Raw genomic sequence first — 142,426 nt, 5'->3', positions numbered from 1 at the left:
GCAAGGAATTTCCATCTTGATTTTTTTTATTGTCTCCATTTAACCCCTCAGGGTCCTTCCCCTTTTGTAGGTGATCAGCAAATAAAGAGCCTGGTTTCTCAACTGGAGGCAGGATTTGCTGCTGATGGTGTGAGGAAGGTGGCAGATAAGTGGAGGAACCAGTTCCCAGAGTGCCCCACTCTCCCCGCACTTACTCTGCCTTTAGGCAGCCTGGCTCTAAGAGACCAGATGTTCAGCATGTGGCTCTGGGAGCTAACCTCATGCAAAGCCCCAGTAATGCCTTTCCTGGGGAAGGCAGGGGATTTGTAACACCACCACTTAGGGAGAAGCCAAACTAGTGCTAATCAGGGGGATTAGTTCTGTGTACAAGGCCTGTGTGCTTAAGGAAGGGGGAGGGTACATTGAAGCCCACATCCCCTAGTGTAGAGGCAGGGCCTGATCCACAGCTACACCAAGGCCTCTAAGCCCCTCTTGCGGGAAACCAATCCCCTGAGAACAGCTGCTGGTGGAACTGGATGAGAGCTGGACAAAGTTTGGAATTTTCTGATAGAAAATGAATTTTGAGTAAACTGAAACTCTTAGTGAAGTTGTATGGATTTTGATGAAACTGATTAAAAAAAAAAAAAAAGTTGACTGTCAAAATGTCCTGTCTTCCAAAGAAAAATTTTAGATCTTCTGTTTCACAAATTTGCTTCTTTTTAAAAAATACAAGATTGAAAATAGTGGAAATAGAAACAAAATGTTTCCATGGACAAAAAACCCACCACAATCCCACACAGCACAAAGCTGGTTTTGCAATATCTTTGCAAGTTTTGGCTCTGTCCCAAGGCAGGAGGATTTTTCGCAGGATGGAGAAAATGGTTTCTGACCAGCACTCAACAGGCCATGCCTGAGCTATGTAGCAAGGACCAAACTTGGGATCCCCAAGCAGGCACTTCTGCTGCCTGAACTACAAGACCGAACTGAGTTAGCTGAGGCTGTAATAGGTTTGTCAACTTGCCTGTGGCCCATCCATCACTAGCAGAAGACAGACCACCACCCTAAGTGGGTGCGGGTTACACCTGTGAGGGGGTGGATCGGGGATGTGGCCAGTATGCCCTTCACTATGGCTGGTCTCTGCTTGCCTCAAGGCCCATAGAGCCACAGGGAGCCACCAGGCCCCACAGTACAGGTGGGAAAAGGACAAACATGTCTTAAAGCTACAAGCACAGGAACTGGGAATCAGAGGCCAAGAGGCTCAAGGCACCAAGGTGTTTAACTTTTCACGTGGGACAGCTCCTCACCCCACCCCCAGCACTCTGCTCTCCCCCCTCCCCCGGTGGCTCAGGAGAGTCAGGGCATTGCAGAAAAGGGACTTTATTACAATTAAAATAGCAAACAAACTAACCTTGATGGAGAGCAAATATACATGTCAAGGGAGAGCTGGTGTCCAGGGACATTGCCCTTTAGAGCAAGCCATATGGCAGTTGGAGAGAACCAGATGGTCCCACTAGAACCACTGGGTGCATGCCCAGTGCTAGAACCTGTCACTCCATGCAAGGAAGAGTCCCGTCACCATTTTGTGCCACTCAGGAGGGCACTGGAGGATGCCTCTAGGACCGCCCCATGCTTACCTGCTTCTGCCACCCTGTGCAAGGAAAGGCCCATTCCTTAGCATTCACTGTAATCTTCTAGCCAGCCCAGTCCATGGGGGTTCAGGTAAGTGGAGAATCAGTCAGAAGGAAGACTGGATTATCTCACTGGGGCAGCCACACCACCCCATGCAATAGTTCCTTCAAACACACAGGGCCCAGTCCAGTCCATGCAGTCTGAGCAGAGCCCACAAGACTCCTGGCAGTGAAGGGGTCAGGAGAGGACACTGTAGAGTGTGACGTCACCCTCTATCCACAGCTCTGTGATCCGGTCCCAGGAGAGCCCAGGCGTGTCATACTGTCCCAGGGGGATCCCGTTGAGTGCCAGTTTGAAACTCCCCTCCTCACAGACAAGCAGCAACTAGAAGAGGATTGGCAGAGAATGTGATGGCAGGTATGGGCCAGATCCCCAGCTGGTGTTAATGAGCATCACTCCCTTGGAGTCAATGGAAACAGGACTACCCAGCTGAGGATGTGAGCTTGTATTTCTGTAGCAGTTACAACCCCCCACCCTCTCCCCAGTTGGCTTGCTGAGATGCAGCCACCTCTGGAGTAGCACGCCACTCCTCCCCTCACCCCTTCATATAGCTCTGCAGAGCTGCAGCCACCTGTAGGGTGGGAGGACAAGAGCCAGGGAACTATAACATGGGTGGGGGGGAAGATGGAGGGAGGATTCTGATCACAGGCAGACAGCATAGTTCCTTGAAGGACTGAGGTAGCCCAAGGGATGTAAGGAACTGATGCTCTGGGCTCCAGGTTCAACCCACCCTGCTCGAAATTTTTCAGGGGCAGGGAGGAGGGGGCTTTCAGTCCTACTGATGAGCCGACAGGGCATGCTGACGGCAGCTACCCCAGCGCAGGTGATGGGGCTGCAGAGAACATGTGCAGAAGCCCTGTACTCTGTTCCTCCTCCCTGGGCTACATGCAGCCCCAGGTGACAAACAGGGGGTGCTGGATCTCCAGTGGCTGGACCCCCAGGAGATCCTCCAGGCAGTATTACAGCCATAGCCAGAGCACCCCCAGTGGCAGCAGGCAGTACTGCACCCTGTACTCCAAGCTACACATAGTGATGTATTAGTCAGCCTGAGCCCCATCTGCTACCCTTGCAAGAGACAGACCCTGCTCCTTCTGTGCCAATAGAGCGTTACCTCAAAGAAGCGCTGGGGATGAAAGGGGAAGCAGGCTGCCACTTTCTCTGCATGGCTCAGGGCCTCATCTGGGAAGGAGCTCCACATCAGGGCTCTGGTTCTAAAGCAGGTGCTGAGTCTTAGGGGCACATGGGACGGGTCTTCCCTCAGGCTGAGGCTGAATCTGCAGGGTAGGTTTAGCTCAGAAACATGGTAGGTGGTGGTGCTGCCACTGGAAGGGTGGTGGGAGTGGGAGTGTGTGTGTCACAGCTGCCCCCTGCTGGGGAGAGCATGTATTTATGGAACATGGTACTTTCCTCCAAGAGCTGCAGCCAAAGATCTTTTCACTGGTGCCACTCACCAGGATTCCCCTTTGCTTCAGCAAGATTGTCATGGGTTCCAGGCCTGCCCAGGACAGCAATTTACACTTCTGCCTCAGAACAGTTTCCAGAGCTCCCTGAGGAATCCCTGGGCGGATCTCTCTGCACAGCACAAGCCAGAGGTCAGACTGGCTGATCAGAATGGTCCCTAATGAGTCACACTGAGTGCAGCAGATATGGAGCTGGGGGTTAGATGCTGATCAAGGGGGAAGTGAGGTTTAGACAGATACTTACCCCTCTGGCACTGGGCAAACCAGTCCTCTCACTGTAATGGTGTCTCTTGATGCAAGTCCACGGGGGAGCGGGTGGCAGTATGGCACAGCCTGCGGAAGGAAAAATCCAGGTGCCATTATTAGCCTTTAAGCCACAGGAGAGAGGAGCACAAGCCCTAGTGGGATCCTACGTAAGAAGCCATGGCGGGGGGGGGGGGGGAAAGAGGTCTGGGATCAGGCCTGGGGTACCCCAAATTATCACTGGGACCAATCCAGCAGGCCCCCACAATACAACCCTCCATGGTTAAAGCACAGCAGTACTGGCATCCTGTGCAGAAGTCCCCCTGCAGCCCCATCCCTCCGCACAGAACTTTTGCTAGCAGCTGCAACTTGCCCTCAAATTTCAACCACCCCGTCAGATCAAACCCAGCTGCCTCACAGGTGCAGGAACCTGCCGGTTAGAGATCACAGAGGCAGGCTTCACTCACCAGCTTGGAGCTGTTTAGCTGCATTGGCTAAAGGGAGGAAGGAGAGGAGAAAAAGTTGAAACGACAGAGTTGCACTTGCGTGAGGACATGCCTGTTGCATGTGCACACAGTCCTCCGCTAGCTGTGCGCACGGCGAGGGGTGAAGAGACCAGCACACACCCCCATGCCCCCTCCCCTGGAACGGTCTGTAGCTCAGAACCACCTGCATGGGGCTGCATGGACAATTCAGTGTCAGACAGACTGTTGCACTGCTGCAGCGATGCATTATTAGAGGCTGAAGACATTGGGCCAGATTGGAGGCTCCGGCATCAGTTGCATTCAGAGAATGGCACCAGGCACGGCACAGATCCCTAAATGGGTTGCTACAGGACTCAGGACGGTATGTCATTCCCTCTACGCTAACACCCTCTCCTCCCCTGATCTGTCAGCTAGGAGATGCAAAAGGACCACAGATTGGGAGCTCTTTGAGGCAGGGACTGGGTTTTTGCCATGTGTTTGTACAGCACCTAGCACAATGGGGTCCTGGTCTGTGATGGGGGCTCCTATGTGCTACCACAATATGAATAAGGGAAGACACCAAGTCCCCCCACCCTAGAATTGGCTTTGCCGGGGTGTATGGGGCTGGCCAGCAGTATAGATTGGGGGTGCGGCCGGGGCAGGCCAATGCTCTGGCTATTCTGCCCCCCTGCAGAGCCCCATGGGGGTCATGGAAGCAGAGACAAGCCCAGATGTGCTGTGATCAGGGAGGGCTGGCTTAAGGACCCCTAAGCTGGCTTCCCTACTCAGCCGACACACCAGGGGATGGATAGTCCTCTGCTGAGCTATCCACAATGGGGCACGTGCTGGGATTTATCAGGGACAGACGCCTAAATTTAAGACCAAGAGTTCCCAGAAGGGCTGGCGATTTGGGGGTGCTTCATATTTCAGGGGTTGCTGCTCAACTCCAGGCACCTGATTTTCAAAGCGACCAGCGCTGCCTCAACAATCAGACCCTGTTGGGAGTGTCTATGGCCAGGCACCCCCTCAACGTCCCCAGGGGCTTTGGAAAACCTCAGCCATCTGCCCCTGCAAACAGACCATGGTTGTCTCATAGGAGGGAGGCTTGAGCTGGTGCCGATGATGGAGGGAGCACTACAAGGGAACACCCGCCGGCCCATTGGGTTGGTGCTGAGACATTCAGCTGGACTCACATGAGCAACAGGGTACTCAGTTCGGCTGGCGTCAAAGGGCTGCCCATGCAGGAGAAAGAGAGAGTGTGTTAAGGACTGGGGCCCTGATCCACAGCTGGTGTAAATCAGGGATCGCTCCATTGGCGGCCCTGAGGCCAGACCCCCAGCTGGTGTAAATCGGGGTCTCACACCTCATCGCTTGTTGGCTGAGCTCATTGTGCACATCAGAGCTCTTTGCATCCCTCCATCCCAGCTCCCTGGCTGCCACTCTCCCATCCCTCTCCCTCCCCCCAGCTCTTTCAGGGACTCCCTGCAACTCCCACCCCCTTTCTCATGCCAGGGGCTCAAGGTGTCCCCAACTGCCCCCATGCTTCTGTGTGCACCCTCATTCCCCCATACCAGGGGCTCATTCTCCCCCCCCCCCGACAGAAGTTGTGTGCCCCCCTCCCTGCCCACTAACTCCCCTCCCTGATGCAGGTGCCCCATCGCCCTATTGGTTTGCCCCGCGGAGGGGATTACATTGCTGCGCAGGAAGGCCATGCTCTTCACCATGATGTCGCCAAACACCCCTACGGTGTCCACTCGGGCCAGGGGCAGGCGGGAGCGGTACTGGAGGAAGTGCTGTCCATTCACACTCACCTGGAGAGAGGGAGAGGGGAGGAGTTCAGCTCCCTGAATGGGCAAGATCTCAGCAGCCAGCTGGGGTAACCATGGTCACCAGGGCGTCAGAGGGGCCAGTGACACCAGCAGGTGTAAGTCACCAGCTACATCTAGTTACACACACTGAAGGTCTTGCCCCTTTTCTTTCCCCACCCCTAAGTTACTGGGTTGATGCTGCTCTCAGTCACCCCAGTGTAATTCAGGAGAGCCCCCGTGGAGTCGTGCCAGTGAGACCTTGGGCTAAGCCAGCAGAAAGCCAGGCTTACCCCTGTGTGTCTCCCCTATTCAGGAGCTGCCAGGGCCAGCATGGGCAGGCTGAGGGGCTGCCCCACCTTTAATGCCCCCAGGGCACAGAATAGCCAGAAGGCAATCGTGTCCATGTCCTCTCCCTGTGCCAGGGCTGCTGCAGAGGAGCCAGCTCTGCACTTGGGAACCCCCTGCACGCACCAGAGCTACTCCAAGGGGACCTTCCCCCCCGCCCAGCTCCCCTGTGGCCTCCTTTGCACCAGCGCTCACTGGCACTAAGGGGCTGCAGGGCAATGTTGGACAGGGCCCCTGGGACCTGAACTCCTGGTGGGGGGAGGCACTGGGTGCACACCTGCCCCTAGGGGCTGATAACAGGGGTCAGAGACAGCCTGTGGCCGCTCCGTGCTTGGATCTCCATTAGGTGACAATCATCCCACTGCAGCTCCAAGTACCACCCTGGAGCTGCTACCACCAGCACACTGAAGGCCGGGGGGGGGGGGGGGGGGGGAGAGAAGACCTGCCACATAGCCATGGGAACTCCCCAGCCTACCAGAATGGAGGGCTTGTAGCCATGGGAACCCCTAGCCCCCATTGGGGGATGGGTGGGGACACATGTAGTAGCCACAGGAACGCCCAAGCACCCTAAGACCCATCCCACAAGGCTGGGGAAAGGGCCTGTAGATATGGGCAGGCTTGTGCCCACCCACTTCCCAGGATTTCTAATAAGGCCCCAACACCCAGCTACAAGCTAGGGCTCCACTGACCACTCCTCACCTGCACCTCATCCTGCCCAAAGAGGAAGAGCAGCTGGAAGGCCTCTCCCCTCTTGAGAGGGAGGTGGGGGAACTTGGTCTCCTCCAGCCAGCGCCCGTTCTGCAGGGTGTTGCAGATTACATGAGGCCGGGAGCGGAAGCGGGGGTTGAAGTGGATGGCAATGTCTGGCCGGGGCATCACACTACAGCCACACTGGAAATCCACCTGGAACCTGGGAGACAGAGCACAGAGTGTGTGTGTGTGTGTGGGGGTGGGGGGGGAAGGGGGCACTATATGGACTCCTGGGTTCTCTCCCCAGCTCTAGGCAATGACAAGGCTGACCCTGCTGGAGTCCACGATATTTGCAAACCTGGGGCCTGAATCTCAAATTTGGGGGAACTAAGGTAGCTGTGAGAGGCACAGATGTACAAATACACCTTGAAAATAGGATGACAAAAACTTCTCTCTGCCCTTCACCTATCTGATGGCAGTAGCTCTTATGCCTACTCCAAACCTTAGCTCCCTCTCGGAGCTAAAGACAATGAGAGTCAAGAGGTGGGACATCTTATCTGGAGAGCATTAATTAAGCTTCTGTTAAAATGCACAGTTCCCAGGGAAGGAGAACTGTGGTGCTGGAGAAGGAACCTTCCAGCTATTGCTAGTGTCTCAGATCTAAGACTCCCAAAATTTATTTACAGAAAAGACTTCATCTCATAGGCCTGCTGAACCCTTAAACGTAGATCGACCTAGCTACGTCACTCAGGGCTGAGACAAGTGTCACGCGCTGTGGGAAAGTTGACCTAGCCCCTGGAGTAGACATGGCTAGGTCAAGAGAAGAATCCTTCCATTGGCCCAGTTACCGCCTCGTGTGGGGGTGGGGGGTGGATTAGCTGCATCGATGGGAAAAAAAACCCTTCCCTTGCTGTAAGAAGCGTCTACACTATGGCAGCTGCAGCGTCATAGCTGCGCCATGATAGCATAGACATGCCGTTAGTTTACAGCAGTGGTTCTCAACTTATTGCCCTGGACCCTGCCACGTGCAGTGGGCCGGCTGCCCTGGACCTCGCAGGGCCAGCCAGGAGCCCTGGACCCTCCCCTGTCGTGTGGCTGCCCCGGACCCCACAGCTCGCAGGACTGGGCGGCTGCCCCAGACCCCTGCTCCTGTGGGACCAGCTAGGAGCCCTGGACCCCACCGGGTAGCCCGAACCCCTGCACGCCGGGCAGCTGGGAACCTGGCGAACCCGGCATGCTGGCAGCCTTTAGCACACAGCTGAGCTGGGCCGCAGCTGTGTGCTAATTGGGCCGTGGGTTGAGAAATGCTGATATATAGAATATGTGCCCCAACTCCAAAACTATAGATCTGTTTGCCTTATGAATCAGACCTGTTTGCCTATGAATCAGATCTACATCTGTGAACAATCTGTCGTGTTCCTCTAATGTAGTGTTTCATATCCTATGATACGCCTTGAAAGATTTGAAATAAGAGTTCATCAAAGAATGTACAGAACACATCTACCAGATTTAGACAAGGGGTTTTGTTGCCTTTGTAAATGACTGTGCACTAGACCAGTGGTTTTCAAACTGTGGGTCATGACCCAGTATTGGGTCGCGGAATATAAGGCAGTGGATCACGACAGCTCTGGTCAGCACCACGGATTGGGCTGTTAAAAGTCCCGTCGGTAGTGCTGCCTGGCTAAGGCAGGCTAGTCCCTACCTGTTCTGACACCGCCCTGTGCCCCGGAAGCGGCCAGCAGCAGGTCCAGCTCCTAGGTGGCTCCGCACACTGCCCCCTCCCCAAGCACCAGCTCTGCACTCCCATTGGCTGGTTCCCGGCCAATGGGAGCTGGGGGGAGGGATGTGCCTGCAGGCGAGAGCCATACAGAGCCACTTGTGAGCCTCTGCCTAGGAGCTGGGACCTGCTGCTGGCCACTTCCGGGGTGCAGCGCGGTCTGCGGTGCCAGGACAGGCAGGAAGCCTGCCTTACTACCCCTGCTGTGCCGCTGACTGGGAGCCGCCGCTGGTAAGCCCACGCCCCATCTACCAGGCATGGACAGAAGCAGCAGAGAAACTGAGAAAGCTGAAAGCCAAGAGCCACTTGGCAAGTGACCAATAGAAATCAGAGGATGGCCCCTTCCAATAAGCCCTGAAATCAGAGTATATAAAATTGAAGTCACCAGGTGGAACCCCAGAGTTTTGATGAATCCCCATGTGGGAAAGACACCCCCCCTCATCCAGGGTCACAGGACTAACAAGAGTTAACTGAACCCACAAAGAAGCTGCAGAATCCCCAGTGAAACCAATACTCAGAGGTTTAACAGAAGCAGCAGAAAAGAAATCTCGCTGCAAGGATTGTATTTCTTCTTCTGTTTTTAGCATTAATACCTGTAGGTTATCTTGCTGAGCCAACGCTCTTTAGCAAGACCTCAAGTAACCATAGTTTAGAGATTGTAACTAATGAAGGAGGCCATGCCTATAGCAAAAGTCCAAGCAAACTGACCTAAGAGATTTGAACTATAAATTTAAGCAATTGCTTTTGATATTCTAAACCAATCCATCCGAACAGCTGGGCCTGCTCCCTTAAGAGACAAATGCCTCCTTACTCCTTGGAGCGATACTGGAAGGGTGATAAGTGTGTTAAGTACTAAAGAACTGATGACATAAGTAAATATAATAAGAAATCTTGGTGATTTTCATTGGTCCTTGGTGTAACTGCTGAGCCTCAGCCATAGTCCATCATAAGTGCTTGCGAGACAACATTGTGTGGTCAGTACATGCCTAGAACACCGGTGGTCTACACTTGATTAATGAACTATTGATTATATGCTGATGTGGTTCTGAGTGAATAACTGAACTGTTGATTGGTTGAGAATAACCAAGTGTCTCGCTTTAAGAAATATTATTCAAGTTAAAAGTTGACCTGAAAAGAACCCAACACTGAATTAATTAGCTAATGCTCCCTGGACTCGATAAAAAGGGTTTATTCCATTAAATTCCTTTCTAACATTGCCTATAACACATATCCAGTTGGTAAATCTAGTTTGGTAGGTTTCAGCTTTAAAACCTACCTGGTACCTCAGCAAATTCATAAAATTAACCCCATTTCATGCTTAAACCACTTGTGTGAAGTGGAGCCACCCAGGGGCGGCTCTATGTATTTTGCTGCCCCAAGCACGGCAGTCAGGCGGCTTTCGGTGGCACACCTGCGGGAGGTCCGCTGGTAACGCGGATTCGGCGGCATGCCTGCGGGAGGTCCGCTGGTCCCGCGCCTTCGGTGTACCCACCACCGAATTGCCACCGAAGCCGCGGGACCAGCGGACCTCCCGCAGGCCTGCCGCCGAAGGCAGCCTGACTGCCGCCCTCACAGCGACCGGCAGGCTGCCCCCCGCGGCTTGCTGCCCCAGGCACGCACTTTGTGCGCTGGTGCCTGGAGCCGCCCCTGGAGCCACCCCAGAGCAGTTCTCACTCATGCTTCCCTGGGAAGAAGAGAATAGCACAGAGCCCTCTAGTCCCTGGTCAAGGAGGGACTAGAACCCATAACTCCCTGCTTGGAGGCCAACTCTCCTGGAGTCCAGGGATTGCCTCACCCCATCCCTTGGTAGCTTCAAACTGGAGCTGAGAACATTTTTGGCTGAAATTTTGTTTTTTGGGGAGGGAGGGGGAGGAAATGCAGATTTAGCAACACTAGAAGGTTTTGCCAAATTGTTCATTTTGGGGGGGGGAAATCAAAATTAATTTTTTTTTTATTTTTTCAGTGATTTTTGTTGGTTGGTTTGTTTTGAAGTTGCCTCTAATGTTATTAAATTCAAAGATGTTAAAAAAAAAATGATCAAAACCCAAACATTTTGTTTTGGCTCCAAGTAAGCATCCCCAAAGTAAGCACTGACCCAAAACGGGTCATTTTCAAAATCACCAACGAAGTGGAAAAAAGCCCAGCCCTACTTTAAGCCGACTTTGTCCCCAGGAGTAAGTTAGAGCTGCCTCCAGGCTGCTCTAATCCATACCTCTCCCCGATGGCTCCTGTGAAGCAGATACTAGCTGTAGCATAATGTGTGGGGATGTAAAGTTCCATGAGAGGGTAAGGGTCACGATGGGACACTTGCCTGGCAATAAATCATGGCCTTATGTAAGGCCCCCTGGTGGTTATATAAGATGAGGCCTTATGTAAGGCCCCCTGGTGGTTATATAAGATCATGGCCTTATGTAAGGAACAATTGAACCAATCGGTGTGGGGCTATACATGTGATAAACACATGATTCTCCTTCTTGTCCAATCGGTAGATGTGTAATTATAGCCTAATTGTGTTATGTAATGTTAAGAAAGACTATAAAAGAAAGCTTGTAATAAACAGAGTTGGAGTCAGCTTGCAACCACATTGGTCATGTGCTTGATCCTCCCCGCATTGGGACCCCACAATAATGCACTCTGACAATGGCTGAGGTAGGAGTATAACCCAGGTCTCCCAAGTCACAGTCCAGTGCTGTACCAACTATGCCATAGTTCCTTTGGCCTTACACCAGTCAGGGATTTCCATATAACAGGAGAGCATTTCCACCTACTTATGCTGCAAGAAAGGCCTCAGTGTAGCTAAGAATCAGGCCCATAGAGTGGCATCATAGACAAGAGAATTCCTGACCCAGCCTTGTAAGGGACTGGAAGGATCCTGAAACTCCCTGATTAAAGAAAACTCTAGCTACAGCTCACCTGAGCACTGTAAAATCAGAGGGTTTAACACATTAATTCTCAGCAGCCACTGAACTAGTGCATTTTTGGTCTGACTGCAGGAGCCATGAATCAAGGGGTTCGAGTAGGATGAGAAGCCCAAGCCCCAGGGAAATAGCCTTTTACCTTTCGGCCTCTGCAAGGACCACGCCCTGCACCAGAACCATCTTCCCATGGGTCAAGCCACCGAAGATCATCGTGATGTACGGGAGCACCTGAAATGGACATGGGGTGGAGGAGAGGGACTCATATTGGTGTTGGAAATGGGAGAGTCTGGGAGCTCTGACTGGTAACACTGGACTCTTGGGTTCTCTCTCCAGCTCTGGGAGGAGAATGGGATTTAGAGAGTTTGGAGGCAGGGAGGGGAGTTCTCATCTGTGCTCAGTTGGGGCTGGGAGACAGGACTCCTGGGTTCTATGCCCAGCTTTGGGAGGGGAGGAGAACAGCTAGAGCAGGGGTGCCTTGAATACAGATCTCCTGGGTTCTATGCCCAGCTTTGGGAGGGGAATAGGGTCTCATGGTGCCTTAAAATAGGAGCACATTAGCTGGGGCAACGGAGTTAAGACACCCAAGTTCTATCTCCAACTCTGCTGCTGATTCACTGTGTGACCTTGCACAAGAAACCCTCACTTCTGCCCCTTTCTGTGCCTCGGTTTCCCAGGGTATCAGACACCAGTTATTGCTTCAGCTTAATGGCTAGTGGTCAGTGTTGTGATCTGAAATTCCTGGGCTAAGTAGATGGAAAAAAACAACAACTATTCAAACCAAAAGCCATGGGGGTGTGGCGGGGGAGGTGCGATCAGACACACAAGGGTATTAAAATAATACAGACCCTAAGCCCCAGCCCTTCTCCCCATTGGTGACTGGCTAGTTGACCAGAGATGATTAAAAGCCAGAATGTTTTATATGAACCCCACTAAGCTTTGGGGAGAATTGGGGGTACAATGGATTCAGGAACTAAAAAACCAGCACCTTTTTGTACAGCAGATGCCTGGATTTAGCAGAGCCAAAACTGAAACCACAACCCCAACCTCCTGAGCTAGGACTGACTTGATTTAAGGAAACTAGCAACCACCTGCCTGGTCTCAGCTGAAGTTTCTGCACCTTACAGAGTCTCACATGATCAGTTCAGAAAGGATCAAGAGAAAGACGTTTGTACAGAGAACAGCCCCGATGGCTGAAAAGTTTAGTGATAACCTGATTAGTCCCCTCCCCCCAAACAAACACACACAGCTGCACAGAGGAGCTTAAAATGAGATTCCAGCTAAACTAGTCACACATGCAGGCCTTGGGGGTTAACCCTTTAAAAAAAATCAGGCTTTCCCTAGACTTAAGATAAAGTCAGACAGTCCCTACTGCAGCAGGGACTCGAGCCAGCTTGCCAGGAAGTGAGGTCAGCTGTCAGATATTTGATAGCACCCATCTTGAGAGCTGTTGAGAAAACAAAAAAACCCACAAAGTCCTGTTTTAAAGCAAATGGCAAGCACCCACCCTCTGGGCAATCAGAGCCTTTTTAGGGGCCTTGTGTCAAGCACCCCAAGGTTTGAGACATTCAGAGATCAAATTGCCTCTTTTGGGGAAACAAAACACAACTTGGCACATGAGGGAAAGAGAGAGGAGGGTGACATTAGCTTGGGAGCTCTCTGGGGGAGGGACTGTCTTTTTGTTCTGTTTGTACAGCACCTAGCACCGTGGGATCATGGTCCATGAGTAAGGCTCCTACCTGTTACCACAATACGAACAGTGGGAGTGCAGGAGCTATATGCTGCTCTCAGATGCACCCCTTTAAACCTGGCTGGAGCCACTCCTCTTTCAATTCAATACCTTGCCTCTGGACTCTCACCCACCTAACACAGCATGATTCAGCTATAAGAACACAGGCCAGAAGTAGGAGCGAACTGATCTTTGATTTCATTGCACGCTGGCTGCCCCTGGGCACAGGTCACAGAGATTACTCACCGGGTGGAAAACTGGGGGCTGGAGGATGAAATCTACCGGAGAAGTGGGGCCCATGGCTTGAAAATCCTAAAACCCAACAGTTACCTTCAGCTTCCAGCAGGGAACCTTAGAACTTGGAGCAGTCACATGATGCAATCACACTGGGTGGAGAGAAAAATTTTAATAGCAATCCACACCAGCTTCCCTCCTAGGCAGATTTTGGTTCTTTCACACTCCATGCAGGGTCCTAGTGCCCTCTGCAATTATCGGGGAAATGCTGACAAAGCTCTTCAGCTGGTGTTGACTGGCTTACAGCCATTGGCACCAGCTGAGGGTCTGACCCACTGAGTGTTTGGGCTGTTGACTCATGCAGTGTCGTTAAAACTGAGTGTAAAAAAATCGTGAGTCAGCAATATTGCCCCCCCCCCCCCCCCCAGGAGTTCATAAATCATGAATCAGCTCCCTCCAAGAAATCATGAGCTTGGCTTAAAAATCACAAGGTTAGAAAAAAACACAGTAATAAATGCTGGGTTTATTTAATTTACTTTCTGTTTATTGTTTTTAAGCCTTTAGGGATCAAGCTTCTTTTGGCATTTGCGATATTTTAGAGGGGGTGGGATGACAGATCTCCCATGCAGAGAATTCAGCTGAGACTAGAAAAACTCATTTTACTTGGGATCTGAGGTGGAATGTGATAGCCGTATAGGCTCCTAAGTTTGCTTGGAAGTCATGCTGCTTTTGAGTGAGGGTGGCTGGCTTTGCAACTAATGCACTAACTGAGGATGCAGGGCACCTGGTTCAATTCCCAGCTCTGCCCCCGCACTCTGTGTGACCTTGGGCAAGTCACTTAATTGCTTTGTGCCTCAGTTTCCCCATCTGTAAAATGGGGGACATAATAATCCTTCCATTGTCTATTTTGACTGGGAGACTGTCTCTCCCTGGGGCTGTGCCTTGCCTAGTATGCCAGAGCCATGATCTTGGCTAATGCTTCTGTGGGCCACTGTAACTCAGTAATATAAGTAATTAACAATAATGTGTCAAGAATAGCTTGCATGATTGGCCTCTCATTTAATTTCTTTGGAGGAGGAAACATGCTCCCAAAGTGCTGCATAAATTTATGCCCTTTTATCAGTCACAACAATAAACTTAAATAAACAAACCTTTTAAAAAATTAATTTCCCTCCACCAGATGGTAGTGTTGTCCCGAAAGCTTTTTGTGTTATTTTGTGGCTAAGTCCCACCCAACGGGGATACAACATGACAGGGTCCAATTCTGCAAAGGTTTAAGCCTGTGCATAACTTTACTCACATAAGTAAAGTTGTAATTATTTGTATTAAAGGAGCACAACCGAGAATGGGGCCCACCTCACGCTGGGCATTGCATATACCCTGAAGGAGATCAGGACCCCATTCTGCCAGGCATTGCACAGAGTGAAAGACAGTCCTTGTAACCAGAACCAGACTGGGGAAGTGAAACTAAGGCAAAATGACTCCCCCAAAGTCATACAGGGAGTCAGTGGCAAAGCCAGGAATAGAACCCAGTTCTTCTAGGATAGGGCCAGGGCCGATGGGGGGGGGGGGGGGAAGCCGGTACAAATGACCGGGGCCCGGCGGTCCAGAAGGGGGCCCAGGGCCCGGCTTCCCCCCCACTCTCGTCGGCCCCGTTTAGCTGGTCCGCCCTTGCTGGGGGGTCCGAAAAAATTCCGGGCCCAGCTTCCCCCCCCCTCGTCGGCCCTGTTTAGCCGGTCCGCCCTTGCTGGGGGGCTCGAAAAAAAATTTTCACCGGGGCCCGAACCCGCTCTTGGCGGCCCTGGATAGGGCCTTATTAGCCACACAGCCAGCCATCTTCTGAAAATTTCAGCCCAACTCAGGGAGCATTGGGAAACATTTAGTTTACCCAGCAGCACAGCTGGTGCAGGACCTTTGACGCTGGAAATGTTCAACTGTAGGTTAACATTCTATTAGCAGGAGAAAAAAACAGACTCAGCAACTTCTAGGTGGCTTTTGTCCTAGGAGCTGCTTGGAAGGATCGGGGCTGGACTTTGATGCTCATTTGTTTGTTGACTTGCCAGACTGAGTTACAACCCATTTGTGGGGTGATCACAATCTTCCCAAATGGGTCTCCAAGCAGGTTCCTTGTTTGGGTCATTCCCTCACGAGCAAATTTGCCCCCAGGCCATCTCCCTACCGACTGGCTAGCCAGATGTTGCTCCTTCAGACCCAGTTGTTGCTCCTCAGTTTTCCTTGGTCTTGACAGGGGCCATCATATGCAAATGTGCCATGAAACGCCCCACTGCGCTTACACAAAAGTGACATTCTGGGCCCCACAAAGTCAATGGGAGTTTTCCAAATTACCTCAATGGGGGTAGGATTTCACTCACACTCCAGTTCAACCACAAGTCACCGTCATGCTCATAGTAGGGAAGGGAACTCGCTCCATTGCACCAATCGGTGGGGCGGGATTCTCTGGCCTGTGTTACGCTAGATGATCTAATAGTCCTTGCTGGCCTCCAGGACAATGTGTAGATGAATTTGTATGCTGTCTCCGAGAGGCCAGAGTGAGATCTAGAACTGAGAGAACACTAAGCATTGGGGTAGGTTTGTCATCTCACATAGAAATGGATCGATCTATCCCTCCCTCCCCACACACCCATCTACATATAGTTATCCATCCCGATATACCCATCCTCTCTCAGCACACACACCCCTCAATTGGTCGATAGAAAAATTTTGGCCCCAAACTCTGGAAAGCAGAAAAATTTGCCTGAAAACTGAAAAATTTTCAGTTTGGGAGGTTGGTTTTCAATTTTCTAACAAAAAAATTAAAACTTTTCAAGGAATGCAAACATCATTCATGACAATTTCCATTTAGCCAAACTCTAACATTCCATTAAAATAAAAAAGTTCAGATGGAAATTTTTTTTAGCAGCCCCTATTCACAAAACCCCTATGAGGCCGGGATGTTCATTACGGCCATTTTTACAAAGTAGGAAACTGAGGCACAGAGCATAAGTGAGGTAGTGTGTAGGAATAGGGTAGTATCCCTTTAAATAATTGGTGCTGTAGTGGTGCTCACCGTGTTCTATGTTTTAGAACCCAACCAAGGAATGCATCTAGGCCTTGCATGTTTTGTATCCTCAGTAAACACTGTTATTTGTACCCCATTGTGCCCGTGTGGTGGCTTTGTGTTATGTAAAGAGCTAAAGATCATTTTCTTAGCCTATCGCTTTGACTCCGGTCTTTACATCCCTCCACTAGCTCTCCCTTCTCTTTCACATCAGACCTAAGCCACTTGCCTTCCCTTTCAAGGTCCTTCACGCTCTATCCCCACCTGACCTATCATTCTCATCCGCTATGGAGGTGATGACTCCTGCCTCCAGCCAGCCCATGATGCCGGCCTCCATCGCCCAGTGCCCACTTGTTACATTTTCACACAAACCCCTTCATGCTTTCTCCCCTGCGGCCCCTCACGCTTGGGAGGAACTCCCCATAAACACTTGCAAAGCCACCTCACTGTCCACCTTCAAACTCTCCTCAAATGCTCCATTGCTGGGAGGCCTACGAAAAACTTGACAACAGTCAGGCCACTGGTGGTCTGAGCCCACTGCCTGTCACGCTGCCTGGGATTGTCTCCTAGTTTCCTTCTGCTCCCCCGTCTGGCTGTATCCAACTGTCATCTCTTGTCTTATCCTTAGATTGGCAGCTCGCTGGAGTAGGGGCCATCTTTTTGTGCTGGGCCTAGCACCATCGGGTCCTGCTCCAAGGTGCTATGATAGTGCAAATGTCACAAACACAACAAGCAACTTGCTCAAATATCTGGACTAGAACAGGGAATGGCGGCACGATCTCCAGAGTCCTAGGGGAGGGCCCTAGTCATGAGGCTGCCTGTCCTCTCTGGAAACTAGCGTAACACTCTGCCAAGTTCCATCTGACCCACTAACTTTCCTGAGCCAGCTAGAAAAACACCCCGCCGTGACTCCAGTGCATCATGGGTCCTCGACCTTGGTCAGTGAAGCTTCACCAGGGCTCTGACCAAGCTCAAAAAAGACGACCCAACAAATTCCAGCCTGGTCCAAAGGGTGGCTGCAGTCAGGAGAGTGGTGTAGGAATGAGGTGGAAGGGAAAAGGTCACGTGAGTCGGCAGGCAGTCATGCATGTGGTGAACTAGAGATGGGCTGTGGAGCTAAGTGCTCTGAGGTCTACGCTTAACCCTGCCACAAGTTGCCTTGGGCAGGACATTTCCCCTCCCCACCCTGTGAGCTTCACCAGGGCAAGATCTTTCACCAAAGCCTTGCCTAGACTGGGCAAATCCATTGTGCTGGGGTGATACATGTCATCGTGACCAGCACAGCAGGGCTTGAGCTGGGAAACTCCAGAGCTGAATTCACAAGTCGTTACAGGCAGACTTTCCAGCTGATACCTGTAACAGCACCACCACCCCTGTGAACCACACCTGAGTTATGCTACACTAGATGGGTGAAACTGAGGCACGGAGCGAGTGGAAGCTACTTGCCCAAGGTCACACAGGGAATTGGGCCCAGGTTTCTGCCTTAGCTCAGTGCCTCAACCACAAGACCGGCCTCCTTTGCCCTACAGGAAGCCTCCAGCCTAATATTCACCTATGCAGCAGCCACCAGGGCTCAGGAGCAATGGTTTTGCCACATCAGACAGTAGGGGTCGCCCACTGTGTAGATTCTGCTGGTGGAGCACACTGCAAACACTAGGGGCTCCTTGCATCCCTCCATAGCTTCCTGGGTGCCACCATCCCATCCCCCTCTAGTTCAGGGACTCACTGCAACTCCCCAGCCCCTTCCTCATGCCCTCCCAGCCCCTCATTCCCCCTCCCTGCATGGCAGGCTCTCTGTGTGCACCCCTCTCCCCCATGGCAGGGGCTCTGTGATCCATTTGACTCTGCCACAGGGCACTGGTGAGCTGGCTCTGTGCTGAAAACCTAACCATGTGGCATCAGCCTCTGCATCACCTTAGTGCCTATCCCAGTGAATTCAGCAGCGGAACCTTCCACAGCTAGTCAGTTGGCTGCATGGGCTGGGTGGGTCTTTCCTGAACTAGCTTGGTGGTCTAGTTGTTACACCAAGGGAAAGTTAACTAGGGTCCTTCTCACTATGGGATCTAAGCACTAGGACTCCTGGGTTCTAATCCCAGCTGTGGGAGGGCAGTGAGGTCTAGTGGTGACAAAGTGGATTAGGAGTCAGGTCTCCTGATTTTTGTTCTCTGGAAGCCTGGCGGGTTAGAGCAGGGGTAGGGTCAGGACTCCTGGGTTTTATGCCCTGTGATAGGAGGAGAGAGTGTTCTTTCTGCTCTGCACAGCAGTAAAGAGTTGGCAGATCAGCTCGTCAATGGCCACATTCTTGCTGTCTAATGCTTGTGCCAAGCTTCTAATAAGCCAGCAATTTACAGCGTGACTAAATGGTTCAGCCATCAGCAAATCTGCTTTGCTGGCCCCGCCATGAGAAAGGCTGCTGCTTTCTCCCATCATGCAGCAGGACGGGGTGTGCTGGAGCTGACACCATCATGGACGGCGTCTTTGGGGGTGGGGCAGTGGGTTCATGCCATAGCCTCTGCCCCCCCTGACTCAACTCCCAAATCAAATTCCCCCAGTGCATCCCCCTTGCAACGAGCTGCAGCTGAGAAACTGGCCTTCGGCCCCCTCCATAAAGCAGTGCAGAACTGAGCGGGGTATCCAAGTTCAGTTAGTTTGGCTTTCTTTGAGTTGGGTTATGACACTGCATTGAGACTTAGGATATTCGGGGTCAATTCCTAGCTCTGACACAGACTTCCTGTGTGACCTTGGGCAAGCCACTGCATCACTCTGGGCCTCAGTTTCAGCTCATCTGTGAAATGGGGAGAATGATCCTTCCCTTGTCAATTTAGTGTGTAAGATCTTTGGCGCAAGGGCTGTTTCGCACCATACATTGGTGCAGCACCTGGCAGGATGGGGCCTTGATCTCGGTCAGGGGGTCTGTGCAGCACTTGGCAGGATGGGGCCCTGATTTTGGTCAGGGTCTGTACAGCACCTGGCATGACGGGGCCCTGATCTCGATCAGGGGGCCTGTGCAGCGCCTGGCCCAACAAGGGTCCTGATCTCTGTTGAGCCCTGGGAGTGCTTCCGTAACATAAATATCAATGATCGAAGAGGTAGAAGAGGACAGACTGCAGCTGCAATAGGCCGGTGTGCCTGTTTCCTTCTTACAAAGCACCAGTCACCGGTTGGGACAAATCCTGCAGCTCTTACTAAGGCTAAACTCCTAGGCCCGATGTGGTCTTTGTACCAGGACAGGGTCCCTTTAACTAGTGACTGGCACTTGCCAGTTTAGCAACCCGCAACACTGTCCAAACTCTGTTCAGTGGGACCATCTAATCTAGCCTTCGTAGTTGGACCGGCTTTGAATAATGAGGAGTAGCCACGAAACATTATGTGGTGAATTAACGAGGCTCTGAATAAAGTCAGTTGCCTGGGGCATGTGGCTCTATAGAGATGCATTGATTGGCAGGTCAACTGGTGATGCAGCTGGGAGGTAAATGCCAACATCTTCATGGCCTTTGAATTCGGGAGGCCAAACCATGGCCTGGTTTTCAGTCGCAGCTGAAGCCAGTGGGAACTGTGGTGGTGCACAGATAGGGACTGAGGTACTATGGTGATAAAGGCAGATAGGAACCTCCATAGAACAGAATCTGCATGGACCTCGCCCGAGATTGGAGCCCCATTGTGTCTGGCGCTGCACAGACCTTGGTCCCATTGTGTGACACACAGCGATAGACTGACCCTGCCTCAAAGAGCTCACAGTCTAAACAGACAGCTGGGGAAACTGAGGCACGGGGAGTTTTACATCTGGGATTTTTTCCTGAGTCATGGCCCAGTGCCTTACCCACAACACCATCCTTCCAACACAGAACTAAGGCCATGCAAATATCCGTCCCACCCCCAGGGACTGGCCTATTGTGGGTGTTTTGCCAGGCTAAGGAGCTCAGGCTTTGAATGGAGCAGCTCCACCCCCAGGTCTTGACATGCAGTCCCCAGCATCTGCTACCTCCTCTGCTTCTTGTGTAACTACATTTGGCTTCGACCTGCTACCACTGGCTCTGCTGAACCGATGCACTGGTTGTCATTCCTATCCAGCAGATGAACAATGGCCTTGTGGGAAAGAATTGGTACCCAGGAGATCCCTTGAGCAAATCACATCATCGCTCTGTGCCTCAGTTTCCCTGTTTGTAAAATGGGGGAGAATTATCTTTCTTTGGCTGCTTAGACTGAGCTCATCAGGGTAGGGCAGGCCTGCACAACTCGTAAAGCGGCGAGGGCCATATTACTCCAAAGAAAACAGCTGAGGGCCGAAACCTCCCGGCCCCGCGGAAACACCCCCCTCCCCCCAGCACCGCCCAGCCCCGCGGAAACAAACCCTCCTTCCCCGGCACCGCACCACCGAAACAGCTAAGGTTTGCGGGGGAGGGTGTGTGATACTTTATTAAGAATTTTTCAATTAAATCAAACAATTTTTTTAATTCTTTTAAATTTTTTTATTAATCATGGAAAAATTAAAAACATCTGTTCCGTTGAAAGAAAACATTTGTACTTTTCATAATTACCTTGCAAATTTAATGAGAAATATTACATCTCTTTTCGGCAACAAGCTTGTCGCATTTGGGGGTCATATTTGAAGTGGATATTTTCATAATGTCTTCCAAATGGTCGTCAGTCAGAGAAGAACATTGCTTGTTTTTATTCATGTTCATGATGGAAAATGTTTGTTCACATATGTAAGTGCGTCCAAAAATGCTGAACGTTTTCAGTGCAACTTCATTGTCCAGACTTTTGTAGAAGTCCCGCAAGCTGCTTTCTCTGTGCTTATTTCGGTAAACTGCTGAACACTGAAGTTCAATAACCTCCAACTGCAAATCTAGTGGCACTTCCTCTGGATCCACAGAAAAGGGATCTTCAATCAGCTTCAACTGGACGTCTTCTTCTTTAGACAAAGTCAGTCTTCTGTCAAATTCTTTAATCAAAAGAATGATGTGCTTTGCGTATTTTTCTCCTAACTCGGCGTGTTTGTGCTGAGGGATACGCTGTGCACAAGTGGGAAAGTGACACATTTCACCTTTTGACAGCTGACTTCTGAAAAGTTTCAATTTCATTTTGAAAGCTTTTACTGCTGCACACATTTGAAATATAAGTTGATTTTTTCCCTGAAGTTGAATGTTGAGATCATTCAGGTGTGCTCTAATATCACAAAAGAAAAAGAGATCTTGATTCCAGGACTCATTTTCAAGCTCTGGGAATTTTATTGGCCCATTTTCTAGGAATTTTGCTACCTCCTCTTTCAAAGCAACAAAACGCTGGAGCACTCTTCCTCGACTCAACCATCTCACTTCTGTATGGTAGATTAAGTCATTGCACTCGGTGTCTACCCCTTCAAGAAAGGCTCGAAATGTCCTATGTTTTAGTCCTCTAGAACGGATGTAGTTTACAATGGAAACTACCACTGACATTACATGCTCAAATTTTAAGACTTTGCTACACAAAACCTGCCGATGTATAATGAAGTGATGTTTGGTTATTTCTCTCCCGATAAATTCTTCAAGAAGAGTAACTGCTCCAACATTTTTTTGGCACATAGCTGGAGCACCATCAGTACAAATGGCCACCAAGTTTGTGAAATCTAATCCCGACTTATCATTCGTGCACTTTATCACTTCACTGGAAATTTCTTTTCCGGTTGTGCGACCCGTCATGGAGCACATGCCAGCAAGTTCTTCAGTAATTTCAAAGTTTTTATCAATACCTCTAATAAAAATAAGAAGTTGGGCGGTGTCTTTTAAATCAGTGCTTTCATCCATAGCTAGGGAGTAAAAGCAGAATTCACTGACTCTCTGCTTTAACTGATCACTTAAATTGGTAGAAATGTCAGCTATTCTTCTCCGTACAGTCATGCATGATAGACTGACATTCTCAAATATTCCCCTCTTTTCTGGACATAACTCAGATACAGCAATCAACATACACTTTTTTAATAACTCGCCTTCTGTCAAGCATTTCCCAGCAGCAGCAATTTCCTTAGAAATTTTAAAGCTTACTTTAGTAACTGTATCGTTCTCAGTGCTCACTTTCTTGAAAATTTGCTGTTCTCTACTAAGGTTTTTCGCTAAACTGGCTGCTTTAATTATTTTTTCATTTGGGCTCAATTTGGCGAGATTGGGATGCTTAGTTTCAAAGTGCCACCGAAGGTTGTATTCTTTCGGAACGGCTAACGTTTCGCGACACACGAGGCACAGTATTTTGTCTTTGGAAATAGTATATAAGTATTTATTCGTCCATTCAGTGTTGAAAACTCTGTGCTCTGATTCTCTTTTTCTCTTTTTCTTTTCACTCATGGTATCCATTATGAAGCTCAAGATTTTGTTGAATAAATTCACACACAAGGGAAACACTCACAGTCACACACAAAGAGAAGAGATATCTCACGGCGCATGGCACACTAGCAAGGCACTGACGGTGTGTGGAAGCCTGTAGGTCCAGGGGTCACTATATTACTGCACACAGCAGTCAATCAATGCAGTTGTAGATAAATCTCTGCATTATGCATTTTTGTATAACTTTTATATGACTTTGTATTGAACCTTGGTACTATGTTATAGCGGGCTCCTAAGATAGTATAATTAAGGTAAAAGAAAAATTTCTTCTGTGCAAATTTTTGAAGCAGAGTTCAAATTTGTGTGCCATGAGGCAAATGCGCCCAAGTGAGTAAAATGCTTATACATTTAAAAAGTTTTAATTTGCAATTTGTGTCAATTTATATGGGTTTTCAGATAGACATCATAAGTAAAAAAAGAAAAACAAAAGTTTGTGTTTTAAATTGAAAATTTTCCTAAAAAATATCAATAAATGATTATCAGCCAAGAATAAGATATGTAATTACAAATGCATTTTAATGTCCTTATTGGTCGAAATGTCAAAGACGGCTAAACTAACCTTACTGTTTTTCCCTGCGATCTTTTTCATTTGCCCATTCAATATAAACTCTGTCCAGATCTATCAGTCCTCAATCCAGCTGGTAACTCTTAATACACATCAGCACCCCACATAGAACCCCCCACTCACTAGTTTCCCAATACACACAGATTTCTCCTCCCTCCCTCCCAGTGCCCTTCCCCACAGCCCCACCACCACAACTAAACAATGCCCCACACAGACCCCCAGTGCCCTGACACACACAGATCTCCCTCACTGCCCAGCACCCCCCAACAGGCCCCCACTGCCTAGCACCCCAAAACACACAAACCTCCCCCACTGCCCAGTGCCCTCCACACCCTCACAGCCCAGCACCCCCCGCACATCTCCCAGACACTCACTCCACCACACCCTTCCCCCTTCCCTGGCCGTACTCACCAGCCCTGCTGGGAGGTCTCTGGCTCCTAGGGTGAGAGCGGCAAGGGGAGTCTCCAGTGGTGAGCGGGAGCCGGTTCGCGGGAACCAGTTGTTAAATTTAGAAGCCCTTTTAGAACCAGTTGTCCTGCGCGGGACAACCGGTTCTAAAAGGGCTTCTAAATTTAACAACTGGTAAGTTGAAGTGACCAGGACCGTAGCTGGGGGGGAGCAGAGGGAGCGGCTGCTCCCCCTGAGCACATTATCCAAAAGTGGCGCCTTAGGAGCCGACCCCATGGGTGCTCCAGCTCTCCGCCCCACTCCCCAGCCCCAGCTCACCTCCGCTCCGCCTCTGCCTCTGCCTCTGAACACTCTGCCCCACTTCTCCCCATCCCCCCCACCCCCCGCTTCCCGCGAATCAGCTGTTCGTGCGGGAAGCCTGGGAGGGCAGAGAAGCAAGCGGTGGCTTCGCGCTCAAGCCCAGGGAGCCGGAGCGGAGGTGAGCTGGGGTGGGGGGAGCCGCCCGCGCCACAGCAGGTAACCCGGGGGGAGGGGCGCGGAGGGGAACCGCTCCCCGCCCCAACTCACCTCTGCTCCGCCTCCCTGGGCCTGAGCGCGAAGCCGCCGCTTGCTTCTCAGCCCTCCCAGGCTTCTTGCGTGAACAGCTGATTCGCGGGAAGCAGGGGGGCTGCAAGCTCAGCCTGACCCGGTGCTCCAGGCACTGCACGGTGGCGTCGTGGCCCGGCTCCAGCCGAGCGGCGTGGCTGTAGCGCCGCCAGCCACCTCCAGGCAGCGCGGTAAGGGAGCAGGGAGGGGGTGTTGGATAGAGGGCAGGGGAGTTCAGGGGGTGGGGTGGGGGGGTGGATAGGGGTCGGGGCAGTCAGATGGCAGGGAACAGGAGGATTGAATGGGGGCAAGGGTCCCAGGGGGCAGTCAGGAAGGAGCAGGGGTTGGATGGGGCGGTGGGAGGCAGTCAGGGGCAGGGGTTCCAAGGGTGGTCAGGGGACAGGGAGAAGGGGTGGTTGGATAGGGAATCAGGAGAGGAGTTGGATGGGGCGGCGGAGGGCAGTCAGGGGACAGGGAAGGGGGTGGATGGGGCAGGGGTCCCGGGGGGGGGCATCAAGGAACGCGGGGGGGTGGATGGGACAGGAGTCCCGGGGGGGGGGCCAAAAAGCGCTCAGGACGGGGGCGGTGGCTGAGCCCCGTGTCCCTGCTGGGGGGGGGGGGGCGAGGGCTCCGTGCCCGTGTCCCGCTTGGGGCAGTGGGGAGGGGCAGCGGTGCACGAGGGCTCCCTGTCCTGCTTGAGGCCTGCGGGGTGCGGCGCTGCGCGTGGGCTCCGTGTCCCGCTTGGGGCAGGGGGGTGGAGGCGCGGCAGCGCGCGAGGGCTCCCTGCCCGTGTCCCGCTTGGGGCGGGGGCGGCAGCGCGCGAGGGCTCCCTGCCCGTGTCCCGCTTGGGGCAGGGGGGCCGGTTTCGCGCGCCGCGGCCGCTCGGGATCTCCCCCCCTCCCTCCCAGGTTTGAGAGCCTGGGAGGGAGGGGGAGACCCCGAGCGGCCGCGGCGCGCGAAACAGCTGATTCGCGCGCCGCTGCTCCCCCTCCCTCCCAGGCTTGAGAGTGAGCCCCCGCGGGCCGCACAGTGAGCCCCCGCGGGCTGCATGCGGCCCGCGGGCCGTATGTTGTGCAGGCCTGGGGTAGGGACTGTCTCTCGCTGTGTGTCCGTGCGGTGCCTACCACACCGGGGTCTGTGCAGCACCTGGCACAAGAAGGGGACCCTGATCTCAGTCAGGATCTGTAGAGCGCCCAGCACAAGAGGAGGGCCCCGATCTCGGTAGGATCTGTGGAGCGCCCGGCACAAGAGGGGGGACCTGATCTCGGTCAGGATCCGTGGATCATCCTTCATGACTGGAGGGTGGGGGGGCACTAATCGCAGTGCCTTAACTGCAGGGCCATCTTAGATTTAATTTTTCCTCCACTTTCCCAGATCAATGTGCTCATGCAGCCGTCTCTGATGGCTGAAGCCAGGCAAATGTGTCACAAGACACCCGCAACGCTCCCCAGTGGGAGAGACCAGACCTGGGCACTTTGACCTCTAGAACCCACAGGCCTTTTACCCAGCCACCCAGAGCCCTGTACATTTCTGAACACAGTCCCTCCAGCAGAGAGCACTGGTGCATTTCCCTTCTCAGCCCCTCTCAGATTCCAGAAGGCTGGCTTTCCCTGACTTTGCTCTGTGGGAATGTCACAATTCTCAGCCCCAAGCCTTAGACTGAACCTGTCCTCCAGCAAGAGCCAGTGCACTTTCCTCTGCTGCATTTTTCTCCATTTGCCCCTTAATTTTTTTCAGCTTTTTCCCTTTTAATTTTAATGAATCCCTTAAAACAGGAGTAAAACTTTAACCAAATGAGCTGATTAAATTTTATATAATCCTCTCAAGGACCCTTAAATCAGGATCTCTTTGTCGCAAGGGGGAAAACAGGAATCTAGGAAGGCACCACCCTTAGCAAAGGTGCCTAGTGACATTTGCAAAGCAGGTGACTGATGGTGCATTTTAACAAGCCCTGTTTTGTTTGCCAGAGAAGAGACACCAGTTCTGCTGGGCTACCTGGAAGATTCACAGACACAGGGACTCTAATCTCAAGCCACAGGTGAAAACCCGTGGCAGACGCACCTCGATCAAACTAAAAAGCTCTTTTGCCAGCTCTCCTGTGGATATTTCAGCACTGGGAGCAACTCTGCAGCAGCGTCTTAGGTAAATGCCAAATCTCTCCAGGGCTCCAAGTACTCTTCCATCAGCCTTCTAAAGCCCCAATCTGTTGCACACCAGATTCCCCTTGAGGGGAGTGTCCTCCGGACCACTGGATCTAGGAGCGTGACATTCAATTACAGAAGGAGACGCATTAGCTCAGAGGCAGCAGCAGCCCCTTAATCCCCGTTCTGGTTTGAGATCCATGCAGCTCTAGAAGTATTTTGAATCCTGGAGTATTTTTTGTAGCCTGGGGTTATTTCTGAGGGCAAGGTGCTTCCAGCGGGACCATGTCTTTCGCCGAATTCTTACATCAGGTGGGCGGTATGGGACGTTTCCAAATTATCCACACAATGTTGCTTACCATCCCCATCGTGCTGATGGCCAGCCACAACCTCCTGCAGAACTTCACTGCCGCCATCCCAGGGCACCACTGCCAAGTCCATATTGATGCCAACAACACCCGCTACCCTAATGCCATCCTGCGCCTGGACTCCCAGGACCTGCTCCGGGTCGCCATCCCCATGGACAGGAACCGGCAGCCAGAGAAGTGCCACCGCTTTGTCACCGCTCAGTGGCAGCTCCTAGACCCCAATGTCACCGAGCCCAATGGAACTCAGCTGGACACAGAGCCCTGCACGGAGGGATGGACCTATGATAGGAGCATGTTCACCTCCACCATCATTACTGAGGTGAGACATACTCCGCTGCTAGGGACTAGGTGGAATGGGCAGGTTGGGGGCACCGGGCGCCATTAATATTGAGGTGCTCTGGGATCAGAGAGAGGAGAACCGCATAAATAACTAGGTAGACAACGGGATGTGAATGGGACAGGGAGACACAGGGGTTTGTATGGGGATACAAATACAGCAAAACACAAAATCTTCAATAAGTTGTTGGAATGTGTTGGAGACAACTTGTTTCAAAACGTGTGTGTGTGGGGGAGGTGTCAGCTGTTTTAGACTTGATTCTGACTAGACGAGGAATTGGTTGAGAATCTGAAGATGGAAGGCAATTTGAGCGAAAGTGATCATGAAATGAGAGATTTCGTGATTCTAAGGAAAGGAAGGAGTGAGAGCAGCAGAATGAGGACAATGGCCTTCAAAAAAGCCAATTTTAACAAACTCAGAGAACTGGCAGGTGGGTACCCAGGGGAAGAAAATCTAAGGGAAAAAGGAGTTCAGGAGGGCTGGCAGTTTCTTAAAGAGACAATATTAAAGGCACAACAGCAAACCATCCTGTTACGCAGGAAAGACAGTAAGAAATCAGAGAGCTGATAGGTAAGGTCCCATGGGAATCAAGACTGAGGGGAAAAACAACTGAGGAGAGTTGGCAGTTTTTCAAAGGGACACTATTAAGGGCCCAAAAGCAAGCTATTCCGCTGGTTAGGAAAGATAGAAAATGTGGCAAAAGACCTCCTTGGCTTAACCAAGAGATCTTGCATGATCTAAAAAATAAAAAGGAGTCATATAAAAAATGGAAACTAGGACAGATTACAAAGGATGAATATAGGCAAACAACACAGGAATGCAGGGGCAAGATTAGAAAGGCAAAGGCACAAAATGAGCTCAAACTAACTACAGGAATAAAGGGAAACAAGAAGACTTTTTATAGGGTTACCATATCTATTAAATAAAAAAAGAGGACCCTCCACAGGCCCTGGCCCCGCCCATTTCCCCACCCCCAGCCCCACCCCAACTCCGCCCCTTCCCCACCCTAACTCCGCCCCCTCCTCCCTCCCACTCCCAGCCACGGGGAAAGGGCTGCCCGAGCGCTACCGGCTTGACGGTTTGCCGGGCAGCCCCCAGACCCTGCGCCCCCGGCCGGCGCTTGCCCAGCGCAGCTGGAGCCCGGGAGGGGAAGCGCCCAGCCGGGGGCGCAGGGTCTGGAGGCTGCCCGGCAAACCGTGAAGCCGGTAGCGCTTGGGCTTCGGGCAGCCCCCATGCCTCCGGACCCTGCGCCCCCAGCCGGGCACTTCCCCTCCCGGGCTCCGGCGGCGCAGGGTCCGGAGCTATCGGGGCTGCCCAAAGCCCGTAGCGCTCGGCTCTTAAACAGAGCCGAAGAGTCGGGGAGGAGCAGAGCCGCCGTGGCTGGAGGCTCTGCTCCTCCCCTGACTCTTCGGCTCTGTTTAAGAGCCGAGCTGCCCCAGCGCTACCGGCTTCGGGCAGCCCCCGTGCCTCCGGACCCTGCGCCGCCGGAGCCCGGGAGGGGAAGTGCCCGGCCGGCGGCTGGGGTCCGGAGGCAAGGGGGCTGCCTGAAGCCCATAGCGCTCAGGCAGCTCGGCTCTTAAACAGAGCCGAAGAGTCAGGGGAGGAGCAGAGCCGCCATTTTCCCGGACATGTTCGGCTTTTTGGCAATTCCCCCCGGATGGGGGTTTGAGTGCCAAAAAGCCGGACATGTCCGGGAAAAAGAGGACGTATGGTAACCCTACTTTTTATCAATACATTAGAAGCAAGAGGAAGACCAAAGACAGGGTAGGCCCACTGCTTAGTGAAGAGGGAGAAACAGTAACAGGAAACTTGGAAATGGCAGAGATGCTTAATGACTTCTTTGTTTCGGTCTTCACTGAGAAGTCTGAAGGAATGCCTAACATAGTGAATGCTAATGGGAAGGGGGTAGATTTAGCAGATAAAATAAAAAAAGAACAAGTTAAAAATCACTTAGAAAAGTTAGATGCCTGCAAGTCACCAGGGCCTGATGAAATGCATCCTAGAATACTCAAGGAGCTAATAGAGAAGGTATCTGAGCCTCTAGCTATTATCTTTGGAAAATCATGGGAGACGGGAGAGATTCCAGAAGACTGGAAAAGGGCAAATATAGTGCCCATCTATAAAAAGGGAAATAAAAACAACCCAGGAAACTACAGACCAGTTAGTTTAACTTCTGTGCCAGGGAAGATAATGGAGCAAGTAATTAAGGAAATCATCTGCAAACACTTGGAAGGTGGTAAGGTGATAGGGAACAGCCAGCATGGATTTGTAAAGAACAAATCATGTCAAACCAATCTGATAGCTTTCTTTGATAGGATAACGAGTCTTGTGGATAAGGGAGAAGCTGTGGATGTGGTATACCTAGACTTTAGTAAGGCATTTGATATGGTCTCGCATGATATTCTTATCGATAAACTAGGCAAATACAATTTAGATGGGGCTACTATAAGGTGGGTGCATAACTGGCTGGATAACCGTACTCAGAGAGTTGTTATTAATGGTTCCCAATCCTGCTGGAAAGGCATAACGAGTGGGGTTCCGCAGGGATCTGTTTTGGGACCGGCTCTGTTCAATATCTTCATCAACGACTTAGATATTGGCATAGAAAGTACGCTTATTAAGTTTGTGGATGATACCAAACTGGGAGGGATTGCAACTGCTTTGGAGGACAGGGTCATAATTCAAAATGATCTGGACAAATTGGAGAAATGGTCTGAGGTAAACAGGATGAAGTTTAACAAAGACAAATGCAAAGTGCTCCACTTAGGAAGAAAAAATCAGTTTCACACATACAGAATGGGAAGAGACTGTCTAGGAAGGAGTACGGCAGAAAGGGATCTAGGGGTTATAGTGGACCACAAGCTAAATATGAGTCAACAGTGTGATGCTGTTGCAAAAAAAGCAAACACGATTCTGGGATGTATTAACAGGTGTGTTGTGAGCAAGACACGAGAAGTCATTCTTCCGCTCTACTCTGCTCTGGTTAGGCCTCAGCTGGAGTATTGTGTGCAGTTCTGGGCACCGCATTTCAAGAAAGATGTGGAGAAATTGGAAAGGGTCCAGAGAAGAGCAACAAGAATGATTAAAGGTCTTGAGAACATGACCTATGAAGGAAGGCTGAAAGAATTGGGTTTGTTTAGTTTGGAAAAGAGAAGACTGAGAGGGGACATGATAGCAGTTTTCAGGTATCTAAAAGGGTGTCATAAGGAGGAGGGAGAAAACTTGTTCACCTTAGCCTCTAAGGATAGAACAAGAAGCAATGGGCTTAAACTGCAGCAAGGGAGGTCTAGGTTGGACATTAGGAAAAAGTTCCTCACTGTCAGGGTGGTTAAACACTGGAATAAATTGCCTAGGGAGGTTGTGGAATCTCCATCTCTGGAGATATTTTAGAGTAGGTTAGATAAATGTCTATCAGGGATGGTCTAGACAGTATTTGGTCCTGCCATGCGGGCAGGGGACTGGACTCGATGACCTCTCGAGGTCCCTTCCAGTCCTAGATTCTATGAATCTATGAAAAAGGTAAGAGGCCAATATGGCCCATCAGGAGAGCTTTAATGACCTGAAAATCAAAAAGGAAACCTACAAAAAGTGGAAACATGGACTAATGGCTAAGGATGAGTACAAAAGAATAGTGCAAGTATGAAGGGACAAGATCAGAAAGGCTAAGGCACAAAATGAGTTACACCTAGCAAGGGATATAAAAGGTGAATATATAAGTGAAGATTCTATAAATACATCAGGAGCAAGAGAAAAGCAAAGGAAAATGTAGGTCCTTTACTTAGCAGGGAAGGAGAGCTACTAATGGATGACATTAAGAAGACTGAAGAGTTTAATGCCCATTTTGCTTCAATCTTCACTGAAAAGGATAATTGTGACAAGATGTTTAACAGATTTAACATTAAGAACCAGAGGGAAGGAACACAAGCCAGAATAGGGAAAGAACAGATTAAAGAATATTTAGACAAGTTAGATGTATTCAAGTTGGCAAGGCCAGATGAAATTCACCCTGGGGTACTTAAGGAACTACCTGCAACAATCTTGAAACCATTAGTGTTTATCCTTGAGAACTCAAGGAGGATGGGTGAGGTCTCAGAGGACTGGAGAAGGGTAAATGTACCTATCTCTAAAAAGGGAAACAAAGAAGGCCTGGGGAATCATAGATCAGTCGGCCCACTACAATACTTGGAAAGATACTGGACCATATTATTTAACAATCAGTTTGTAAGCACCTAGAGCAGGGGTTCTCAAACTGGGGGTCGGGACCCCTCAGGGGGTCATGAGGTTATTACCTGGGGGGGTCACAAGCTGTCAGCCTCCACCCCAAACCCCACTTTGCCTCCAGCATTTATAATGGTGTTAAATATATTAAAAAGTATTTTTAATTTATAAAGGGGGTCACACTCAGAAGTTTGCTATGTGAAAGGGGTCACCAGTAAAAAAGTTTGAGAGCCACTGACCTAGAGAATAATAGGGTTGTAAATAATAGCCAACATGGATTTGTCAAGAACAAATCATGCCAAACCAACCTAATTTCCTTTTTTGACAGAGTAACTGGCTAGTGGATGTGGGGAAGCAGTAGATGTGATAGGTCTTGATTTTAGTAAGGCTTTTGACACAGTCCCCCATGACATGCAAATTAGGGAAATGTGGTCTAGATGAAACTACTATAAGGGGGGGGTGCATATCTGGCTGAAAGACCATTCTCAGAATGGTAATCAATGATTCGCTGTCACATTGGGAGGATATATCTAGTGGGGTCCCCCAGGGTCTGGTACTATTTGACATTTTCATTTAGTGACTCGGATCATGCAGTGGAAAGTATGTTTATCAAATCTGCAGGTGACACTATGATGGGAGGGGTTGCAAGCACTTTGAAGGGCAGGATTAGAATTCAAAAGGACCGTGACAAGTTGGAGAAATATCTATATCACAGGGTGACATCGGTTCTCTGAGAGGGAGCAGGGCCAGTGCACCTGTGCTTGGTCAGCATATCACGATTGGGCTTTAGAGGGGGGATGCCTGAGTGCATCAGGCCTCGTCAGTTAGGAAAGGGGGTAGAGAGAGTAGACATGGGGAGCTGCTGCTGGCTCCCTGGGAATAGGAACACAGGCCAGAAGCAGGAAGTTCTGTGGGATGGGAGAGACCTGGTGAGACAGAGCCAGGGAGCTGCAAGAATCAGGGAGTTCCTAAGAGATCTCTGGGAGGGGAGGCAGTGGAAACCTGCTGGGGAAAAAGGGCCTTCCAAGGAGAAAGCTCTGGGAGGTGGTGCTCAGGGAACAGAGCATGGAAGACTCCTGCAGGAACCACTAAAAGGTAAAGGGGAAAAAACCCTGGAATTAGGGTGACCATATTTCTTAAAGTAAAAACAGGATGGCCCAGAGCTCCCCCGAGCCGCTCCCCCCGTCCCCCTGCGCATAAGGCTCGCCAAAGCTGCCCTCCCTATGCCGCCCAGGGCTGAGACTGACTCGCTGAGCTCCGTGCCACCCGCGGGGAGATTGGGGCTGACCCCCCAAGCTCTGCGGCTCCTGGGGCTGGGGCTGACCCACCGAGCTCCACACCGCCCAGGGGGTCAGCTCTGAAGAAGGCAGCACTGCCCACTAGCAGCAAATTTCTCTGCCTTCCTGCTGGCGGGCAGCATTGGCTTCAGTTGAGCCCCTGGACAGCAGCCCTCACTCTCCGCTCTGCCTTGCAGCCAGGACAAATGCCCAGTTTTGGCAAAAAAGTAGGGACAGCCAGGACAGAGCTGAAAAATGGGACTGTCACAGCCAAACTGGGACATATGGTCACCCTACCTGGAAGCTGTAGCCCAGGGTGGGCTGAGGAACTGTTTGTGTTGTGTTTGCCCAACACCTGGAGAAGTAAAAGTGCCTGAGAAGAGACTCTGGGTGTGGCAGTGGGGTCTCTGGGAGCTGGGAAGCAGGGCACCTTGTTACAGTCTGAAATCTACACAATGAAATTCAGTAAAGGCAAGTGCAAAGTACTGCACTTGGGAAGGAAAAATCCAATGCACAGCTACAGAAAGAGGACTAACTGGCTAAGCAGTCGTACTGCTGGGAATGAGCTGGGGGTTATGGCAGACAGGGCCAGCTCCAGGCACCAGCCGAGCAAGCTCGTGCTTGGGGCGGCAGATTCCCTTTTCTTTTCTTTTCTTTTTCTTTTTGGTTTGCCGCTCCGGCCGCGCTGTAGGGGTCGGCGGCGCAGAGGAGGGGAGCGCCCTGCAGCAAACTCGGCAGAGCAGCCTGCGTCCTTCCCTCCCAGCCGACCGGAGCAGCGCAGAGCCCTCCTGGCAGGCAGCGCAGCGGGAGGGGCCAGGTGGCGAGCGTCCCGCTGAAGCCCTGGCCGCCCCCCTTCTCTCTCTCCCCCCGCTCCCTCCCGCTCCCCCCTGCTAGACCGGGCGTGCACTCCGCTGCACGTCTGCAGCACAGGGAGTCCCCCTGCACCCTGGCTCCAGCCGCCCTGCAGGTTTTTTTTTTTTTTGCTTTGCTTTGCCGCTCTGGCCGCCCTGCAGGTTTTTTTTTTTTTTCTGCTTTGCTGCTCCGGCCGCCCCGCTGGTGTTTTGTGTGTGTGTGTGTGTGTGCTTTGCCGCTCTGGCCGCCCCGCAGGTGTTTTGTGTGTGTGTGTGTGTGTGCTTTGCCGCTCTGGCCGCCCCGCAGGTGTTTTGTGTGTGTGTGTGTGTGTGCTTTGCCGCTCTGGCCGCCCCGCAGGTGTTTTGTGTGTGTGTGTGCTTTGCCGCTCTGGCCGCCCCGCAGGTGTTTTGTGTGTGTGTGTGCTTTGCCGCTCTGGCCGCCCCGCAGGTGTTTTGTGTGTGTGTGCTTTGCCGCTCCGGCCACCCCGCAGGTGTTTTGTGTGTGTGTGTGTGTGTGTGTGTGTGTGTGTGTGTGCTTTGCTGCTCCGGCCGCCCCGCAGGTGTTTTGTGTGTGTGTGTGCTTTGCCGCTCTGGCCGCCCCGCAGGTGTTGTGTGTGTGTGTGTGTGTGTGTGTGTGCTTTGCCGCTCTGGCCGCCCCGCAGGTGTTTTGTGTGTGTGTGTGCTTTGCTGCTCTGGCCGCCCCGCAGGTGTTTTGTGTGTGTGTGCTTTGCCGCTCCGGCCACCCCGCAGGTGTTTTGTGTGTGTGTGCTTTGCTGCTCCGGCCACCCCGCAGGTGTTTTGTGTGTGTGTGTGTGTGTGTGTGTGTGTGTGCTTTGCCGCTCCGGCCACCCCGCAGGTGTTTTGTGTGTGTGTGTGTGTGTGCTTTGCCGCTCTGGCCGCCCCGCAGGTGTTTTGTGTGTGTGTGTGTGCTTTGCCGCTCTGGCCGCCCCGCAGGTGTTTTGTGTGTGTGTGTGCTTTGCCGCTCTGGCCGCCCCGCAGGTGTTTTGTGTGTGTGTGCTTTGCTGCTCCGGCCACCCCGCAGGTGTTTTGTGTGTGTGTGCTTTGCCGCTCCGGCCACCCCGCAGGTGTTTTGTGTGTGTGTGCTTTGCTGCTCCGGCCGCCCCGCAGGTGTTTTGTGTGTGTGTGTGCTTTGCCGCTCTGGCCGCCCCGCAGGTGTTGTGTGTGTGTGTGTGTGTGTGTGTGTGTGCTTTGCCGCTCTGGCCGCCCCGCAGGTGTTTTGTGTGTGCTTTGCTGCTCTGGCCGCCCCGCAGGTGTTTTGTGTGTGTGTGCTTTGCCGCTCCGGCCACCCCGCAGGTGTTTTGTGTGTGTGTGCTTTGCTGCTCCGGCCACCCCGCAGGTGTTTTGTGTGTGTGTGTGTGTGTGTGTGTGTGTGTGTGTGCTTTGCTGCTCCGGCCGCCCCGCAGGTGTTTTGTGTGTGTGTGCTTTGCCGCTCCGGCCACCCCGCAGGTGTTTTGTGTGTGTGTGTGTGTGTGTGTGTGTGTGTGCTTTGCCGCTCCGGCCGCCCCGCAGGTGTTTTTTTTTACTTGAGTTCAGCACCTGCAGCTCTGCTTACCCAGGGCCCTGCCAGCCATCAGAAAGCAAAGTACGATTTATTCAGAATGAAAGCATTACAGAAAACCATCCCTTGAAAACAATCAACAGTTTATACATGTGCCTGTCTTATCTGGCAGTCACCCATCTTCCAAATGGGGTAGGAACACAGTACTTCAAACCCTTCCCGTGCCTTTTGGGCACAGCATTAGGTCAGTTCTTGGATCAGGTGAGAATGATCACTTCATACCTTTCTCAGTCCTCTGTGTGGTCACCTTTGTCCACCAGTTCAAACCAGGTTATGCAATTTCCCCCAAGGGCTGAGGCTTCTCCAGACTTGTTTAACCCAGTTACTCACCCAGGAACCCGGAATACCAACCCTAGCCCATACAGCTAACAGACAGCATTTATACAGGTGAGATAGTAGTGAAAGACATTCCATGTGTCTGTAATATCTATCCCCAGACACACCCATCATCTATCACCATACAAACCCCTCTCTGTTTCTCGCAGGCCTATTACCACGGTGTTCGTTACTGTAACTGCTTTTGCAAAATCAGCATCACCAATGCATCTTTTGGGAGGGGAGAATGGTCAGGGCAGGGATGGCAGCCAGGGACAAGAACCCCGGGGCTGCTCTAACACATGTGCTGCTTCCCATGGCCCCTGGGAGGAAGAGAATAGCCAGAGTGCCGTGCATTCTGGCCAGGTGCCCATTCTCCCCCTGCATCAGCCCTTATTCCAGCTCCACACCAGCCAGGGAGGCACTCAGCTCAGTGGGGATTCCTAGGGGGCCACACCCACCCACTTTAAGGCTCCTTTACGTTGCCAGAGAGGCACAGAGGGGCCTGAGCATGAGTGAGAATCAGCCCCAGTGATTCCAGTGAGAGTTGCACCAGGGCAATGAGAACAGAACACCAGCGACTGTGTTGCACAGCCACAGCATGTGTAATGACAGCAACCACTGTTATACATGGACACCAGTTACGGAGGACACTTTGCGAGCTCACAGCCCACAGGCTGTGACTTGTTGCAATGCTCCAGTGCTTCAGGATCTGACCACCAGCCACTGGGCCTCTGCAGAAATTACTGACTTGCTCTCTGTCTCCCTTTCCCCACCTGCAGTGGGACCTGGTGTGTAACTTGCGGAAGTTCCGGCAGATGGCTCAGTCAATCTACATGGCCGGGGTGCTGCTGGGAGCGCTCGTGCTAGGCGGTCTCTCTGACAGGTAAGCACAGGACAGCACAGGACATGGACTCAGGAGACCTGCGTTCTATTCCCTGCTCTGTTGTGTGATCTGGGGCAAGTCCCTCCCTCTCTCTCTCTCTGCCCCACCTTTCCTTCTGGTACTCTGTCTGTTTGGGGCAAGCTCTCTGGGACGGTCTCTCACTATAGCTCTGGGCAGTGTCCAGCACAATGGGGCCCTGATCTCAGTCAGGGGCGGAGCAGTGCTGTCACAATGGAACTCTGTTCTCACTGGGTCTGTGCAGCACCTGGCGCAATGGAGCCCCAGTTTCAGTTGGGACCTCCCTGTCCTAGTGAATTAGCCCAATGATCTGTGTTATACAGGAAGTGAGACTGGACAATCTAATGCTCCCATCTAGCCTTAAAATCTGTCAACCATCACTCCACATTGTCCCCATCTGGTTCATGGTCAATTGTCCATGGCAACCCAGCTGGACATGCCAGCTGGAAGCCAATGGTCCTATCAGCCCCGAGAATCACCTCCTCTCCAATCACATCACAGCCCATTTGACCCACAGCCGAGCCCTGACCACTACCTCAATGCCCGTTACTTATTCCCTTCTCTGTCCCCCTTTGCCATAGGTTTGGACGCAAGGCAATGCTGATCTGGTCCTTTCTGCAGCTGGCTGTGATGGGAACCTGCACGGCCTTCTCCCCCAGTTACATCTCCTACTGTATCTTCCGCTTCCTGGGTGGGATGGCACTGTCTGGCTTTGGGCTCAGCATCGCCTGCCTGAGTAAGCCCTGCCTGTTTAGCAGCTAGGTCTTAAGCTTCTCACCTCAACCCTTAACAGATACTGTGACTGATGTACTAAAAGGTGCAGTACTACCTGCTGGCACTGGGGATCTCCTGGTGGCTCAGGACACCTGCATGACCCAGGGGCCTGCAGGTAGCAGAGAGAGGAAGTGCAGAGCATGCAAGCAGGCTCCCATGGGGTATTGGGCTGTTTGCACATTCTCCTTGCTACCTCTGCAGCTGCCCGGGGCTATGGGCTGAAGCAGCGCCAGCCTCACAAGATGTAATACCACCTGCTACCACTGGGGGAGCTGCAGCTCTGGAGGCTGCAATATCCCTGGCTACCACTGGGGGTCTTAAGGTAGCAGGGGCAAGAGTTGCTGTCTCCAGTATGGCTATTTCAGCTCAAAGTACAGAGCTGTACATTCCCTCTGCTGCAGCCCTGCAGGGTGCAGTAACATGTGGTGCCAGTGGGTCCGAGGAGAGTCAGGGCTAGCAGTATCCTGCCCATGGATAGGTTAAACAAGGTTCCTTTCCTTGCAGTTGTGGAGTGGATCCCCACTGAGTTCCGCACCATCACCATTGCCATCACAGGATTCGTCTACACCCTGGGCCAGATCCTACTGGCGGGCTTGGCATATGGCATCCCAGACTGGCGCTGGCTCCAGCTGACTGTGTCTTTGCCTTTCTTCTTCTTCCTCATCTATTCCTGGTATGTGTCTCTGGAAACCTCTCCTTCTAGGCGCAAGTGCTGTCCTCTTTCCTTGTGGTTGTTAGCAGACAGGGTGGGGGTGGTGTCTAGTGGTTAGAGCTGGGAGTCAGGACTCCTGGATTCTATTCTCAACTCTGAGAGAAGTGGAGTTACAGCAGGGAACTAGGAGCCAGGCATTTGGGTTTCAAGAGGGTGGCGCACAGGACTCCTGGGTTCTGTTCCTGGCTCTGCTGCAGACTCCTTGGGCAAGTTCCTGCTCCTGTCTGTGCCTCAATTTCCCCCTCTGTAGCACAGGGATAATTATCTTGTGCTGCATTACACTTCAGCTGATCCTGCTTTGAGGACCCCATTGAAGTTGTGGGTCACATCACTGACCTTGGCTCTGCAGGAGAAACATTTGACTATCCTTTTTCAACAGGTGGTTCGCAGAATCTGCCCGCTGGCTGGTTCTGGCAGGTAAAGCTGACAGAGCAGTGAAGGTGCTCCAAAGGGTCGCCAGAGTGAATGGGAAACGGGAAGAAGGGGAGAAGATTACCACAGAGGTAAAGAGACCCAATGGAGTCTTTAATGAAGGGCTTGATCCTCAGGTGGTCTAAACGGACACAACTCCACGGGAGTCATTCATTTACACCAGCTGAGGATCAGGCCATTTAACTTTTTAATCTATCAGAGGACATAGACCTAGGGCCTGTCCCACCAGATTTCTAGCACGGGGCAAAGGAGATTGAATAAAGCCTGATTTCAACAGAGAGCTGGCACAGCCCTGGCTTCCTCCCTTGCTCCAAAGTGACATTAACTTAGTCCCCTGTGGATATTTGTCCATGGTATAAAACCAGCACATCATTTCACACAACTGCCAGTCATAGCAGATGGGGCTGTGGCTCAGGATTGAGGGGCACTGGCAGAGTGTGGGGGAGAGGGGAAGGGTTCGAATAGCAGGGGGAGGGGGAGGGAGAGAGCTGTGTGACTGAGCTCTGATCTTAGTTGTGGCCTCTTGGTGCTACCGTAATACTACTAATTAATAGTACCAATAATACCAGACCTGTATGGTCAATACATGTGGACTATATTCCATCACAAGTAGGTCTTGTTGAACTGAAATCTGAGGTCCATGGAAGTTTGCCTCAGTAAGGAATGACTAGCTACCGTTTGCCAGAGCAAGGAGCCATTGGCAGGTCCTGTGTTGTCATAGCTGAATCTATGGGGCTGTCATGTGCTTCCCGACTGACCCTTTTGTTTCCTACTAGATCCTAAAATCCAAAATGCAGAAGGAACTGTCAACGGTGAAGTCCTCCTACACTATCTCGGATCTGGTACGCACGCCCGCCATACGCCGGATATTCTGCTGCCTCTCAATTGTGTGGTAAGAGCACTTCTTCCCTTCGGCCCTGATCCTAAATCTGGGTCCAAATTAGGTTAGCAGATCCAGTATTGATAACCTTAGTCCATTTTTGAGCATAGATAATCCACAGATATTGGACATCTGTCTGCCTAAGGGTTATTCATCCATGCTTCAATCCATCCCTAGACATACGCTGATCTGTCTGTCTGTCTACCTTATGTGTCTATCTAAGTCTTATCTTCCAGTCTGTCAGGTTCTTATCAGGTCTGTGGGTTTTCTCTCTAAAGTTGGTGCATTTTAGGGCCCTTTGTGTGTCCATTCAGTCCTGGGCATCCCTGCTTTGAATAATGCCCCGCCTCCCGCTCTGTTACATCACTACCCACACCAACCAGAGCACCCACAAGCGTTACACTAAAAGTTCCCCTGGCCAACTCTACCCTGGAGGGGACATTGTGGCTATTCACAGGGCTGGCACAAGGGCCTAGATAGCGCTCAAGTCCCATCTAGATTGGGCTTAAGTTGTGACTAGGCCTGGAGCTAAATCTCACCAGGCTGCACACTCAACAGGACGCTCACTCATCCCTTTGCCTCTCTCCCTGGCAAATGGCAGGTTCTCTACCAGTTTCTCCTATTACGGGCTGGCCATGGACCTGCAGAACTTTGGCGTCAGTATCTACCTGATCCAGTTGATTTTTGGAGCTGTCGACTTCCCAGCCAAAGTGGCGGTCACCATCTCCATGTCCTACATTGGGCGCAGGGTCACGCTCTCAGCCTTCCTCCTCCTGGCTGGGCTTGTCATCATCGCAAACATCTTTGTGCCCAGAGGTGGGTTTGGTCCAGTCCACATACGGCAATGCTTAGCGCATAACCACCAAGACATGTCAATGAGTCTAAAGTAACTCAAAGAGTAATTGACTCCCTCAGTATGCATCTCTCTCTTTCTCTATCTATCCATCCACATACATAACCACCTATCTATCCATCCTTCTATCCACATACACAACTACCTATCTATCCATCTACATACGTAACCACCTATTTATCCATCCATCCATATACAGAACCACCTATCCATGCATCCACATACATAACCATCCACCCATCCATTCATCAGCTCATCTACATACATAACTACCTATCTATCTCCATACACAGCAATCTATCTGAATAGACCTGAGGTAGGCGTGAGTGAGGTCAGAGGGGAAGAGGATAAAACAATCAAGATGAGAGATGGAGGAGATTCTTACCCATGGGAGAGAGGGGAAAGGCCAGGTCTTGGAGAAGTGATGAAGGAAGAAAGAGCAGGGTTGGGGATATGCCAGGCAAAACAGGGCAGAGGAGAGAGGCTGCCAAGGTTACAGTGCTGGGATGCAGAATGGAAGATAGGCAGGGAGAGCTCAGAGTTTGGAACAGGGTTCTAGCCCTGGATTCTCCTTGTCCCCTCTTTGCAGAGCTGCAGATAGTCCGCACATCACTGGCTGTGATTGGGAAGGGATGTCTTTCAGCTGCCTTCAACTGCGTGTTTCTATTCACAACTGAGCTCTACCCCACACCGATCAGGTAAGATGCTGTATTTCCAGCTGACCCCTACTGAACCCTGCACCCAATTCCTTGCAGCACAGCGCCCCCTAGCATGACACTGCAACATTGGAGTCAGCACTGACTGAGAGGGGAGAGTATACCCCTACTGAGCCCCCACCCTGCTCCCTGCAGCATAGCACCCCCTAGTGCCATGCTGGGGCATTGGGGTCAGCACTGGCTGTGAAGAGTGAGCAGCACATCCTGCTGAGTCACTATTTAGGATTCCCAGCAGCTCTGCCCTCCCAGTACTGAGCTAATCCTTCCCTGTTCTGGATGGTTATTTCCCTGCAACGCCAGGCAGACCGGACTGGGCTTTGGCAGCACCATGGCCCGGGTAGGAGGTATTGTGGCTCCCTTGGCCAAGATGTTGGATGAATACTTCTCCTTCCTGCCGCCAGTCGTCTACGGTGCTGCCCCAATCATCTCTGGCATTGTGGCCACCTTCCTCCCGGAGACTCTCAACCAACCACTGCCAGACACTGTGGAGGAGGTGGAGAGCAGGTTGGTCTGGTGGGGGGTCTCCCCTCTCTTTCTGTCTGACTCTGACACCTGCGGCCAAGACAGGGCTTGGACTCCAAAGGCCAAAACACTCAGCTGGTGCTTGGGATCCTCCCTGTCCCCACCCAGCCGCAAGGCAAATTGTGCAGAGAGTTGTTATTATTTGTATGACTGTAGCACCCAGGTGTCCAGTCATGGCCCTGTACCCTGTTGTGCTAGGTGCTGTACAAAGGGTTTCCTGATCATCCTCTATCCACTGACTGATTCCAGTGAGTGGAAAGAGACTGGGCATGTATGTTGAAAGACAGATAGCTATCCAGGCCCCCATTGTACCAGGCGCTGCACAGACCCCATCCAAGATTGGGGCCCCTGTTGTGCCCATAAACGCACAGTGAGACAGATTCATCCTGAAGATCTGACCGTCTAAATCAGAGGTTCCCAAAATGTGGGGTGTGCCCCCTAGGGGGCACAGCGGGGCCTGGGCCAGCTCCCAGGGGGAGCAGGGAGGGAGGGCCACTCCGCTCCGGCCCCGCCCCCAGCCTCAGCCCCTGTCTCCGTTCCTAGCCCCAGACCCACCCCCAGCTGCCGCCCTCTTACCCCTGTCCATGTCCCCCTCACCTACTGGAACTGCGGCCCTGCTCCCAGTCCCAGCTCAGGGTGTGTGTGCACGGACAGGGGTAAGAGGGGGCGTGACAATGAAAAGTTTGGGGATCGCTGGTCTAAATGGACAATGAGTGGGGGGAACAGAGGCGAGACAGGACTTGCCCAGTGTCACAGCAGGTCAACAGCTGAGTTGGGATTAGAACTCAGAGTCTCCTAAGTCCCCACCCAGAGCATCAACCACTAGCCTATGGGGCTCTTCAGTGGTGTACTACCCTTGTATTGTTCCTCTAGTGAAGTTCAGGCCTGGTGAATAATGTCAGAGCCTCGTTTTAGTAATTCAGACTGGTTGGAAAATAACTTATGCCTGTTCTGCCTCGCTGCTTCATTAGTATTCTTCCCCCCCCCCCCCCCACATTTCATCAAAGGTCCCGAATGAAGAGGGGTGAAGACACCAAAGAGAAGATTCCCCTTCAGAACCAGGAGAAAGTTCTGCTCAAAGAGACTTGCTGATGGCACTCGGACCCAGATGCCTTCTGGATCCAATGGGGGTTGGGGGTGGCAGCAGCTCAGTTTCAAATATTCCTTCATCTAATTACACATACTCTCACAGTTAACACCTTGTCCCTTGAGACCCACACGCAGGGCGGGTTTTTGCACACAAGGATTCAGGGGGGAAAAGGGTTAAATCTGCACCGCAGCTTGGGGGAAGGGTTGCAAGAGAGAAACCTGCTGGGAAAGGAATGTGTGGGCTGATTCAAAGCTCTCAGGAACAGGCAGGAACCCTCCACCCCCAGGGCTAACCAAAGCTCTGAGTATGCCAAGGAGTACAACGATGCCCCTTATCTGCTAGGTGCCATCAGCTTTCTGTAATGCAACCTTTCCCCCCTGCTTTGAAAGGAGTCAGGGACAAACTCTGAACCATACACTTCTTGATGCCCGATACCCACACACCTGCTGCACAGGGACTGGGACCAGGGGCCAATGTAACTCAGCACCGACACGGGTATCGTTACTGTGTTATGTGGCTGATGTACAGCAGCACTGCCTGCTGCCACTGGGGCATTCCCTAATGGCGCAGGACACCTGACCACTACTGGGGGGCTGCAGCTAGCAGAGGGAGGAGGCATAGAACAGGAGATGCAGACTCCAGTGGGGTACTACAGCCCAGAGTCCAGGGTTTTCTGCAAATGCTCCCTGCTGCTCTGATGCTGCTCTGTACCTGCCTGTCACAAGAGGGGGATCAAGATTAGACCCCACTGGAAATACAGCCGGGATGAACCTATCCCAGAGCTTATGTTTCAGCCTATGCACTGGAGAAAACAAGCCTTTGTGCACTGGGGAGCAAACATGGCCCTATAATAAACACAGAGTCATTTCACAGCAGTGTCTTGTGATTACTTAACCTCTGAGCCCAGGGCTGGTCCCAGGGCTGGCTCCAGCACTTCTGCCGCCCCAAGCAAAAAAAAAAAAAAAAAAAAAAAAAAGCCGTGATCGCGATCGGCGGCGGGAATTGGAAAAAAAAAAAAAAAAAAGCCGCGATCGGCGGCAGTTCAGCGGCAGGTCCTTCGCTCCTAGAGGGAGTGAGGGACCTGCTGCCCCCGAATTGCCGCAGGTGCCACCCCAAGCACCTGCTTGTTAAGCTGGTGCCTGGAGCCGGCCCTGGCTGGTCCAGTGAGATGCAACAGATTGGGGGAAAATACATGTAACAAGTGCATGTGAGCCTGTCTGCCCCCTAGTGGCTGGCCCTTGCCACTACAACAACTGGCTGAGCTGCTCTTCTAGCTCAAACAGTAGTATTAATGGTATGTAGCACTTAGATAGTGCTTTTTATTAGCAGATTCAAAGTGCTGTATCATTATCACTGTATAAAGGTGGGGAAACTGAGGCACAGAGAGGGGAAAATGACTTACTCAAGCTCACCCAGCAGCAGAGCCAGGTGTTCTAAGTCACAGGGCAACACTCAGTCCTTTAGGCCACATGGCACTGGGCATCCGTGGTTCGACTGGCTGCTTCTAGCTGCCTCCTCCATGTCTGCCCCATTCTCCTGTCTCTAGACACCCATAATGCTCAATCCCCATTGCTGTAAATTGCAAATACTTTCCTTATTGGGAGGCTCTGTGGTGAGAAAGCTCCATAGATGGAGAAGCTGTGAGGTGAAGCTTTCTCTGTAGTGCTGTCCCCTTGGCCCCAGTGGTTTGCCAATATTCAGGGCCTTGTAGAGTTCTTTCCATTAGCAGGAGAAATTGATGATACAGACAGGTATGTTCCTGGTAGGTTTTCATAGATTCACAGAGTTTGAAGTCAGAAGGGCCCATTATACAATCTAGTCTGATTCCCTGTACGGAGCCCAAATAACTTGTGTTTGGCTAAAGCATCTCCCAGCAAGGCAGCCAGTCTGGATTTGGAGACATCAAGCGATGGAGAATCCACCACTCGCCTCAGGAGTTTGTTCCAATGGCTACTCATCTGCACTGGGAAACACTGTTGCCTCTAATTGGAATGTGTCTGGCTTTAACTTCCAGCCATTGGTTCTTGTTCTGCCTTTCTCGCTAGGCTGAAAAGCCCTTTAGTACCTGGGATTTTCTCCCCATGAAGGTCCTTGTACACTGTGGTCAAGTCACCTCTCAATCTTCTTTTCCTTGAGAAGCTAAACAGAATGAGCTGCCCAGGTCTCTCACTGTCAGGCATCTTCTCCAGCCCTCAAATTGTTTCTCTGGCTCTCAGCTGCACCCTCACCAATTTTTCAACGTCCCTTCAAGAATGTGCGCACCAGAGGCAGTATTCCACTCTGGGTATCACCAATGCCTTATACAGAGGTAAAATCTCCTCCCTGCACCTACTCACTACTCCCCAGTTTATACAACTAAGAATCGCATTGGCCCTTTAAGCCCCAGCATTGCACCGGGAGCTCATGGTATAATCTAGTTTATTCACAAAGAATGCACACAGTCCTGTTTCCCCGAGCACAGAAGAAAATAACAACAGTTTCCCTGCTCAGAAATCCCCAAGTCTGCCTCACCAACAGGCTCTGTGCCCAAGAAGCCCTGTCTCTCTGCATCCTCTCAGGCCCCTCAGCTCCATCTCTGCTCCTCCTGCAGCTGCAGGAGTTCTTCACCCCCCTCTCCCAGGCCTAGAAGGGGGCAGGTGCAGTGAGGTTCCCATGGCCCCTTTCCAGGCCAGGTGTTGCTGGAGGGACAAAGGACGGGGGAGGAGCAGGAGACCCATCCCATTGTTCTGGGGAGGGGAAGTTCTTGGACTGTGCTCAGGACTGTGAGTTGCCCTGTCAAGGGCGTTCCCTGTGGTAGCTGGGTGTCAGCTCCCTCCCTCACGCACTGCCCTCTGGGCAATGCCAGCCCTAACCTGGCCTTGCAGGGTACCAGTCATTGCACCCCAGTCCCCGAGTCCCTTCAAATTGTCCCCCTGCGAGATCCAGCCCCTGACACTGGCTACTCCCCAGCAATCCCAGCACCGCTGCCCCCAAGGGTGTGGTGTGCCCTAGGGTATCAGTTGTACCTTAAACCACCGCTCCTGCAAGCCACGCAGCACTAGCCAGCACCTGCAGGGAAACACAGAAACAAGAGAGAGGGGTGGAAATTGGGGGGGAGGAGGAAGAGAGGGGCCAGGCCCTGGTTTGCAGGGGGGGAGGAAGAAGAGAGGGGCTGGGCCATGGTTTGCAGGAGGGCGGGAGGCATAGGTGCTGGAACTAGGGCTGTGTGGGGCGCTGCAGCACCCCCTGGTTTGAAGTGGTTTCCATCATATACAGGGTTTACAGTTTGTTTCAATGGCTCTCAGCACCCCCCTGTAGAAATTGTTCCAGCACCCCTGGGGGAAGGAGGAAGAAAGGAGCTGGGCCACGGTTTGCACTCAGTAGCTGCTCCTGCAATAGCCTCCGCTCCTACTTCCCTCCCCACGACAGGCTGCAGCCGCCATTGATTCTGCAGTGCAGATGGCAGATCTGCCTCTGAGTCTGCCCAGGTCAGACAGGGGCCTCACAGAGCTGTGGGGCAGGGCACAGACTGGCTATGTGAGCTCACACTGCCCTGCTCAACCCCACAGAACAGAACTGCCCCACTTCTGCTGAGCTCCTCAGCTTTTCCCTCCCCCCAGCAAACATACGACATGACCCAAAAGAAATATCTGTCCATCCATCTATCCCCATGCACATCCCCCCAGCCCCATATGTATCAATGTATCTATGCCAGTCACTGGTACCTGGGAACCAGGACAAATGACAACCCATAACGCAACAGTCTTAGGATCATATCTTATTTCTTTTTTACTCAGATATTATCCTTCGTTAAAAAACCCCAAATGGCTTGATTGAGACCCCTAGCACTTCAGCTGCAAGGCATGAGTGGCAGCATGTAACAAACAAAGGACACCTCCACTAAGCCAATCAGGCTGACTCTGGCAGTACTGGACATACCAAGACACTCATCAGACATCAAAACTACACCACAGCAAGAAGAGCCTTATGAGGAAGAATGTCCTCAGAGTTAATGCATAAGATGAGGACTCACAAATTCAGGGCTCCATCCCCAGTTCAGTTACAGACACTTGGGCAAGTCATTTTGGCTCGCCCCGTGCCTCAGTTTCCCCATCTGTAAAAGGAAGATGATAATAGAGCAGGGCAGGTTTTCCATCCAGAGAAAATTCATTGAGATTCCAAAAATATTTCCAGCCTGGAATCAGGATGAAAAGTTGAAATCTCAAAATATTTCAAAATTCAAAAAAAATGAAAAAAAAAATGTGTTTATCTTTCAACCATTTTGTATTTTCCAAACATTTTTTTCTGTAATTAGCTCAGATTTCTAAACAAAAAGTCATTTTACACTGAAAAACTGAAATTTTTCATCTCCAATTTTTCATCTTCAAATCTTTTTTCTTAAAATGTTTTAGTCAAGACATTTGTCAAAAATGACACTTTCCTGCAGAACATTTTCTGCAAAAACCTTTTACTAAATTTTTTCAGACCAACGCTAATTACAACCCTCCCTTTGGTCTGTCTTGTCTATTTAGACTGTCAGCGCTTTGGGACAGGGATGGCTCGCACTATGGGGTTGTACAATCCCTGGCACAACGGGGCCCCAATCTCAGTGGGTATATCCAAGTGGTATTTTAAGAATAGTAATGACTCAGGACTAGGGTGACCAGATGTCCCGATTTTATAGGGACAGTCCCAATTTTTGGGTCTTTTTCTTATACAGGCTCCTATTACCCCCCACCCCCGTCCCGATTTTTCACATTTGCTGTCTGGTCACCCTACTCAGGACAGAGGCGGGCTTGTGGTATCTCAGCTAAATCTGGATCCTTTTTAGTTATAGTTAATTTCTAGCCCTGTGGTGTGAATAATATACTCACCCAAAGGCAATGTGGTTTAGCAGCTTGGATCAGTGTGTTTGTCACATCTGCACTGGAAGCATTTAGCGCCGTATCTAGCACATTGCTTTCAGACTTTCTCTTTTTTGGACTTAATCCAAAACAACGTAAAATTTTAACCAAGTGACCTGCTTAAGGCCTTATATAACCCTCCGAGGGATATATAAACCCCCACCTGCTTTTCCAGAGGGTAAAATGCAAGGATCAACGTGGAATTAAGCTTGGCAAAACCATTCCCTTATGCGTCTACAGTTCATAGAAAAGGTGTGTGGAGTTTTCCCGCAGCTGACAGGAAACTAGGAATGGTTGCATGGGAATTTTTGCGACAAAGGAGAAGCAACGTGGTAGCACACTCAGTTATTTAGGGAGAATATAACTCAATGCCTCTTCTTTGGAAACTACACCCTCAAGAATCCATGGACACTATTTGCCAACAGCTGACTTTTTGTAAGAAGTGCTGCGCTTTATGGCTGTCTTTGAAGTTGTGAAGTGGAATACAAGCTGGATTCAAATTAACATCTTTCTGTGTAGATATTTTGATCACACAACGTTTAATTTTTACAAGTAATCGACCTATTCAAGTAACGTCCGTTATTCGAGCCCCATCGTTTTTGCTTAACCCAGACGGTTAGTACTGAATCTTCCAACCCGGCACCATGAGTTTTGCCGAGCTCTTAGACCACGTCGGGGGGATGGGTCGCTTCCAAATCATCTATGCTATCTTACTGGCTATCCCAGTTTTCATGATGGCCAGCCATAACCTCCTGCAGAACTTCACTGCTGCCACCTCTGAGCACCACTGCCATGTCCATATCAACATCAACAACACTCCTTACACCAACCTCACCGGAAAGCTCGCTGCCGAGGACCTCCTCAGGGTCTCCATCCCCATGGACAGCAACCTGCAGCCAGAGAAATGTCACCGCTTTGTCACTATGCAGTGGCAGCTCCTAGACTCCAACGCCACAGTCACAAACCTAACAGAACTGGAGACTGAATCCTGCGCTGATGGGTGGGTGTACGACAAGAGCATTTTCACCAGCACCATCATTACAGAGGTACGTGAGAGCATGACCTGCTGCAGTGCGGGTAACTAGCTGGGAAAAGGATACTGAAACCATGGGGTGGAAGTTGGGGTGGATGAGTTGAAAATATTTTTGTTGGAATTATGCCTTTTCATAGATTTTTGCAAGTAATTTTCACTGTCCTATGGGCAGAGAGGGTCAGAATATCTATCTATCAATCCTCCTCTTCCTAGTATCTGATCTTAAAATTTGCACCAGCCTACAGCCCCTGCATGTCTATTGACATCGGCTTGGTTTCAGCCTAAGTCAGTGCAGAATTTCATCCAGGGCCATGTGCTGTTCTCGGTTACATTCTGGCCCCCCAGGCGACTTCAATCCTTGCAGCTTCAAGTGGCTGCCATTGCACAGGTGTAAAGGAAAGCAGGACATGGCCTTTATGCTTCACAGAGGCTTGATTCCTTCAGTGTATGAGTAGGAGGAAGCGGTGGTTGCACTGGTTGGGGTGGGAATTCCCCCGTCCATTTTGCAGTCAGTTTCCTCTCAATTAAACTGGACATAATCCACTAATCCGCATTAAGGGAACTGTGAATGATGCTAAGAGCTAGCCCTGCTCTCCCCTATATCTCAAAGGGCTTTACAATAGTGACTAAACCTTACTATCCCATCTCACAGCATGACTTGCCCAAGGTCACAGTAAGTCAGTGTCAGAGCTAGGAGTAGGGGTCCCAGTCTCTTGAACGCTCACTCCATTCAAAACCATCCGCCTCACGTGGGATCATTATATTTGATCCTACATTAACAACGAAAGGACCCATTCTGCCAGGCACTGCAGAGACCCCGCTGAGTTCGGAGACTCACTGTGCCAGATGCTACACAGACCCAAGCTGAGAGTGGAGCCCTGTTGTGCCTGGCACTGCACAGAGCCCAGCTCAGACTGGGGAACCCTTGTGCCGGATACTGCATGGACCCCAGCTCCAATCAGGGCCCCATTACTCATAGACTCATAGACTCATAGACTTTAAGGTCAGAAGGGACCAATATGGTCATCTAGTCTGACCTCCCGCATGATGCAGGCCACAAAAGCTGACCCACCCACAACAGAATCTTCCAGCCTGCGACCCCTGCCCTATGCTGCGGAGGAAGGCGAAAAACCTCCAGGGCCTCTGCCAATCTACCCTGGAGGAAAATTCCTTCCCGACCCCAAATATGGCGATCAGCAGAACCCCGAGCATACAGGCAAGATTCTACAGCCGGACCCTCATTTTACCCGTGATGGCACGTTAATGCCTAATTGACTAAGATCACGTTATCCCTTCAAACCATTCCCTCCATAAACTTATCAAGCCTAATCTTGAAGCCAGAAAGGTCTTTTGCCCCCACCGTTTCCCTCGGAAGGCTGTTCCAAAATTTCACCCCTCTGACGGTTAGAAACCTTCTTCTAATTTCAAGCCTAAACTTCCCCACGGCCAGTTTATATCCATTCGTTCTCGTGTCCACATTACTACTGAGCTGAAATAATTCCTCTCCCTCCTTGGTATTAATCCCTTTGATATATTTAAAGAGAGCAATCATATCCCCCCTCAGCCTTCTTTTGGTTAGGCTAAACAAACCGAGCTCCTCGAGTCTCCTTTCATAGGAAAGGTTTTCCATTCCTCGGATCATCCTAGTGGCCCTTCTCTGTACCCGTTCCAGTTTGAGTTCATCCTTTTTAAACATAGGAGACCAGAACTGCACACAGTACTCCAAATGAGGTCTCACCAGCGCCTTGTATAACGGAAGCAGCACCTCCCTGTCCCTACTAGAAATACCTCGCCTAACGCATCCCAAAATCGCATTAGCTTTTTTCACAGCCACGTCACATTGCCGACTCATAGTCATCCTGCGATCAACCAGGACTCCAAGGTCCTTCTCCTCCTCCGTCACTTCCAACCTATGCGTCCCTAACTTATAACTAAAATTCTTGTTAGTCATCCCTAAATGCATCACCTTACACTTCTCACTATTAAATCTCATCCTATTATTGTTACTCCAATTTACAAGGTCATCCAAGTCTCCCTGCAGAATATCCCGATCCTTCTCCGAATTGGCAATACCTCCCAACTTTGTGTCATCCGCAAACTTTATCAGCCCACTCCTACATTCGGTTCCGAGGTCAGTAACGAATAGATTGAATAAAATCGGACCCAAAACCGAACCTTGAGGAACCCCACTGGTGACCTCCGTCCAACCCGACAGTTCACCTTTCAGTACTACCCGCTGCAGTCTCCCCTTTAACCAGTTCTTTATCCACCTCTGGAATTTCATATCGATCCCCATCTTTTCTAATTTAACCAATAATTCCTCGTGCGGCACAGTATCAAACGCTTTACTAAAATCGAGGTAAATTAGATCCACCGCATTTCCTTTATCTAGAAGGTCTGTTACTTTCTCAAAGAAGGAGATCAAGTTGGTTTGGCACGATCTGCCTTTCGTAAACCCATGTTGTAATTTGTCCCAATTGCCATTCACCTCAAGGTCCTTAACTACTTTTTCCTTCAAAATTTTTTCCAAGACCTTGCATACTACAGAAGTTAAACTAACAGGCCTGTAGTTACCCGGGTCACTTTTTTTCCCCTTCTTAAAAATAGGAACCACATTAGCTATTTTCCAGTCCATTGGTACCACCCCCGAGTTTACAGATTTATTAAAAATTATCGCCAAGGGGCTTGCAATTTCTCGCGCCAGCTCCTTCAATATTCTAGGATGGAGATCATCCGGTCCGCCCGATTTAGTCCCATTTAGCTGGTCAAGTTTGGCTTCCACCTCTGATACTGTAATTGCAATCGCCCCTCCTTTATTCCCCTCTGTCCCGCTCCCTCTATTCCTAAGCCCTTCATTAGCCTTATTAAACACCGACGCAAAATATTCATTTAGATATTGTGCCATGCCTAGATTATCCTTAATCTCCACTCCATCTACATTCTTCAGCGGTCCCACTTCCTCTTTCTTTGTTTTCTTCCTATTTATATGGCTATAAAACCTCTTACTATTGGATTTAATTCCCCTCGCGAGGTACATTGCACTGGGCACTGCACAGACCCCAACTGAGACTGTGCTGGGTGCTCTGTGGACCCCAACTGAGATTGGGGCCCAGCTGTGCTGGGTGCTGCACAGGGACAAAGCTAGAGACCAGGATGATCCTCCCTCATTTTACAGATGATGGACACTGAGGCTCAGAGAGATTAAGGCTGTGATGCCCTGCAGATCACATTTCCCATTAAACGTAGTGTCGGAGAACAACAGAGTTCTTACTCTTTTGGTTGGATGCAGCAAAGTCAGATACTTTATTATCTCAAGCAATTGTGTAGAGGGAGAGAGTGCACTAGGACACAGGGTCTCCCCCTCCTAGGCAGGTCTCTCTACAGGTAAACAATTACAGCAAGCATTTATACCTTTTGTTACAGACAATAATGAGCAACAGCTGCATTTTCTTTATACATAGGTCATTTTGATATTTTATTTTATTTATTTATTTAGACTTTAGTCTACATTTTATATTATTTACACAAGGTCGCAACAACTTTTTACACAGTTTTTTTTACTTGCCTTACACAATTCTCACTTCTACAAATCTTGTGTTATTAGGGTTACAGTTAGCCTGATTCTTGCCAACAAAAAAACCTGTTTGCATTAAAATCCCCTTCCAATCCCTGTTAGGCCTTGCTCTACTTCCACAGTAGGTAGCTTTGGACTTGTAATTAACAAATTAAAATGAATTGTAATGATTGCTATGGGAACTAGCTGTCTAAATGCCATTAATGGCTCTGAAAATCTCAGCCCCAGTCTGGGGCATTAACCACAAGCCAGTCTTCCTCCTGGAGCCCAGCTTCGTTTTCTCTCTCCCTTACAGTGGGACCTGGTGTGTGACTCCCGGCAGCTGAAGCAGATGGCTCAGTCCATCTACATGGCTGGGATCCTGGCGGGAGGCATCATCTTTGGAGGTCTGTCAGACAGGTGAGAGCAATGTCGTTATGAAGCCGAGCAAGGCTGATTCCTGGGGGAATCAGGAATCTCGAGCAGGAGGAGAGAAGTTATGGTATCTCTGGATTTGGCACTGGTGCAACTGCTACTGGAATCCTGTGTTCAGTTCCGGTGTCCACAATCCCAGAAGGATGTTGGTAGGTTGGACAGGGGCCAGAGAAGACCCACGAGAATGATTAAAGGCTTGGAAAACGTGCCTTACAGTGAGAGACTCCAGCAGGGCCGCCCAGAGGTGGGGGGCAAGTGCGGCAATTTGCCCCAGGCCCCGGGCCCCACAGGGGCCCCCATGAGAATATAGTATTCTATGGTATTGCAACTTTTTTTTATGGAAGGGGCCCCCGAAATTGCTTTGCCCCAGGCCCCCTGAATCCTCTGGGCAGCCCTGGACTCTAGGAGCTCGATCTATAAAGCAAAGGTTAAGAGGTGACTTGATCACAGTCTGTAAGTGGAGCCTCTTGAATTCTTTTAATAATTGTTTATTTTATTTTTGGGGGAATTTCTTGTTATTTTTGTTTTGTTAATGTTACCCATGCAGGGGATCGGGTCTTGCCCTGGGGGTTGGGAGGCCCCGGAGGGGGGCTGAGTCCTGCTACCAGGGGTTGGGAGGCTCTGGGGGGGGGTGAGTGTTGCACCCCCGAGCCTGCCCTGCACTCACCCCGCAGAAGCGGCTCCTGGGGTCCTGTGCGGTGCGGCTGGGCCTGACTCTCGACTCAGGGTGTTGTGGCCTGGCACACGGGGTCCCAGTGCTGCTCAGGTTTGGCCGGGTGCCCCCCCTCGTTCAGAGTGGGGATCTAGGTCAAGCTTCACAGGACAGGAGCTGCCACTGCAGGGTGAGTTTTTAGCTTTATTTCATATTATTTCACATTTGCAAAAAACATGGGGCTCTCTATATAGGTACCTACACGGGGAGCAGCAATCTGATAAGAGGCTTTTCCATCTAGCAGAGAAAGAGCCAGTGGCTGGAAATTGAAGCTAGACAAATTCAGACTGGAAATAAGGTGCAAATTTCTAACAGCAAAAGGAATTAACCATTGGAACAACGGCCCAAGGGCTGTGGTGGATTGTCCAGCCCTGGAGATTTTGAAATCAAGATTGCATGTTTTTCTAACAGTCAAATACCAGCCAGGGGACAACCCTACTGCCAGGGCCCTAGATTGCCTTAATCCAGCCCTGCAGTCCTCATCATTAGCAGCTACAGCACGGCTGACATGAAGTATTTTCATCAATAACCTTTTGTCACGTGCCACAGAGCTTGTTTTAGAACTGAGGCCTCCTGCCTCTTTGCCCCTTCCCCAAGCCAGTCAATGGCACCAATAGTTCCTTGCACCAGGTTTAACTCCTACTCTGAACACAGTTGCCTCAGTATCCTGGGTTTCCCTCACCTGTTCTCTTGGTTCTTTTTGGCTCAGGTTTGGCCGCAGGTCTCTCTTGATCTGGTGCTACTTGCAGATGGCTGTCACGGGCACCAGCACTGCCTTCTCGCCCAGCTTCACTGCCTACTGCATCTTCCGTTTCCTGACCGGAATGGCCTTCTCGGGCATTGTGATGAACGGTCTCGCTCTGTGTAAGTGTGTCCGGCGCCTGCCATCCCAGAAACAAGATGAGCTGGTTACTGGGGATGGATGGAAGTGCTTTGTTCCCGCTGCTGATAAATTACTCTGTGGTGGGAGCACGGAGAGACCAGAAGCACACACCACATGGGTGGGATGTCCAAGATCTCAGCACCAAAAATCGGGAGGTAGATTTTCCAAAAGTCCTAGGTCCCATTCCAACCTGGATTTACCAAAGCACTCAGCAGCTCCCTTTGGGACACTGATTGCCACAGCTGACAAAGACCTGAGCATGTTATTTAGGAGGTATTTTGCACGTCGAAATCTGAACCTGTCCTCTTCTGAGAATGTGGTACCTAAACGAGAACTGAGTTCTCTGGAACAATCCCACCTCCATGTGCTTCTGCAGTGCCAGAGCACAGGAGATGCCACAAAACAGGGCAGCTTCCAATAGCATGCAGGTCCCTGTAGTGAGGCGGCCTGGTTCTCAGCCGTCCCAGAGGGGGATGAGCCCCTCCGGACGCCAAAGTGGGCGAAGCCAGTGGAGCTTGCGCCCGCCCCCCAGAGGTCAGGGCGCAGGACAGGAAGTACAAAAGCCCAACCCCTGAGCTCACTAGAGGCCTGGCCACCGGAGAAGCCAGAGACCTGTGGCCTAGCTCCCGTCAGTGGCAAGTTACCCAGAGGAGTTGCCAAGCCTACTGCCCGCCGGGTACCCAGAGGAGCCCATGGTGCTTGACTCCTTGGAAGACTCTGTCCAGACGCAGGTACCTCTAGAGGGGGAGATAGGAAGTAGCCCGGGGGCAGCCGACCCTAGTCTGGTTGCAGCACACCCAGAGCCAATGTCAGTGTGTTGCGGTCAGGATCCCAACTGACGCAGCAACGGGTCTTCTGCCGCTGCTAGGGCCCCGGGCTGGGACGCAGTGGAGTGGGTGGGCCTGCGTTCCTCCTGCCACCCAACGTGTGGGTGGCAGTCTCCCCCTCTCCCAGGGCCTTCGGAGCCAGGACCTGGGCCTCCGAAACTTATTTGTCTGCTCAGCCCCTGCCTGAGGGCCTGAGCTACAGACTCTCTACTGCCCTGCCCTGAACCAGGGCCTGGGCCTGGGCCTGCTGTTCTAAAACTGTTTGCTCAGCCCCGGCCTGAGGGCCTGAGCTCCTGACTGTTTGTTGCCCCGCCCTGATCCAGGGCCTGGGCCTGTTATTGAACTGTTTGCTCAGCCCCTGGCTGAGGGCCTGAGCTCCTGACTGTTTGCTGCCCTGCCCTGACCCAGGGCCTGGGCCCGTTATTGAACTGTATGCTCAGCCCCTGCCTGAGGGCCTGAGCTCCTGACTGTTTGCTGCCCTGCCCTGACCCAGGGCCTGGGCCTGTTATTGAACTGTTTGCTCAGCCCCTGCCTGAGGGCCTGAGCTCCTGACTGTTTGCTGCCCTGCCCTGATCCAGGGCCTGGGCCCGTTATTGAACTGTATGCTCAGCCCCTGCCTGAGGGCCTGAGTTCCTGACTGTTTGCTGCCCTGCCCTGACCCAGGGCCTGGGCCCGTTATTGAACTGTATGCTCAGCCCCTGCCTGAGGGCCTGAGCTCCTGACTGTTTGCTGCCCTGCCCTGACCCAGGGCCTGGGCCCGTTATTGAACTGTATGCTCAGCCCCTGCCTGAGGGCCTGAGTTCCTGACTGTTTGCTGCCCTGCCCTGACCCAGGGCCTGGGCCCGTTATTGAACTGTATGCTCAGCCCCTGCCTGAGGGCCTGAGGTTCCGACTGTTTGCCGCACAGCCAGGCTAATTCCCCAACTCACCGCACCTAAGTAGTGAGGCGGCCTGGTTCCCAGCCGCCCCAGAGGGGGATGAGCCCCGGCCGAACCCCTACAGTCCCCAAGAATGGAAGGGAAGCTATTTAGAGTGGAGTGCCGTCATCAGATAACAATGATTCACAACAGAACAGATATTCCACAATATGTCTTCTACAGAACAGGCACAGGCCATGTGCATCAGCCAGGAGCTACAGAATGCCCTCCTCATTACTAGAAAGTCCCTTGCACTATACAATGTATACAGGTCCTCTAGGAACTGAAGGACCCAGGGGCAGTTGGGTATCAGAGGCTAATGGGACTCAGCTTATTCAATTACATAACAGCTGTGTATTGTGGCTGATGTACTTCAGGGTGCATAAGTGTGCCATTGTGGGGTGTTGGAGCTGCTGCAACCCTGCAGGATACAGTACAGCCTGCTACCGTTGGGGGGTCTTCTGGAGTGTTTACAACCCTGCAGAGGGCAGTACTGCTTGCTGCCACTGGGGGACTGGTGCTGTTGTAGCCCTGCAGGGTACAGTACTGCTTGCTGCCACCAGGGGGCTGGAGTTGCTGCAGGGCGCAGTACTGGCTGCTGCCATGGCGAGGGGGGATGGAGTGCCTCCAGCAGGGTGCAGTACCACCTACTACCACTAGGTGGGATGCAACTAGCAGGGGAAGGAGGCATGGATCGGGGAATGCAGATTTTGGGGAGTTATTTCATCTCAGCCTCAAAGAGCCAGGGGAAGGCTGTTTGTACATGTTCCTGCTGCCTCCGCTCGTGCTTGTTCTCACCACTGGAGGTCATCAGCCCAAGGACGGAGAGATTATTTTCCCTTTGTGTGTGTCTCTCCCCAGCTGTGGAATGGACACCCACCCGCACACGGGCCATTGTGGGCACCATGTATGGATACTGCTACACAATCGGGCAGTTCATTCTGGCTGGGGTGGCTTACGCAATCCCCAATTGGCGCTGGCTGCAGCTTGTGGTGTCTTTGCCCTATTTCATCTGCTTCATCTACTCCTGGTAGGTTAGCTCACCCTTATCCTTTCTGATCCATTCCCCTTCCATCCTGCTTTTCTCACTGGATGCAGGAATGAGACAAACTTTAAGCAAGTAGAACAAACAAATCTCTCATCCTAAATAAATTTGTTAGTCTCTAAGGTGCCACAAGTACTCCTGTTCTTTTTGCGGATACAGACTAACACGGCTGCTACTCTGAAACCTCTCTTATCCTAGTTCTCATAATCTTGCGTCTCAATTACTGCAACATCCCCTTCTCCAGCCTTGGCAAATGCAATCTTGCTCCACTTACATCCATTCAAAACACTTCTGCAAAGACCATTTCCCTGTCTCATCGCTTTGTCCAGGTTACCTCTCTTTGCAGCCCTCCACTGGCTCCCCGTTCTTCATCACATCATACATAAACTACTCATCTTCACTTTCAAAGCCGTTCACGCCCTACTGCACCATACCTATCCCATCTGTCATTCACTAGAACAATGCCGACTCCCAACTCCGAGTGGTACAGGATGCCTGCCTCCGTTGCCCGCTAGCTAAATTTTCAAACAAGCACCTTTGTGCATTCTATCATGCTGCCCCTCATACCTGGGAGGAGTTCCCCTGTAAACATCAGCAAAGGTACCTCATTGTCCTTCTTCAAACCCTTCTTCAAACTCTCCTTTGCTGTGTGGCTTAAAAAAACCCCTGACAACGGTTAGGTTGCTGGTGTGCAGAGACCATTGCCTATCATGCTGACCAATATTGTCTCACTTTTTCCTTGTGTTCCCCTGTCTGTATCCACCTTTTGTTGCTTGTCTTGTCCTTAGATTATAAGCTGTTTGGGGCAGCGACTGTCTTTTTGTTCAGCGCCTGGGACAATGGGGTTCTGCCCCATGACTGGGTCTTCAGGGCTTGTTTATTTTTTAACACTGCCTCCCTTTTTTTTTAGTGTAAATGATCAAAAATTTTCAAACAAAATTGTTGAAACTTTTAATTTTGACAAAGGACAAATTTTGAAGCTTTTTCTTTTTTTTTTTAAATCAAGAGATTCATGGAAACCAACCTTTCCCTGCAAACAGTTTCAGTTTGAACAAACCCACATTTTTCAATGGAAAAATATTTCAGAAGAAAAGTGCCGACCTGCTGTAACCACAACACCCTTCTGAGGGAGAGCAGTGCTATTACCCTATTGTACAGATGAGGGGATTCAGACACAGAGACAGACTAAGTGACAAGGGAGCAGGGAATTGAAGTCAGGTCTCGGCTATCACCATCCTTCCTTCCTGATGCGTGGCAAGGTGCAGTACCACCTGCTGCCACTGGGCAGTCTCCTGGCGGGAATGGAGGCTCAGGTTGCAGTAACACTTGGCTGTCACCAGGGGGCTGCAGGTAGCAGGGGGGAGGAGATAGACCAGAGAATGCAGGTTCCACTGAGGCTAATCCACAACATGCTCCCTGCTGCCTCTGTCACTGCTTGTGCCCTGCACTGGCTTTGGGCACTGCCCCTAGTGTAGAAGAGCAGCACCGTGCTCCAGTGGGGCTGATCGCAGTTCTACAAGAGCAATGCGCGTGTTCCGTGCAGGTGTGGTTTCATATCTTCTGCTTCCCAGGTGGTTCGCGGAGTCCGCCCGCTGGCTGGTAATAGCCGGCAGACCCGACGAGGCAGTGAAGCAGCTCCAGAGAGTGGCCAGGATAAACCGGAAGAAGGAAGAAGGAGACAAACTCAACATAGAGGTAAGACTGGATCTCAGAGAGGGTGAGAGCTCCCACCAACTCCAGCGGCCGATATAGACACAGGAGACAAGCAGATATAAATCAGCATGGTTGCACTCATGTCATGGGGACTCTGCACATGTACACCAGTGGCGCAACTGGCTTTAGTGTTCCCTGAGCAATGGTATTCTCACCATGGTCTGACTTCTTTCTTGTACAATGGGATTCCCATACGTACAAGGTATCTTCTATCAATCTCTCTACCTATAGTCGTACATACATAACCACCTATCCAGCCATCTATGTATCCATCTCTAGACATAAACACCTATCTTTTATAAACATATACTCATACACATAATCTCTCTATTCATCTCCATCTATCTTTCATCCCCCCCCCAGACACCTCTCTATCCATCCATCCCCATACAAATGCTTCTATCCATCCAACTATCCATCCATCCCCATGCACACCCTTCTCTCTATCCATCCATCCATCCCTTCCTACACATACACATTATTTTGTCTAGACTGAGGCCTCCTCTGAAACTAGAATTTTGGCACCACTGGATGATCCAGAATCTCATTCCCTCCCATTCCCCTGCTCTGTTTCCAGGCCTTTCCCACCATGGAAGCCCCATGCCATTACCCAGAATTCTCTTCTCTCCCCAGGTCTTGAGATCCAACATGCAAAAAGAAATAGCCTCTGCAAAGAGCAGCTATACCTTCATCGACCTGGTGCGGACCCCTGTCGTACGCCGGATCTCCTTCTGGCTCTGCTTTGTATGGTTAGTCGGCTCTTGTGCTTGCACAAAGAGGAAGCTGAGACTATGATATGAAGCAGTCTGCAGCAAGTAAACCACGCACGACAATTTGCTGAGGAATGGGGCAAATAATGGATTTTCTGACCCGCAGGCAATTCCGAAAATCACTACAAAAAATCATTTTGCGTTGAACAGAAAACCATTTTTTTCTTAATTTTTGACTAATCAAAAAGGTGAAAAAAAGATTCAAGTGAAACATTTTGTTTTGATTTTAAATATTTTAGATTTTTTAAAATAAAATTAAAGAAATGTTTGAGACAAACATTCATTTTGAACCAAAACTTAAAACATTTAGATTTTGTTTTGTTTTTGTTTTGTGGGGCTTTTTTTTTATCTGAAACAATTCAGCAAAAGGGACATGAATTCCCTAAACATTTTGATGTCATTGAGTCTGCATTTTGTGCTGAAAAAAGTTTTAGATGAAAAATTTTGCTCAGCTCTACTAAGCCGCACTGACGCTCCACTTCATCCCATGGCATGTCAGTGACAGTCAATTTCACCTCGATTGAATATCCCACTAGATCACAATTCAGTATGTTATAGCTAGACTTCGGTAAATCCCACTTGGGAGACAGCATGTAGAGAAAACCATCAGGAGTCACTTCTACCCAGAAGCAGGAATAGGACCCAGGAGTCCTGGCTCCTATAGTCACCTATTCCTAGTCCTAGGACACATTCCATGTGCAGAGCTGGGAAAAGAACCCAGGAATCCTTGGTGCCTAGTGTGTCCTGTTCCAGCTATTGGCCCCCATTCCTCTCTGAGAGTTAACAACAGCGCAAAGTCACCCTCTTGCTCTAACCACTAGGCCCCACTCTTCTTCCAAAGCTGGAAATAGAACTCAGGAGTCCTGGCTCCCAGCTGCTCCCCAGTCTAACTCACTAGACTCTAATCCCCTCCCACAGCCATGAACAGAACACAGTGCAGTCTACCCACTAGACTACACTGCCACCCAAAGCAGTGAAGAGAACCCAGGGGTCCTGACTCCAACCACTAAACACATTTGCAGGGCCTATTGCTGAAAGGGAACGTGCTTGTAACAAACAAACTCAATGATAAGGACTCTCTATGCATCAATACCTGTCTGCTTCATCCCAGGTTCTCCACCAGCTTTGCCTATTATGGGTTGGCCATGGACCTGCAGAATTTCGGTGTCAATATCTTCTTGATCCAGCTGGTCTTTGGAGCTGTTGATTTCCCAGCGAAGTTCATCTCAGTCCTCACAATCAGCTTCATCGGGCGCCGGTTCACACAGGCCTTGACCCTCATCCTGGCTGGACTCTCTATCCTAGCCAACATCTTTGTCCCACAAGGTAGTTACTTGGTGTCCTGGATTTTCAGGGTTCGATCCGGAAGTGTTCAAGCCTTTGTCCTACCAAAGGTCTAAAGCCTGGCTGATATGGTCAGCTGCAGGGGAGGGATAAGAGCCAGGAGAGCTGATCCATAAGGGCTAATGGGGCTCAAGCCCACGGATACGTCACAGCTGTGTTCTGTGGCTGAGGTACTGCAGGGTACAGAACCACCTGCTGCTGCCAGGGATTGAAGCAGCTGACACGTGTTTACGACACCAGTTGCCATGGCACTTCCCCATGAAGCAACCTGAGAGACATGTTCGGCCTGATCCAGGCTGGCCTGTTGCAAGATGGTTGCGAAGTGGATGAGCCGCTGTCTTGGAGGGGTGACAGACACAGTTTCACAAACAAAGCTGGGTAGATGGTTATTAGTATTTGATCATTGGGCAAGGTGCTGCACAGACCCCAGATGACATCAGGGACCCATTGTGCCAAGCACTGCACAGACCTAAAGGGAGAGACAGGCCCTGCCCCAAAGAGCTCACAGTCTAAATAGACACAACACAGAAAGGACTATCACTCTTATTTCTAGATGGCAAACCGAGGCACAGATCCTCAGCTGGTGTCAATTAGCCCAGCTCCATTGATTTCTTGCCCCTTTTGGCTTTAATGGAGCAGCTGGGGATCTGGCCCCATTGACTCCAGTCCAGCTATGCTGATTTACACCAGCTGGGGATCTGGCCCCATCGGCACCAGTGGCTGGGGATACATCCCATTGACTCCTGACCGTTCTTGAGCATTTCAGCCTTTTTCAACCTGCTTAACCCTCCTCCGTTGTGTGCTTCTCCCAAGATCTGAAGACCCTGCGCACCGTTCTGGCTGTCACTGGAAAAGGCTGTCTTGCGGCCTCCTTTAACTGTGTCTACCTCTACACGAGTGAGCTGTACCCCACAGTGATTAGGTATGTAGGAAAAACTCAGAGGGTGCAGCTCAAACTTCACATGCAGCCCCGTGGAACAGCAAAAGACCAGAGCCAAGTGACTAGTGATTAGAGTTGGTTGGGAATTTTTCATCAAAATGTATTTTTCTGACGGAAAAAGCTATTTCATCAAAGCCAAAGCTTCTCACAGGAAAGGGTTGGTTGGAAAAAATGTGTGTGTGTGTGTGTGTGTGTGTGTGGGGGGGGGGGGGGGGGGGGGGGGGGGGGGGGGGGGGGAGGTAGGTTGGAAATTACATTTCCAAAACGAAAATTTCAGTTTTTTCTGGTTGGAAGCAACTTTGTGTTTTGGAATGTGTATTAAAAAACAACAACCCTTGTTTGTACAAATTCATAATGGTCGAAATCAAAATGAAATGATGTGAGGGACCCAAACCAAGATTTTTTTATACTGTTGATTTCACAAAATTTTTTGAAATCTCAATGGTTCGTCCTGATTCAGAATGGGAAAAATGTTTGAAATCTCAAAATGTATCATGGGACAGGAAAACAATTTCCTGACCAGCCCTGCTAGTGATGTTGGGCACCTCAGGGGATGCCCACGTTAGGACACCGCAACTGGGCCTGATTCTCTGCAAATGCTGAGGATGTGCCATCTGAAAAGTGAGGGCCCTCTGAGGCGTCTCAGTCTAGCCACCCAAAATTGCCCTTCTAGGAACTAGGAATTGCCACATCAGATCAAAGATCCAGCTAGCTCAGTCCCAGCTGCAAGAAACCCTGCACTTGTGTGGTAACCTGCCCCCAGGAAAGATCCCATTTGTTAAGTTAGCACCTAGAGACCACACCAGAGCCCCATGGTGCCAACTGCTGCACAGACCCTGACTGAGATCAGGTCCCCATTGTATGAGGCACTCCACAGATCCTGAGTGAGATCAGGGCCCCCATTGTATAAGGCACTGCACAGACCCAAATTGAGATTAGGGCCCCATTGTGCCAAGTGCTGCCCAGACACATAGTGACAGCAGTCTCTGGTCTTCACAATCATAATAGACAAGACAGACTGAGGGTGCGAGGAGAAAGAGATGAACAGAGAGAGGAAGCGACTTGCCCAAGGTTACACAGTGGGTCAGTGGCAGAGCAAGGAAAAGAACCCAGGTGTCCTGATTCCCTAGTCACTCTACTAGTCCACAGGGCCTGGCTGAGAGGTACTGCTTGGCTTATTGCCTGTGAGCTGCTTAGCCCAGATTTTTCTCATCACTGTGGCTTATGCTAATAGCTCTGTTTGTTATGATTTCAAATTCACAGGCAGACTGGCCTGGGTTTGAGCAACACCATGGCGCGTCTGGGCAGCATCATTGCCCCATTGGTGAAGATGTTGGAGGAATACATTCCCTTCCTGCCACAGATCATTTATGGAGCTGCCCCAATCATCTCCGGCATTGCAGCGACCTTCCTGCCCGAGACGCTCAACGTGCCATTGCCTGAGACCATAGAGGACGTGGAGACACGGTTAGTAGAATGTATTGGGAGGCAAGAACAGTAGCCATGACGCACCTTGTGGGTGTTTTGTGATAGAGAGAGAGAGAGAGCACAAACAAGAAATGATATGCATGATTAGATAGATAGATAGATAGATAAGAACGGCCATACTGGGTCAGACCAAAGGTCCATCAAGCCCAGTATCCTGTCCTCTGACAGTGGCCAATGGTAGGTGCCCCAAAGGGAATTAACAGACAGTTTATCAAGTGATCCATGCCATGTCACCCAATCCCAGCTTCTGGCAAACAGAGGCAAGGGACACCATTCCTGCCCATCCTGGTTAATAGCCATTGATGGACCTAACTGCCATGAATCTATCTAGCTCCCTTTTGAACCCCGTTATAGTATTGGCCTTCAGAACACCCTCTGGCAAGGAGTTCCAGAGGTTGACATTGCGTTGTGTGAAAAAATACTTTCTTGTGTTTGTTTTAAACCTGCTACCTATTAATTTCATTTGGTGGCCCCTTGTTCTTGTATTATGAGAAGGAGTAAATAACAATTCCTTATTTATTTTCTCTATACCACTCATGATTTTATAGACTTTGATAATATCCCCTTGGTCGCCTCTTTTCCAAGCTGAAAAGTCCCAGTCTTATTAATCTCTCATACGGAAGCCGTTCTATACCCCTAATCATTTTTGTTGCCCTTTTCTGAACTTTTTCCAATTCCAGTATATCTTTTTTGAGATGGGGTGACCACATCTGGACGCAGTATTCAAGGTGTGGGCGTACCATGGATTTATATGGAGGCAATATGATATTTTCTGTCTTATTATCTATCCCTTGCTTGATGATTCCCAACATTTTGTTCGCTTTTTTGAATGCTGCTGCACATTGAGTGGATGATTTCAGAGAACTATCCACAATGACTGCAAGATCACTTTCTTGAGGGGTACCAACTAATTTAGACCCCATCTTTGTATATGTACAGTTAGGATTATGTTTTACAATGTGCATTACTTTGCATTTATCAACATTAAATTTCATTTTCCATTTTGTTGCCCAGTCACCGAGTTTTGTGAGATCCTTTTGTAGCTCTTTGCAGTCTGCCTGGGACTTAACTATGTTGAGTAGTTTTGTATCATCTGCAAATTTTGCCCCTCCACTGTTTACCCCTTTTTCCAGATTGTTTATGAATATGTTAAATAGGACTGGTCCTAGAACAGACCCCTGGGGGACCCCACTATTTACCTCTCTCTATTCTGAGAACTGACCATTTATTCCTACCCTTTGTTTCCTATCTTTTAACCAGTTACCAATCCATGAGAGAACCTTCTCTCTTATCCCAGGACTTATTTTGCTTAAGAGCCTGTGGTGAGGGATCTTGTCAAAGGCTTTCTGAAAATCTAAATACACTATATCCACTGGATCTCCTTTGTTAGCATGCTTGTTGACCCCTCAAAAATTCTAGTAGATTGGTGAGGCATGCTTTCCCTTTACAAAAAACATGTTGACTATTTCCCAACAAATTATGTTCATCTATGTGTCTGACAGTTTTGTTCTTTACGATAGTTTCAACCAGTCTGCCCGGTACTGAAGTGAGGCTTATCAGCCTGTAGTTGCCAGGGTCACCTCTGGAGCCCTTTTTAAAAATTGGTGTCACATTAGCTATCCTCCAGTCATTTAGATAGATTAGATAGATAATCTGATCCCATTGGCTCCAGTGTAGCTATGGCTAATTTACACCAGGTGGGATCTGGCCCCATTAGCTCCAAGCATGTTTTAAGCCAAGTACATCTCTTGATGCTTGTATACATGTTAATATTTACTGATATTCTTTTTCATTGAGACCCAGGCATCTGAGAGATGAAGAACAACAAATGAAGATCCTTCTGAAACCCACCATGCCAGACCCAGCCAAGGAAGCCAGTTAAGGAAAGAAAAACGAGCAACTGTTCTAGGGTCTATGAGTACAATTTTCAAAAGTGCCTAAGTGCCTTAGGAGCCTATGTTCCATTTTCACCAGTGACTTAGCCACTCCCATGAGAGTTAGGTGCCTCATCTACCTGAGCACTTCTGAAAATCCCACTGTGCACTTATCTGAATCTCTTGGCACCTAAATACCTTGGAAAATGTGGCTCTCAATCATTTTTGAAAGTGGGGGCTTAGGCACTTTTGAAGACTCCACCCTCTCTCTTTTACTGTTTTAATCATGCCAGAAGTACTATGCAGGCATCAGTGACAACTCCATAGGGGTTGAATTTTGCACTTAATGCAGGGAATCAACCTCTTCAAACAGCATGTTGACCTCCAAATCACAGCAGGAATTTATACCACGGGACCTGCTGCTGTGCAAGGTGGGGGACACGAATCAATTACTCTATGTAGCTCCTCCATGTAGTTCAAAACCTAGTGTTGCACTCTGCTGGGATCCAACATATGGTACCCAAGAGCTCAGCAAATACTTTTGGGCCAGATCCTCAGCAAGTGTTAATCCACATAGTTGAGGATTGGCCCAGTACTGCAGGACAGTCACGTGGTGGCAATTCTTAAGGGAATTCTGTAAGAATATGTACAGAAATGGTGTCAGAATATAGGAACTGCTGGACTGATCACAGCCAAGGTCCATGTAGTCTCTCTGACAGTGGTCAGCAATAGATGCCTTAGAGGAAGGTGTAAGAAATCTGCAGTGGGCAGATATGAAATTATCACCCCACCATTAAGTCTCATCCTGATCTTGAACAGTCATTAAAGTTGGGGGAAAAATGAATTTTTCAGCTCACTCGCAATCTGGAAAAAATCAAAGGAAAAACACATTTTGGCTGAAAATGAAATTGTTCAAAATTTTCAGCAAATCAAAAAGAGTAAAAAATGTGTTTCAAACTAAACATTTTGCTTTGATTGCAAATTGCTTTTAAACTTTTTAGTATTTTTTATTAAAAAACAATTAAAGGAAATTTCTAAACAAAGTTGTTTCAAATCAAAAAATCAAAACATTTAGACTTTTTGGGGATTTTCCCCCCTGAAACGAATAATTCAGCAAAACCAACATGAAATCATGAACCATTGTAGTGTCACCAAATCTGCATTTTTCATCCCAAAACAGTTTCGGTTGAAAAATTTCGCACAGCTCCGCTAGTCACAGATTGGCTTAAGGCCCGAAGCATGAGGTTTATATGCCTTCTAAAACTCTTTGTTGTATTATTGATATTCCTGTTACCCATAGAGATGTCCAGTTCCCCTTTGAATTTTCCTAAGTTGTGGCCTCAATATCATCCTGTATCAGTGAGTTTTACAGTCTAACACTGTCATGTCAGAAAGGATATTTCCTTCGTTCAGTTTTGAAAATAGGGAAGGGAACCCAGGAGTCCTGATTCTCAGCTTCCCCTGCCCTAGCCCACTATATTTCACTTCCCTCAGAGTCAGGACTCCTGACTCCCAACTTCCCCAACACAAACACACTCTAACCTCCCCTCCCATTCCAGAGCTGGGAATGGAAGCCGGGAGTCCTGACTCCGAGCCCCATCTGCTCTAACCATTAGACACTACTCTCCAGCCAGAGCTGGGAACAGAACTCAGAAGTCCTGACCCTCATTCCTGCTGCTCAAGACACACTAGACTCCATTCCTTCCAGAACTGGTAACCAAACCCAGGAGTCCTGATTCTCAGCCCCTACAGCTCTAACCACGAGACCCTACTTCCCTCACAGAACTGGGAATGGAACCCAAGAATCCTGATGCCTACTTTTAACAACCAGACCATTCAATTACACCAGCATAAATTAAGACTGAAGGGGTGACTACAGCTTGAGCAGTCATACCTGAGCTAGCTTGACTCTCGCTAGCTCAGGTACCAGAGCAATACATCAGCACAGGCTGTACAAGCCTGTCTGGACCCCTGGGTCATTAGTCACAGGGCTAGCCCATGCTGAAGTATGTGCTGCTGCAGCTTCACTGTTCTGGGAGCCAAGCTAGCGAGATGAAAACGAGCTGGGGTATGTCTGCTCCAGTTGCAATTGCAGCCTCTGACTGCAGCATAGACCGACCCTAACTCAGCTGCCTTGTGTATGTCTACACTACGGGATTACTCCGATTTTACAGAATTCGATTTTTGGCAACAGGTTGTATAAAGTCGAGTGCATGCGGCCACACTAAGCACATTAATTCGGCTGTGTGCGACCATAGTACCGAGGCTAGCGTCAACTTCCGGAGTGTTGCACTGTGGGTAGCTATCCCATAGTTCCTGCAGCCTCCCCTGCCCATTGGAATTCTGGGTTGAGATCCCAATGCCCGATGGGGCAAAAAACATTGTCGCTGGTGGTTCTGGGTACAGCCTCCCCCCTCCCTCCGTGAAAGCAATGGCAGACAACCGTTTTACGCCTTTTTTCCTGGGTGAACTGTGCAGATGCCATACCACAGGAAGCATGGAGCCCACTCAGCTCAAGACAGCAGTCATGAAGACTGTAAACACCTCGTGCATTATCATGCAGTTTATGCTGAACCAAAACCTGAAAAACCAGGCGAGGAGGAGGCGGCAACGGCTGCAGGGGGGACGACGAGAGTGATGAGGACATGGACACAGAATTCTCTCAAACCACGGGTCCCGGCTCTTTGGAGATCATGGTGTTAATGGGGTAGTTTCTAGCCGTGGAACGCAGATTCTGGGCCTGGGAAACAAGCACAGACTGGTGGGACAGGTCTGGGACGATTCCCAGTGGCTGCGTAACTTTTGCATGCGTAAGGGCACTTTCATGGAACTTTGTGACTTGCTTTCCCCTGCCCTGAAGCGCCAGAATACCAAGATGAGAGCAGCCCTCACAGTTGAGAAGCGACTGGTGATAGCCCTGTGGAAGCTTGCAGCGCCAGACAGCTACCGGTCAGTCTGGAATCAATTTGGAGTGGGCAAATCTCCTGTGGGGACTGCTGTGATGCAAGTAGCCAAAGCAACCACTGAGCTGCTGCTACCAAAGGTAGTGACTCTGGGAAATGTGCAGGTCATAGTGGATGGCTTTGCTGCAATGGGATTCCCTAACTTTGGTGGGGCGATAGATGGAATCCATATCCCTATCTTGGCACCGGCGCACCAGGGCAGCCAGTACATAAACCGCAAGGGGTACTTTTCAATGGTGCTGCAAGCACGGGTGGATCACAAGGGACGTTTCACCAACATCAACGTGGGATGGCTGGGAAGGGTTCATGAGGCATTTGATACGGTCTTAGTAAGGCATTTAATACGGTCTCGCATGATATTCTTATCGATAAACTAGGCAAATACAATTTAGATGGGGCTACTATAAGGAGGGTGCATAACTGGCTGGATAACTGTACTCAGAGAGTAGTTATTAATGGTTCCCAATCCTGCTGGAAAGGCATAATGAGTGGGGTTCCGCAGGGGTCTGTTTTGGGACCGGCTCTGTTCAATATCTTCATTAACAACTTAGATATTGGCATAGAAAGTACGCTTATTAAGTTTGCGGATGATACCAAACTGGGAGGGATTACAACTGCTTTGGAGGACAGGGTCATAATTCAAAATGATCTGGACAAATTGGAGAAATGGTCTGAGTTAAACAGGATGAAGTTTAACAAAGACAAATGCAAAGTGCTCCACTTAGGAAGAAAAAATCAGTTTCACACATACAGAATGGGAAGAGACTGTCTAGGAAGGAGTACGGCAGAAAGGGATCTAGGGGTTATAGTGGACCACAAGCTAAATATGAGTCAACAGTGTGATGCTGTTGCAAAAAAAGCAAACATGATTCTGGGATGTATTAACAGGTGTGTTGTGAGCAAGACACGAGAAGTCATTCTTCCGCTCTACTCTGCTCTGGTTAGGCCTCAGCTGGAGTATTGTGTGCAGTTCTGGGCACCGCATTTCAAGAAAGATGTGGAGAAATTGGAAAGGGTCCAGAGAATAGCAACAAGAATGATTAAAGGTCTTGAGAACATGACCTATGAAGGAAGGCTGAAAGAATTGGGTTTGTTTAGTTTGGAAAAGAGAAGACTGAGAGGGGACATGATAGCAGTTTTCAGGTATCTACAAGGGTGTCATAAGGAGGAGGGAGAAAACTTGTTCACCTTAGCCTCTAAGGATAGAACAAGAAGCAATGGGCTTTAACTGCAGCAAGGGAGGTCTAGGTTGGACATTTGGAAAAAGTTCCTAACTGTCAGGGTGGTTAAACACTGGAATAAATTGCCTAGGCAGGTTGTGGAATCTCCATCTCTGGAGATATTTTAGAGTAGGTTAGATAAATGTCTATCAGGGATGGTCTAGACAGTATTTGGTCCTGCCATGCGGGCAGGGGACTGGACTCGATGACCTCTCAAGGTCCCTTCCAGTCCTAGAATCTATGACGCTCACGTCTTCAGGAACACTAATCTGTTTAAACAGCTGCAGCAAGGGATTTACTTCCCAGACCAGAAAATAAACCGTTGGGGATGTTGACATACCTATAGTTATCCTTGGGGACCCAGCCTACCCCTTAATGCCATGGCTCATGAAGCCATACACAGGCAGCCTGGACAGTAGTCAGGAGCTGTTCAACTATAGGTTGAGCACATGCAGAATGGTGGTAGAATGTGCATTTGGACGTTTAAAGGGTCGTTGGTGCACGTTACTGACTCGCTCAGTCCTCAGCCAAACCAATATTCCCATTGTTATTGCTGCGTGCTCCACAATCTCTGTGAGAGTAAGGGCGAGACGTTTATGGCGGGGTGGGAGGTTGAGGCAAATCGCCTGGCTGCTGATTACACACAGCCAGACACCAGGGCGATTAGAAGAGCATACCAGGAAGTGCTGCGCATCAGAGAAGCTTTGAAAACCAGTTTCATGACTGGCCAGGCTACGGTGTGAAAGTTCTGTTTGTTTCTCCTTGATGAAAACCCACCCCCTTGATTGACTCATTCCCTGTAAGCAACCCACCCTCCCCCCTTCGATCACAGCTTGCTTTCAAAGGAAATAAAGTCACTATCGTTTAAAAATTATGTATTCTTTATTAATTTATTATAAACATAGGGAGAGAACTGACAAGGCAGTCCGGGTGGGGTTTGGGAGGAGGGAAGGAAAAGGCCACTTCAAAAGTTCAAAATAATGACAGTCTTTTGCTTGGGCTGTCCACTGGGGTGGAGTGGCAGGGTGCACGGAGCCCCCCCATGTTCTTGGGCATCTGGGTGAGGAGGCTATGAAACTTGGGGTGGGGGGAGGGTGGTTATACAGGGGCTGCAGCGGCACTCTATGATCCTGCTGCTGTTCCTGAAGCTCCATCAGACGCTGGAGCATGTCCGTTTGATCACGCAGCAGCCCCAGCGTTGCATCCTGCCTCCTCTGATCTTCCTGCCGCCACCTCTCCTCACGTTTGTCCCTCCTGTCCTCACGTTTGTCCCTCCTGTCCTCACGTTTGTTGGCAGCTTTCCTGTACTTTGATGCCGTGTCCTTCCACTCATTCAGATGAGCTCTTTCATTGCGGGTCGATTCCATGATCTCAGAGAACATTTAGTCTCGCGTGCGTTTTTTTCGCCGCCTTATCTGAGATAGCCTTCGGGACGGAGGAGGGAGGCTTGAAAAATTTGCAGCTGCAGGAGGGCAAAAAGGGAGAGAAGTATTTAAAAAGATACATTTTACAGAACAATGCTTATACTCTTTCACGGTGAACAACACTATTCACATTACATAGCACATGTGATTTTGGTACAAGGTAGCATTTTGTATCTTAATATTGAGTGCCTGCGGCTTTGGCGTTAGAGATCAGATGCAGGGCCGGGCAACAGAATTCGGCTTGCATGCGGCCATGGTAAGCCATTGTCTTTCGGCTTCTGCAACCTTCATAAAAGCAGCCCCCTCCTTTCCCATACCAAGCAAAGCCTGTTGAGTGCTGCGGTTTTCATGTTAACGTGCAGCAGCAGAAACCAAACTAACCCCCCCCCTCCAATTCTCTGGGATGATCGCTTCACCCCTCCCCCCACCTCATGGCTGGTATCAGGGAAGATCCCTGCTAGCCAAACGCGAAAAGCTCAGCGCCAATGGACCCCGCCCCCCACCGCTTGGCTAACTGCAGGGAAGGATTTCTTTTCAGCCACAGGCAAACAGCCCAGTAGGAACGGCCACCTCTGTCCCCTTAATTAAATTCCCATATTTCAACCAGGTTATCATGAACGATATCACTCTCCTGAGGATAACACAGCGAGATAAAGAACGGATGTTGCTTGAATGCCAGCAAACACCGGGACCATACGCTGCCAGGCTTTGTCATGCAATGATATCAGATTACTTGCTACTAGCATGGCGTGGTAAAGTGTCTTACCATGGAGGACGGAATAAGGCGGCCCTGCCCAGAAACCTTCTGCAAAGGCTTTTGGAGTACCTCCAGGAGAGCTTCATGGAGCTGTCCCTGGAGGATTTCCACTCCATCCCCAGACACGTTAACAGACTTTTCCAGTAGCTGTACTGGCCGCGAATGCATCCCAAGTCCTCAGGGCAAATTAATCATTAAAAAACGTTTGCTTTTAAACCATGTTTTATATTTACAAAGGTACACTCACCAGAGGTCCCTTCCATGGCTTCATGGTCTGGGATACCGCCTTGCGAGGGTACTTCAGTCAGGTTGAGAAAAAGATCCTGGCTGTTGGGAAGAACGGAGTGCTGTGTGCTCTCCGCAAGCTCGTCCTCGTCCTCCTCATCTTCCCCGTCCACAAAATCCTCAGGCATGGCTGAGAGTACTCCCTCCTTGGAATCCATGGTCAGGGGTGGGGTAGTGGTGGTGGTCCCCCCTAGAATTGCATGCAGCTCAGCGTAGAAGCGGCATGTCTGCGGCTCTACCCCGGACCTTCCGTTTGCTTCTTTGGTTTTCTGGTACGCTTGTCTGAGCTCCTTAACTTTCACGCGGCACTGATATGAGTCCCTATTGTGGCCTCTCTCCATCATGCCCTTGGAGATTTTTTCAAATGTTTTGGCATTTTGTCTTTTGGAATGTAGTTCTGCTAGCACGGAATCTTCTCCCCATACAGCGATCAGATCCAGTACCTCCCGTACGGTCCATGCTGGTGCTCTTTTTCGATTATCGGACTGCATGGTTATCTGTGCTGATGAGCTCTGCATGGTCACCTGTGCTCTCCATGCTGGGCAAACAGGAAATGAAATTCAAAAGTTCGTGGGGCTTTTCCTGTCTACCTGGCCAGTGCATCCGAGTTCAGATTGCTGTCCAGAGCGGTCACAATGGTGCACTGTGGGATAGCTCCCGGAGGCCAATACCGTCGAATTGCGTCCACACTAACCCTAATTCGAACCAGCAATGTCGATTTTGGCGCTACTTCCCTCGTCGGGGAGGAGTACAGAAATCGATTTTAAGAGCCCTTTATGTCAAAGTAAATGGCTTTGTTGTCTGGATGGGTGCAGGGTTAATTCGATTTAACGCTGCTAAATTTGACCTAAACTCATAATGTAGACCAGGCCCTGGTTGTATTTAAGAATCTGTCTCCTTGTCCCCATGCTGTGTGTTAATAAAATGCACATTTCCACATTAAAAAAAAAAAATCCAGATAACAGGATCAAAATGTGGCTCATCCCGATCCATGTAGGGTTTAAACTCCACTTAGAATTGGGGCAAACGCAACTATTTACTGTACAAAGAAAATACCTATGTGAAATGCTGTGGCAAATAAACAGTTTCTGTTGCCCTTGGCAGTGTTCTTCTTGAAGGCAGGTTCTGCATTCTTTGGAAGCTAGGCTCAGGGTTCAAGTACAGACGCTGGTTCTGGTTACATCCTCAGTCTCTGGGGTGCTGCGGGACACACAGCCATCCCCTACAATCATACTCTGCTATTCTCTGTGCTCTCAAAGGGCTTTTTGCGTATTGCTTAACTAAGCCTCACACCCTCATGGAAGTTATGTGAGTATTATTGTACCTGTGTTACAGAACAACAAAATAAGGCACAGAGCAACATGACTGAGGTTATGGATGGAAAGTCAGTGGCAGAGCTAAGGATAGAGTCCCAGAGTCCTGACTCACAGCCCCCCCCCCCCCCCGACCGCACTCCCCTCCCAGAGTTGGGAACAGAACCTATGACTCCCAGCTATCAATACTCTAACCACAAGATAACACTCCTCCTGGTGTTTGGAACAAAACCCAAGCATCTCAGTTTCCAATCCCCTGCTCTGATCACTAGGCCAGGGGTAGGCAACCTATGGCACGTGTATCGAAGGCGGCACGCAAGCGGATTTTCAGTGGCACTCACACTGCCCAGGTCCTGGCCAACGGTCCGGGGGACTCTGCATTTTAATTTAATTTTAAATTAAGCTTCTTAAGCATTTTAAAAACCTTATTTACTTTACATACAACGATAGTTTAGTTATATATTATAGACTTATAGAAAGAGATCTTCTAAAAACGTTAAAATGTATTACTGGCATGCGAAACCTTACATTAGAGGGAATAAATGAAGACTCGGCCCACCACTTCTGAAAGGCTGCTGACCCCTGCACTAGACTATACTACTTCCTCCTCAAATAGGCAATAGAACCCAGAAATCCAGACTCTCAGTCCCTCCCATTTCCACTGCTAGATCATAAACCCCTTGTAGAGATGGGAACAGAACCCAAGAGCCTTGACGCCAAGTCCCCGCTATGCGTCGCTAACCCACCAGACCCCATTTCACTCTATTCCCAGAGCTGGCAATTGAACCCAAGAGTCCTGACTCCCAGTCCCCCTGCTCTACCCATTAGACCCTCCTCCCCAGCCACATCTGGGAATAAAACCCAGTAGCCCTGACTCCCAGGCCCCATGCTTTAGTCACTAGACCCCTACTCACCTCCTAGAGCCAGGAATAGAACTCAGGAGTCCAGACTCCCAGCCCTACCTGCTCTCCCCACTAGACCCCACAACCCTCCCAGAGCTAGGAATAGAAGCCAGGAATCCCAACTTGCAGTCCCCCTTGCCCCACACAGCCCAGTGGAGCACAGAAAATAACCCCATGTCATTCCACATGAATGGATGACTGCTCTCCCAGAAATGGAGTGTGTGACTGCTAGTATGAGCCGCTGAGTTAACAACGCCTTGAGACTAAGGCTGTGAAAGGCCTACAGATCCAGTCATCAGCATCTGACCTTCGTCCAACACAACAAACAAATGATCAACCACTGCAGCCTCTGGACCATATCTTGCCCTTGAAAACAGCCCAAAATTGGCTCCCCCGTTTATACAGCCAAGGAACACGAGCCATTTTTGTACCCGCATTGAACTGCGAGCTCATGTTGAGTTGTTTGTCCACCCCTAGCTCCTTTTCAGAGTTGCCACTGCTTTCCCAGACACAGGCCCTCATTCTGCAGGGGTGGCCTTCCTTCCTTCCTGCTAGGTGTGTCACCTTGCATTCAGCTGCAGTAAAGTGCAGTTTGTTTGAGTAATTACAGGAGCCATGAGTCCTGCTCTTCCCTTCTCTATTGTTGCTCTTTTGGCCCAAGCATTAGTCCAATATTCAGGGCCTTGCAGGGTTGTTTCCGTTAGCATGAGGATTGGAGGATACAAGTCAGGTCAATTATTTGGTGAAACCTTGTTTATTTACAGGGTACCGTTTCCCTGAACACTTAGCAGCAGCAGGCAGTTTCCTTGCTCTTGAATCCCCACATCTGCCCCTACCCCCCACCCGCCCCGCAAGCTCTGTGCCCAAAAAGCCCTCCCCTGCCTCTCTGCTTCCTCCCCTGGGTCACACTCAGAACTGCTTCTCCTGGCTTCCTGCCTCCAACATACACAACCTAGCCCCCCTCCTTTGCAACCAGGGAGAGCCCTATTCATCTGCCAGGGTTAACATTGGCCTAGCCACATGGCTTAGTGTCTTGGGTGGAAGTCCCATTGCCTGCAGCTGTTTTTACCATATAAAGGGGCTTGATTGTGCCTTGTTTTGAGCCTGAAAGACTGTTTAAATTATCCTCCACTGAGCATCTGAGATAACCCATTGCTGAGATGAATGGGGGCTTGTAGCAGGGCGATGACTCACCGCTGAGGTGCCTCCTGCTGGTCATTCAGGGAATTAGCTCCCCAGCCTCCGAAGCACCCTCTGCAGGCCGGTGTCTCGCTTGCCCTTGGCCCCCGTATCCCTCACGGACCCCAGTGCCCCTTCTCTCAGGGTTCTGCCCCTGACCCAACACTCTCGCTGGGTCGCCCCTCCCCAGGGAATCCCCAACCCCCTATCCCCACCTCGCCTCAGTCTTGGGCTACGGCCGTCACCATCTAGCCCCTGCTCACTGGGGCAGACTGCAGTATAATTGCTACTCATCATCGGCAAGGAGGGCTTGGACCTTCTGCCTCCCCTTGGGCTGCCCTCTCTGCAACCCCTGTACCTTCTCGGCCTTTAACAAGGCCTGCAGCCTGGGGGTTTTCCAGGCTGGAGCTCCCCAGCCCTGCTCCACTTTAGATACCCTGCTCGGCTCCCAGCAGCCAGGCCCATCTCCCTCAACAGCTAGAGAGAAACTCTTGAGTGCTGGATAGCAGCCCTTTTATAGGGCCAGCTGCAGCCTGGTTGGGGCGTGGCCCCAGCTGAGGCTGCTTCCCCAATCAGCCTTTCCCCAGCCACAGTCCTCTGCAGGGCTGTTTTTAACCCTTCAGGGCAGAAGCGGGGTTACTGACCCGCTACCAGTACCGGATTTATCATGGTGCCGGGCCCACGGTCCAAAGGGACCCTTGCCCGGCCCGCTCTTCTCTGCCCCCCTGCCATCACCCCCAGCCCCCTGCCCACCCTGACTCCTGCACCCCCCCACATCTCCTGCCCTGAGTCCTGCATCCTCCACACACCCCCAGCCCCCTGCACCCCGTCACACCTCCCCAGCCCCCTGCCCTGACTCCTGTACTCCCCCGCCACACACCCAGCCCCCTGCCCTGACCCCTGCACCCCTTCACACCTCCCCAGCCCCCTGCCCTGACTCCTGCACCCCCCACATCCCCACCCCCATCCTGAGCACCAAACAGGAGCTCCTGCACCCCCTGCATTCCCACCTGAACCCCTCGCACCAAACAGGAGCTAACCCAGGTAAGCACTCTACACCCCAACCTCCTGCCCCACCCGTGAGCCCCCTTCCTCACCCTAGCTCCTGGCCAGGCCCCGCACCCCAATGTTTTTTTACAATATTTGGAAAGATCATTAAGTGGTCCGTCGAGACCCTCCGCAATTTTCAAGTGGTCTGTGGAAAAATAAGTTAGACTACAAGAACAATCAAGGTACCTCACTTTATTTTCATTTACTTGCTATTAGTTATAGGAGGAGGATGAAGAAAAAAAATGAAAAAATGGGGGTGCAGGGAGATAAGAGAGAATGTTCTTTTTCTTGGCTGGGTCCCAAGGAGGGGCCCCAAAAATGAAGCTGAGCACAGGGCCGTGGGGCCCCTCTAACTCCATCACTGGCTGTCACGTCACCTGGGCTGGGGATACTGTGTCAGCTGATCCCCACAGTCTCCAACCTACCTAGGCAGGACAGCAGACATGGCCCTGCCCATTAGCTCCTCTCCACTCCCTAGCCCACCCACCCCTTGCTTTCCACCGCTTAAGGCTTAGCCCTCTCACTTTTAAAAATGATTGCTTGCCCCTCCTCCCCCGCTCAGGCTTTTCTGGCACCCCTGTTGCCAGGTATCCAGTTTTAGACTGGAAACTCCAGTAGAAAATGGGACCGAGGTGTCCGGTTAGGAGTGCTGACTGGAAACTAAAAGTCTGGTTATAGGAGTAACCACATTACCCTCCACTCCTCCCACTCCCAACACCCACCCCAGAGGGCTGGAAGAGAACCTGTATGTCTGCTGCTGCTGGATGTCACGGAGTGTGGGGGAGTCAGGGTTCTGCACCTCCCACTTCCTGAGATTCACCGTGACTCTCAGCCAGCCAGTAAAACAGAAGGTTTATTAGATGACAGGAACACAGTCAAAGCAGAGCTTGTAGGTATGGAAAACAGGACCCCTCAGTCAGGTCTGTCTTGTGGGGAAGGAAGCCCAGACACCAGTGCTGGGCCTCCCTCTGTTTCCCCAGCCAGCTCCAAACTGCAACCCCCTCCAGCCCCTCCTCTGTCCTTTGTCTCTTTCCCCGGGCCAGGAGGCCACCTGATCTCTTTGTTCTCCAACACCTTCAGTTGGCACCTTGCAGGGGAGGGGCCCAGGCCATCAGTTGCCAGGAGACACTGTGTCAGCCATTCTCTGTGCAGACAGCATCACACCTGCCCTCTAGGGTTCTGCAACAATCACACAGCCTTATCCCACCACCTAGATCAGGGGTAGGCAACCTATGGCACGCATGCCAAAGGCAGCACGCGTGCTGATTTTCACTGGCACTCACACTGCCTGGGTCCTGGCCACCGGTCCCAGGGGGGGAAGAGGGGTTCTGCATTTTATTTAATTTTAAATGAAGCTTCTGTAGTGAGGCGATCTGGCTCCCCGCCACCCCGGAGGGGGGACGAGCCCAGCCAACCAGCCTACATGACCCCATCAAAGTTGTGGATCACATCACTGACCTTGGCTCTGCAGGAGAAACCTTTGACTATCCTTTTTCAACAGGTGGTTCGCAGAATCTGCCCGCTGGCTGGTTCTGGCAGGTAAAGCTGACAGAGCAGTGAAGGTGCTCCAAAGGGTCGCCAGAGTGAATGGGAAACGGGAAGAAGGGGAGAAGATTACCACAGAGGTAAAGAGACCCAATGGAGTCTTTAATGAAGGGCTTGATCCTCAGGTGGTCTAAACGGACACAACTCCACTGGAGTCATTCATTTACACCAGCTGAGGATCAGGCCATTTAACTTTTTAATCTATCAGAGGACATAGAACTAGGGCCTGTCCCACCAGATTTCTAGCACGGGGCAAAGGAGATTGAATAAAGCCTGATTTCAACAGAGAGCTGGCACAGCCCTGGCTTCCTCCCTTGCTCCAAAGTGACGTTAACTTAGTCCCGTGTGGATATTTGTCCATGGTATAAAACCAGCACATCATTTCACACAACTGCCAGTCTGCGCTCAGAGGAGGCCCAGGGCTGGGATAGCAGATGGGGCTGTGGCTCAGGATTGAGGGGCACTGGCAGAGTGTGGGGGAGAGGGGAAGGGTTCGAATAGCAGGGGGAGGGGGAGGGAGAGAGCTGTGTGACTGAGCTCTGATCTTAGCTGCGGCCTCCTGGTGCTACTGTAATACTACTAATTAATAGTACCAATAATACCAGGCCTGTATGGTCAATACATGTGGACTCTATATCCCATCACAAGTAGGTCTTGTTGAACTGAAACCTGAGGTCCATGGAAGTTTGCCTCAGTAAGGAATGACTAGCTACCGTTTGCCGGAGCAAGGAGCCATTGGAAGGTCTTATGTTGTCACAGCTGAATCCATGGGGCTGACATGTGCTTCCCGACTGACCCTTTTGTTTCCTACTAGATCCTAAAATCCCAAATGCAGAAGGAACTGAAACCGGGAAGTCCTCCTACACTATCTCGGATCTCGTACACACGCCCGCCATACGCCAGATATTCTGCTGCCTCTCAATTGTGTGGTAAGAGCACTTCTTCCCTTTGGCCCTGATCCTAAATCTGGGTCCAAATTAGGATTGGCAGATCCGGTATCGACAACCTTAGTCCATTTTTGAGCATAGATAATCCACAGATATTGGACATCTGTCCGCCTAAGGGTTATTCATCCATGCTTTAATCCATCCCTGGACATAGACACATAAGATAGACAGACAGATCTGCCTATCTAGCTCTTATCTGCCATTCTGTCAGGTTCTTCTCAAGTCTGTGGGTTTTCTCTAAAGTTGGTGCATTCGTGTGTCTATTCAGTCCTGGGCATCCCTGCTTTGAATAATGCACCCCCCCCCCCGCTCTGTTACATCACTGCACGCACCAACCAGAGCATTACACTAAAAGCATTACACTAAAAGTTCCCCTGGCCAACTCTACCCTGGAGGGGACATTGTGGCTGTTCACAGGGCTGGCACAAGGGCCTAGATAGCGCTCAAGTCCCATCTAGATTGGGCTTAAATTGTGACTAGGCCTGGAGCTAAATCTCACCAAGCTGCACACTCAACAGGACGCTCACTCATCCCTTTGCCCCCCCCCCCCCTCTCTGGTGAACGGCAGGTTCTCTACCAGTTTCTCCTATTACGGGCAGGCCATGGACCTGCAGAACTTTGGCGTCAGTATCTACCTGATCCAGTTGATTTTTGGAGCGGTCGACTTCCCAGCCAAAGTGGTGGTCACCATCTCCATGTCCTACATTGGGTGCAGGGTCACGCTCTCAGCCTTCCTCCTCCTGGCTGGGCTTGTCATCATCGCAAACATCTTTGTGCCCAGAGGTGGGTTTGGTCCAGTCCACATACGGCAATGCTTAGCGCATAACCACCAAGACATGTCAATGAGTCTAAAGTAACTCAAAGAGTAATTGACTCCCTCAGTATGCATCTCTCTCTTTCTCTATCTATCCATCCACATACATAACCGCCTATCTATCCATCCTTCTGTCCACATACACAACTACCTATCTATCCATCTACATATGTAACTGCCTATTTATCCATCCATCCATATACAGAACCACCTATCCATGCATCCACATACACAACCATCCATCCATCCATCAGCTCATCCACATACATAACCACCTATCTATCTCCATACACAGCAATCTATCTGAATAGACCTGAGGTAGGCATGGGTGAGGTCAGAGGAAGAGGATAAAACAAGCAAGATGAGAGATGGAGGAGATTCCTACCCATTGGAGAGAGGGGAAAGGCCAGGTCTTGGAGAAGTGATGAAGGAAGAAAGAGCAGGGTTGGGGATATGCCAGGTGAAGCAGGGCAGAGGAGAGAGGTTGCCAAGCTTACAGTGCTGGGGTGCAGAATGGAAGATAGGCAGGGAGAGCTCAGAGTTTGGAACAGGGTTCTAGCCCTGGATTCTCCTTGTCCCCTCTTTGCAGAGCTGCAGATAGTCTGCACATCACTGGCTGTGATTGGGAAGGGATGTCTTTCAGCTGCCTTCAACTGCGTGTTTCTATTCACAACTGAGCTCTACCCCACACCGATCAGGTAAGATGCTGTATTTCCAACTGACCCCTACTGAACTCTGCACCCAATTCCTTGCAGCACAGCGCTCCCTAGAATGGCACTGCAACATTGGAGTCAGCACTGACTGAGAGGGGAGAGTATACCCCTACTGAGCCCCCACCCTGCTCCCTGCAGCATAGCACCCCCTAGTGCCATGCTGGGGCATTGGGGTCAGCACTGGCTGTGAAGAGTGAGCAGCACATCCTGCTGGGTCACTATTTAGGATTCCCAGCAGCTCTACCCTCCCAGTACTGAGCTAATCCTTCCCTGTTCTGGATGGTTATTTCCCTGCAACTCCAGGCAGACCGGACTGGGCTTTGGCAGCACCATGGCCCGGGTAGGAGGTATTGTGGCTCCCTTGGCCAAGATGTTGGATGAATACTTCTCCTTCCTGCCGCCAGTCGTCTACGGTGCTGCCCCAATCATCTGTGGCATTGTGGCCACCTTCCTCCCGGAGACTCTCAACCAACCACTGCCAGACACTGTGGAGGAGGTGGAGAGCAGGTTGGTCTGGTGGGGGGCCTCCCCTCTCTTCCTGTCTGACTCTGACACCTGCGGCCAAGACAGGGCTTGGACTCCAAAGGCCAAAACACTCAGCTGGTGCTTGGGATCCTCCCCACCCAGCCGCAAGGCAAATTGTGCAGAGAGTTGTTATTATTTGTATGACTGTAGCACCCAGGTGTCCAGTCATGGCCCTGTACCCTGTTGTGCTAGGTGCTGTACAAAGGGTTTCCTGATCATCCTCTATCCACTGACTGATTCCAGTGAGTGGAAAGAGACTGGGCATGTATGTTGAAAGATAGACAGTTATCCAGGCCCCCATTGTACCAGGCGCTGCACAGACCCCATCCAAGATTGGGGCCCCTGTTGTGCCCATAAACGCACAGTGAGACAGATTCATCCTGAAGATCTGACCGTCTAAATCAGAGGTTCCCAAAATGTGGGGTGTGCCCCCTAGGGGGCACAGCGGGGCCTGGGCCAGCTCCCAGGGGGAGCAGGGAGGGAGTGCCACCCAGCCCCACTCCGCTCCGCCCCCAGCCTCAGCCCCTGTCTCCGTTCCTAGCCCCAGACCCACCCCCAGCTGCCGCCCTCTTACCCCTGTCCATGTCCCCCTCACCTACTGGAACTGCGGCCCTGCTCCCAGTCCCAGCTCAGGGTGTGTGTGCACGGACAGGGGTAAGAGGGGGCGTGACAATGAAAAGTTTGGGGATCGCTGGTCTAAATGGACAATGAGTGAGGGGGAACAGAGGCGAGACAGGACTTACCCAGTATCACAGCAGGTCAACAGCTGAGTTGGGATTAGAACTCACAGCCTCCTGAGTCCCCACCCAGAGCATCAACCACTAGCCTATGGGGCTCTTCAGTGGTGTACTACCCTTGTATTGTTCCTCTAGTGAAGTTCAGCCCTGGTGAATAATGTCTGAGCCTCATTTTAGTAATTCAAACTGGTTGGAAAATAACTTATGCCTGTTCTGCCTCGCTGCTTCATTGGTATTTCCCCCCACCCCATTTCATCAAAGGTCCCGAATGAAGAGGGGTGAAGACACCAAAGAGAAGATTCCCCTTCAGAACCAGGAGAAAGTTCTGCTCAAAGAGACTTGCTGATGGCACTCGGACCCAGATGCCTTCTGGATCCAATGGGGGTTGGGGGTGGCAGCAGCTCAGTTTCAAATATTCCTCCATCCAATTACACATACTCTCACAGTTAACACCTTGTCCCTTGAGACCCACACGCAGGGCGGGTCTTTGCGCACAAGCATTCAGGGGGGAAAGGGGTTAAATCTGCACTGCAACTTAGGGGAAGGATTGCAAGAGAGAAACCTGCTGGGAAAGGAATGTGTGGGCTGATTCAAAGCTCTCAGGAACAGGCAGGAACCCTCCACCCCCAGGGCTAACCAAAGCTCTGAGTATGCCAAGGAGTACAACGATGCCCCTTATCTGCTAGGTGCCATCAGCTTTCTGTAATGCAACCTTTCCTCCCGCTTTGAAAGGCATCAGGGACAAACTCTGAACCATACACTTCTTGATGCCCGATACCCACACACCTGCTGCACAGGGACTGGGACCAGGGGCCAATGTAACTCAGCACCGACACGGATATCGTTACTGTGTTATGTGGCTGATGTACAGCAGCACTGCCTGCTGCCACTGGGGCATGCCCTGATGGTGCAAGACACCTGACCACTACTGGGGGGGGGCTGCAACACTACAACAGCTGGCTGAGCTGCTCTTCTAGCTCAAACAGTAGTAATAATAATGATATGTAGCACTTAGTGCTTTTTATTAGCAGATTCAAAGTGCTGTATCATTATCCCTGTATAAAGGTGGGGAAACTGAGGCACAGAGAGGGGAAAATGACTTACTCAAGCTCACCCAGCAGCAGAGCCAGGTCTTCTAAATCACAGGGCAACACTCAGTCCTTTAGGCCACATGGCACTGGGCATCAGTGAGTCGACTGGCTGCTTCCAGCTGCCTCCTCCATGTCTGCCCCATTCTCCTGTCTCTAGACACCCATAATGCTCAATCCCCATTGCTGTAAATTGCAAATACTTTCCTTATTGGGAGACTCTGTGGTGAGAAAGCTCCATAGATGGAGAAGCTGTGAGGTGAAGCTTTCTCTGTAGTGCTGTCCCCTTGGCCCCAGTGGTTTGCCAATATTCAGAGCCTTGTAGAGTTCTTTCCATTAGCAGGAGAAATTGATGATACAGACAGGTATGTTCCTGGTAGGTTTTCATAGATTCACAGAGTTTGAAGTCAGAAGGGCCCATTATATAATCTAGTCTGATTCCCTGTACGGAGCCCAAATAACTTATGTTTGGCTAAAGCATCTCCCAGCAAGGCAGCCAGTCTGGATTTGGAGACATCAAGCGATGGAGAATCCACCACTCGCCTCAGGAGTTTGTTCCAATGGCTACTCATCTGCACTGGGAAACACTGTTGCCTCTAATTGGAATGTGTCTGGCTTTAACTTCCAGCCATTGGTTCTTGTTCTGCCTTTCTCGCAAGGCTGAAAAGCCCTTTAGTACCTGGGATTTTCTCCCCATGAAGGTCCTTGTACACTGTGGTCAAGTCACCTCTCAATCTTCTTTTCCTTGAGAAGCTAAACAGAATGAGCTGCCCAGGTCTCTCACTGTCAGGCATCTTCTCCAGCCCTCAAATTGTTTCTCTGGCTCTCAGCTGCACCCTCACCAATTTTTCAACGTCCCTTCAAGAATGTGCGCACCAGAGGCAGTATTCCACTCTGGGTATCACCAATGCCTTCCTTATACAGAGGTAAAATCTCCTCCCTTCTCCTACTCACTACTCCCCAGTTTATACAACTAAGAATCGCACTGGGCCTTTAAGCTACAGCATCGCACCGGGAGCTCATGATATAATCTAGTTTATTCACAAAGAATGCACACAGTCCTGTTTCTCCGAGCACAGAAGAAAATAACAACAGCCAACTGTTTCCCTGCTCAGAAATCCCCAAGTCTGCCCCACCAACAGGCTCTGTGCCCAAGAAGCCCTGTCTCTCTGCATCCTCTCAGGCTCCCACAACTGTTTCTGGCTTCCTGCCTCAAGCACACTCAGGCTGCAAAACCAACCTCCTAGCCCCTGTGTCTGCAACCTGGGAAACCCCTCAGCAGGCAGGGTGTAGCTCTGAGCTTCGAGAGGGGGTCACTTCATTCTTTGTAGCTGGCTCTCCTGTATAAAGGGGCTTAATTGCTTCTTCCACAAATTGAAACGGGGCTTGGCACACCCATCAGCTTTAGCGAAGTCTGTGATTGTCTTTCAGCAGTTCTCAAACTTCATTACACCGCGACCCCAGGAGGGGGGACCGAAGCCTGAGCCCGCCTGAGCCCCACCGGCACGGGAGCCAAAGCCCAAGCCCAAGAGCTTCAGCACTGGGAAGTTGGCTCAGGCTTCTGCTTCAGCCTCGGGTCCCAGCAAGTCTAACGCCAGACCTGGTGACCCCATAAAATTCAGGACCCACAGTTTGAGAACCCCATGTCTTTGGTTTTAATGCACCATGAAACTACACTTGAAGTTGATTTGTAAATGAAGATCTCTTAGGAAGAGAGACTGTTAAATTGCTGTTGTTGGGTTCATACAGAAATATGCTCAACTTTTGTAAATTGATTTTAGTTAGATTATTAGATTGTGATTTTTCCATTTACCAATCAGGCAACCCCCTGACCCAATAAAGGACAGTGTGAAAAAAAAGGACTCACTTAATGGCCACTGTTAATAATCCCTAGTTCTTGCCTAGGACTTTGCAGCCATGGTTCTCAAAGCGCTTTACAAAGGAGGTCAGGACTGTTATCCCAGATTTACAGATGGGGGAGAGGGGATCTCTAACTTGTCCGAATATCCCTTTTCAAAACGAGACGTTTTGTTTTCAGTTTCTAAATGGCCGTCTTGAATTTTTTATTTCTACAGAAAAAAAAATAGATGAAAAAGGTGGAAATTGAAAGGCGTCTTTTGAGTCACCCAGCTGGACTTTTTTCTTAGGTTTATCGGTCCGTGAACTTTTTGGAAATTGCGATTTTTTGTCCAAACGCGAGATGGGAAAAAATGTCAAAATCGTGAAGCCTCAGGAGGGATGGGAAAAAATGTTCCCCTCCCAGCTCTACCCCCAGCCTCACATCTGCCCCTTTGCCAGCCCAGCAATGAATTACGTACCGTCCCAAACCCCACAGCAATTCTGCCCCCCAGCCCCATCTCTGCTCCTCCTGCAGCTGCAGGAGTTCTTCACCCCCCTCTCCCAGGCCTAGAAGGGGGCAGGTGCAGTGAGGTTCCCATGGCCCCTTTCCAGGCCAGGTGTTGCTGGAGGGAGAAAGGACGGGGGAGGAGCAGAAGACCCATCCCATTGTTCTGGGGAGGGGAACTTCTTGGACTGTGCTCAGGACTGTGAGTCACCCTGTCACCCCTGCCTCCAACAAAAGGGCGTTCCCTGTGGTAGCTGGGTGTCAGCTCCCTCCCTCATGCACTGCCCTCTGGGCAATGCCAGCCCTAACCTGGCCTTGCGGGTACCAGTCATTGCACCCCAGTCCCCGAGTCCCTTCAAATCGTTCCCCTGCGAGATCCAGCCCCTGACACTGGCTACTCCCAGCAATCCCAGCACCGCTGCCCCCAACGGTGGTTGTACCTTAAACCACCGCTCCTGCAAGCCATGCAGCACTGGCCGGCACCTACAGGGAAACACAGAAACAAGAGAGAGGGGTGGAAATTGGGGGGGAGGAGGAAGAGAGGGGCCAGGCCCTGGTTTGCAGGGGGGGAGGAAGAAGAGAGGGGCTGGGCCATGGTTTGCAGGAGGGCGGGAGGCATAGGTGCTGGAACTAGGGCTGTGGGGGGCGCTGCAGCACCCCCTGGCTTGAAGTGGTTTCCATCATATACAGGGTTTACAGTTTGGTTCAATGGCTCTCAGCACCCCCCTGTAGAAATTGTTCCAGCACCCCTGGGGGAAGGAGGAAGAAATGGGCTGGGCCACGGTTTGCACTCAGTAGCTGCTCCTGCAGTAGCCTCCGCTCCTACTTCCCTCCCCACGACAGGCTGCAGCCGCCATTGATTCTGCAGTGCAGATGGCAGATCTGCCTCTGAGTCTGCCCAGGTCAGACAGGGGCCTCACAGAGCTGTGGGGCAGGGCACAGACTGGCTATGTGAGCTCACACTGCCCTGCTCAACCCCACAGAACAGAACTGCCCCACTTCTGCTGAGCTCCTCAGCTTTTCCCTCCCCCCAGCAAACATACGACATGACCCAAAAGAAATATCTGTCCATCCATCTATCCCCATGCACATCCCCCCAGCCCCATATGTATCAATGTATCTATGCCAGTCACTGGTACCTGGGAACCAAGACAAATGACAACCCATAACGCAACAGTCTTAGGATCATATCTTATTTCTTTTTTACTCAGATATTATCCTTCGTTAAAAAACCCCAAATGGCTTGATTGAGACCCCTAGCATTTCAGCTGCAAGGCATGAGTGGCAGCATGTAACAAACAAAGGACACCTCCACTAAGCCAATCAGGCTGACTCTGGCAGTACTGGACATACCAAGACACTCATCAGACATCAAAACTACACCACAGCAAGAAGAGCCTTGTGAGGAAGAATGTCCTCAGAGTTAATGCATAAGATGAGGACTCACAAATTCAGGGCTCCATCCCCAGTTCAGTTACAGACACTTGGGCAAGTCATTTTGGCTCTCCCCGTGCCTCTGTGTAGTGGGCCCAGCACAAGCGTATGCGCCACTTTTGTTGGGTCAGTTGAAACATTTTGTTTATCTTTCAACCATTTTGTATTTTCCAAACATTTTTTTTGTAATTAGCTCAGATTTCTAAACAAAAAGTCATTTTACACTGAAAAACTGAAATTTGTCATCTCCAATTTTTCGTCTTCAAATCTTTTTTCTTAAAATGTTTTAGAGTCAAGATATTTGTCAAAAACGACACTTTCCTGCAGAACATTTCCTGCAAAAACCTTTTGCTAAATTTTTTCAGACCAACGCCAATTACAACCCTCCCTTTGGTCTGTATTGTCTATTTAGACTGTAAGCTCTTTGGGAGAGGGATGGCTCGCACTATGGGGTTGTACAATCCCTGGCACAACGGGGCCCCAATCTCAGCTGGGTATATCCAAGTGGTATTTTAAGAATAGTGATGACTAAGGACTAGGGTGACCAGATGTCCTGATTTTATAGGGACAGTCCCAATATTTGGGTCTTTTTCTTATAAAGGCTCCTATTACCCCCCACCCCCGTCCGGATTTTTCACATTTGCTGTCTGGTCATCCTACTCAGGACAGAGGCGGGCTTGTGGTATCTCAGCTAAATCTGGATCCTTTTTAGTTATAGTTAATTTCTAGCCCTGTGGTGTGAATAATATACCCACCCAAAGACAATCTGGTTTAGCAGCTTGGATCAATGTGTTTGTCACCTTTGCACTGGAAGCATTTAGCGCTGTATCTAGCACATTGCTTTCAGACTCAGGGCCGGCTCCGGGCACCAGCTGAGCAAGCTGGTGCTTGGGGCGGCAGATTGTTCGAGGCGGCATTCTGCCCAATCCTAGGGTGGCACGGCCGCTTTTTTTTTTTTTTGTTGTTCCACTCCGGCTGTAGGGGGCGGCGGTGCAGAGAACCAGAGCGCCCTGCAGGGCAGTCCTCTTCCTTCCCTCCCTGCCGACCGGAGCAGAGCCCTCGCGGCAGGCGGCAGGAGGCGGTGCAGCAGGAGGGGCCGCGTGGCAGCGCCCCTGCTGTAGCCCTGGCCGCTCCCTTCTCTCTCTCTCCCGCCCGATCCCTCCCCTTCCTCCCCCCTCCCCAGCCGGTCCCCCTGCACCCGCGCTGCGGCCGTGCCGCAGGTTTTTTGGGGGTTTTTTCGCTTGGGGCGGCCAAAAAGCCAGACCCGGCCCTGGCCTCCTGCCAGGATCCCAGCCATGTAGATGGACTGAGCCATCTGCTTCAGCTGCCGGGAGTCACACACCAGGTCCCACTGTAAGGGAGATAGAAAACGAAGCTGGGCTCCAGGAGGAATACTGGCTTGTGGTTAATGCCCCAGACTGGGGCTGAGATTTTCAGAGCCATTAATGGCATTTAGACAGCCAGTTCCCATAACAATCATTACAATTAATTTTAATTTATTAATTACAAGTCCAAAGCTACCTACGTTTAATGGGAAATGTGATCTGCAGGGCATCACAGCCTTAATCTCTCTGAGCCTCAGTGTCCATCATCTGTAAAATGAGGGAGGATCATCCTGGTCTCTAGCTTTGTCCCTGTGCAGCACCCAGCACAGCTGGGCCCCAATCTCAGTTGGGGTCCACAGAGCACCCAGCACAGTCTCAGTTGGGGTCTGTGCAGTGCCCAGTGCAATGGGGCCCTGATTGGAGCTGGGGTCCATGCAGTATCCGGCACAAGGGTTCCCCAGTCTGAGCTGGGCTCTGTGCAGTGCCAGGCACAACAGGGCTCCACTCTCAGCTTGGGTCTGTGTAGCATCTGGCACAGTGAGTCTCCGAACTCAGCTGGGTCTCTGCAGTGCCTGGCGGAATGGGTCCTTTCGATGTTAATGTAGGATCAAATATAATGATCCCACGTGAGGCGGATGGTTTTGAATGGAGTGAGCGTTCAAGAGACTGGGACCCCTACTCCTAGCTCTGACACTGACTTACTGTGACCTTGGGCAAGTCATGCTGTGAGATGGGATAGTAAGGTTTAGTCACTATTGTAAAGCCCTTTGAGATCTAGGGGAGAGCAGGGTTGGCTCTTAGCATCATTCACAGTTCCTTTAATGCGGATTAGTGGATTATGTCCAGTTTAATTGAGAGGAAACTGACTGCAAAATGGACAGGGGAATTCCCACCCCAACCAGTGCAACCACAGATTCCTCCTACTCATACACTGAAGGAATCAAGCCTCTGTGAAGCGTAAAGGCCATGTCCTGCTTTCCTTTACACCTGTGCAATGGCAGCCACTTGAAGCTGCATGGATTGAAGTCGCCTGGGGGGGCCAGAATGTAACTGAGAACAGCACATGGCCCTGGATGAAATTCTGCACTGGCTTAGGCTGATGTCAATAGACATGCAGGGGCTGTAGGTTGGTGCAAATTTTAAGATCAGATACTAGGAAGAGGAGGACAGTGAAACTTACTTTCAAAAATCTATGAAAAGGCATGATTCCAACAAAAATATTTTCAACTCCTTGACCCCAACTTCCACCCCATGGTTTCAGCATCCTTTTTCCAGCTGGTTACCCGCACTGCAGCAGGTCTTGCTCTCACGTACCTCTGTAATGATGGTGCTGGTGAAAATGCTCTTGTCTTACACCCACCCATCAGCGCAGGGTTCAGTCTCCAGCTCGGTTAGGTTTGTGACTGTGGCGTTGGAGTCTAGGAGCTGCCACTGCATAGTGACAAAGCGGTGACACTTCTCTGGCTGCAGGTTGCTGTCCATGGGGATGGAGACCCTGATGAGGTCCTTGGCAGCGAGCTTTCCGGTGAGGTTGGTGTAAGGTGTGTTGTTGATGTTGATATGGACCTGGCAGTGGTGCTCAGAGGTGGCAGCAGTGAAGTTCTGCAGGAGGTTATGGCTGGCCATCATGAAAACTGGGATAGCCAGTAAGATAGCATAGATGATTTGGAAGCGACCCATCCCCCCGATGTGGTCTAAGAGTTCGGCAAAACTCATGGTGCTGGGTTGAAAGATTCAGCACTAACCGTCTGGGTTAAGCAAAAACGATGGGGCTCGAATAACCGACGTTACCTGAATAGGTCGATTACTTGTAAAAATTAAACGTTGTGTGATGAAAATATCTACACAGAAAGACATTAATTTGAATCCATCTTGTATTCCACTTCACAACTTCAAAGACAGCCATAAAGCGCAGTACTTCTTACAAAAAGTCAGCTGTTGGCAAATAGTGTCCATGGATTCTTGAGGGTGTAGTTTCCAAAGAAGAGGCGTTGAGTTATATTCTCCCTAAATAACTGAGTGTGCTACCACGTTGCTTCTCCTTTGTTGCAAAAATTCCCATGCAACCATTCCTAGTTTCCTGTCAGCTGCGGGAATACTCCACACACCTTTTCTATGAACTGTAGACCCATAAGGGAATGGTTTTGCCAAGCTTAATTCCACGTTGATCCTTGCATTTTACCCTCTAGAAAAGCAGGTAGGGGTTTATATATCCCTTGGAAGATTATATAAGGCCTTAAGCAGGTCACTTGGTTAAAATTTTACTTTGTTTTGCATGGATTAAGTCCAAAAAAGAGAGAGTCTGAACAGGGCTGGCTCCAGCTTTTTTGCCGCCCCAAGCGGCGAAGCAGGAAAAAAAAAAAAGGTAAAGCCAATCGGCGTCCCTTCGGCCGCAGCTCAATCGCACCGCTTCATTCTTCAGCGGCAATTCGGCGGCGGGTTCTTCGCTCCCTCTCTTCCTCTTCGGCGGCACTTCGGCGGCAGCTCAAAGAGGAAGAGAGGGACTGAGGGACCTGTTGCCGAATTGCCACCGAAGAGCCGGATGTGCCGCCCCTTTCCATTGGCCGCCCCAAGCACCTGCTTCCTTCGCTGATGCCTGGAGCCAGCCCTGCCTGCAAGCCTCATCATTAGCAGCTACAGCACAGCTGATATGAAGTATTTTCATCAATAACCTTTTGTCACGTGCCATAGAGCTGGTTTTAGAACTGGGGCCTCCTGCCTCTTTGCCCCTTCCCCAAGCCAGGAAGCCATGCCAGTCAATGGCACCAATACTTCCTTGCACCAGGTTTAACTCCTACTCTGAACACACTTGCCTCAGTATCCTGGGTTTCCCTCACCTGTTCTTGGTTCTTTTTGGCTCAGGTTTGGCCGCAGGTCTCTCTTGATCTGGTGCTACTTGCAGATGGCTGTCATGGGCACCAGCACTGCCTTCTCGCCCAGCTTCACTTGCTACTGCATCTTCCGCTTCCTGACCGGAATGGCCTTCTCAGGCATTGTGATGAACGGTGTCTCTCTGTGTAAGCGTGTCCGGCGCCTGACATCCCAGACACAAGCTGAGCTGGTTACTGGGGATGGACAGAAGTGCCTTGTTCCCGCTTCTGATAAATTACTCTATGGTGGGAGCATGGAGAGACCAGAAGCACACACCACATGGGTGGGATGTCCAAGGTCTCAGCACGAAAATTGGGTGCTAGATTTTCCAAAAGTCCTTGCTACCATTCCAACCTGGATTTACCAAAGCACTCAGCAGCTCCCTTTGGGACACTGATTGCTACAGCTGACAAAGACCTGAGCACGTTATTTAGGAGGTATTTTGCACCTCGAAATCTGGCTGTGTCCTCTTCTGAAAATGTGGTGCCTAAACGAGAACTGAGTTCTCTGGAACAATCCCACCTCCGTGTGCTTTTGCAGTGCCAGAGCACAGGAGATGCCACAAAACAGGGCAGCTTCCAATAGCATGCAGGTCCCTGTAGTGAGGCGGCCTGGTTCCCAGCCGTCCCAGAGTGGGACGAGCCCCTCTGGACGCCAAAGTGGGCGAAGCCAGTGGAGCTTGCGCCCACCCCCTAGAGGTCAGGGCGCAGGACAGGAAGTACAAAAGCCCAATGCCAGAGCTCACTAGAGGCCCGGCCACCGGAGAAGCCAGACGCCTGTGGCCTAGCTCCCAGTTGGGAGATTCCTGCAGTTTGCGGCCGACCCGAGGACTGGCCAGACGCTGACCAGCCCTTGGAGAAGCTGGTAAACTCGCCTGTGGCAAGTTACCCAGAGGAGCTGCCAAGCCTACCGCCCGCCGGGTACCCAGAGGAGCCCATGGTTCTTGACTCCTTGGAAGACTCTGTCCAGACGCAGGTACCTCTAGAGGGGGAGATAGGAAGTAGCCCGGGGGCAGCCGACCCTAGTCTGGTTGCAGCACACCCAGAGCCAATGTCAGTGTGTTGCGGTCAGGATCCCAACTGACGCAGCAACGGGTCTTCTGCCGCTGCTAGGGCCCCGGGCTGGGACGCAGTGGAGTGGGTGGGCCTGCGTCCCTCCTGCCACCCAACGTGTGGGTGGCAGTCTCCCCCTCTCCCAGGGCCTTCGGAGCCAGGACCTGGGCCTCCGAAACTTATTTGTCTGCTCAGCCCCTGCCTGAGGGCCTGAGCCACTGACTGTTTGTTGCCCCGCCCTGACCCAGGGCCTGTGCCTGATTGAACTGTTTGCTGACCCCTGCCTGAGGGCCTGAGGTGCTGACTGTTTGCCGCACAGCCAGGCTAATTCCCGGACCTAAGTAGTGAGGCGGCCTGGTTCCCAGCCGCCCTGGAGGGGGATGAGCCCCGGCCGAACCCCTACAGTCCCCAAGAATGGAAGGGAAGCTATTTAGAGTGGAGTGCCGTCATCAGATGACGATGATTCACAACAGAACAGACATTCCACAATACATCTTCTACAGAACAGGTACAGGCCATGTGCATCAGCCAGGAGCTACAGAATGCCCTCCTCATTACTATAAAGTCCCTTGCACTATACAATGTATACAGGGACCTCTAGGAACTGAAGGACCCAGGGGCAGCTAGGTATCAGAGGCTAATGGGATTCAGCTTATTCAATTACATAACAGCTGTGTATTGTGGCTGATGTACTTCAGGGTGCATAAGTGTGCCATTGTGGGATGTTAGAGCTGCTGCAATCCTGCAGGGTACAGTACAGCCTGCTACCATTGGGGGGGGGGGGGGGGGGTCTTCTGGAGTGTTTGCAACCCTCCAGGATACAGTACTGCTTGCTGCCACCAGGGGGCTGGAGTTGCTGCAGGGCGCAGTACTGGCTGCTGCCATGGCGAGGGGGGATGGAGTGCCTCCAGCAGGGTGCAGAACTACCTACTACCACTAGGTGGGATGCAACTAGCAGGGGAAGGAGGCATGGATCGGGGAATGCAGGTTCTGGGGAGCTATTTCATCTCAGCCTCAAAGAGCCAGGGGAAGGCTGTTTGTACATGTTCCTGCTGCCTCCGCTCATGCTTGTTCTCACCACTGGAGGTCATCAGCCCAAGGACAGAGAGATTATTTTCCCTTTGTGTGTATCTCTCCCCAGCTGTGGAATGGACACCTACCTGCACACGGGCCGTTGTGGGCACCATGTATGGATACTGCTACACAATCGGGCAGTTCATTCTGGCTCGGGTGGCTTACGCCATCCCCAATTGGCGCTGGCTGCAGCTTGTGGTGTCTTTGCCCTATTTCATCTGCTTCATCTACTCCTACCAGGATTCCATTTCTGATCCATTCCCCTTCCATCCTGCTTTTCTCACTGGATGCAGGAACGAGACAAACTTTAAGCAAATAGAATAAACAAATCTCTTATCCTGGTTCTCAAAATCTTGCATCTCAATTACTGCAATATGCTCTTCTCCGGCCTTGGCAAATGCAATCTTGCTCCACTTAGGCCTTGGCTACACTTGTGAGTTACAGCGCTGTAAAGCTGCCCCCAGCGCTGTAACTTACTCCCCGTCCACACTGGCAAGGCATTTGCAGCGCTGTATCTCCGTGGTTGCAGCACTGCATGTACTCCACGTCCCCGAGAGGAATAGCGTGTATTGCACTGCTGCTGCAGCGCTGCGGCGCCAGTGTGGCTGCCCAATGCGCTGTGACTGGCCTCCAGAAGTATTCGGCAGTATCCCACAATGCCTGTTCTAGCCACTCTGGTCATCAGTTCAAACTCTACTGCCCTGGCCTCAGGTAACCAACCATGTGACCCACCCTTTACATTATAGACTCATAGACTCATAGACTTTAAGGTCAGAAGGGACCAATATGGTCATCTAGTCTGACCTCCCGCATGACGCAGGCCACAAAAGCTGACCCACCCACAACAGAATCTTCCAGCCTGCGACCCCTGCCCTATGCTGCGGAGGAAGGCGAAAAACCTCCAGGGCCTCTGCCAATCTACCCTGGAGGAAAATTCCTTCCCGACCCCAAATATGGCGATCAGCAGAACCCCGAGCATACAGGCAAGATTCTACAGCCGGACCCTCATTTTACCCGCGATGGCACGTTAATGCCTAATTGACTAAAATCACGTTATCCCTTCAAACCATTCCCTCCATAAATTTATCAAGCCTAATCTTGAAGCCAGAAAGGTCTTTCGCCCCCACCGTTTCCCTCGGAAGGCTGTTCCAAAATTTCACCCCTCTGACGGTTAGAAACCTTCTTCTAATTTCAAGCCTAAACTTCCCCACGGCCAGTTTATATCCATTCGTTCTCGTGTCCACATTACTACTGAGCTGAAATAATTCCTCTCCCTCCTTGGTATTAATCCCTTTGATATATTTAAAGAGAGCAATCATATCCCCCCTCAGCCTTCTTTTGGTTAGGCTAAACAAACCGAGCTCCTCGAGTCTCCTTTCATAGGAAAGGTTTTCCATTCCTCGGGAATTTTAAAAATCCCCTTCCTGTTTGCTCAGCCCGGCGTGGCGTGGAGTGCTATCAGCGAATCTTTCCAGGTGACCATGCCTCCACGCACCAAGCGAGCCCCAGCATGGAGCAATGGCGAGTTGCTGGACCTCATCAGTATTTGGGGGGAGGAAGCTGTACAGTCCCAGCTGCGCTCCAGCCGTAGGAATTACGATACCTTCGGGAAGGTATCAAAGGACATGATGGAAAGGGGCCATGACCGGGACGCCCTGCAGTGCAGGATTAAAGTGAAGGAGCTGCGGAGTGCCTACTGCAAAGCCCGCGATGCAAACGGCCGCTCGGGTGCTACCCCCGCCACCTGCCGATTCTACAAAGAGCTGGATGCGATACTTGGAGTTAACCCCACCTCCACTCTGAGCACCACCATGGACACTTCAGAGCCGGTGGGGGGGGGGGAGGAGGAGGAGGAGGAGAAGGAGGAGGAGGAAAACGGGAGTGAGGGTGGTGGACCGGATGGAGACACCCCGGAATCCCTGGAGCCATGCAGCCAGGAGCTCTTCTCAAGCCAGGAGGAAGGTAGCCAGTCGCAGCGGCCGGTACTTGGTGGAGGACAAACAGAGGAGCACGTTCCCGGTAAGCGAGGTTTTTTTCAGGAAGGAATTTTTTCGGTGCGGGCTCTTTGGGAGAGGAGGGTTAGGCATGCATGCCTAGATGCGGAATAGTGCATTGATGTGGTTTATCACATTGCGGTAATTGGCCTCGGTAATCTCCTCGAATGTCTCATCCAGAACGTGTGCAATGCGCTTGCGCAGGTTTATCGGGAGAGCCACCATGGTCCTTGTCCCAGCCAGGCTAACGTGTCCGCGCCACTGTGCCGCGAGGGGCGGGGGGACCATTGCTGCACACAGGCAAGCTGCATATGGGCCAGGGCGGAAGCCGCATTGCAGTAGAAGTCCCTCCCTTGCTTCCCAGGTCACCCTCAGCAGCGAGATATCGTCCAGGACGAACTGCTGTGGAAAATGTTGGGACTGTGTTCAGTGTAGGTACCCCCCTGAAGTTGTTGGCTCTCCCCAAGGCACAGAAACCCAGAGGACTGTGCAGCCCTGAAACAATCAGTCCCCCTTACTCACTATTTTGAGGCTCCCGTGGGATATATGTGCTCTGTTTCGGATGGGAAAATTATGCTATTGTGTAGACCCTGTGTGTTTTCTACTCCTTAAGTGCGGGGAAAATCATTATTCTGTCTGGTATAAACAATGCTGCCTCTGTTAAATGTTGCATTTTGCCTATACAGCTGCATCAACCTTGAGACCTCAGCCGTCCCTCTTATCACCTGTTCAGAGACTGCAAAGACTCAGGAAGAGACCACGAAAAAGCAAAGAAGACATGCTGCAAGAAGTGATGCGGCAATCTATTAAAGAGAATGAGAAAGCACAGAACTGGAGGGAGAGAGAAAGCAGGATCCGCCAGGAAAACGCAGTGCACTGGCGGCAAAGCACGGAGCACCGGCAGCAAAGAACGGATCGGCTCATAAGCATCCTGGAGCGCCAAGCAGAGGCTATCCAGGAGCTCGTAGCCATGCAGAAGGAGCAGTACCGCAAACGCAAACGCCACCCCTCCCCCAGCCCTTGTCCCAAAATTCTTTCCGTTGTGCCCCACTGTCACCTCCAACCCACTTTCCCCAACTTCCGTGTTCTTCACGCCTCCAGCTGCATCCAACACCAGTATCTTCACCACGCAGCCCTGAAAACCACGACTCTTACCCTCTGCACTCAACCCCCATCACCATGCAGTATAGCTATCCTGAAGTGCAACACTCACTGCACAGCACACCAGACAGGACATACGCGAATTTGTGATTTCACCGTTCCCCACTCCACCCCCTTGTTTCTTTTCAATAAATGGATTTTTTGGCTTTGAAAACATTCTTTATTATTGCATAAAGTAAAAGACTCCTTAGCCCAGGAAATAAACAGGCACTGCAAGTCTGCTTGTCTGCTTAGCAAACACTGATTCCTAAAGATTGGAACTACTGCACTTCACTCCCGTGCAGGGCACCAGATATCACTGCTGGTTTTCAGCCTCAAATTGCTCCCTCAAGGCATCCCTAATCCTTGTAGCCCCGGGCTGGGCCCCTGTAATAGCCCTGCTCTCCGGCTGTGCAAATTCAGCCTCCGGGTGTTGAACCTTGGAGGTCCATGCCTGAGTGAAGCTTTCACCCTTCCCTTCACAAATATTATGGAGGGCACAGCACGTGGATATAACCGCAGGGATGCTGTTTTTGGCCAAGTCCAGCTTCCCATACAGAGATCGCCAGCGGGCCTTTAAACGGCCAAAGGCACACTCCACAGTCATTCGGCACCGGCTCAGCCTGTAGTTGAACCGTTCCTTGCTGCTGTCAAGGCTCCCTGTGTAGGGTTTCAGGAGCCACGGCATTAACGGGTAAGCGGGATCTCCAAGGATTACAATGGGCATTTCAACTTCCCCTACCATGATCTTCTGGTCTGGGAAAAAAGTCCCGGCCTGCATCTTCCTGAACAGCCAAGTGTTCTGAAAGATGCGTGCGTCATGCACCTTTCCGGGCCAGCCTGTGTTAATGTCAATGAAACGCCCACGGTGATCCACAAGCGCCTGGAGAACCATAGAGAAATACCCCTTCCGATTAACGTACTCGGATCCTAGGTGGGGTGGTGCCAGAATAGGAATGTGCGTCCCATCTATCGCCGCTCCACCGTTAGGGAACCCCATTTGTGCAAAGCCATCCACTATGTCCTGCACGTTACCCAGAGTCACGGTTCTTCTGAGTAGGATGCGATTAATGGCCCTGCAAACTTGCATCAACACGATTCCAACGGTCGACTTTCCCACTCCAAACTGGTTTGCGACCGACCGGTAGCTGTCTGGAGTTGCCAGCTTCCAGATTGCAATAGCCACCTGCTTCTCCACTGGCAGGGCAGCTCTCAATCTCGTGTCCTTGCGCCGCAGGGTGGGGGCGAGCTCCTCACACAGTCCCATGAAGGTGGCTTTTCTCATCCGAAAGTTCTGCAGCCACTGCTCGTCATCCCAGACTTCCATGACGATGTGATCCCACCACTCGGTGCTTGTTTCCCGAGCCCAAAAGCGGCGTTCCACGGTGCTGAGCATGTCCGTGAATGCCACAAGCAATTTCGTGTCGTACGCGTTACGCGGCTCGATAGCATCGTCGGACTCCTCACTCTCACTGTCACTTTGGATCTTAAGGAATAGTTCGACAGCCAAAAGTGACGTGCTGGCGAGATAAGTCAGCATACGCCTCGGCAGTTCGGACTCCATTTCCCGCAGACAGATCGCGCTGCACAGAAACCGTTGAAAGATGGCACCAAAGGTGGACGGAAACAAAGGGATTTCTGGGATGTGAAGTGATGCATCACGGGGTGTTGGGACAGGACCCAGAATGCCCCGCACCCACGCCCCCTTCCCACAACCCATGGCGCCAGAATGGAAAGAGGTGCTCTGTGGGATAGCTGTCCATAATGCACCGCTCCCAATGGCGCAACAAATGCTGCAAATGTGGCCAGGACAGTGCGCTGGGCAGCTGTCAGTGTGGACAGACTGCAGCGCTTTCCCTATTCAGCTGTACGAAGTCAGGTTTAACTCACAGCGCTGTACATCTGCAAGTGTAGCCAAGGCCTTACATCCATTCAAAACACTCCTGCAAAGATCATTTCCCTGTCTCATCGCTTTGTCCATGTCACCTCTCTCTTTGCAGCTCTCCACTGGCTCGCCGTTCTTCATCACATCATACATAAACTACTCATCTTCACTTTCAAAGCCGTTCACGCCCTACTGCACCATACCTATCCCATCTGTCATTCACTAGCACAATGCCGACTCCCAACTCCGATTGGCCCAGGATGCCTGCCTCCATTGCCCGCTTGCTAAATTTTCAAACAAGCACCTTTGTTCATTCTATCATGCTGCCCCTCATACCTGGGAGGAGTTCCCCTGTAAACATCAGCAAAGGTACCTCATTGTCCTTCTTCAAATCCTTCTTCAAACTCTCCTTTGCTGTGTGGCTTACAAAAAAACCTGACGACGGTTAGGCTGCTGGTGTGCAGAGACCATTGCCTGTCGTGCTGAACAATATTGTCTCACTGTTTCCTTGTGCTCTTCTCTCTGTATCCACCTGTTGTTGCTTGTCTTGTCCTTAGATTATAAGCTGTTTGGGGCAGCGACTGTCTTTTTGTTCAGCGCCTGGGACAATGGGGTTCTGCCCCCTGACTGGGCCTTCAGGGCATTACGGTAATGCAAATAATGAACAAAGAACTATGAAAGCTGTGGAGTTTCATACCTGGAATTGTTTCAGCAAACCAGGGAAATGGCAAGACTCAGAGGATAACGTATGAATAGAGAGAGTTGAAAATTTGATGTCTTAAATTTGTTTTCTATGAAAAATGGCTCCCCCCCCCCCAAATTCCTTCAAAAATTTGCAACGAAAGCAAACATTTTATTTTAGTTTTCAGGATTTTTTGGGTGGGGGGTTGCTGAAAAATAACCATTTCTTTCTAAATTTGTCAATTTTTTCAGTGTTTTGGAGCCATTTTTTTCTACTTTCCCCCCATTTTCCAGTGGAAAAATGAAAGCAAAAGGGGAAAAAAAAAGAGGAAATAAAAAACAAACCCCAAAATGGAAACAAAATGAAAACTTTTGTTTTGTTGAGAAAAATTTAAAATATTGTGAAAAATTTCCAGTGAAAGCAAAGCGGGCTCTACTCCACCCATAATGTCACTGCTGGGTAATATGAGGAACTGACCTATCATGGGTATTTATCTGGCACCCATCACCATAGTATCTAGGCACATCACAGTGTTTAATATATTTATTGTCACAGCTAGAGCTGGCTGGCAACAAACATGAGAGTCTTTGAGACTTTGAAAAGTTTTCCCATCCTGAACCTGGCCAAAAGTCAAACCCAGGAAAACTTTTGTGAATTGATAATCTGAAAAAATATTCCGGTTGGGTCAGTTGAAATGTTTCCTTTTGATAATTTTGAAATTTTTCTTTTTGATCTGGAGCTTGTTTCTTTTTTACCCTTTTTTTTTTTTTTTTTAAACTGTAAATGATCAAAATTTTTGAAACAAAATTGTTGAAACTTTTAATTTTGACAAAGGACAAATTTTGAAACGTCCTTTTTTTTTTTAAATCAAGAGATTCATTGAAACCGACCTTTCCTTGCAAACAGTTTCAGTTTGAACAAACCCGCATTTTTCAATGGACAAATATTTCAGCAGAAAAGTGCCGACCAGCTGTAACCACAACACCCTTCTGAGGGACAGCAGTGCTATTACCCTATTGTACAGATGAGGGGATTCAGACACAGAGACAAATTAAGTGACTTGCAACGGTCACACAAGAAGTCTGCAGGGGAGCAGGGAGTTGAAGTCAAGTCTTGGCTATCACCCTATCACCATCCTTCCTTCCTGATGCGTGGCAAGGTGCAATACCACCTGCTGCCACTGGGCAGTCTCCTGGCGGGAATGGAGCTTCAGGTTGCAGTAACACTTGGCTGTCACCAGGGGGCTGCAGGTAGCAGGGGGGAGGAGATAGACCAGAGAATGCAGGTTCCACTAAGGCTATTCCACAACATGCTCCCTGCTGCCTCTGTCACTGCTTGTGCCCAGCACTGGCTTTGGGCACTGCCTTTAGTGTAGAAGAGCAGCACCGTGCTCCAGTGGGGCTGATCGCAGTTCTACAAGTGCAATGCACGTGTTCTGTGCAGTTGTATTTTCATATCTTCTGCTTCCCAGGTGGTTCGCGGAGTCCGCCCACTGGCTGGTGATAGCCAGCAGACCCGACGAGGCAGTGAAGCAGCTCCAGAGTGTGGCCAGGATAAACAGGAAGAAGGAGACAAACTCAATATAGAGGTAAGACTGGATCTCAGAGAGGCTGAGAGCTCCCACCAACTCCAGCGGCCGATATAGGCACGCGAGACAAGCAGATATAAATCAGTGTGGTTGCACTCATGTCATGGGGACTCTGCACATGTACACCAGTGGCGCAACTGGCTTTAGTGTTCCCTGAGCAATGATATTCTCACCATGGTCTGACTTCTTTCTCGTACAATGGGATTCCCATACGTACAAGGTATCTTCTATCAATCTCTCTACCTATAGTCGTACATACATAACCACCTATCCAGCCATCTATGTATCCATCTCTAGAAATAAACACCTATCTTTTATAAACATATACTCATACACATAATCTCTCTATTCATCTCCATCTATCTTTCATCCCCACACACACTCTCTATCCATCCATCCCCATACAAATGCTTCTATCCATCCAACTATCCATCCATCCCCATGCACACCCTTCTATCTATCCATCCATCCATCCCTCCCTCCCTTCCTACACGTACACATTATTTTGTCTAGACTGAGGCCTCCTCTGAAACTAGAATTTTGGCACCACTGGATGATCCAGAATCTCATTCTCTCCCATTCCCCAGCTCTGTTTCCAGGCCTTTCCCACCATGGAGGCCCCATGCCGTTACCCAGAATTCTCTTCTCCCCCCAGGTTTTGAGATCCAACATGCAGAAAGAAACAGCCGCTGCAAAGAACAGCTATACCTTCATCAACCTGGTGCGGACCCCTGTTGTACGCCAGATCTCCTTCTGCCTCTGCTTTGTATGGTTAGTCGGCTCTTGTGCTTGCACAAAGAGGAAACTGAGACTATGATATGAAGCAGTCTGCAGCAAGTAAACCAGACACGACAATTTGCTGAGAAATGGGGCAAATAATGGATTTTCTGACCCGCAGGCAATTCCGAAAAATCAGTACAAAAAATCATTTTGGGTTGAACAGAAAACCATTTTTTTCTTAATTTTTGACTAATCAAAAAGTTGAAAAAAAATCAAGTGAAATTTTGTTTTGATTTTAATTATTTTAAGATTTTTTAAAATAAAATTAAAGAAATGTTTGAGACAAACATTCATTTTGAACCAAAACTGAAAACATTTATATTTTGTTTTGTTTTTGTTTTGTGGGGCTTTTTTTTTTTTTATCTGAAACAATTCAGCAAAAAGGACATGAATTCCCTAAACATTTTGATGTCATTGAGCCTGCATTTTGTGCTGAAAAAAGTTTAAGATGAAAAATTTTGCTCAGCTCTAAGCCCCATTGACGCTCCACTTCATCCAATGGCATGTCAGTGACAGTCAATTTCAATTGACCGGACAGTCAATTTCACCTTGATTGAATATCCCACTAGATCACAATTCAGTATGTTATAGCTAGACTTCGGTAAATCCCACCATCAGGAGTCACTTCTACCCAGAAGCAGGAATAGGACCCAGGAGTCCTGGCTCCTATAGTCACCTATTCCTAGTCCTAGGACACATTCCATGTGCAGAGCTGGGAAAAGAACCCAGGAATCCTTGGTGCCTAGTGTGTCCTGTTCCAGCTATTGGCCCCCATTCCTCTCTGAGAGTTAACAACAGCGCAAAGTCACCCTCTTGCTCTAACCACTAGGCCCCACTCTTCTTCCAAAGCTGTAAATAGAACCCAGGAGTCCTGGCTCCCAGCTGCTCCCCAGTCTAACTCACTAGACCCTAATCCCCTCCCAGAGCCATGAACAGAACACAGTGCAGTCTACCCACTAGACTACACTGCCACCCAAAGCAGTGAAGAGAACCCAGGGGTCCTGACTCCAACCACTAAACACATTTCCAGGGCCTATTGCTGAAAGGGAACATGCTTGTAACAAATAAACTCAATGATAAGGACTCTCTATGCATCAATACCTGTCTGCTTCATCCCAGGTTCTCCACCAGCATTGCCTATTATGGGTTGGCCATGGACCTGCAGAATTTTGGTGTCAATATCTTCTTGATCCAGCTGGTATTTGGAGCTGTTGATTTCCCAGCGAAGTTCATCTCAGTCCTCACACTCAGCTCCATCGGGCGCCGGTTCACACAGGCCTTGACCCTCATCCTGGCTGGACTCTCTATCCTAGCCAACATCTTTGTCCCACAAGGTGGTTACTTGGTGTCCTGGATTTTCAGGGTTCGATCCGGAAGTGTTCAAGCCTTTGTCCTACCAAAGGTCCAAAGCCTGGCTGATATGGTCAGCTGCAGGGGAGGGAGAAGAGCCAGGAGAGCTGATCAATAAGGGCTAATGGGGCTCAAGCCCACCGATACGTCACAGCTGTGTTCTGTGGCTGAGGTACTGCAGGGTACAGAACCACCTGCTGCTGCCAGGGATTGAAGCAGCTGACACGTGTTTACGACTCCAGTTGCCATGGCACTTCCCCATGAAGCAACCTGAGAGACATGTTCAGCCTGATCCAGGCTGGCCTGTTGCAAGATGGTTGCGAAGTGGATGAGCCGCTGTCTGGGTGGGGTGACAGACACAGTTTCACAAACCAAGCTGGGTAGATGGTTATTAGTATTTGATCATTGGGCGAGGTGCTGCACAGACCCCAGATGACATCAGGGCCCCATTGTGCCAAGCACTGCACAGACCTAAAGGGAGAGACAGGCCCTGCCCCAAAGAACTCACAATCTAAATAGACACAACACAGAAAGGACTATCACTCTTATTTCTAGATGGCAAACTGAGGCACAGATCCTCAGCTGGTGTCAATTAGCCCAGCTTCATTGATTTCTTGCCCCTTTTGGCTTCAATGGAGCAGCTGGGGATTTGGCTCCATTGACTCCAGTGCAGCTATGCTGATTTACACCAGCTGGGGATCTGGCCCCATCGGCACCAGTGGCTGGGGATACATCCCATTGCCTCCTAACCCTTCTTGAGCATTTCAGCCTTTTTCCACGTGCTTAACCCTCCTCCATTGTGTGCTTCTCCCAAGATCTGAAGTCCCTGCGCACCGTTCTGGCTATCGTTGGAAAAGGCTGTCTTGCTGCCTCCTTTAACTGTGTCAGCCTCTACACGAGTGAGCTGTACCCCACAGTGATTAGGTATGTAGAAAAAACTCAGAGGGTGCAGCTCAAACTTCACATGTAGCCCCGTGGAACAGCAAAAGACCAGAGCCAAGTGACTAGTGATTAGAGTTGGGCGGGAATTTTTCATCAAAATGTATTTTTCTGACGGAAAAAGCTATTTCATCAAAGCCAAAGCTTCTCACAGGAAAGGGTTGGTTAGAAAAAATGGGGGGGGGGGATGTGGGGGAGGGAGGTCGGAAATTACATTTCCAAAACGAAAAATTCAGTTTTTTCTGTTTGGAAACAACTTTGTGTTTTGGAATGTGTATTAAAAAACAACAACCCTTTTTTGTACAAATTCATAATGGTCAAAATCAAAATGAAATGATGTGAGGGACCCAAACCAAGATTTTTTTATACTGTTGAATTCACAAACTTTTTTGAAATGTCAATAGTTCGTCCTGATTCAGAATGGGAAAAATGTTTGAAATCTCAAAATGTATCATGGGACAGGATAACAATTTCCTGACCAGCTCTACTAGTGATTTTGGGCACCTCAGGGGATGCCCACTTAGGACACCGCAACTGGGCCTGATTCTCTGCAAATGCTGAGGATGTGCCATCTGAAAAGTGAGGGCCCTCTGAGGCGTCTCAGTCTAGCCACCCAAAATTGCCCTTCTAGGAACGAAGAATTGCCACATCAGATCAAAGATCCAGCTAGCTCAGTCCCAGCTGCAAGAAACCCTGCACTTGTGTGGTAACCTGCCCCCAGGAAAGATCCCATTTGTTAAATTAGCACCTAGAGACCACACCAGAGCCCCATGGTGCCAACTGCTGCATAGACCCTGACTGAGATCAGGTCCCCATTGTACCAGGCACTCCACAGATCCCGAGTGAGATCAGGGCCCCCATTGTATAAGGCACTGCACACACCCAAATTGAGATTGGGGCCTCATTGTGCCAGGTGCTGCCCAGATACATAGTGACAGCAGTCTCTGCTCTTCACAATCATAATAGACAAGACAGACTGAGGGTGCAAGGAGAAAGAGATGAACGGAGAATTGAAGCGACTTGCCCAAGGTTACACAGTGGGTCAGTGGCAGAGCAAGGAAAAGACCCCAGGTGTCCTGATTCCCAAGTCACTCTACTAGTCCACAGGGCCTGGCTGAGAGGTACTGCTTGGCTTATTGCCTGTGAGCTCCTTAGCCCAGATTTTTCTCATCACTGTGGCTTATGGTAATAGCTCTGTTTGTTATGATTTCAAATTCACAGGCAGACCGGCATGGGTTTGAGCAACACCATGGCGCGTCTGGGCAGCATCATTGCCCCATTGGTAAAAATGTTGGAGGAATACATTCCCTTCCTGCCACTGATCATTTATGGAGCTGCCCCAATCATCTCCGGCATTGCAGCGACCTTCCTGCCCGAGACGCTCAACGTGCCATTGCCTGAGACCATAGAGGAGGTGGAGACACGGTTAGTAGAATCTATTGGGAGGCAAGAACAGTAGCCATAACGCACCTTGTGGGGGCTTTGTGATATAGACATGGGTCCACTGAGAGAGAGAGAGCACAAACAAGAAATGATATGCATGATTAGATAGATAGAGAAGAACGGCCATACTGGGTCAGACCAAAGTTCCATCAAGCCCAGTATCCTGTCCGCTGACAGTGGCCAATGGCAGGTGTCCCAAAGGGAATGAACAGACAGGTTATCAAGTGATCCATGCCCTGTCACCCAATCCCAGCTTCTGGCAAACACAGGCTAGGGACACCATTCCTGCCCATCCTCGCTAATAGCCATTGATGGACCTATCTTCCATGAATCTATCTAGCTCCCTTTTGAACCCTGTTATAGTATTGGCCTTCACAACACCCTCTGGCAAGGCGTTCCAGAAGTTGACAGTGTGTTGTGTGAAAAAATACTTTTGTGTTTGTTTTAAACCTGCTACCCATTAATTTCATTTGGTGGCCCCTTGTTCTTGTGTTATGAGAAGGAGTAAATAACAATTCCTTATTTATTTTCTCTATACCACTCATGATTTTCTAGACCTCTATCATATCCCCCCTTAGTCGCCTCTTTTCCAAGCTGACAAGTCCCAGTCTTATTAATCTCTCCTCATACGGAAGTCGTTCTATACCCCTAATCATTTTTGTTGCCTTTTTCTGAACTTTTTCCAATTCCAATATATCTTTTTTGAGATGGGGTGACCACATCTGGACGCAGTATTCAAGGTGTGGGCATACCATTGATTTATATAGAGGCAATATGATATTTTCTATCTTATTATCTATCCCTTTCTTGATGATTCCCAACATTCTGTTTGCTTTTTTGAATGCCACTGCACATTGAGTGGATGATTTCAGAGAACTATCCACAAGGACTCCAAGATCACTTTCCTGAGGAGTAACAACTAATTTAGACCCTATCTTTGTATATGTACAGTTAGGATTATGTTTTACAATGTGCATTACTTTGTATTTATCAACATTAAATTTCATTTTCCATTTTGTTGCCCAGTCACCCAGTTTTGTGAGATCCTTTTGTAGCTCTTTGCAGTATGCCTGGGACTTAACTATCTTGAGTAGTTTTGTATCATCTGCAAATTTCGCCCCCTCACTGTTTACCCCTTTTTCCAGATTGTTTATGAATATGTTAAATAGGACTGGTCCTAGAACAGACCCCTGGGGGACCCCACTATTTACCTCTCTCCATTCTGAAAACTGACCATTTATTTTTACCCTTTGTTTCCTACCTTTTAACCCAGGAGTCAGCAACCTTTCAGAAGTGGTGTGCCGAGTCTTCATTTATTCACTCTAATTTAAAGTTTTGTGTGCCAATAATACATTTTAATGCTTTTAGGAGGTCTCTTTCTAGAAGTCTATAATATATAACTAAACTATTGTTGTACATAAAGTAAATAAGGTTTTTAAAATGTTTAAGAAGCTTCATTTAAAATTAAATAAAAATGCAGAGCCCCCCCGGACCAGTGGCCAGGACCCGGGCAGTGAGAGTGCCTACTGCTGTTTTAACCAGTTACCAATCCATGAGAGAATCTTCTCTCTTATCCTATGACTGCTTATTTTGCTTAAGAGCCTGTGGTGAGGGATCTTGTCAAAGGCTTTCTGAAAATCTAAGTACACTATATCCACTGGATCTCCTTTGGCCGCATGCTTGTTGACCCCTCAAAGAATTCTAGTAGATTGGTGAGGCATGATTTCCTTTTACAAAAACCATGTTGCCTATTTCCCAACAAATTATGTTCATCTATGTGTCTGACAATTTTGTTCTTTACGATAGTTTCAACCAATTTGCCCGGTACTGAAGTGAGGCGTATCAGCCTGTAGTTGCCAGGGTCACCTCTGGAGCCCTTTTTAAAAATTGGTGTCACATTAGCTATCCTCCAATCATTTGGATAGATAGATAGATGGATAGATAGATAGATAATCTGATCCCATTGACTCCAGTGTAGCGATGGCTGATTTACATCAGGTGGGATCTGGCCCCATTAGCTCCAAGCATGTTTTAAGCCAAGTACATCTCTTGATGCTTGTATAAATGTTAATATTTACTGATATTCTTTTTCATTGAGACCCAGGCATCTGAGAGATGAAGAACAACAAATGAAGATCCTTCTGAAACCCACCATGTCAGACCCAGCCAAGGAAGCCAGTTAAGGAAAGAAAAATGAGCAACTGTTGTAGGTTCTATGGGTACAATTTTCAAAATGCCAAAGTGCCTTAGGAGCCTATGTTCCATTTTCACCAGTGACTTAGCCACTCCCATGAGAGTTAAGTGCCTCATCTACCTGAGCACTTCTGAAAATCCCACTGGGCACTTATCTGAATCTCTTGGCACCTAAATACCTTGGAAAATGTGGCTCCCAATCATTTTTGAAAGTGGGGGCTTAGGCACTTTTGAAGACTCCGCCCTATCTCTTTTACTGTTTTAATCATGCCAGAAGTACTATGCAGGCATCAGTGACAACTCCATAGGGGTTGAATTTTGCACTTAATGCAGGGAATCAACCTCTTCAAACAGCATGTTGACCTCCAAATCACAGCAGGAATTTATACCACGGGACCTGCTGCTGTGCAAGGTGGGGGACACAAATCAATTACTCTATGTAGCTCCTCCATGTAGTTCAAAACCCGGTGTTGCACTCTGCTGGGATCCAACATATGGTACCCAAGAGCTCAGCAAATACTTTCGGGCCAGATCCTCAGCACGTGTTAATCCACATAGTTGAGGATTGGCCCAGTACTGCAGGACAGTCACGTGGTGGCAATTCTTAAGGGAATTCTGTAAGAATATGTACAGAAATGGTGGCAGAATATAGGAACTGCTGGACTGATCACAGCCAAGGTCCATGTAGTCTCTCTGACAGTGGTCAGCAGTAGATGCCTTAGAGGAAGGTGTAAGAAATCTGCAGTGGGCAGATATGAAATTATCACCCCACCATTAAGTCTCATCCTGATCTTGAACTGTCATTAAAGTTGGGGGGAAATTGATTTTTCAGCTCACTCGCAACTTGGAAAAATCAAAGGAAAAAACACGTTTTGGCTGAAAATGAAATGGTTCAAAATTTTCAGCAAATCAAAACGTAAAAAATTGGTTTCAAACTAAACATTTTGCTTTGATTGCAAATTGCTTTTAAACTTTAGCATTTTTTATAAAAAACAATTCAAGGAAATTTCTAAACAAAGTTGTTTCAAATCAAAAAATCAAAACATTTAGACTTTTTTGGGATTTCCCCCCCTGAAACGAACAATTCAGCAAAACCAACATGAAATCATGAACCATTGTAGTGTCACCAAATCTGCATTTTTCATCCCAAAACAGTTTCGGTTGAAAAATTTCTCACAGCTCCACTAGTCACAGATTGGCTTAAGGCCCGAAGCATGAGGTTTATATGCCTTCTAAAACTCTTTGTTGTATTATTGATATTCCTGTTACCCATAGAGATGTCCAGCTCCCCTTTGAATATTGCTAAGTTGTGGCCTCAATGCCATCCTGTATCAGTGAGTTCCACAGTCTAACACCATCATGTCAGAAAGGATATTTCCTTCGTTCAGTTTTGAAAACAGCGAAGGGAACCCAGGAGTCCTGATTCTCAGCTTCCCCTGCCCTAGCCCACTACATTTCACTTCCCTCAGAGTCGGGACTCCTGACTCCCAACTTCCCCAACACAAACACACTCTAACCTCCCCTCCCATTCCAGAGCTGGGAATGGAAGCCGGGAGTCCTGACTCCGAGCCCCATCTGCTCTAACCATTAGACACTACTCTCCAGCCAGAGCTGGGAACAGAACTCAGAAGTCCTGACCCTCATTCCTGCTGCTCTGACACACTAGACTCCATTCCTTCCAGAACTGGTAACCAAACCCAGGAGTCCTGATTCTCAGCCCCTACAGCTCTAACCACTAGACCCTACTCCCCTCACAGAACCGGGAATGGAACCCAAGAATCCTGATGCCTAGTTTTAACCACCAGGCCACTCAATTACACCAGTAAAAATCAAAACTGAAGGGGTGACTACAGCTTGAGCAGTCATACCTGAGCTAGCTTTACTCTCGCTAGCTCAGGTACCACAGCAATACTTCAGCACAGGCTGTACAAGCCTGTCTGGACCCCTGGGTCATTAGTCACAGGACTAGCCCATGCTGAAGCATGGGCTGCTGCAGCTTCACTGTTCTGGGAGCCAAGCTAGCGAGATGAAAACGAGCTGGGGTATGTCTGCTCCAGTTGCAATTGCAGCCTCTGACTGGAGCATAGACCGACCCTGACTCAGCTGCCTTGGTTGGATTTGAGAATGTGTCTCCTTGTCCCCATGCTTTGTGTTAATAAAATGCACATTTTCACGTTAAAAAAAATCCAGTTAACGGGATCAAAATGTGGCTCATCCCGATCCACGTAGGGTTTAAACTCCACCTAGAACTGGGGCAAAAGCAACTATTTACTGTACGAAGAAAATACCTATGTGAAATGCTGTGGCAAATAAACAGTTTCTGTTGCACTTGGCAGTGTTCTTCTTGAAGGCACGTTCTGCATTCTTTGGAAGCTAGGCTCAGGGTTCAAGTACAGACGCTGGTTCTGGTTACATCCTCAGTCTCTGGGGTGCTGGGGGGAACACAGCCATCCCATACAATCATACTCTGCTCTTCTCTGTGCTCTCAAAGGGCTTTTTGCGTATTGCTTAACCAAGCCTCACACCCTCATGGAAGTTAGGTGAATATTATTGTACCCGTATTACAGAATAACAAAGTAAGGCACAGAGCAACATGACCGAGGTTATGGATGGAAAGTCAGTGGCAGAGCTACGGATAGAGCCCCAGAGTCCTGACTCACAGCGCCCCCCCGCCACCACTAGACCGCACTACCCTCCCAGAGTTGGGAACAGAACCCAAGACTCCCAGCTATCAATACTCTACTACTACTCTAACCACAAGATAACACTCCTCCCGGTGTTTGGAACAAAACCCAAGCATCTGAGTTTCCAATCCCCTGCTCTGATCACTAGACTATACTACTTCCTCCCCAAAATAGGCAATAGAACCCAGAAATCCAGACTCTCAGTCCCTCCCATTTCCACTGCTAGATTATAAGCCCCTTGTAGAGATGGGAACAGAACCCAAGAGCCTTGTCGCCAAGTCCCCGCTATGCGTCGCTAGCCTACCAGACCCAATTTCACTCTATTCCCAGAGCTGGCTATAGAACCCAAGAGTCCTGACTCCCAGTCCCCCCGCTCTACCCATTAGACCCTCCTCCCCAGTCACATCTGGGAATAAAACCCAGTAGCCCTGACTCCCAGGCCCCGTGCTTTAGTCACTAGACCCCTACTCACCTCCCAGAGCCAGGAATAGAACTCAGGAGTCCAGACTCCCAGCCCTACCTGCTTTCCCCACTAGACCCCACAACCCTCCCAGAGCTAGGAATAGAAGCCGGGAGTCCTGACTCACTGCCCCCTCCCCCTGCTCTGACCCACTAGAGCAGCGGTAGGCAACCTATGATTTTCAGTGGCACTCTCACTGCCTGGGTCCTGGCCACCGGTCCGGGGGGCTCTGTATTTTAATTTAATTTTAAATGAAGCTTCTTAAACATTTTAAAAACCTTATTTACTTTACATAGAACAATAGTTTAGTTATATATTATAGACTTATAGAAAGAGACCTTCTAAAAACATTAAAATGTATTACTGGCACGCGAAACCTTAAATTAGAGTGAATAAATGAAGACTCGGCCCACCACTTCTGAAAGGTTGCTGACCCCTGCACTAGACCCCACTCCCCTCCCAGAACCAGGAATGGAAGCCAGGAATCCAACTTGCTGTCCCCCTTGCCCCACACAGCCCAGTGGAGCACAGAAAATAACCCCATGTCATTCCACATGAATGGATGACTGCTCTCCCAGAAATGCCCTCTGGGCCCAACAGGGAGTTGAGGGGGGTGTGACTGCTAGTATGAGCTCTTGAGTTAACAACGCCTTGTGACTAAGGCTGTGAAAGGCCTACAGATCCAGTCATCAGCATCTGACCTTCGTCCAACACAACAAGCAAATGATCAACCACTGCAGCCTCTGGACCATAGCTTGCCCTTGAAAACAGCCCAAAATTGGCTCTACATAGTACCCAAGCTGCTTCCATGGCCTCTTGCCAAAAAAAGACTAGGGACAAGGAGCAAGAGTGGGAGACCCAAGTAATGGCTCCTCAGACAACAACTCATTTTCATAGTTTCATACCTTTTAAGGCTAGAAGGGACCATAGATCTTCTTGTATCACCTCCTGTATATCACAGGTCAGAGAATGTCACCCAGATACCCCTGCACTGAGCGCAACAACTTGGGTTTGGCTAAAGCTCTTACAGGAAGGCATCCAGCCTTGGTTTGAAGACGTCAGGAGATGGAAAAATAGTGAATCACCCTCACCGTGAAATAAAGGTGTCTTATTTCTAACTGGAGTTGGTCTGGCTTCAGCTTCCAGCCTTTGGTTCTTGTTCTGCCTTTCTCTGCTAGGTTTAAACTCCACCTGGAACTGGGGTGAAAGCATCCTCAGCATCCCTTTAGTACCTGGTATTTTCCTCCCATGAAGGTGCTTTACACTGTCATAGACTCACCCAGTGATGAGCTCCCAAAATCCTAATAACCAGTTCCCTACCAGGTCCTCGGCGGCAATTCGGCGGCGGGGGGGGGGGGGGGGGGGTGTCTTCACTCGCTCTGGGTTTTCGGCGGCATTTCGGTGGCGGGTCCTTCACCCAGAGCAAGTGAAGACCCCCCCGCCTGCCGCCGAAGTGCCGCCGAAGACCCGGTAGGGAACCGCGTGGTGAGTACAAGCCCCACGTGCCTGTCTCCCCCTGCCCCGCATCTGACCCCAACCCCTCGTCCTGCCCCCAACTGCCCCACTCAGAACCGGGAACCCATCAAACCCCCCTTCTCCTTGTCCCCTGACCACCCCCTCCCGAGACCCCCCCACCCTAACTGCCCCCCAGAACCCCACCCCCTACCCAACTTGGCCTGCTTCCTGTCCCCTGACTGGCCCGACCCCTACATCCACCACCACCCTGGCAGATCCCCAGAACTCCCACGCCTACCCAACACCCCCCCATTCCCCGTCTCCTGACCGCCCCCCCCGAACCTCCACCCTCTCCAACCGCTCCCTGCCCCTTATCCAACCCCTCCTCCCAGCCCCGGCCCCCTTACCATGCTGCTCAAAGCGGCAGGAGCTGCAGAGCTGCCCAGAGCACTGGCAGCGCGGTGCGCTGGGGCTCTGCGAGGGGAGGGGAAGCGGGGGAGGGGCCGGGGGAGCCTCCTCAGCTGGGAGCTCAGGCAGTCCAGACAGGACGGTCCCATGGGCCCAATGTGGCCCGCGGACCAGAGTTTCCCCACCCGCCGGCCCATTTAACAACCGGTTCTACACCGGCTTCTAAATTTAACAACCGGTTCTTGTGAACTGGTGCGAACGGGCTCCAGCTCACCACTGGACTCACCTCTTGATCTAAACAGCCCGAGCTTTCAAGTCTCTCACTGTCAGGCATTTTCTTGAGCCCTTGAATAATTTCTCTGGCTCTTTTCTGCACCCTCTCCAATTTTTTAGCGTCCTTTTTAAAAAGCATTCCCCAGAACTGGACACAGCATTCCAGTATTGGTCTCACCAATGCTATACACAGAGGTAAAATCATCCCCTTGCTCTTCCTCACTGCTCCCCTGTTTATACAGCCAAGGAACACAAGAGCCATTTTTGTACCCGCATTGAACTGCGAGCTCATGTTGAGTTGTTTGTCCACCCCTAGCTCCTTTTCAGCGTCTCCACTGCTTTCCCGGACACAGGCCCCCATTCTGTAGGGGTGGCCTTCCTTCCTTGCTGCTAGATGTGTCACCTTGCATTCAGCTGCAGTAAAGTGCAGTTTGTTTGAATAATTACAGGAGTCAGGAGTCCTGCTCTTCCCTTCTCTATTGTTGCTCTTTTGGCCCAAGCATTAGTCCAATATTCAGGGCCTTGCAGGGTTGTTTCCGTTAGCATGAGGAATGGATGATACAAGTCAGGTCAATTATTTGGTGAAACCTTGTTTATTTACAGGGTACCGTTTCCCTGAACACTTAGCAGCAGGCAGTTTCCTTGCTCCTGAATCCCCACATCTGCCCCTACTCCCACCAGCCCCGCAAGCTCTGTGCCCAAAAAGCCCTCCCCTGTCTCTCTGCTTCCTCCTCTGGGTCACACTCAGAACTGCTTCTCCTGGCTTCCTGCCTCCGAAATACACAGCCTAGCCCCCTCCTTTGCAACCAGGGAGAGCCCTATTCATCTGTCGGGGTTAACACTGGCCTAGCCACATGGCTTAGGGTATGTCTACACTACGAAATTAGGTCTTATTTATAAAAGCCGGTTTTATAGAAATCAGTTTTATACAGTCGATTGTGTGTGTCCCCACATAAAATGCTCTAAGTGCATGAAGTCGGCGGACAGTACCGAGGCTAGCGTCGACTTCCGGAGCGTTGCACTGTGGGTAGCTATCCCACAGTTCCCGCAGTCTCCGCCGCCCATTGGAATTCTGGGTTGAGATCCCAATGCCTAATCATGCAAAACATGATTCTGGGTACATGTCGTCAGGCCCCTCCCCCTCCGTCAGAGCAACGGCAGACAATCGATTCGCGCCTTTTTACCTGGGTTACCTGTGCAGACGACATACCACGGCAAGCATGGAGCCCGCTCAGCTCAGCTCACTGTCACCATATGTCATCTGGGTGCCGGCAGACGTGGTACTGCATTGCTACACAGCAGCTGCTAATTGCCTTTTGGCAGTAGATGGTGCAGTATGACTGGTAGCTGTCATCGGCTATCTGGGTGCTGGCAGACGTGGGGCTGCATTGCTACACAGCAGCAGCTCCTTGCCTTTTGGCAGTGGATGGTGTATTACGATTGGTATCCATCGTTGTCGTACTCCTCAGTGAGTTCAATCTTCAGCAGATTCCTCTAAGGAATACTGCACCAAACTTTCCACTCTGGGCATCTGATTCTTGACGATGATGGCTATCAATCGTAGTACATCATTTTCTGCCAAGCACCCAGAAGATGCCAATGGCTATCAGTCATGCTGCACCGTCCGCTGCCAGCTTAAGATGTAAAAAATAGATGGACCAGATTTGTTCTGTATTCATTTGCTTCCCCCTCCCTCCGTGAAATCAACGGCCTGCTAAACCCAGGGTTTTGAGTTCAATCCTTGGGGGGGCCATTCTGTGTGACAGTTGTTTGTGTTTCTCCCTGATGCACAGCCACCTCTGTTGATTTTAATTCCCTGTACCTGTACGCCATGTCATCAGTCGCCCCTCCCTCCCTCCGTCAGTTTCGCGCCTTTTTTCAGACCAGACGCCATAGCACTGGGATCATGGAGCCCGCTCAGATCACCGCGGCAATTATGAGCACTATGAACACCACGCGCATTGTCCTGGAGTATATGCAGAGCCAGGACATGCCAAAGCAAAACCAGGACCAGCCGAGGAGGCGATTGCAGCGCGGTGACGAGAGTGATGAGGAAATTGACATGGACATAGACCTCTCACAAAGTATGGGCCCCAGCAATGTGCAAATCATGGTGTTACTGGGGCAGGTTCATGGCATGGAACGCCGATTCTGGGCCCGGGAAACAAGCACAAACTGGTGGGACCGCATCGTGTTGCAGGTGTGGGACGATTCCCAGTGGCTGCGAAACTTTCGCATGCGTAAGGGCACTTTCATGGAACTTTGTGACTTGCTTTCCCCTGCCCTGAAGCACCAGAATACCAGGATGAGAGCAGCCCTCACAGTTGAGAAGCGAGTGGCAATAGCCCTGTGGAAGCTTGCAACGCCAGACAGCTACCGGTCAGACGGGAATCAATTTGGAGTGGGCAAATCTACTGTGGGGGCTGCTGTGATCCAAGTTGCCAGGGCAATCAAAGACCTGGTGATATCAAGGGTAGTGACTCTGGGAAACGTGCAGGTAATAGTGGATGGCTTTGCTGCAATGGAATTCCCAAACTGTGGTGGGGCGATAGACGGAGCCCATATCCCTATCTTGTCACCGGAGCACCAAGCCACCGAGTACATAAACCGCAAGGGGTACTTTTCAATGCTGCTGCAAGCCCTGGTGGATCACAAGGGACGTTTCACCAACATCAACGTGGGATGGCCGGGAAAGGTACATGATGCTCGCGTCTTCAGGCACTCTGCTCTGTTTCGAAAGCTGGAGGAAGGGACTTTCTTCCCGGACCAGAAACTAACCGTTGGGGATGTTGAAATGCCTATTGTGATCCTTGGGGACCCAGCCTACCCCTTAATGCCATGGCTCATGAAGCCGTACACAGGCAGCCTGGACAGTAGTCAGGACCTGTTCAGCTATAGGCTGAGCAAGTGCCGAATGGTGATGGAATGTGCATTTGGACGTTTAAAAGCGCGCTGGCGCAGCTTACTGACTCAGATAGACCTCAGCGAAACCAATATCCCCATTGTTATTGCTGCTTGCTGTGCGCTCCACAATATCTGTGAGAGTAAGGGGGAGACATTTATGGCGGGGTGGGAGGTTGAGGCAAATCGCCTGGCCGCTGATTACGCGCAGCCAGACACCAGGGCGGTTAGAAGAGTACAGCAGGGCGCGGTGCGCATCAGAGAAGCTTTGAAAACCAGTTTTGTGACTGGCCAGGCTACGGTGTGAAACTTCTGTTTGTTTCTCGTTGATGAACCCTCCGCCACCCCCCACCCCAGTTCACTCTACTTCCCTGTAAACAAACCACCCCACCCTCCCCTCCCCCCTTCGAGCTCCGCTTGCAGAGGCAATAAAGTCATTGTTACTTGTCATTCATGCATTCTTTATTAATTCATCACACAACTAGGGGGATAATTGCCAAGGTAGCCCGGGATGGGTGGGGGAGGAGGGAAGGAAAAGGACACACTGCAGTTTAAAACTTTAAAACTTTAACACTTATTGAAGGCCAGCCTTCCGATGCTCGGGCAATCATCTGGGGTGGAGTGACTGGGTGGCCGGAGGCCCCCCCACCGTGTTCTTGGGCGTCTGGGTGAGGAGGCAATGGGATTTGGAGAGGAGGGCTGTTGGTTACACAGGGGCTGTAGTGGCGGTCTCTGCTCCTGCTGCCTTTCCTGCAGCTCAACCATACGCTGGAGCATATCAGTTTGATGCTCCAGCAGCCGGAGCATCGACTCTTGCCTTCTGTCTGCAAGCTGACGCCACCTATCATCTTCAGCCTGCCACTTGCTCTGTTCATCCCGCGATTCATCCTGCCACCTCTCCTCTCGTTCAAATTGTGCTTTTTTGCACTCTGACATTGACTGCCTCCACGCATTCTGCTGTGCTCTTTCAGCGTGGGAGGACATCTGGAGCTCCGTGAACATATCATCCCAAGTCCGCCGTTTTCTCCTTCTAATCTTCGCTAGCCTCTGCGAAGGAGAAACATTTGCAGCTGGTGGAGGAGAAGGGAGAGGTGGTTAAAAATGACACATTTTAGAGAACAATGGGTACACTCTTTCACGTTAAATTTTGCTGTTCACATTACACAGCACATGTGCTTTCGTTACAAGGTCGCATTTTTCCTCTTATATTGAGGGCCTGCCGGTTTGGTGTGAGAGATCACTCACGCAGTGCCAGGCAACAGAATTCAGCTTGCAGGCAGCCATGGTAAGCCACAGTCTTTTGGCTTTTTTAACCTTCATAACATGTGGGAATGGTTTCAAACAGCAGCGCCCTCATTTCCCATACCAAGGACCCATTGGGTTGGCCATTTAAAATGGGTTTGCAATGTAAAAGGAGGGGCTGCGGTTTCTGGGTTAACATGCAGCACAAACCCAACTACCCCCCCCCCACACACACACCCAATTCTCTGGGATGATCACTTCACCCCTCCCCCTACCGCGTGGCTAACAGCGAGGAACATTTCTGTTCAGCCGAGCAGGAACGAGCACCTCTGAATGTCCCCTTAATAAATTCACCCCATTTCAACCAGGTGACCGTGAATGATATCACTCTCCTGAGGATAACAAAGAGAGATAAGGAATGGATGTTGTCTGCATGCCAGCAAACACCGGGACCATACGCTGCCATGCTTTGTTATGCAATGATTCCAGACTACGTGCTACTGGCCTGGCGTGGTAAAGTGTCCTACCATGGCGGACGGGATAAGGCAGCCCTCCCCAGAAACCTTTTGCAAAGGCTTTGGGGGTACATGAAGGAGAGCTTTCTGGAGATGTCCCTGGAGGATTTCCGCTCCATCCCCATACACGTTAACAGACTTTTCCAGTAGCTGTACTGGCCGCGATTGCCAGGGCAAATTAATCATTCATCATTAAACACGCTTGCTTTTCAACCATGTGTAATATTTACAAAGGTACACTCACCAGAGGTCCCTTGTGTGCCCTCAGGGTCTGGGAGCACGCCTTGGGTGAGTTCGGGGGTTACTGGTTCCAGGTCCAGGGTGATAAACATATCCTGGCTATTGGGGAAACCGGTTTCTCCGCTTCCTTGCTGTGAGCTATCTTAATTGTCTTCATCATCATCATCTTCCGCGTACCCCGAACCCGCTTCCCTGTTGTGTGTTTCTCCATTGACGGAGTCAAAGCACATGGTTGGGGTAGTGGTGGCTGCATCCCCTAGAATGGCATGCAGCTCCGCGTAGAAGCGGCATGTTTGCGGCTCTGCCCCAGACCTTCCGTTTGCCTCTCTGGCTTTGTGGTAGGCTTGCCTTAGCTCCTTAATTTTCACGCGGCACTGCTGTGCGTCCCTGTTATGGCCTCTGTCCTTCATGGCCTTGGAGACCTTTTCTAATATTTTGCCATTTCGTTTACTGCTACGGAGTTCAGCTAGCACTGATTCGTCTCCCCATATGGCGAGCAGATCCCATACCTCCCGTTCTGTCCATGCTGGAGCTCTTTTGCTATCCTGGGACTCCATCATGGTTACCTGTGCTGATGAGCTCTGCGTGGTCACCTGTGCTCTCCACGCTGGGCAAACAGGAAATGAAATTCAAAAGTTTGCGGGGCTTTTCCTGTCTACCTGGTCAGTGCATCTGAGTTGAGAGTGCTGTCCAGAGCGGTCACAATGAAGTACTGTGGGATAGCTCCCGGAGGCCAATAACATCGAAATCCGTCCACACTATCCCAAATCCAACCCGCAAAGGCTGATTTTAGTGCTAATCCCCTCGTCAGAGGTGGAGTAAAGAAACCGGTTTAAAGGGCCCTTTAAGGGTATGTCTACACTACAGGATTAATTCGAATTTATATAATTCGAATTTAGGAAACCGATTTTGTAAATTCGAATGTATTCGGCCACACTAGGCACCATTAATTCGGTGGTTTGCGTCCAAGCTACCATAGTAGCATCGATTTCCAGAGCGTTGCATTGTGGGTAGCTTTTACATAGCTATCCCATAGTTCCCGCAGTCTCCACCCCCCTTGGAATTCTGGGTTGAGACCCCAGTGCATGATGGGGCAAAAAACATTGTCGCAGGTAGTTCTGGGTACAGCCTCCCCCTCCCTCCCTGAAAGCAACGGCAGACAACCATTTCGCGCCTTTTTTCCTGAGTGAACTCTGCAGACTCCATTCTGCATCAAGCATGGATCCCGTTGTGCTCCAGAACGCAGTCTTGAACATTATAAACACCTCGCGCTTTCTCGTGGAGTTTATGCTTACACAGGACCAGAAAAAAGAGGCGAGGAGGAGGAGGAGGCGGCGATTGCAGCGCAGCGACCAGCGTGATGAGGACATGGACACGGACACAGAATTCTCTGAGACCGCGGGCCCCGGTGCTTTGGAGATTATGATGTTAATGGGCCAGGTTATAGGCTTTGAACGCCGATTCTGGGCCCGGGAAACAAGCACAGACTGGTGGGACCGCATAGTGTTGCAGGTGTGGGACGATTCCCAGTGGCTGAGAAACTTTCGCATGCGTAAGGGCACTTTCATGGAACTTTGTGACTTGCTTTCCCCTGCCCTGAAGCGCCAGAATACCAAGATGAGAGCAGCCCTCACAGTTGAGAAGCGAGTGGCGATAGCCCTGTGGAAGCTTGCAATGCCAGACAGCTACCGGTCAGTCGGGAATCAATTTGGAGTGGGCAAATCTACTGTGGGGGCTGCTGTGATGCAAGTAGCCAAAGCAATCACGGAGGTGCTGCTACGAAAGGTAGTGACTCTGGGAAATGTGCAGGTCATAGTGGATGGCTTTGCTGCAATGGGATTCCCTAACTGTGGTGGGGCAATAGATGGAACCCATATTCCTATCTTGGCACCGGAGCACCAGGGTACCCAGTACATAAACCGCAAGGGGTACTTCTCAATGGTGCTGCAAGCACTTGTGGATCACAAGGGACGTTTCACCAACATCCATGTGGGCTGGCCGGGAAGGGTTCATGACGCTCGCGTCTTCAGGAACACCAATCTGTTTAAACGGCTGCAGCAAGGGACTTACTTTCCGGACCAGAAAATAACCGTGGGGGATGTTGAAATGCCAATTGTTATTCTTGGGGACCCAGCCTACCCCTTAATGCCATGGCTCATGAAGCCATACACAGGCAGCCTGGACAGGAGTCAGGAGTTGTTCAACTACAGGCTGAGCAAGTGCAGAATGGTGGTAGAATGTGCATTTGGCCGTTTAAAAGGTCGCTGGCGATCCTTATTGACTCGCTCAGACCTCAGCCAAACCAATATCCCCATTGTTATTACTGCTTGCTGTGTGCTTCACAATCTCTGTGAGAGCAAGGGGGAGACCTTTATGGCAGGGTGGGAGGCTGAGGCAAATCGCCTGGCTGCTGATTACTCGCAGCCAGACACCAGGGCGATTAGAAGAGCACACGATGAAGCGCTGCGCATTAGGGAAGCTTTGAAAACCAGTTTCATGACTGGCCAGGCTACAGTGTGAAATTTATGTTTGTTTATCCTTCCTGAAAACCCGCCCCCTTTATTGACTCATTCTCTGTAAGGAACCCACCCTCCCCCTTCCCCCAGCTTGCTTTCAAAGGAAATAAAGTCACCATTGTTTAAAAATCATTTATTCTTTATGAATTGATTATAAAAAGAGGGAGAGAACCTGAGTGGGGTTTGGGAGGAGGATCAGCGGGAAGGAAAAGCCCAGTAAAAAAAGGTTAAGAAAATGGCAGCCTTTTGCTTGGGCTGTCCACTGGGGTGGAATGGGAGGGTGTACGGAGCCTCCCCCCCCCCGTGTTCTTACACATCTGGGTGTGGAGGCTATGGAAAATGGTGAGGAGGTAGGGGGGTTATACAGGGGCTGTAGCGGCACAGAACCTGAGTGGGGTTTGGGAGGAGGATCTGCGGGAAGGAAAAGCCCAGTAAAAAAAGGTTAAAAAAATGGCAGCCTTTTGCTTGGGCTGTCCACTGGGGTGGAATGGGAGGGTGTACGGAGCCTCCCCCCCCGTGTTCTTACACGTCTGGGTGTGGAGGCTATGGAACATGGTGAGGAGGTAGGGGGGTTATACAGGGGCTGTAGCGGCACTCGGTTCTCCAGCAGCCGTTCCTGAAGCTCCACCAGACGCCGGAGCATGTCTGTTTGCTCACGCAGCAGCCCCAGCGTTGCTTCCCGACTCCTCTGATCTTCCTGCCGCCACCTCTCATCTCGAGCGTCTCTCCTCTCCTCACGTTGGTCCCTCCTGTCCTCACGTTGGTCCCTCATGTCCTCACGTTGGTCCCTCCTGTCCTCACGGTCACTGGCTTCTTTCCTATACTTGCAAACCGTCTCCTTCCACTCATTCAGATGAGCTCTTTCATTCCTGGTGGATTGCATGATTTCGGAAAACATCTCTTCTCTCGTTTTTTTTTTACGACGCCTTATCTGGGATAGCCTTCGGGAAGGAGGAGGGAGGCTTGAAACATTTGCACCTGCTGGAGGGAGTGAAAAAAGGAGAGAATTTTTTTAAAAGATACATTTTTCAGAACAATGCTTATACTCTTTCACGGTGTATACTATTCACATTACATAGCACATGTGATTTCTGTGCAAGGTCGCATTTTGCCTCTTAATATTGAGTGCCTGTGGCTTTGCTGCTAGAGATCACAGACGCAGGTCGGGGAAACAGAATTCACCTTGCATGCTGCCATGGTAAGCCACTGTCTTTAGGCTTCTGCGCCCTGCTTTCCCACATACCAAGCAAAGCCCGTTGTGCTGCAGTTTTCCTGTTAGCTTGTTTTCTGCTGCTGAAGGTTAACACCCCCCCCCCATCCAATTCTCTGGGATGAGTGCTTTATCCCTCCCCCCACCGCCTGGCTGGTATCAGGGAAGATCCCTGCAGGAACCAAACTAACACCCCCCCCCCACCCGCCATGAATTCTCTGGGATGAGTGCTTTATCCCTCCCCCCACCGCGTGGCTGGTATCAGGGAAGATCCCTGCAGGAACCAAACTAACACCCCCCCCCCACCCGCCATGAATTCTCTGGGATGAGTGCTTTATCCCTCCCCCCACCGCGTGGCTGGTATCAGGGAAGATCCCTGCAGGAACCAAACTAACACCCCCCCCCCCCCACCCGCCATGAATTCTCTGGGATGAGTGCTTTATCCCTCCCCCCACCGCCTGGCTGGTATCAGGGAAGATCCCTGCTAGCAAAACGCGAAAAGCTCTGGGCCAATCCTCCCCCCCCCCTTGCACTTGGCTAAATGCAGGGAAGGATTTCTTTTCAGCCACAGGCAAACAGCCCAGTAGGAACGGCCACCTCAGTCCCCTTAATTAAATTCCCTTATTTCAACCAGGTTACCCTAAGCGATATCACTCTCCTGAGGATTACACAGCAAGATAAAGAACGGATGTTGCTTGAATGCCAGCAAACACCGGGACCATACGCTGCCAGGCTCTGTCAGGCAATGATACCAGATTACTTGCTACTAGCATGGCGTGGTCAAGTGTCCTACCATGGAGGACGGAATAAGGCTGCACTGCCCAGAAACCTTGTGGCAAGGCTTTTGGAGTACCTCCAGGAGAGCTTCATGGAGATGTCCCTGGAGGATTTCCGCTCCATCCCCAGACATGTTAACAGACTTTTCCAGTAGCTGTACTGGCTGCGAATGCATCCCAAGTGCTCAGGGCAAATTAATCATTAAAAATGCTTGCTTTTAAACCATGTTTTATATTTTAAAAGGTAAACTCACCTGAGGTCCCTTCCATGGGGTCATGGTCTTGGGTGCTGGCTTGGGAGGCTTGGGAGGGTACTTCAGTCAGGGTGAGAAACAGTTCCTGGCTGTTGGGGAGAACGGAGAGCTGGGTGCTCTCTGCCAGCTCGTCCTCCTCCTCCTCCTCTTCCCCTTCCGCGGAATCATCAGGTGTCCCTGATGAGATTATCCCCAGCTCGGAATCCACAGTCAGAGGTGGGGTAGTGGTGGCGGCCCCCCCTAGAAATGCATTTAGCTCAGCGTAGAAGCGGCATGTCCGCGGCTCTGACCCGGAGCGACCGTTTGCCTCCTTTGCTTTTTGATAGGCTTGTCTGAGCTCCTTGACTTTCACGCGGCACTGATCTGTGTCCCTATTGTGGCCTCTCTCCATCATGCCCTTGGAAATTTTTTCATAAGTTTTGGCATTTCGTCTTTTCGAACGCAGTTCAGCTAGCACTGAATCCTCTCCCCATATAGAGATCAAATCCAGTACCTCCTGTACGGTCCATGCTGGTGCTCTTTTTCGATTATCAGCCTGCATGGTTACCTGTGCTGATGAGCTCTCTGTGGTCACCTGTGCTCTCCACGCTGTGCAAACAGGAAATGAAATTCAAATGTTCCCGGGGCTTTTCCTGTCCACCTGGCCAGTGCATGCGAGTTCAGATTGCTGGCCAGAGCGGTCACAATGGTGCACTGTGGGATAGCTCCTGGAGGCCAATAACATCGAATTGCGGCCACACTAACGCTAATTCGAATTGACAAATTCGATTTTGGCGCTACTCCGCTCGTCGGGGTGGAGTACAGAAATCGAATTAAAGGGCCCTTTAATTCGAATTAAATGGCTTCGTTGTGTGGACGGTTCCAGAGTTAATTCGAATTAAAGCCACTAAATCCGAATTAAAGGTGTAGTGTAGACCAGGCCTAAGTCGAAAGAAAGGGCTTCATCGTGTGGACGTGTCCAGGCTTAATTCGATTTAACGCTGCTAAAGTCGACCTAAACTCGTAGTGTAGACCAGGCCTTAGTGTCTTGGGTGGAAGTCCCATTGCCTGCAGCTGTTTTTACCATATAAAGGGGCTTGATTGTGCCTTGTTTTGAGCCTGAAAGACTGTTTAAATTATCCTCCACTGAGCATCTGAGATAACCCATTGCTGAGATGAATGGGGGCTGTTCAAACCTCTCCAAACTATGGTGCCAGGCTCTCTGCCAACTCATCTCTGCAATGGTTACCTGTGGCCCATAAACTTGAGGTAGGGTGGAACTTTCAAATGCCTCTTGTGGCACTGAATTCCAGTCTAATTACGTCTTGTGTGGAAGAGGTATTTCCTCTCCTAGAGACTAAAAGGTAAGAGGACCTGGGTGCTTCATTAAAGTGCTTTCGAAAATCTCCCAAGAGCAAATAGTCCAGCTTTACATCAGCAGTAACTGATACAGAATCCAGCCCAGATTCCAGTCCATGCTACACCCATCCTATAACACTAATATACTAACCAAGGTCATCATTCTTGTCCCCTATGCTCTGCAGACCTGTTCCTTTGCCTGCACTGCCCTTTGCGCCAAATCATGTCAAACATTTTCCTATCTGACTTAATCCACCAAATAAGCAAAGTAAAACTTTAACTGGCTGAGCACATCAAGCCTTTATATACCAATGAGTCCGTTTGAAAGAAGGTAAAACCTGGGGATTAGCAGGGACTCAATCTTGGCAGAAAATCCATCTAGCATTCCTGGAACGGGTGTCTTTCCACTGACTTGGGACTCAACTGTTTGTCACTGAAAACTGGGACCAGTTAACCTGGGATTTCTACAGCAACAGGAAAAACAACAGATACTTAATGCAGGTGGCAACCTGCAAAGTTATTAAGCCAACTTGCCACCTTCTGCAATTTTAACCTGTGGTATTAAGGGACTATTTGCTGGGAAGCACATACCTTGCAAGATGTTCAGCATAAGCATCCCAAGTGGCCATACTTCCATTTTATGGTGTGAATCAGCACCACTGAGCAGTTATTTTTTGGCCAAACCACTGAGATATTTTGCTAACACAGGGGAAGAGTGTATTCTTCTCATCCATCATTGGTCTTTTTTTTTTTTTTTTTTTTTATCTACACAGCGCCACCCGAGAGCCATGAGTTTTCCAGAACTTCTGGACCGCATTGGTGGCATGGGACGCTTCCAACTCATGCATGTGGCATTCCTGGCCATCCCGCTCTTAATGCCTCCAGCCATAACCTCCTGCAGAACTTCACTGCTGGGATCCCAGAGCATCACTGTCAAGTGCGCATCATGGCCAACTACACCCATCATGCCAATCTCACAGCCAGCCTACCTGCTGAAGATCTGCTCCAGGTTTCCATTCCCATGGACAGGAGCCAGAAGCCGGAGAAGTGCCAGCCGTTTGTCACCACCCAGTGGCAGCTCCTAAACCCAAATGCCACAAGCACCAACACCATAGAGCTGGATATTGAGCCGTGTGTAGACGGGTGGACCTATGATAAGAGCCTGTTCACTGACACCATTATAACTGAGGTGAGAGAAACCTGACTCTCTATAGTCCAGGCAGTGCTATCATAGGGAGGCAGTGTGGCTCAGTGCCCAGGGTACTGGGCTGAGAGAGGAGGAGACCCAGGTTTTATTCCTTGATCTGCTGTGGGCAAATCACTTCCTCTCTGTTTCCTCTCCCGTCCTTTGTCTATTTAGAATGTAAGCTCTTTGGGACTGTCTCTAACTATGTGGGTATAGCACACTGGGGCCCTGATCTCAGTCGAGGTCTGTGCAGCGCCTGACATGATGGGGCCATGATCTCAGTCAGGGTCTGTGCAGCTCCTGGCACACTGGGGCCCTGATCTCAGTTGGGGTCTGGGCAGCACCTGGCACAATGGGGAACTATATGTGCTATGCTAATACAACACAATAGCTTGTAGACTGTTACGTTGCACTAGGCTCTATATACACACACAGTGAGAGACAGTCCCTCCACCAAATCTCTTACTGTTGTGATCTGGCAGACTGTTTTCCCCCCTTGGCACAGGTATAACTGACCACACAAGGTAGTAGGGTTGCCACCTCCTGTGACGTTGCACTCTATATGATTTTATGAAAATATGGTAATGTAACTGGAATATGCTTCATGCAAAGGTCTCTTGTAAGGTTTCATTACAAAGCTTATAATCTGCTGAGTGTGATCATCCTATTTGTATAAATGTACCACTCTTGTATCTGAAACTAGAAATATGAAATATAACTCTGAGGGCCTATTGTAATTATGCAAAGTGTGGGCCATTAATGGTGGTTTGGAATCTTGATGACTCCCATTAACCAGGACAATTGACTGTAGATGGCTCTGTTTTACCTGTAGGTCTTCCTGTATATGTGTGTGCTGGCAAGTGGGTAATGAAGTCTTACAGTGACATGTGATCATGTCACCTGAACTGGAATCCATCTTTAACCTGGTATCTTTCCATTGAGAAGGAGGGGGTGGGAACCCAGAGAGGGTCAAAGGATTCCCGCCTTATGCAAAAGATATATAAATGAGTGGAACAGAACAAAGGGGGCTGCCATCATGAGGAATCCCCTAGCTACCACCTGAGCTGGGACAAGGGCTGTATCAGGGGAAAGGATTGTGCCCAGACTAGGAGGCATCCAGTCTGTGAAAGAAACTTATGAAAACATCTCTGAGGGTGAAATTTTATCTGTACTTAGTAGTATTACTGTATTAGTCTTAGATTTGCATGTTTTATTTTATTTTACTTGGTAATTCACTTTGTTCTGTCTGTTACTACTTGGAACCACTTAAATCCTACTTTCTGTATTTAATAAAATCACTTTTTACTTATTAATTAACTCAGACTATGTATTAATACCGGGGGGAGGGGGGCAAACAGCTGTGCTTCTCTCTATCAGTGTTATAGAGGGTGAACAATTTATGAGTTTACCCTGTATAAGATTTATACAGGGTAAAATGGATTTATTTGGGTTTAGACCCCATTGGGAGTTGGGGATCTGAGTGTTAAAGACAAGAACACTTCTGTTAGCTGCTTGCAGCTGTGGGGCAAGTAATTTAGACCCTGGGTCTGTGTTGGAGCAGACGGGCGTGTCTGGCTCAGCAAGACAGGGTGCTGGGGTCCCGAGCTGGCAGAGAAAGCAGGGGCAGTAGTAGTCTTGGCACATCAGTTGGCAGCTCCCAAGGGGGGTTCTGTGATTCAACCCGTCAAACCTCTGAGGTACAAAAAAATGGGACATCTAAGATGATCCTGAGCCCATAAAACCGGCAGGGTGCACTGAGTACCCTGACAGATTTCCCAGGGCAGCTACCTCAAAAAACGGATGACCCTGGGAAAACCTGGATGGGTGGCAACTCTACAAGGTACAGGGCAAGGGGAACCACACCCACTGTTTGTACTGTAACAGGTTTGCTGACTGACCAGTATAGCTCTCCCCATCGCCCCATACACACACTTGACTCTATGGGTTCTCTGTACACCAATTTTACTCGTGGGTGTCCACTTCAGAGCCTGATTTTTGGAGCTCAGATTTTCAGTGTGGGGGGTGCGAATAGCCCCTTGATAACCCAGCCCTGTGGGAAGGCCAGTAAAAAAGGCTCCACTCCCATCTCCCCGGCATAGGGGGTGTGGCCTGATTGCACTGAGCTCTGCTTCCCTGGGGCATCAGGAGGAAGAGTGGAAGTCAGAGCAGCTCCGAGGCCACTCTACACATACCCCAGGGGTTAAGTAGGGTCCAGAAAGGGGGAGCACAAGTGTGGGTTAAAGCCACCTCTTCCCATCTCTGTGTCTGCCTGGAGCAAAATATCGAGACCCGGGGATCAAAGTACCCTCTCTACAGACCAGGCTACAGCGTGTCCAACCTCCCCTCCCCGCCACCCATAGGCACTTCCAAAAAGTTCCAGCTCGGGCAATGTGTGCCCTGAAATCTTCCTGCTCTCACTGGTCTCTGTTTTCTTCCCCCCATGCAGTGGGATTTGATGTGTGAGTCCAGGACACTCCGGCAAATGGCGCAGTCGCTCTACATGGCTGGTGTGCTGGTGGGGTCAGCTGTGTTTGGACGCCTTGCGGACAGGTGAGATGATGAGGCTGCGACTCCGAGCTCCACATGCTTTCATGTTGCTAGTGTGAGCTGGAGCCACACCAACCTCAGCTCCAAAAACATGTCACAATGGTTATGTACCTACTGCCTGCAGTTCAGGACTGTGTAGTGGCCCTGGGGAGGGATTGCTGGGAATGCTGCAGGTCACAACTGATACGAATTGGCAGAGGGAACAGGGTTAAGGTTAAGGGGCATCACAGAGCTGGGGGAGGGGAGGCCAGGGCTAGAACAGCAGGAGGGCTGCAGTTCGGGCTTGAGGGGCATTGGCAGAAGTGTACTGGGATAATGTCATGCATTCAAATTAATTCCTAACCCTGAATTTTGGTTCAAGTACTCTCCATTGCAAACAGTGCTTAAAGGCAGCTGAGATCACCAAAGTAGGAGTAATGGGTGCCATATGGTGCAATCATACCAGCCTCCAAATTCCCTGCCCTGGGCCAGCTTCCTGATCTCCCCACCCCCCATTAACTCTGTTCTCTGTGCTGCAGGTTTGGCCGGAAAGCCCTCCTTATCTGGTGCTACCTGCAAATGGCGGTAACAGGCATCTGTGCTGCTTTCTTCCCCAACTTCACCACGTACTGCGTCTTCCACTTCCTCACCGGCCTGGCCATTTCTGGCATCTCGGTCAATTCTGTCTCGCTGTGTAAGTAGGCGCTTCAGGTCTGAATGATCCCAGCAGACTAAGGAGCAGAGGCAAGTTACTCTCCAGCCAATCTTATAAAGGTGCCTCTGATAGCACCGGACACCTGGTGTCTGCTCCTGGGAGAACCAGGACAGAACAAAATTCACCCTGTGTAGTGGGCCCAGCACAAGCGTATGCGCCACTTTTGTTGGGTCAGTTGAAACATTTTGTTTATCTTTCAACCATATTGTATTTTCCATACATTTTTTACTATACTTAGCTCAAATTTCTAAACAAAAAGTCATTTTATACTGAAAAACTGAAATTTGTCATCTCCAATTTTTCATCTTCAAATCTTTTTTCTTAAAATGTTTTAGAGTCAAGATATTTGTCAAAAATGACACTTTCCTGCAGAACATTTCCTGCAAAAACCTTTTGCTAAAATTTTTCAGACCAACGCTAATTACAACCCTCCCTTTGGTCTGTCTTGTCTATTTAGGGTATGTCTACACTACGACATTAGATCGAATTAATAGAAGCCGGTTTTATAGAAATCGGTTGTATACAGCCGATTGTGTGTGTCCCCACATAAAATGCTCTAAGTGCATTACGTCGGCGGACCGCGTCCACAGTACCGAGGCTAGCGTCGACTTCCGGCGCATTGCACTATGGGTAGCTATCCCACAGTTCCCGCAGTCTCCGGCGCCCATTGGAATTATGGGTTGAGATCGCAATGCCCGAATGATGCAAAACAGTGCCGCGGGGGGTTCTGGGTACATTGCGTCAGGCCCCTCCCCCTCCGTCACAGCAACGGCAGACAATAGATTCGCGCCTTTTTACCTGGGTTACCTGTGCAGACAACATACCACGGCAAGCATGGAGCCCGCTCAGCTCAGCTCACCGTCACCATATGTCATCTGGGTGCCGGCAGACGTGGGACTGCATTGCTACACAGCAGCAGCAGCTAACTGCCTTTTGGCGGTAGACGGTGCAGCATGACTGGTAGCCTTCATCGGCGATCTGGGTGCTGGTAGCTGTGGGGCTGGCAGCCGTAGGGCTGCATTGCACCAGCCCCTTACCTTTTGCCTTTTGGCAGTAGATGGTTTATTACGACTGGTAACCGTCCTCGTCGTACAGCAGTGGCTATCAATCATTGGCACCTGGGCAGACATGCTCTGTCCTATCGAACTGTCTTGACAATGATGGCTATCAGTCATAGTATACTATTTTCTGCCAAGCGCCCAGTATTTTCTGCTAAGCACCCAGAAGAGGCCGAGGGCGATCTGGGTGCTGGCAGACATGGGGCTGGCAGACGTGGGGCTACATTGCTACACAGCAGCAACCCCTTGCCTTTTGGCAGTAGATAGTATATTATGACTGGTATCCGTCATCATCATACTGCCAAGCGCCCAGTATTTGCTGCCAAGCACCCAGAAAATGCCGAGGGCTATCAGTCATGCTGCACCGTCGTCTTAAGATGTAAAAAATAGATTTGTTCTGTATTCATTTCCTTCCCCCCTCCCTCCGTCAAATAAACGGCCCGCTAAACCCAGGCTTAGGAGTTCAATCTCGGGGGTGGGGGGGATTCTGTGTGACAGTTGTTTGTATTTCTCCCTGATGCACAGCCACCTTTCTTGATTTTAATTCCCTGTACCTGTACGCCATGTCGTCACTCGCCCCTCCCTCCCTCCTTCCCCTGGTCCTTCAGATACTAGTTTCGCGCCTTTTTTCAGACCAGACGCCATAGCTAGCACTGGGATCATGGAGCCCGCTCAGATCACCGCGGCAATTATGAGCACTATGAACACCACGCGCATTGTCCTGGAGTATATGCAGAGCCAGGACATGCCAAAGCAAAACCAGGACCAGCCGAGGAGGAGGCGATTGCAGCGCGGCGACGAGAGTGATGAGGAAATGGACATGGACCTAGACCAAGTCACAGGCCCCAGCAATGTGGAAATCATGGTGTTCCTGGGGCAGGTTGATGCCGTGGAATGCTGATTCTGGGCCCGGGAAACAAGCACAGACTGGTGGGACCGCATCGTGCTGCAGGTGTGGGACGATTCCCAGTGACTGCGAAACTTTCGCATGCGTAAGGGCACGTTCATGGAACTTTGTGACTTGCTTTCCCCTGCCCTGAAGCACCAGAATACCAGGATGAGAGCAGCCCTCACAGTTGAGAAGCGAGTGGCGATAGCCCTGTGGAAGCTTGCAACGCCAGACAGCTACCGGTCAGTCGGGAATCAATTTGGAGTGGGCAAATCTACTGTGGGGGCTGCTGTGATCCAAGTTGCCAGGGCAATGAGAGACCTGGTGATATCAAGGGTAGTGACTCTGGGAAACGTGCAGGACATAGTGGATGGCTTTGCTGCAATGGGATTCCCAAACTGTGGTGGGGCGATAGATGGAACCCATATACCTATCTTGGCACCGAAGCACCAAGCCACCGAGTACATAAACCGCAAGGGGTACTTTTCAATGCTGCTGCAAGCCCTGGTGGATCACAAGGGACGTTTCACCGACATCAACGTGGGCTGGCCGGGAAGGGTACATGATGCTCGCGTCTTCAGGCACTCTGTTCTGTTTCGAAAGCTGGAGGAAGGGACTTTCTTCCCGGACCAGAAACTAACCGTTGGGGATGTTGAAATGCCTATCGTGATCCTTGGGGACCCAGCCTACCCCTTAATGCCATGGCTCATGAAGCCGTACACAGGCAGCCTGGACAGGAGTCAGGACCTGTTCAACTACAGGCTGAGCAAGTGCCGAATGGTGGTGGAATGTGCATTTGGGCGTTTAAAAGCGCGCTGGCGCAGCTTACTGACTCGCTCAGACCTTAGCGAAAAGAATATCCCCATTGTTATTGCTGCTTGCTGTGCGCTCCACAATATCTGTGAGAGTAAGGGGGAGACATTTATGGCGGGGTGGGAGGTAGAGGCAAATCGCCTGGCCGCTGATTACGCGCAGCCAGACACCAGGTCGGTTAGAGGAGCACAGCAGGGCGCGGTGCACATCAGAGAAGCTTTGAAAACTAGTTTTGTGACTGGCCAGGCTACGGTGTGAAACTTCTGTTTGTTTCTCCTTGATGAAATCTCCAGCCCCCCCACCCACCCGGTTAACTCTACTTCCCTGTAAACCAACCACCCCACCTTCCCCTACCCTCCCCCCTTCAAGCACCACTTGCAGAGGCAATAAAGTCATTGTTACTTCACATTCATGCATTCTTTATTAATTCATCACACAACTAGGGGGATAATTGCCAAGGTAGCCCGGGATGGGTGGGGGAGGAGGGAAGGAAAAGGACACACTGCAGTTTAAAACTTTAAAACTTTAACACTTATTGAAGGCCAGCCTTCCGATGCTCGGGCAATCATCTGGGGTGGAGTGACTGGGTGGCCGGAGGCCCCCCCACCGTGTTCTTGGGCGTCTGGGTGAGGAGGCAATGGGATTTGGAGAGGAGGGCTGTTGGTTACACAGGGGCTGTAGTGGCGGTCTCTGCTCCTGCTGCCTTTCCTGCAGCTCAACCATACGCTGGAGCATATCAGTTTGATGCTCCAGCAGCCGGAGCATCGACTCTTGCCTTCTGTCTGCAAGCTGACGCCACCTATCATCTTCAGCCTGCCACTTGCTCTGTTCATCCCGCGATTCATCCTGCCACCTCTCCTCTCGTTCAAATTGTGCTTTTTTGCACTCTGACATTGACTGCCTCCACGCATTCTGCTGTGCTCTTTCAGCGTGGGAGGACATCTGGAGCTCCGTGAACATATCATCCCAAGTCCGCCGTTTTCTCCTTCTAATCTTCGCTAGCCTCTGCGAAGGAGAAACATTTGCAGCTGGTGGAGGAGAAGGGAGAGGTGGTTAAAAACGACACATTTTAGAGAACAATGGGTACACTCTTTCACGTTAAATTTTGCTGTTCACATTACACAGCACATGTGCTTTCGTTACAAGGTCGCATTTTTCCTCTTATATTGAGGGCCTGCCGGTTTGGTGTGAGAGATCACTCACGCAGTGCCAGGCAACAGAATTCAGCTTGCAGGCAGCCATGGTAAGCCACAGTCTTTTGGCTTTTTTAACCTTCATAACATGTGGGAATGGTTTCAAACAGCAGCGCCCTCATTTCCCATACCAAGGACCCATTGGGTTGGCCATTTAAAATGGGTTTGCAATGTAAAAGGAGGGGCTGCGGTTTCTGGGTTAACATGCAGCACAAACCCAACTACCCCCCCCCCCACACACACATCCAATTCTCTGGGATGATCACTTCACCCCTCCCCCCACCGCGTGGCTAACAGCGAGGAACATTTCTGTTCAGCCGAGCAGGAACGAGCACCTCTGAATGTCCCCTTAATAAATTCACCCCATTTCAACCAGGTGACCGTGAATGATATCACTCTCCTGAGGATAACAAAGAGAGATAAGGAATGGATGTTGTCTGCATGCCAGCAAACACCGGGACCATACGCTGCCATGCTTTGTTATGCAATGATTCCAGACTACGTGCTACTGGCCTGGCGTGGTAAAGTGTCCTACCATGGCGGACGGGATAAGGCAGCCCTCCCCAGAAACCTTTTGCAAAGGCTTTGGGGGTACATGAAGGAGAGCTTTCTGGAGATGTCCCTGGAGGATTTCCGCTCCATCCCCATACACGTTAACAGACTTTTCCAGTAGCTGTACTGGCCGCGATTGCCAGGGCAAATTAATCATTCATCATTAAACACGCTTGCTTTTCAACCATGTGTAATATTTACAAAGGTACACTCACCAGAGGTCCCTTGTGTGCCCTCAGGGTCTGGGAGCACGCCTTGGGTGAGTTCGGGGGTTACTGGTTCCAGGTCCAGGGTGATAAACATATCCTGGCTATTGGGGAAACCGGTTTCTCCGCTTCCTTGCTGTGAGCTATCTTCATTGTCTTCATCATCATCATCTTCCGCGTACCCCGAACCCGCTTCCCTGTTGTGTGTTTCTCCATTGACGGAGTCAAAGCACATGGTTGGGGTAGTGGTGGCTGCATCCCCTAGAATGGCATGCAGCTCCGCGTAGAAGCGGCATGTTTGCGGCTCTGCCCCAGACCTTCCGTTTGCCTCTCTGGCTTTGTGGTAGGCTTGCCTTAGCTCCTTAATTTTCACGCGGCACTGCTGTGCGTCCCTGTTATGGCCTCTGTCCTTCATGGCCTTGGAGACCTTTTCTAATATTTTGCCATTTCGTTTACTGCTACGGAGTTCAGCTAGCACTGATTCGTCTCCCCATATGGCGAGCAGATCCCATACCTCCCGTTCTGTCCATGCTGGAGTTCTTTTGCTATCCTGGGACTCCATCATGGTTACCTGTGCTGATGAGCTCTGCGTGGTCACCTGTGCTCTCCACGCTGGGCAAACAGGAAATGAAATTCAAAAGTTTGCGGGGCTTTTCCTGTCTACCTGGTCAGTGCATCTGAGTTGAGAGTGCTGTCCAGAGCGGTCACAATGAAGTACTGTGGGATAGCTCCCGGAGGCCAATAACATCGAAATCCGTCCACACTATCCCAAATCCAACCCGCAAAGGCTGATTTTAGTGCTAATCCCCTCGTCAGAGGTGGAGTAAAGAAACCGGTTTAAAGGGCCCTTTAAGGGTATGTCTACACTACAGGATTAATTCGAATTTATATAATTCGAATTTAGGAAACCGATTTTGTAAATTCGAATGTATTCGGCCACACTAGGCACCATTAATTCGGTGGTTTGCGTCCAAGCTACCATAGTAGCATCGATTTCCAGAGCGTTGCATTGTGGGTAGCTTTTACATAGCTATCCCATAGTTCCCGCAGTCTCCACCCCCCTTGGAATTCTGGGTTGAGACCCCAGTGCATGATGGGGCAAAAAACATTGTCGCAGGTAGTTCTGGGTACAGCCTCCCCCTCCCTCCCTGAAAGCAACGGCAGACAACCATTTCGCGCCTTTTTTCCTGAGTGAACTCTGCAGACTCCATTCTGCATCAAGCATGGATCCCGTTGTGCTCCAGAACGCAGTCTTGAACATTATAAACACCTCGCGCTTTCTCGTGGAGTTTATGCTTACACAGGACCAGAAAAAAGAGGCGAGGAGGAGGAGGAGGCGGCGATTGCAGCGCAGCGACCAGCGTGATGAGGACATGGACACGGACACAGAATTCTCTGAGACCGCGGGCCCCGGTGCTTTGGAGATTATGATGTTAATGGGCCAGGTTATAGGCTTTGAACGCCGATTCTGGGCCCGGGAAACAAGCACAGACTGGTGGGACCGCATAGTGTTGCAGGTGTGGGACGATTCCCAGTGGCTGAGAAACTTTCGCATGCGTAAGGGCACTTTCATGGAACTTTGTGACTTGCTTTCCCCTGCCCTGAAGCGCCAGAATACCAAGATGAGAGCAGCCCTCACAGTTGAGAAGCGAGTGGCGATAGCCCTGTGGAAGCTTGCAACGCCAGACAGCTACCGGTCAGTCGGGAATCAATTTGGAGTGGGCAAATCTACTGTGGGGGCTGCTGTGATGCAAGTAGCCAAAGCAATCACGGAGGTGCTGCTACGAAAGGTAGTGACTCTGGGAAATGTGCAGGTCATAGTGGATGGCTTTGCTGCAATGGGATTCCCTAACTGTGGTGGGGCAATAGATGGAACCCATATTCCTATCTTGGCACCGGAGCACCAGGGTACCCAGTACATAAACCGCAAGGGGTACTTCTCAATGGTGCTGCAAGCACTTGTGGATCACAAGGGACGTTTCACCAACATCCATGTGGGCTGGCCGGGAAGGGTTCATGACGCTCGCGTCTTCAGGAACACCAATCTGTTTAAACGGCTGCAGCAAGGGACTTACTTTCCGGACCAGAAAATAACCGTGGGGGATGTTGAAATGCCAATTGTTATTCTTGGGGACCCAGCCTACCCCTTAATGCCATGGCTCATGAAGCCATACACAGGCAGCCTGGACAGGAGTCAGGAGTTGTTCAACTACAGGCTGAGCAAGTGCAGAATGGTGGTAGAATGTGCATTTGGTCGTTTAAAAGGTCGCTGGCGATCCTTATTGACTCGCTCAGACCTCAGCCAAACCAATATCCCCATTGTTATTACTGCTTGCTGTGTGCTTCACAATCTCTGTGAGAGCAAGGGGGAGACCTTTATGGCAGGGTGGGAGGCTGAGGCAAATCGCCTGGCTGCTGATTACTCGCAGCCAGACACCAGGGCGATTAGAAGAGCACACGATGAAGCGCTGCGCATTAGGGAAGCTTTGAAAACCAGTTTCATGACTGGCCAGGCTACAGTGTGAAATTTATGTTTGTTTATCCTTCCTGAAAACCCGCCCCCTTTATTGACTCATTCTCTGTAAGGAACCCACCCTCCCCCTTCCCCCAGCTTGCTTTCAAAGGAAATAAAGTCACCATTGTTTAAAAATCATTTATTCTTTATGAATTGATTATAAAAAGAGGGAGAGAACCTGAGTGGGGTTTGGGAGGAGGATCAGCGGGAAGGAAAAGCCCAGTAAAAAAAGGTTAAGAAAATGGCAGCCTTTTGCTTGGGCTGTCCACTGGGGTGGAATGGGAGGGTGTACGGAGCCTCCCCCCCCCGTGTTCTTACACATCTGGGTGTGGAGGCTATGGAAAATGGTGAGGAGGTAGGGGGGTTATACAGGGGCTGTAGCGGCACAGAACCTGAGTGGGGTTTGGGAGGAGGATCTGCGGGAAGGAAAAGCCCAGTAAAAAAAGGTTAAAAAAATGGCAGCCTTTTGCTTGGGCTGTCCACTGGGGTGGAATGGGAGGGTGTACGGAGCCTCCCCCCCCGTGTTCTTACACGTCTGGGTGTGGAGGCTATGGAACATGGTGAGGAGGTAGGGGGGTTATACAGGGGCTGTAGCGGCACTCGGTTCTCCAGCAGCCGTTCCTGAAGCTCCACCAGACGCCGGAGCATGTCTGTTTGCTCACGCAGCAGCCCCAGCGTTGCTTCCCGACTCCTCTGATCTTCCTGCCGCCACCTCTCATCTCGAGCGTCTCTCCTCTCCTCACGTTGGTCCCTCCTGTCCTCACGTTGGTCCCTCATGTCCTCACGTTGGTCCCTCCTGTCCTCACGGTCACTGGCTTCTTTCCTATACTTGCAAACCGTCTCCTTCCACTCATTCAGATGAGCTCTTTCATTCCTGGTGGATTGCATGATTTCGGAAAACATCTCTTCTCTCGTTTTTTTTTTACGACGCCTTATCTGGGATAGCCTTCGGGAAGGAGGAGGGAGGCTTGAAACATTTGCACCTGCTGGAGGGAGTGAAAAAAGGAGAGAATTTTTTTAAAAGATACATTTTTCAGAACAATGCTTATACTCTTTCACGGTGTATACTATTCACATTACATAGCACATGTGATTTCTGTGCAAGGTCGCATTTTGCCTCTTAATATTGAGTGCCTGTGGCTTTGCTGCTAGAGATCACAGACGCAGGTCGGGGAAACAGAATTCACCTTGCATGCTGCCATGGTAAGCCACTGTCTTTAGGCTTCTGCGCCCTGCTTTCCCACATACCAAGCAAAGCCCGTTGTGCTGCAGTTTTCCTGTTAGCTTGTTTTCTGCTGCTGAAGGTTAACACCCCCCCCCCATCCAATTCTCTGGGATGAGTGCTTTATCCCTCCCCCCACCGCCTGGCTGGTATCAGGGAAGATCCCTGCAGGAACCAAACTAACACCCCCCCCCCCACCCGCCATGAATTCTCTGGGATGAGTGCTTTATCCCTCCCCCCACCGCGTGGCTGGTATCAGGGAAGATCCCTGCAGGAACCAAACTAACACCCCCCCCCCCACCCGCCATGAATTCTCTGGGATGAGTGCTTTATCCCTCCCCCCACCGCGTGGCTGGTATCAGGGAAGATCCCTGCAGGAACCAAACTAACACCCCCCCCCCCCCACCCGCCATGAATTCTCTGGGATGAGTGCTTTATCCCTCCCCCCACCGCCTGGCTGGTATCAGGGAAGATCCCTGCTAGCAAAACGCGAAAAGCTCTGGGCCAATCCTCCCCCCCCCTTGCACTTGGCTAAATGCAGGGAAGGATTTCTTTTCAGCCACAGGCAAACAGCCCAGTAGGAACGGCCACCTCAGTCCCCTTAATTAAATTCCCTTATTTCAACCAGGTTACCCTAAGCGATATCACTCTCCTGAGGATTACACAGCAAGATAAAGAACGGATGTTGCTTGAATGCCAGCAAACACCGGGACCATACGCTGCCAGGCTCTGTCAGGCAATGATACCAGATTACTTGCTACTAGCATGGCGTGGTCAAGTGTCCTACCATGGAGGACGGAATAAGGCTGCACTGCCCAGAAACCTTGTGGCAAGGCTTTTGGAGTACCTCCAGGAGAGCTTCATGGAGATGTCCCTGGAGGATTTCCGCTCCATCCCCAGACATGTTAACAGACTTTTCCAGTAGCTGTACTGGCTGCGAATGCATCCCAAGTGCTCAGGGCAAATTAATCATTAAAAATGCTTGCTTTTAAACCATGTTTTATATTTTAAAAGGTAAACTCACCTGAGGTCCCTTCCATGGGGTCATGGTCTTGGGTGCTGGCTTGGGAGGCTTGGGAGGGTACTTCAGTCAGGGTGAGAAACAGTTCCTGGCTGTTGGGGAGAACGGAGAGCTGGGTGCTCTCTGCCAGCTCGTCCTCCTCCTCCTCCTCTTCCCCTTCCGCGGAATCATCAGGTGTCCCTGATGAGATTATCCCCAGCTCGGAATCCACAGTCAGAGGTGGGGTAGTGGTGGCGGCCCCCCCTAGAAATGCATTTAGCTCAGCGTAGAAGCGGCATGTCCGCGGCTCTGACCCGGAGCGACCGTTTGCCTCCTTTGCTTTTTGATAGGCTTGTCTGAGCTCCTTGACTTTCACGCGGCACTGATCTGTGTCCCTATTGTGGCCTCTCTCCATCATGCCCTTGGAAATTTTTTCATAAGTTTTGGCATTTCGTCTTTTCGAACGCAGTTCAGCTAGCACTGAATCCTCTCCCCATATAGAGATCAAATCCAGTACCTCCTGTACGGTCCATGCTGGTGCTCTTTTTCGATTATCAGCCTGCATGGTTACCTGTGCTGATGAGCTCTCTGTGGTCACCTGTGCTCTCCACGCTGTGCAAACAGGAAATGAAATTCAAATGTTCCCGGGGCTTTTCCTGTCCACCTGGCCAGTGCATGCGAGTTCAGATTGCTGGCCAGAGCGGTCACAATGGTGCACTGTGGGATAGCTCCTGGAGGCCAATAACATCGAATTGCGGCCACACTAACGCTAATTCGAATTGACAAATTCGATTTTGGCGCTACTCCGCTCGTCGGGGTGGAGTACAGAAATCGAATTAAAGGGCCCTTTAATTCGAATTAAATGGCTTCGTTGTGTGGACGGTTCCAGAGTTAATTCGAATTAAAGCCACTAAATCCGAATTAAAGGTGTAGTGTAGACCAGGCCTAAGTCGAAAGAAAGGGCTTCATCGTGTGGACGTGTCCAGGCTTAATTCGATTTAACGCTGCTAAAGTCGACCTAAACTCGTAGTGTAGACCAGGCCTTAGTGTCTTGGGTGGAAGTCCCATTGCCTGCAGCTGTTTTTACCATATAAAGGGGCTTGATTGTGCCTTGTTTTGAGCCTGAAAGACTGTTTAAATTATCCTCCACTGAGCATCTGAGATAACCCATTGCTGAGATGAATGGGGGCTGTTCAAACCTCTCCAAACTATGGTGCCAGGCTCTCTGCCAACTCATCTCTGCAATGGTTACCTGTGGCCCATAAACTTGAGGTAGGGTGGAACTTTCAAATGCCTCTTGTGGCACTGAATTCCAGTCTAATTACGTCTTGTGTGGAAGAGGTATTTCCTCTCCTAGAGACTAAAAGGTAAGAGGACCTGGGTGCTTCATTAAAGTGCTTTCGAAAATCTCCCAAGAGCAAATAGTCCAGCTTTACATCAGCAGTAACTGATACAGAATCCAGCCCAGATTCCAGTCCATGCTACACCCATCCTATAACACTAATATACTAACCAAGGTCATCATTCTTGTCCCCTATGCTCTGCAGACCTGTTCCTTTGCCTGCACTGCCCTTTGCGCCAAATCATGTCAAACATTTTCCTATCTGACTTAATCCACCAAATAAGCAAAGTAAAACTTTAACTGGCTGAGCACATCAAGCCTTTATATACCAATGAGTCCGTTTGAAAGAAGGTAAAACCTGGGGATTAGCAGGGACTCAATCTTGGCAGAAAATCCATCTAGCATTCCTGGAACGGGTGTCTTTCCACTGACTTGGGACTCAACTGTTTGTCACTGAAAACTGGGACCAGTTAACCTGGGATTTCTACAGCAACAGGAAAAACAACAGATACTTAATGCAGGTGGCAACCTGCAAAGTTATTAAGCCAACTTGCCACCTTCTGCAATTTTAACCTGTGGTATTAAGGGACTATTTGCTGGGAAGCACATACCTTGCAAGATGTTCAGCATAAGCATCCCAAGTGGCCATACTTCCATTTTATGGTGTGAATCAGCACCACTGAGCAGTTATTTTTTGGCCAAACCACTGAGATATTTTGCTAACACAGGGGAAGAGTGTATTCTTCTCATCCATCATTGGTCTTTTTTTTTTTTTTTTTTTTATCTACACAGCGCCACCCGAGAGCCATGAGTTTTCCAGAACTTCTGGACCGCATTGGTGGCATGGGACGCTTCCAACTCATGCATGTGGCATTCCTGGCCATCCCGCTCTTAATGCCTCCAGCCATAACCTCCTGCAGAACTTCACTGCTGGGATCCCAGAGCATCACTGTCAAGTGCGCATCATGGCCAACTACACCCATCATGCCAATCTCACAGCCAGCCTACCTGCTGAAGATCTGCTCCAGGTTTCCATTCCCATGGACAGGAGCCAGAAGCCGGAGAAGTGCCAGCCGTTTGTCACCACCCAGTGGCAGCTCCTAAACCCAAATGCCACAAGCACCAACACCATAGAGCTGGATATTGAGCCGTGTGTAGACGGGTGGACCTATGATAAGAGCCTGTTCACTGACACCATTATAACTGAGGTGAGAGAAACCTGACTCTCTATAGTCCAGGCAGTGCTATCATAGGGAGGCAGTGTGGCTCAGTGCCCAGGGTACTGGGCTGAGAGAGGAGGAGACCCAGGTTTTATTCCTTGATCTGCTGTGGGCAAATCACTTCCTCTCTGTTTCCTCTCCCGTCCTTTGTCTATTTAGAATGTAAGCTCTTTGGGACTGTCTCTAACTATGTGGGTATAGCACACTGGGGCCCTGATCTCAGTCGAGGTCTGTGCAGCGCCTGACATGATGGGGCCATGATCTCAGTCAGGGTCTGTGCAGCTCCTGGCACACTGGGGCCCTGATCTCAGTTGGGGTCTGGGCAGCACCTGGCACAATGGGGAACTATATGTGCTATGCTAATACAACACAATAGCTTGTAGACTGTTACGTTGCACTAGGCTCTATATACACACACAGTGAGAGACAGTCCCTCCACCAAATCTCTTACTGTTGTGATCTGGCAGACTGTTTTCCCCCCTTGGCACAGGTATAACTGACCACACAAGGTAGTAGGGTTGCCACCTCCTGTGACGTTGCACTCTATATGATTTTATGAAAATATGCTAATGTAACTGGAATATGCTTCATGCAAAGGTCTCTTGTAAGGTTTCATTACAAAGCTTATAATCTGCTGAGTGTGATCATCCTATTTGTATAAATGTACCACTCTTGTATCTGAAACTAGAAATATGAAATATAACTCTGAGGGCCTATTGTAATTATGCAAAGTGTGGGCCATTAATGGTGGTTTGGAATCTTGATGACTCCCATTAACCAGGACAATTGACTGTAGATGGCTCTGTTTTACCTGTAGGTCTTCCTGTATATGTGTGTGCTGGCAAGTGGGTAATGAAGTCTTACAGTGACATGTGATCATGTCACCTGAACTGGAATCCATCTTTAACCTGGTATCTTTCCATTGAGAAGGAGGGGGTGGGAACCCAGAGAGGGTCAAAGGATTCCCGCCTTATGCAAAAGATATATAAATGAGTGGAACAGAACAAAGGGGGCTGCCATCATGAGGAATCCCCTAGCTACCACCTGAGCTGGGACAAGGGCTGTATCAGGGGAAAGGATTGTGCCCAGACTAGGAGGCATCCAGTCTGTGAAAGAAACTTATGAAAACATCTCTGAGGGTGAAATTTTATCTGTACTTAGTAGTATTACTGTATTAGTCTTAGATTTGCATGTTTTATTTTATTTTACTTGGTAATTCACTTTGTTCTGTCTGTTACTACTTGGAACCACTTAAATCCTACTTTCTGTATTTAATAAAATCACTTTTTACTTATTAATTAACTCAGACTATGTATTAATACCGGGGGGAGGGGGGCAAACAGCTGTGCTTCTCTCTATCAGTGTTATAGAGGGTGAACAATTTATGAGTTTACCCTGTATAAGATTTATACAGGGTAAAATGGATTTATTTGGGTTTAGACCCCATTGGGAGTTGGGGATCTGAGTGTTAAAGACAAGAACACTTCTGTTAGCTGCTTGCAGCTGTGGGGCAAGTAATTTAGACCCTGGGTCTGTGTTGGAGCAGACGGGCGTGTCTGGCTCAGCAAGACAGGGTGCTGGGGTCCCGAGCTGGCAGAGAAAGCAGGGGCAGTAGTAGTCTTGGCACATCAGTTGGCAGCTCCCAAGGGGGGTTCTGTGATTCAACCCGTCAAACCTCTGAGGTACAAAAAAATGGGACATCTAAGATGATCCTGAGCCCATAAAACCGGCAGGGTGCACTGAGTACCCTGACAGATTTCCCAGGGCAGCTACCTCAAAAAACGGATGACCCTGGGAAAACCTGGATGGGTGGCAACTCTACAAGGTACAGGGCAAGGGGAACCACACCCACTGTTTGTACTGTAACAGGTTTGCTGACTGACCAGTATAGCTCTCCCCATCGCCCCATACACACACTTGACTCTATGGGTTCTCTGTACACCAATTTTACTCGTGGGTGTCCACTTCAGAGCCTGATTTTTGGAGCTCAGATTTTCAGTGTGGGGGGTGCGAATAGCCCCTTGATAACCCAGCCCTGTGGGAAGGCCAGTAAAAAAGGCTCCACTCCCATCTCCCCGGCATAGGGGGTGTGGCCTGATTGCACTGAGCTCTGCTTCCCTGGGGCATCAGGAGGAAGAGTGGAAGTCAGAGCAGCTCCGAGGCCACTCTACACATACCCCAGGGGTTAAGTAGGGTCCAGAAAGGGGGAGCACAAGTGTGGGTTAAAGCCACCTCTTCCCATCTCTGTGTCTGCCTGGAGCAAAATATCGAGACCCGGGGATCAAAGTACCCTCTCTACAGACCAGGCTACAGCGTGTCCAACCTCCCCTCCCCGCCACCCATAGGCACTTCCAAAAAGTTCCAGCTCGGGCAATGTGTGCCCTGAAATCTTCCTGCTCTCACTGGTCTCTGTTTTCTTCCCCCCATGCAGTGGGATTTGATGTGTGAGTCCAGGACACTCCGGCAAATGGCGCAGTCGCTCTACATGGCTGGTGTGCTGGTGGGGTCAGCTGTGTTTGGACGCCTTGCGGACAGGTGAGATGATGAGGCTGCGACTCCGAGCTCCACATGCTTTCATGTTGCTAGTGTGAGCTGGAGCCACACCAACCTCAGCTCCAAAAACATGTCACAATGGTTATGTACCTACTGCCTGCAGTTCAGGACTGTGTAGTGGCCCTGGGGAGGGATTGCTGGGAATGCTGCAGGTCACAACTGATACGAATTGGCAGAGGGAACAGGGTTAAGGTTAAGGGGCATCACAGAGCTGGGGGAGGGGAGGCCAGGGCTAGAACAGCAGGAGGGCTGCAGTTCGGGCTTGAGGGGCATTGGCAGAAGTGTACTGGGATAATGTCATGCATTCAAATTAATTCCTAACCCTGAATTTTGGTTCAAGTACTCTCCATTGCAAACAGTGCTTAAAGGCAGCTGAGATCACCAAAGTAGGAGTAATGGGTGCCATATGGTGCAATCATACCAGCCTCCAAATTCCCTGCCCTGGGCCAGCTTCCTGATCTCCCCACCCCCCATTAACTCTGTTCTCTGTGCTGCAGGTTTGGCCGGAAAGCCCTCCTTATCTGGTGCTACCTGCAAATGGCGGTAACAGGCATCTGTGCTGCTTTCTTCCCCAACTTCACCACGTACTGCGTCTTCCACTTCCTCACCGGCCTGGCCATTTCTGGCATCTCGGTCAATTCTGTCTCGCTGTGTAAGTAGGCGCTTCAGGTCTGAATGATCCCAGCAGACTAAGGAGCAGAGGCAAGTTACTCTCCAGCCAATCTTATAAAGGTGCCTCTGATAGCACCGGACACCTGGTGTCTGCTCCTGGGAGAACCAGGACAGAACAAAATTCACCCTGTGTAGTGGGCCCAGCACAAGCGTATGCGCCACTTTTGTTGGGTCAGTTGAAACATTTTGTTTATCTTTCAACCATATTGTATTTTCCATACATTTTTTACTATACTTAGCTC

At 50.3% G+C, this 142,426-nt stretch overlaps 5 protein-coding genes and 2 pseudogenes across 5 annotated transcripts; 6 read left to right on the top strand and 1 right to left on the bottom strand.

Annotated features, from left to right (window-relative positions):
- Positions 1-1,845: 1,845 nt before the first annotated feature.
- Positions 1,846-13,399, bottom strand: LGALS12 (galectin 12). Its single transcript, XM_065408500.1, has 9 exons — positions 13,346-13,399; positions 11,513-11,601; positions 6,688-6,898; positions 5,527-5,646; positions 5,029-5,067; positions 3,839-3,865; positions 3,373-3,461; positions 2,780-2,942; positions 1,846-1,992 (listed from the first exon to the last, which is right to left on the bottom strand). Exons 1-9 carry the CDS (start codon positions 13,397-13,399, stop codon positions 1,846-1,848), a joined length of 939 nt encoding a protein of 312 aa, XP_065264572.1.
- Positions 13,400-26,734: 13,335 nt separating this feature from the next.
- On the top strand, positions 26,735-42,279 carry LOC135881585 (solute carrier family 22 member 6-A-like). The gene is made up of 10 exons (XM_065408242.1): positions 26,735-27,136; positions 36,177-36,280; positions 36,880-37,034; positions 37,577-37,745; positions 38,164-38,287; positions 38,993-39,108; positions 39,698-39,912; positions 40,539-40,647; positions 40,966-41,169; positions 42,195-42,279. The coding sequence occupies exons 1-10, from the start codon at positions 26,735-26,737 to the stop codon at positions 42,277-42,279; spliced, it is 1,683 nt and encodes a 560-aa protein (XP_065264314.1).
- Positions 42,280-47,804: 5,525 nt separating this feature from the next.
- Positions 47,805-64,702, top strand: LOC135881802 (solute carrier family 22 member 6-A-like). The gene is made up of 10 exons (XM_065408512.1): positions 47,805-48,206; positions 52,063-52,166; positions 53,603-53,757; positions 56,382-56,550; positions 58,137-58,260; positions 58,912-59,027; positions 60,160-60,374; positions 61,206-61,314; positions 62,596-62,799; positions 64,618-64,702. The coding sequence occupies exons 1-10, from the start codon at positions 47,805-47,807 to the stop codon at positions 64,700-64,702; spliced, it is 1,683 nt and encodes a 560-aa protein (XP_065264584.1).
- Positions 64,703-74,263: 9,561 nt separating this feature from the next.
- LOC135881584 (solute carrier family 22 member 6-A-like) lies at positions 74,264-81,414 on the top strand (annotated as a pseudogene).
- Positions 81,415-89,909: 8,495 nt separating this feature from the next.
- Positions 89,910-106,240, top strand: LOC135881583 (solute carrier family 22 member 6-A-like; annotated as a pseudogene).
- Positions 106,241-123,310: 17,070 nt separating this feature from the next.
- Positions 123,311-126,936, top strand: LOC135881582 (solute carrier family 22 member 12-like). Its single transcript, XM_065408240.1, is given in 4 exon segments — positions 123,311-123,398; positions 123,401-123,711; positions 126,155-126,258; positions 126,774-126,936. Coding segments are annotated over 4 exon segments (666 nt in total).
- An 11,610-nt stretch (positions 126,937-138,546) lies between these two features.
- LOC135881579 (solute carrier family 22 member 12-like) lies at positions 138,547-142,172 on the top strand. Its single transcript, XM_065408239.1, is given in 4 exon segments — positions 138,547-138,634; positions 138,637-138,947; positions 141,391-141,494; positions 142,010-142,172. Coding segments are annotated over 4 exon segments (666 nt in total).
- The last annotated feature ends 254 nt before the right edge of the window (positions 142,173-142,426 follow it).

The sequence above is a fragment of the Emys orbicularis genome, chromosome 7, assembly GCF_028017835.1.
Source record: "Emys orbicularis isolate rEmyOrb1 chromosome 7, rEmyOrb1.hap1, whole genome shotgun sequence".
NCBI lineage: Eukaryota > Metazoa > Chordata > Testudines > Emydidae > Emys > Emys orbicularis.
Note: the sequence above shows the minus strand (reverse complement) of the source record. Positions and strands in the feature narration are given on the sequence as shown.

Bases quoted from the DNA above. Each gene is read 5' to 3' on its own strand.
- LOC135881802 (XM_065408512.1), top strand. From the start codon at position 47,805: ATGAGTTTTGCCGAGCTCTTAGACCACGTCGGGGGGATGGGTCGCTTC. The intron at 58,261-58,911 runs GTAAGACTGGAT...TTCTCTCCCCAG, and splicing joins GAGACAAACTCAACATAGAG to GTCTTGAGATCCAACATGCA. The intron at 62,800-64,617 runs GTTAGTAGAATG...TTTTTCATTGAG, and splicing joins ATAGAGGACGTGGAGACACG to ACCCAGGCATCTGAGAGATG.
- LOC135881585 (XM_065408242.1), top strand. From the start codon at position 26,735: ATGTCTTTCGCCGAATTCTTACATCAGGTGGGCGGTATGGGACGTTTC. The intron at 27,137-36,176 runs GTGAGACATACT...CCCCACCTGCAG, and splicing joins CCTCCACCATCATTACTGAG to TGGGACCTGGTGTGTAACTT. The intron at 39,913-40,538 runs GTGGGTTTGGTC...CCCTCTTTGCAG, and splicing joins AAACATCTTTGTGCCCAGAG to AGCTGCAGATAGTCCGCACA.
- LGALS12 (XM_065408500.1), bottom strand. From the start codon at position 13,399: ATGGGCCCCACTTCTCCGGTAGATTTCATCCTCCAGCCCCCAGTTTTC. The intron at 6,899-11,512 runs GTAAAAGGCTAT...TCTGTCTCCCAG, and splicing joins GTCCTTGCAGAGGCCGAAAG to GTTCCAGGTGGATTTCCAGT. The intron at 5,068-5,526 runs GTAATCCCCTCC...CTGCATGGGCAG, and splicing joins TGGCCTTCCTGCGCAGCAAT to CCCTTTGACGCCAGCCGAAC.